Genomic DNA, 121896 nt, shown 5'->3' with positions numbered 1-121896 from the left:
GATACGGCCGTACTGGCGTACGTTTACGTTGATGCGTCTATGATTCTATCGACATTTTGGACTTTATCGATATTTTCTTTAACATCAAAAATATCGGAACGGAACGGACGAAACCAAAACTGCACGTAAATAGCTGTTACAGTATCGGTACCATAAACACCATTCAAATTTCAGCGGTCTGGCTTGCATTTTCGCCTTTTCGCTTTCTTCAAAGGAAAATTGTAAAATGTACCGAATTGCCGCTTTGTTGATTTGCATTGTGAATGCCCTGTAACTTACAACTGAGTGGAACAAACAAATACCAGCAAAGGATTTTTTATAGTGTGAAATGTCACCTTGACAGCGAGCATAAACTTTAAATTGTTTGATCGATACTTTACGAGATATCGATCACTATAACAATGGATTTCTTTTCCCTCGAACTATTGTAATAAATGCAAACATTTATTAATTTATAAATTTATTTACTAACCGCATCCATTCCAACTGATATACATCCGAATCTGGCTGATCAGTTTTTTTTTTGTAAATCAATATTTCTTCGATATATCTGCAGCTTCGGTTCTTCAACGTATCTCAAACTTATGTGGTCAGCAAATACCAGATTTTCATACCGAAATGTTGTTGAAAACCTAAAATTGCGAATCAAACCCAGAAGCATCACGCGCAAAACTATATCTGCATAAAGCCACCCTGTAGAAAAATTATACTCGAGTTATTAGTAATACAATGGAAATTAGTAGGCGCTAAACTTACCTATGCAGTTGCGTGATCCTTTCGAGAAAGGCATATACGCATAAGGATGACGTTTACTCACGTTTTCCGAGAGGAAATTATCTGGGTTAAAAGAATTAGCAAGCGGTCCCCATAGGTCCTTGCGTCGATGAAGAATAAAAATAGGTATCATTATTTGCATTCCCTCCGGCAAGTGTATGCCATTAACTGTGGCATCTTTTATAGCTTCTCGACCAATAACTGGTATGGATGGCATTAAGCGAAGCGTCTCCTTTATCACCATATCCATATATAACAGTTTTTTCAGATATTCGTAATCAACTGGAGCATCTTGCTGAGCGATTGTGTGCTTTGTCTCTTCGTAGAGTTTCTCTTGTACTTCTGGATGCATGGCGAGCATTATGAGTATTGAGAAGATTTGTGTGGAGACCGTATCGAATGACTGTAAAATATGGTTCTCTGTTAATTCTGCGAGTTGTTATCTACTCGAACATTTGCAAAACAATAAATGTATTTATGTATAATACATACACATTCATGCATACATATTAACACATAGATATGTGTAAAATATTATTATGATTTACCCCAGCAATGATGGTTTTTGTCTCGTTTATTACATCGTTTTGATCAAACAAGCCGCGAGCTTGAAAGTTAAGTGCGCGATCTATAAAAGCATCTGCATTCTTTTTTATATTGCCTTCCTCGTACTTCTCTCTACAATCAAAAGCCATGTTATCAACGGTCGCCTTTTTCGCCTTCCGCTTGTCTTTGATTAACTAAATAACCTTTAATTAACCAGAGATTTATGTGCGACATTAGAATATTACCCTTTCGATGTAATATTTTATGGATCCCTGCGTTCTGTAGTATTTTGGGGTACATGCCAAAAATCCGGCATTTATTGCGCTAAGCATGGCACCGGTAGCGACTTGTTCCAACATGCTTTTAAAAGAAAAAGAAAAAACATAAAAATTTAAAAAGTGAAAATAAAAATAATAGGCGAAAAATTAAATAATACAGCAGCGGTTTGAGACAATAAATACATTTTGGATTTCGAAGTTACATTGATGTATGAAATAGGATTTATTTCAAATACCAGTGCCGATTTCTTTGCAGTGCTGCCACTGCTGGTTTAATTTTCCGGCGCCAAACTGGTAGTGGCATTTCAAATATTGCGCCTGAGTTCGACTAATGCTGACTTATGGGGTAGTGAGAATTAAAAAAAAATTTATTTTTTTGTATTTTCTTAAAGTATAATATCTTAAAGATATTGTGTCAAAATTTCAAGTGTTATTCAACAATTAACAAAGGGTGCTCGTGCGCTCCGGAGCGTTCGAGAGCAATTAGCAGCAGCTGCAAGCAGCCGATTGAGTGCTGCACATATGAAAGTGGCAGATAAGAGCGCTAACGATAACACTCGAGTTCGATATTTTGGAAGCTGCTATGACGGCTGAATAACTATTATATGGCCCAGGAATAGATGATACAGAGTAAGTAATTAAATAATTCGTACGAAATCGATAACAAAATGAGTTTTTCTCAAAACTATGTTTTTTTAACTTAAAAACAGCTTTGAAGGTTGAAATAAAATTTATACTGCTTTTGAAAAACATTAAAACTCGTGCCTGATCGAAAGATTTTTTTTTTTCAAAAATTTCGATTTTTTTTTTAACAAAAAAAAAAACAAAAAAATATTTCCTGAGTCCGCCATATTTTTAATTTTGCAAAAAAAAAAAAGATTCGATCAAGCAAAAGATTATCTATTAATAAAACTAATTTCTCTTGTCCAATTGATTCTATATGAATCTCCAAGGTCTTGTGATGATCACCGCAAGGGAAATTTGACTAAAGTCAAGTCGAAACATGATGTATTAATGCTATGTTTTTATTTTTGTAAAATAAAGGAATTGACTAGCAAAAAAAAAATTTGAAAATTATCATTTTTTCGGGCCATTGACTACCTCTAACCCCTTATGCCGAAGTTTTGACGCTGCTGCAGCGAAAATGTCGAAAGGTATCAAACATATAATCGAGGCGGCCAATTAAAAACTCCCTTCGTGATATTATCCAGTGACCTTTTCTTTCGGCAAAATATCGTACGATCACTTAAGCCACTTACAGACAGGGTAGGAATTCCCACAATAAACAGCCGAAAACATCCGAAGCTGGCGCTGTGTTACTTTTAGTTTATATAATAATTTTATAAAATAAAATAAAAATTCTTTAAATTTATGAATCGAAGTATGATCCAATCGTAACCTGTACTCGCATTAAATTTTTTGTAAGTGGCTGTGATTTTGCAAGCTGCCAGGTTGTTCAGTAAGTTTTGCAGTTCGATAAGGGCGGGAATTGTTACTAGCCTAACTTTTTTCTATTATGTTGGTACACTCTTCATATGAATTTATGTGAAGTTTCATTTCAATCTGTCAATTCATTCATTGTTTACAAGCCATTTAGTATCGACTTGTCACAGTATTTTCTACAAAGGAAAAAATGAAGTATCGGCAAGTGATTGAAATTTTGTTTTTGGAAGGTTTAAAAGCAAAGGGAATTTATAAACGAATGTATAAGCATTTTTTGCCATCAATTAGTACAGTAGAGAGAGGAGTCCAAAAATAGCGACAGCAACAACACTAGTAATCGTAGAAAAAATACCGGATATCGCATTGGAAAATTGACTAAAAGAGATTTAATAGAAGCGCTCATCTCATTTGGCAGTGTAACCAATATTCTGACTAAAGTATTGCGTTTCAAAAAGCTGTGTGCCGCATTCACTAACAATAGAACACAAAATTAGAATGCGAATTCTCAGCAACATTTAGAGCGTTTTCGAAAGGATAAAGTGAGTTTTTGCATGAATTCATCACTATGGTTGAGCCTTGGGTCTATCACCATGATCCTTAATAAAAATAAGAGGTTAAACAGTGGTTTGAACCTGGTTCTTCGACTCCGAAATGAATTCGTGTCCAGAAATCGGTCAAGAAGTTGTCAGCATCAGTTTTTTTAGATGCGAAAGCAATTTTGTTTGTGGATTTCTTGCAAACTGGTGAAATAATAAATCCTGAATATTATTATAACCTTTGAAGGAAAAAATTCGTGAAAAAACCCAGTTTGCAAAAGAAAAAAATATTTTTCATCAGGGCAATGCATAGTGTCACAAGAGCATTTGGACAATGACTAAAATCCTTGAATTAAAATGGTTGGAGCATCTACCGAATTCACCCGATTTGGCCACTAGCGACTTTCATCTGTTCCCAGACCTAAAACTAATCATGCGTGGAAAGCGTTTTTATCAAATGATGAGGTCATGGAAGCGTATTTCGTAGCACTTCCAGATTCTCACTTCAGGAATGGGATTCATAAATTGGAATCTCGTTGGAACTAGGGTATTGATGTACAGGGAGACTATACTGAATAATAAAGTGCATTTCAAACCACAAAATTGTGGTTTTCTTATCGAACCGCAAAACTTATTGAAGCACCTAGTATTTGGTCATGCGTATGATAAAAAAATGTACTTAATACGCACATTCGCACCTCAAGTACAGGGTGGCTGATGAAAGCCGCTACCAAAAAAAAAATTGAATAACTTTTTTTCTTTTTAAGTTATCTGTTCCATTTTTGTTTTAATTTGCAGATTGATCTTTAAAATTTATTAAAATGGATAACTGGGACACGCAAACAAGAATTTGGATAGTCCGCCGCTATCACGCACTGGAGTCCGTAGTTTTGGTACAGAGAGAGTACAGGCGGATGTTTGGCGGCGATCTCCCGAGCAGATGGACCATAATGAGACTGGTGAATAATTTTGCTGAGCAAGGAACAGTCGCAAGAAGGCCTTATCATCGAAATCCACCAGTTCGGACGGAGGAAACGATCGCTGCTGTAGCTGCAGCTATACAAAGCAATCCAAGGGTTTCAACAAGAAGCTTATCTGCTCAACTTGGTGTCAGCCGACAGTCTTTGCAAACAATAATGCACAAAGATTTAGACTTATTTCCCTACAAAATTCAAATGGTTAACAAACTGAATGCAGCAGACTTGCCGATTCGCTTGGAACAGACAGGTGGAAGAAGACCAAAACATGTTAAACTGCCTTTTCATGTCTGATGAGGCCCATTTCGATTTAAACGGCAATGTGAACAAACAAAATTGTCAAATATGGAGTACTTCTAACCCACAGATACTCCACGAGACGGAACTGCATCCTCTTCGCGTGACAGTGTGGTGTGCGGTTTCTTCATGCTGTATTGTCGGGCCTTATTTTTTTGAAGAAAATGGTCACACCGTTACGGTTACTGGAGACCGTTATTTGAAAATGCTGAAAGAATTTTTCTATTCAGAACTACGCCGAAAGAGAATTCCTTTCAACTCTGTGTGGTTTCAACAAGATGGGGCAACGTCTCACATAGCCCAGACTGTTATGACAGAGTTGCGACGAAAATTTCCCAATAAACTGATTTCAAGAAACTCCGAATTTCGTTGGCCCCCCAGGTCGCCTGACCTTACTGCACCTGACTTTTTCTTGTGGGGTTTATGTAAACAAGAAGTTTATAAAACAAAGCCAACAAACTTGGATGAACTAAAACAATCCATTCGGGCAACAATTGCGGCTATTCCTGTCGCAACTCTCAAAGCAGCAATGAACAACTTTTTACTAAGATGCCGCACTTGTGTCAACGAGCATGGGGGGCATTTAAATTCAATTATTTTTAAAACTAGTTAAGCTACATTTAATAAAATTTAATGACCTTCAACTTGAAAAAAAATAAATGACTTCCATACACTAAAAAAAAGTTATTTGAGTTTCTTAATGTAGCAAAATTCATCAGCCACCCTGTATATCACTTATATTTGGTGACCAACAATCAACGGGATTGGGAAAATTCAAAATGTTTTTTTTTTAATTGTGCTTGGCGGTCTTTACGATTTACTGAATCTCTTCCATCAAATAATGCTCGTTAACTTCCTTTAAATTGGAAACGTCTAGAACGTAGAAGATCTGCTATCTTCTTAACTTTTTTATATGATATTATAAAGAGAGATTTTGACTGTGCCGCTCTTCTAGAAAAGAGAAATTTAAATGTTTTAATGAGAACTTCGAAATTCCTACCCTTTTTATGGAATTAATAATAAAAAAATAAAAAAAATTGTTCCCGAAACGCGTCAATCGCTCGCGTTCTTAATGAGCTCAACTAGATCTCATATCTTATCGCGCCTGATTTTTCTTTGTCTATGTAATGATGTTTTTGTTAACCTTCGCAAATTTTGTATGTAATCTTATTTAGTTTGTGTTAATAGTCTATAAGAATTTGTTGTTTATAGCCTTCATATAAATAAATAAATAATGTTGGAAAACAAGATTATTATCCTTACTAATTAAATCCGTAAACAATTTCATCGTGTTGTTCCTGTCCTCGGTAAAGGCCCATACCCATAGTGGTCTCTGCAATATATGATAAAAATATTTTGATAATGTAGAAAAAAAATATATTTTACAGGGCTTGGATCTGGACCATAGAAAAGTGTGCTACTCAATTATGAAACCTCAATTACAAGTCACTTATTACGTACGAGATAAAGACAGCGATAATCTTTATCTCGTACGTTAGAGGGTGGATTTGTTCAGGCACTGTTCGGGGTGTTTGAAGAGTTTTAAGTTATTGCACATAGGAAATAATCCACTTTTGCATATGGAAATCTCTTCTTTTTCTGGTACTACTTTTTGTGGTAACTGATGCCAACTAAAAGCTCTTTCCAATGCAGAGTAGGCGTATACTCGTAATTTAGTACTAAGGGATCCTTCAAAAGTGACGCCTAGATGTCAGTACTGAGTAACTCCTAAACAGTATCTTTTTTTAGGTCATATGCCGATTTTTTTGGTGGAAATAGTCGTCCGAATGAGCCGATAATGTAAAGGTTGACCTTACGGTTATTGTGTCAGGCAATTGCCAACTTATGAACCAAGTAGTGATCCTCATATTAGACTAGCGACGCGGTGACGGATTATCAATTAATCCTAGCAAGACAATCATTGTTTTTTTTACAAAAAAATTAAAGTAGGAGTTTGAAACAATAATTGTAGAAGGAACTACTATAAGCTACTCCAACGAAGTAAAATACTAAGGTGTTCTCTTAGGCCTTAAGAACTGCGCTGTTAGTTCTGTCTTTTCCAAACTGGATAAAGAAGCAAGGTGAATGGGTCTGGACAATACGGACAAAACGAAATACCTCCAGTCATCAAACAAACAGTCGCCGTACTCGCGTATCGGCACCCACGTCTGTGTTGACATTTATGATTTTGAGGTTGTAAGAGACTTCGTTTATGTAGGAACCAGCAATAACACCAATAACAATGTCGGCCTTGAAATCCAACGATGATCCTTTCTTGCCAACAAGTGCCTTTTTGGACTGAGTAGGCTATTGAGAAGTACAGTGCTCTCTCGATGAACAAAACTCTCTCTTATGCTCGTCCTAACGTCTGGCGCCGAAGCGTGGTCGATGACAACATCCGATGAGGCGTCCCTTGAAGTATTTGAGAAAAAGCTTCTGTGTAATATTTTTGGACCTTTGCACGTTGGCTACGGTGAGTATCGCAAGCTATGCAACAATGAGCTGTGTGAGATTTACGAAGATATACTCTTAGACATAGTGCAGCGAATAAAGATCCAGCGGCTTCGTTGGCTGGGTCATGTTGTCCGAATGGATACAAACGCTCCGGCTCTGAAAGTATTCGATGCGGTACCAGCTGGTGGTAGTAGAGGAAGAGGAAGGCCTCCTCTGCGTTGGAAAAATCAGGTGGAGAAGGACTTGGCTTCACTTGGTGTGTCCAACTGGTGCCGGTTAGCACGAGAAAGAAACGACTGGCACGTTTTGTTAAACTCGGCCAAAATCGCGTAAGTGGTTATTGCGCCAATTAAGAAGAATAATAATATGCGCGAATGTATCAGTCCGGAGATTTTGGTGTGGTAGACGGAGTACAAGGAGTGGATTCCTCAACCCAACACTATAGGAAAAGCAGTGTCTAAACGTAACACATTTGACTGCTCTATAGATCACTGGGGGAACCTTTTTTAAAATCATTACTATGTGTAGATGATTATTAAACACATTTTTGTAAGTTACAAAATTTTTTAGGAAAGTTCATAGATCAATTTTTTATTGCAGATAAAAACCTTTTATACCTGTTAAATAAGATTATTGCATCATTGCGAAAAAACATTCCTTTTGAATGCCAAATACATGAGAATCAAGAACAAATTACAAGGGTACAGGATATTTGACGACTCTGCTTTACGATAAGGGTCACGGTTCGCCATTTTAACATCTGTGTGCAACAACGAAGCGCATGCCTCGCATGCGCTACGATGATGATAAGACTCGGGTGCGAACGCCCTTAGTCATAGCCAAGTGTAAACTGTGCGCTTCCCACTGTAAACAGGAAGCATCAAACGATAGAAAAAATTCTTCTATTAGTGGTTACCCTCAAGCAGGTCATGGCCAGCAGCCAAGCATATTTCTGTCTTGAAAAAGCTTCTCAATAAAACCATCTGCCGCTCGCAGAGGGCATAAAGACCAAAGCGTACTTCAACTAGCGCACCACAAATAGGAAGAGAAGCTCGCCCAATTAATTATAAGCAGTACAGATACATATAAATAAAATATGTATTTATAAAAAATATATCTATATATACATATAAAAATGAATTGCTGTTCGTTAGTCTCGCTAAAACTCGAGAACGGCTGAACGGATTTATCTTATCTTGGTCTTGAATTATTCGTGGAGGTCTAGGGAAGGTTTAAAACGTGAGAAAAATTCGAATAAAGATATAGGTCAAAACGTGGACCCGGGTAACCTTCGGACGTGTATGTACAATATGGGTATCAAATGGAAGCTGCTGGTGAATGCTTTAGTACAGAGTATTTTTCATGCTGCTCCGTGACTAGGGTCTCGAGGTAGAGACCAAAACGTGGACCCTAGAATGTGTTTGTACAATATGGATATCAAATTGAAGCTGTTGGTGAATGCTTTAGTACAGAGTATTTTTCATGCCGCTCCGTGACTGGGGTCTCGAGATATAGGTCAAAACGTGGACCCGGGTAACCTTTGGTTGTGTATGTACAATATGGGTATCAAATGGAAGCTGTTGGTGAATGCTTTAGTTCAGAGTATTTCCATCCGCTCCGTGACTAGGGTCTCGATTTTTCCTGATTTTCAATTTATATTTTATATTTACTCAAAAACAAAAAGAAAAACGAAAAATATTGTTTATGCCAAAGCGCTTGATTAAAGAATAAAGAAATAAATAATATGAAAACCATATATTTTCTGTTCTAAACCATATCTATTCTATTTTAGTGTGCCCAGCGAAGGGGGCCGGGTTTGCTAGTATACAATAAATAAAAAATATGTAATTATACTCGTACTTACCTAGTGCCATATCGAGAAACGTGTGCTTAATTATTTCAGATACTTTACACTCTCCTTTTCCGACGCAACCATTTATTTTGTCCACCAAGGCTTGGGTACGCTCAGTGAATATTGGAATAAAATTCGTTATGGCTTTATGTGTGAATGCTGTATTCATAAGTTTCCGATTGTGCTTCCATTTCTCAACTATGGAAATATGGAAATGCACTTAAATTTGTCAGTAATTTATAAATAATCAGAGTTGCTTTTTATATTAGCCTCCGATAGCCTATTTACCAGGACTTGTGACGATTCCATTTGGAATGGCTTTATCGATGAATGAGTACATAGTGCTGGACTTCTCTAAGAAGATGTTTGAAGTCAGAATTTCTTTTATCATTTCTAGATCCACCGTGACAAGGAAGGGCTGCGGTCCGATCCAAGCGCAATAACTCCAGCTCTCAAATTTCGCGAAATATGATTCCAAAACGTAAAGCAGCTCTATTCTCGCATACATACATACGTAAAAAGAACTTTTTTTATATTTAAATTGCTTACAACAATCTATTTGTTTAATGCTGCAGGGAGTTGCTTACTTTCCATTGGCATGAGCTTATAGGCGATGCCCAAGAACGGCAATCCTTTCACAGTGGGAAGTTGTGATGTTATAAGGTGATAACGGTCTCGTTTAAAATAGACGAAATATATTGCGAATGCACTTACGACACCACAAAGGCACAAAAATAGTACACTTAATCCTTCCATGGCATGTAAATTGTGACTACGCTGCGTTTTTTGACAAAAATTAGTTGTGCACTTTTTTGGCAATTAGTAAACAATTAATTAAAATAACTGTTTACAAAAGCTTTTATAGGAAAAACACTAGCGGTGCCTTTAACTAAGTCAATGACTGTGTGTTCAAAGTTCAGGTTGTTTACACTGTAAACGATAATTATGCGTTAAAGTGCATTTGTGCATTAAGCCAGCAACTTCATATATTTTTTTTAAATTAAGGCGGTTCTTAATGAACGCTACATACATCCGCAACTTTTTATGTAAACAAACACAACCGCATGCGCTGAGTATATGGCAATAACCTGAACCCTATGGGTTAGGGACACCGCACGCGCCTTCACTTTATTGCTGACGTTGCAGCAGAGAATTTATTTATAATTAGTCAGTGAAGCAGAGGGGATTGTAGGCGGTTGGTTGGACTGATGGCGGGCCACTTTCTATGGGCAAAGCACATGGAAAAGGTGGGCATCTCAGACAGGCACTCTGCCCAGCATGTGGAGAGGAGGATGAGACCACTTTCTGTGCGTCTGCCCAGCCTTCGCTAGAATCAGGCTTCAGGTCTTTGGTGCTGATGTGTTAAAAAGCGACCACCTTGGCTCCTTGCCACCACAAGATCTACTCAGCTTTCTTTGGTGGTCGAGTAGATTTAAAGAAGATTTAAAAGGGAACCCGAGTGCAGTGTAATGGACTTAATTATGTCTGAGTACTTGCTAGTCTGTCCCGACAAAAAAAAAACATCTTACTGACTTAGTTACTGGCAGTTGACTTAAAACGAAATATTTTTTTTTTTTGGCGGTGGGCTAAAACGCCTTCGCACTTTTAGCGACAATTGACTGCTGCCACTAAAACAATCCCTCCGCTTCCTCTGCCTCGGAACTACAGTAGCATTTCACTAAACATTCCCTCCTCTTCCTCTCCTGGATGTTTCCTCTGCCCCGGAACTACGGTAGCATTCCATCGAAGACAGAGAAGATCGAAGTAGGCGTTCTGTCGGTTTAATAATCTCTGTCCATGTCAGGTTTTTTGGCGAGCAGGACACGCTCTATGTACGTGCCAATAAGTTGCCAATTTTCCGCGCTTTCTACTATTTTTTACTAATGTTGTCTGCTCTTAAGGGACCTAGACTTCATTCGACAGCTTTGCGATCTAATTTCCATCTCTCCTTATTTGAAGAATGTGTGATCTGCATCGTCAATAGGTGCATCTCTGTAAATGTATTCAGAGGTTTCCGTTTTCTCTATTTTGTTTAGATATTCATGAAAATACCCATGCTTAGATAGCATCTGAGTAATTTGTGGAAGTGCTGAATCTTAGCTGTTCTTCTCTTATATGAATTATGCAACATTTTCGTAGAGTTGCCATGCACTGAGTTACCTATCTATCTCTAGGTTTCGTTCCTGCTAGGCTGAAGTGAAATCATTGATATGGCTTGAGGGGCCAGAATCACTAGATTCGTGCAAAGGTGTACACTACAGTACGGTGTCCTCTCACCTCTTCTTTGGCTGGTAGCTATTGACAAAGTTCTAACTCGTTTAAATGGGGGTGGAGTAAAGGTAGTAGCATACGCCGATGACATGATCGCCATGGTATCGGTACCGTTTCCCTCAGTCATGGCTCAAATTTTTTAAATTTCACTGGCTGTGTTCAACCGCTGGACTACCAGTTACGGCCTCAGAGTCACCTCTTACAAAACGGAGCTATCTGCTATTTACCAGAAAATAGCACTCACCCCTACACTTTAGATTTCCCAAATTAAACAACCACGTTCTACCGCTTTCATTGGAAGTTGGGTATCTTAGAGTAATATTTGACTCCAAACTCCATTGGAAGCCACACACTGAAAATCGGATTAAGAAGGCAGTATAACTTTCTACATCTGTAAATCTATGTTTGGCAAAAAATGGGGACTCAAACCACAGGTCGAGCTTTGGGTGTACAACACAGCGGTTCTGCCTATTTGAACATATACTATAGATGCTTGGTTTGATGGGAAGCTCTTCGGAAGGGCTATAATAACACAATACTGCGGAGGGTGCAAAGGATTGCATGTATTGGCAACACCGGAGCATTTAGAGCTTGTCCGTATGCTGCCCTGAATATTGTTTTGCACTTAATTCCTTCCCATCGATTTTTACGTTATTTCCATTGTTGCTCAAAGCGCAATTAGGTGAAGCAGGTTGTCCTCTGTAGGCAATATCTCACGGGACACGGGATTTTTTTTGTGAAGTTAACACCATATTTCTCTAAACTTCGGACACATCTCTCTATCCGCAAACTGGAGTAAGGTAGGTGGGATTGGAACGCGAGGAATTCTTCATCGAAAGCTGGCTCCAAGATGAATAGGTAGTCGGAGCAAGGGTTTTCTCCAAATCAGCAATTTCTTTAAAATTGCCAAATACTGCTAGTGTTTTTCAGGTAGTAGTCTTTGCGAACCCGCAGGCATGCAAAATGCTTAGAGAACGTGGGAGCGAGAGACATTTCTTCCGATAATCAAGCCGCGATCAAGGCACATGATTGCACATAGGTTGCAAGTATTATTAATTATTGTCTTTATTTATATATGTTGCCTGCCTAAATCAATAAAAAGAAAAAAGTTAGAAATAGAGAAGGAAAAATGTGTCTTAAATGAGTTAAAAGAAATTTAAGCTTTAAAAAAAAATTGCTTAAATTGTATTTAATAAAGCTTTAACTTATGATTTCAATTATTGGCTAGTTTTTCTATCATCTATCATCACTACATTTGAAGCGTTTGTTTTCTAAATTTATTTCCATTAATATTGCATTAGCATTTATATTATACTTCCAAAGCAACGGCTAAACTTATATCGCCGGCGTAGTTTATTATAAAATTGTGTTGTATAGTGCAGGCCTTTTGTACTGCTTTAACCAGCAGATGTACTTTTTTTTGCTAAATGTACTGCTTCATACAAATTGCTTTAAACAGTACGCAAAAGTACTGGTTTTATTTGTTGTATGTATTTTGTACTAGTTATTTCTTACCTAAACTCGGCCTTATGCATTATAGCAGTTATAGGTGTCACCCTGTTATGTTTCAATACCAAAACAAATCTTGCTATTACGAACGATTTTTCAAATAGTAAATCATTTCCGCATTTTGAAAAAAATGCGACTTCTTCTCTTCTATACTCGATTAAAATGCAGTCATTGAGCGCATATTCAGATTAATGTTCCCTCATTGGAGCAAGGAAAAGAATAGACTCTTAATAGAAAATGTAGAAAACGAACTAAATATAAAAACAACTACATGCAGATGCATTATTATGAGACATTTGATTTGGATAACACGTTACAATATTAGCTACTTAAGATAAGTTGCCTTTGGCTTAGAACAAACTGATTCTTGAATTCTCTTACAATATAAAGATATTTCAAAATATGAATTGTATTATTTTGTTCATTTTGTATGTACATTTTTTTTGGTCAATAAAACTGTACTGGTCTTTTTAACACACTTTTATTAGCTCGGGTTGTATGTATGTATGTATGTAACGGAATCTTTGAGCTTAATTTTCACTGGCTTCTAAAAATCTGATTGACTTGGAATTTTGCACACCTATCAAGGACCGATGACAATGCAATAATTTGATACAAGTTTTCCATTATCCTTATTAGGATTGCCAGGATTAATATTTTCTTTTTTTACTTGTGGGCAAAAAGTAAGGTGAATTTAGTTGTAAAATGAAAAATCTTTTTTTATTCTTGTAAATCAATTTCATCCCCTTCAAAATAATCCGTATACGTTGGGTATAACGTCTATTGGCGTAACTGAAACTGTTAATTTCAAAATGTCATAACTTTTTTTTAAAAAATCGTACAATAACTTTAAAAAATGGGTTTTAAAGCTAAAGAGTTGTACTATGCGACCTTTTCGTCGAAAAGTGAAAAAAAATTTTCTATCCCAAAAAAAATTATCAAAAATGGCTAAAATGGCCATTTTTTGACCTTTTAGGCTTCATTTACAAAAATCCTGACGTGCTGGAGCATTTTGAAGGTCAGATTCGTTTTCAGCGCATAAAAAACTACAAGAAACAAGTACAGCCATTCTAGAAACTGAAAAAAGTTAAATTTCGCAGGCCTGTGTTATTGATGGTTTTAGTGCTCAAAGTAGGGTTTAGTAAGGTACTACAAGAACAATGAGTCTGATGACGTCAATCCATTTCGATATTATGACGATATTGCGTGAGGTGGGGAATCTTTTTAAGAAAATAAAAATTGGTTCTAAAATCATACAAGGTAAAGTCAAGAGGTAAAACGGGCGTTATAAAAATGTTTTGGATGGCACCATCTTTTTAATGAGTTAGTGCGTTGGAAGTTACATATATCCCTAGCTGACTTCCAGTAAAAGCTTGGTGACATTCGGTTCAGTGGAAGCGAAGTTATTGCATCTAAAGTATCAGCATGTTTGTATCATTTGTTTAACATCGGTAAAACGTTTACCGAAACATTTGAATTGATGAAAAAAGGTTTATGGCGGTGCTTGTGTATCGTGTGCCAAAGTTCACAAGAAATTTACATGTTTCAGAGATGGTTGTGAGAACATACATACATACAGGGTGGCTGATGAATTTTGCTACATTAAGAAACTCAAATAACTTTTTTTTAGTGTATGGAATTCATTTATTTTTTTCAAGTTGAAGGTCATTAAATTTTATTAAATGTAGCTTAACTAGTTTTAAAAATAATTTAATTTAAATGCCCCCCATGCTCGTTGACACAAGTGCGGCATCTTAGTAAAAAGTTGTTCATTGCTGCTTTGAGAGTTGCGACAGGAATAGCCGCAATTGTTGCCCGAATGGATTGTTTTAGTTCATCCAAATTTGTTGGCTTTGTTTTATAAACTTCTTGTTTACATAAGCCCCACAAGAAAAAGTCAGGTGCAGTAAGGTCAGGCGACCTGGGGGGCCAACGAAATTCGGAGTTTCTTGAAATCAGTTTATTGGGAAATTTTCGTCGCAACTCTGTCATAACAGTCTGGGCTATGTGAGACGTTGCCCCATCTTGTTGAAACCACACAGAGTTGAAAGGAATTCTCTTTCGGCGTAGTTCTGGATAGAAAAATTCTTTCAGCATTTTGAAATAACGGTCTCCAGTAACCGTAACGGTGTGACCATTTTCTTCAAAAGGCCCGACAATACAGCGTGAAGAAACCGCACACCACACTGTCACGCGAAGAGGATGCAATTCCGTCTCGTGGAGTATCTGTGGGTTAGAAGTACTCCATATTCGACAATTTTGTTTGTTCACATTGCCGTTTAAATCGAAATGGGCCTCATCAGACATGAAAAGGCAGTTTAACATGTTTTGGTCTTATTCCACCATTTGCAGGATCTTCTGGCAAAATTCCTAGCGAATCGGCAAGTCTGCTGCATTCAGTTTGTTAACCATTTGAATTTTGTAGGGAAATAAGTCTAAATCTTTGTGCATTATTGTTTGCAAAGACTGTCGGCTGACACCAAGTTGAGCAGATAAGCTTCTTGTTGAAACCCTTGGATTGCTTTGTTTAGCTGCAGCTACAGCAGCGATCGTTTCCTCCGTCCGAACTGGTGGGTTTCGATGATAAGGCCTTCTTGCGACTGTTCCTTGCTCAGCAAAATTATTCACCAGTCTCATTATGGTCCATCTGCTCGGGGGATCGCCGCCAAAACTACGGACTCCAGTACGTGATAGCGGCGGACTATCCAAATTCTTGTTTGCGTGTCCCAGTTATCCATTTTAATAAATTTTAAAGATCAATCTGCAAATTAAAACAAAAATGGAACAGATAACTTAAAAAGAAAAAAAGTTATTCAATTTTTTTTTGGTAGCGGCTTTCATCAGCCACCCTGTATGTAAATGACAATGAACATACGAGCCGCCCAAAATCAGTTAGCACCGAAAGCTACATCGAAATTGTTCGTAAAATTATTAAAAAATGTATCGAAATAATAGTTGGAATTCATGGAATCGGAGTTGAATACCTCTAAAACATCGATTTATCGTACTTTAACTGATCATTTGCGTTTACGAAATGTGGTGTTTCCAACATGAACTTGAAACTAAGCGTCAAAGTTCCGAATAAAAGGCCCCATACGGGCCACCACCCACAAAATCGCATTTAGAGAAGTCAAAAATCAAGTCGTGGCTCATTTGTTTTTACGATTTCAAAGGAATGGTCCACAAAGAGTTGATGCCAACGGGCCAAACCGTCTATGCTATTTTCTATCTTGGCGATTTGAAGCGTTTGTTGCATCGCATTCGTCGAATTCGCCCTAAATACCGCGAAGGAGGTAGCTGGCGCTTATTGCATGATAATGCATCATCTCATCGATCCACTCTTGTGACTGATTTTTTTACTAGAAATCATATTTTAACCATCAGTCACTCACCGTATTTGCCTGATATGGCTTCCTGTGACTTCAACCTATTCGGAAAATTGCATTTGGCCATCAAAGGAAAACGTTTTGCGTTTGTAGAGGCCATCCAAAAGGCTTGTACCGACATCCTGAAGGACATTCCGGCCAATGATCTGCAGCATTGTTTCAAGAAGCTTTTAGAATGCGCAAAGCAGTGTACCGAAACCAAAGGGGATTGCAGGGGCTATCCACAAATTTATTTTACCTGTACTGACTTATACGAGTCGATCTCTTTAATTTTTTTAACTATATGTTTTATGAGGCCTATAAATATATTATTAGTTCATATAAATTTATATATTATTTCGAAACAAACAAATTTTCGGTCCTTAATATTAAGAAATGTTTTGCTTTTGGTTTATGAAAAGATATCCACTTTTTTAATTATCACATTTATTTCTTTCATATATTCGAAAAAGGGGAATTTCCTTCAACTTAATTGTAATGTCTTCCACAAAATGTAGACGTTGGTATTCAAATGAGGTAGTAAATCTAAATTTCCATATTAGCTTGGCGATGGTTACTTTTATTGATAGCAATGCATATTTCCAACCTGAAAAATAGATTATACAGCAAAAATAATCAGTTATTTTTATTTTTCTGAAATTATTATAGTAAATTCCGCTCTTATATTTATTCTAAATATCAAAGACTTGACATAACTTTTACGTTTAGGTGCAATTTGCTTACTTTTCATTTCGACTACAAAAAAGTTTTCTAAACAAAACTTTTCAAACCGAAAAAGTATTGTCGAAATCGAAATCAAGAGCACTGACAAAGCTCGATTTCGAGAAATTTAACTGGAATCGAAATGCAGAACAGCTAATAGTTTTGCATCGCGTTATGCGTGACTTCTCTCGACAGGCAATGGTAAACCTCTGAGTGTATTTCTGCCTCCTCATAAAAAATATCCGCCGTTCGGAGTGTACACCGCAAATAGGAGGAGAAGCTCGGCTGAACAACCAATGAAGGATTTAAGCGACAACATTATTTTTCTTTTTGCTCATTTGCACTTTTTCAGATAAGACATGGAGGACCATGATTCAATTATTAAAGGTTTGATCAGTAAACAGCTTTCTCGTTCTCTCTTGACAAATCGGCTCCCTTAGCAAGAAACTGTGTTGCTAACTCAAGAGATTGTAAGTAAAAGTGGAGCAAAAGTAAAATTTGTAGAACAAACATAATCGTTGGCATCATTGCTATTTGATTTCTTCGAATTCGCTGACATTTGAATTTCTGAAGTCGTGAATTTGAGTAAGTTTTTAGTAAATACATATTATTCAATAAATAAATTATAATTTTACATTCATTAGGTTATTTCCGTGCTAATTTGAGCCTTTTACTGTGCCTGCTTGCAACTGAAGCTGTTTTAATCGTTTTCCTGCGTCATACAAACACAAACACGTAAGTTCAAACTAATGGCCAATAGACTTTGAAATTATATAAAGAGTGAACCTTTTCGTTTACAGATTTCCAACTGCCCGTCTACAGAGCCACTCGTTCTTAAAGCCCATATCCTAATTGGTATGTACATATGTATATAAATTTTGCGTTACTTTTTTTTTGTCGGGAATATAGTATGTTGTCTGTTTTCTTTAGCGTAAAAGTTATATAGTTTTATTTTATATATAATATTTAATATTTAAATAATGATAAAATTAGCTTTAGTAAATTGATGATAATTTAAGTTACAAGTTAATCAATAAAGCAAACAGAAAACAATAACCGATGTTCTTTTAAATTTTATTGTACATGTCAAAAAATAAAACAACCGGGGCATATTATTTGTCTGCACTGGATTATTTAAATTTACGTATGGAGTTTACTTTAGTTTCAATGTTTTATGTTTTTTTACTTGGGTATCAAAACTATAAATTTACGTAGGTAAAACGTAGTCTAGTATGGCGTAAGTATGTTAAAGTGTGTTTTTAGTCAATTAAATTTATGATGAATCTGCTTCTTCTATGAAATAATTTAGTATGACCCTATTTGCCTATTGCACCGCAGTCGGTACTTCGTTACCGGACCAACGCGGAGTTATGTCCCAACATGTATGGGTAATGTTAATGTTCTCGTAATCAAAACAACAAAATTCAATTCAAAATTGAATTGAATTATTGGACTTATTTTAACTATTTTGTGTTTTAGTTCTCATTAGACAAATTCTGCTAAAAACTCCTATTTGCACCATATATTTGCTTATACACTACATATGTACATATGTGAATGAATTTTAAAATAACTTATTTACGTTCAAATATTAATTTTAAATTATGTTTTAAACCGTTTGCAGCTTATTTCCATTTAAATAAAAAAGTACGTTTTTGCTACTATTATCATCAAGAGGGATTTAATTTTTCCCCCTTTCTCACCCTTCTTAAATGCAACCTTTTGTAAGGGAGTGTCAAAATTCTAATGTCACAAGTGAGCAAACCTTTAATAATTGAATCATGATGGAGGACTACAACGTAACTCATGCAGTTATCGTCGATATACAGCAAATCCCACTGATTTAGAAATCTCTAATTTAGTTCGCATCCTGTTTATATAAATGGCGTATTTAATTCATAGCTGCTACTAATGCAACCCTTAACCAATAATAAATATTTTAAGGTAACTCTATTCAAAATTTTTATAAGCACTTGAAATGCTATACAAATTTTATCACAAAAAGAAAGTCAATAAATACTCACCAATGCAGTTCCGAATTCCCTTCGTAAATGGTATGAATGCATATGGATGTTTGTCATTCAAATTTGCGGGCAAAAAATTATCCGGATTGAAGATGTGTGCTTCGGGACCCCAAATATCCGTTCGTCGATGCATATTAAAAATGTCAATAGCAACCTGTAACCCTTTTGGAATTACAACACCATTACTTAAGCGAACTTCATGTTCCGTTTGCCTGGCGACCAATGGCACTGGAGCCATCACACGCATCGTTTCGTTGATAACCATATCCAAGTACACCATCTGTTGTATCTCATCGTAAGAAACTTCATCATCATCTTTACTTGAAAATATGGACTTGACTTCCTCGTAAACCTCCTCCTGATATTGTGGGAACATTGCCAGCATCGTGAGAATATAAACGATAGTATTTGAAGTTGTCTCGAAAGCCTTAGAAATATTACGGTATTAACTTGAGCATACTAACTATTAAAAGATGAATTTTTTACCCCAAACACAATAATTTTGCATTCGTCTTCAACATTCTGCCAATCGAAATGTCCCTTTCGTACTAAATCAATTGCACGATTTATAAAAATATTTGGGTCAAGTGTGGACTTGTGTTCCGAGTTTTCTAATTCGTCCTTTGTTTTTCCAATAATTAACTGTGAAAAAAATAAAAAATGTATTGCGTATCAAAAAACTAATAGTATTTTAAATACTAGATATCATAGATTTTTTGAAATTTGTTTTATTTGTAGGCTTGGGCATAATAAGAAGTATACTGACAAAATTGATAATTTTGTAATTTATTCAAGGCGAATCTATTAAAAGTGGTATCGGTAAATCAGCTGATTTGTTTTTTTCTTTCCCCGTGTCCATGTGGCTGTCAGCCCAAATTTTTGATATGTAGAGGTTTTGAAATGAAATATCTTCTTTTTTTACATTGAAAAAAATTGTTTTTTTAAATATAATTTTTTTAAATTTTTCTGTTCGGTGTTTGGCCGAGCTCCTCCTCCTATTTGTGGTGTGCGTCTTGATGTTGTTCCACAAATGGAGGGACCTACAGTTTCAAGCCGACTCCGAACGGCAGATATTTTTATGAGGAGCTTTTTCATGGCAGAAATACACGCGGAGGTTTGCTATTGCCTGCCGAGGGGCGACCGCTATTAGAAAAATGTTTTTATTAATTTTGCTTTCACCGAGATTCGAACCAACGACCTCTCTGTGAATTCCGAATGGTAACCACGCACCAACCCATTCGGTTACGGCGGCCGCCTTTTTTTTTATTTACATATTGCCCATACATATTTCCGCTCGTAAATTTAAGCTTTTCAGAAGGAGCTATTCTAACGCAGCCCTTTCTTCTTCTCATAAATTATACGCGTCGTTTTGAACTAATCCCATTTTAGTTGCGTGATATGGCGAGAGACAATGTCTCGTCAGTACTCCAACCAATATTTTGCATTCTTTCCTTGGCAGTGATAAAATAAAGCTGGTTGTTTTTATGTTGCAAGTTCGTAGCATTTTGTTGACAATTCTATGGGAGGTCGAGGCTTCCCATATAGACTTTGCTTCTAGAGTTACTTCCTCGTCTAGTTCCGTCGTCAAAACTGAGAGTGTAAACTCGTCAACTCTTTCATTTCTCTCTATTCCCTTGTGCTCTGGTACCCAGTAAAATGTGACCTGTCTATTCTCGCAGAACTCGTCCATTTTGGGTCTACAGTATTGCAGGCATTCCAAGGTAGTCATTACAGCCATTATTGCTTTAATATCAGCTTGACTATCGATGAAGATGTTTCTGCGAGTGTCGAGCGAAGTAAATTCCAACGCTAATTCAGCTGTTTTGGTTAAAGCATAGATCTCAGCTGGTGTTCACACTGCCTGCAGGAGACAGCCGCTCCTACTCCTTCCGTCATTTTGGACCCATATATAAAGAAATTTATGCGTGGTGATTGGATTACAAAACCAGGCCCCTTGCCAAAGTGGACTAACGTAGTCTCACCTATATGTTACTGTGAACAACAAGCCTTAGGGGGGAATGTCCAGTCAATCTAAATCTTGGTGCAGATATTTTGGCGGAGATTCTTACTACTAATTTGATTGGATGCCAGTCGAGAAGTCTTTCTATTGCCTGGAGTTGTGCTCATAGCGCCGTTTAGACATATTCCTGCAATACTTTGCGCACTCTCCAATCTTTTAACGTTTCGATTACTAACGAAAACAAATTTTTTTGATGCAATTATATTTTTAACCGTTGCGACCGAAATAACTTTTCCAATGCAACCTTGTGCTAAATATTTACGTATTCAACTCAAGTTGTGCAAAGCATTCAATAGGAAATCGTATCTTGCAAGTTCAGATGGAAGGTTTTAGTAATTTATGTATGTAAATAGTAATTGTAAGATTTACCTTGCGTATGTAATTTCGAATTTCGGATTTGGCCTCCGTATATGACGAATTATTCTTCCACAGCCAGTTAAATGCTCTGAAGTTCAACCAAGGTGAAAAACACATCTTTGCGACTGATTCTTGAACACTATATTTAAACTTTAGCATTTCTTCAAAATGTTTGTAATTTATGTGCGTAGTTTACCATTTGTAACAACTTAATAGTCCCTCATTAAAGTGGTTTGAACCGTCGGAAGGCAACGTGTCACCCATTGTCGTCACTAAAGATCGCCATATCATTCTGAGGATTTAAAACTACTTACTATATAATAATGAGTTTGTGCTTACGTGCTGCAATCTTTAATGTGAAATTTGGAAATATTTTCGTCAAATCGATTTCCTCCGTTAAAAACATATCCAGGTTTTGCAGAAGTTTATTTACCTCCTGGTTAAAAACAGGTATGAAATTCAAAAGAACTTTATGTCCAAAAGCAGGATTTAGTAGACGTCTGTGACTGTTCCATTTTGGATCTTAAAATGTAGATTAAAAAGAAAATCACTCGACTAATACATTTAAAGCAAACTACTCAAATATTTACTCGCCAAGCTAAAAAGTCCTTTGCCGGTGCCATCGTCCACTGCTTTATATAAAAAACTCTTATTAACACAATGAGGAGAAGTTAAGATGTCTTGGGCTATCTGAGGATCCCCAATTACTAAGAAGGGAAAAGGACCAAGCCAAGAAAAAAACGTTCGTCCATACTTTTGTTCTTCCGCTTCCAGTACTTGTAAAATTTCTGAAAATATAATATATAAAACAAAAACATCGCATTTATTTTTATATTTATAGATCTTCACTTTCCATTTAATTATAGTTTTGTTTGCCCTTACCAAAATCATTCTCACATACGCAGAGGACTTTTTGATTTTTTCAAAAATAAAAGACCTTAACGAAGCTAACACAAATTTTCAACGGTGTGGAGATTCCTTTGAAGAAAAATGTTAAACTCCTAGGACTCATATCACAGTGCGACATCAAAAATCAAACCGCACCGGACCTTTTTTTTCTGAAAATATACCTATTCAATAGCAAAACCCTCGCTGGGTTTTTAAAAGTTAGCTCGATTTTTTTTTTATTGCGTTTTGAAGTTTTCTATTTTCATGAGATTTTGGAGTTTTACCTGTACGCTAAATTTGACTTATAAATCGACCTTTGTTTGATTTAATCGATTTATTTTGTCATAGCTTGATGCAGAAATTTCGTACATGTACAAATAAACTTATTTTGAGAAGAACCTATATCTCAATACGCAATTTTGAATACCAAAATTTCGAAAAATTGTATGTTTTTACCATTTTTTACTGTAATTATGAAAATAATTAAAATTTCTCACTATTTCTTCTAGTAAAAATGTTGCAAAATGTACTAAAAAAGTCATTTATAAGATAAAAACATAAAACTGAACTTTAAGTTTGTTATTTTCCACAAAAATAAATTTTTAACAAGATTTTTCTTCATAAAAATAATTTTTTTATACTCTGCTTTAAATTTTTTTTTTAAATATCTAAAAACTCTGTAGGTAAAAATATTAAATAGATTAAGTAAAAAGAATATAGACTTGAATTCTTTTAATTTTTTTTTTTTTTTTTTTTATTAAAATAAAGAATTTTTACGTACTAAAACTTTACAGACGAGCTCTTTTCGACAATGATTGAATTTCAACATCATCATTATCAGAGTAATCAGATTCATCAGTAAAGAATTCCATGCCTGTCTCTTCTTCTTCTACCTCATATTCTTTTTCCTTCTGGTTACTCCATTTTCCTTCATTTTCTTCCTGGTCGTATTGAAAAATATGTTTACTCCCCCGACATATTTCGGCTAGTATGGCACCTGGAGCTCGTTTTCCTCGTTATCTTGACTCAAATGGCATCGCAGTTTGATGGTAGCGCTCACGTAAATGAAATTAATAAATTCAAATATGTTAACAAAAACCGTATTGTTCACAAAATATTTAGCGCGTCAAATGTGTTTTAGGAGTTGTTATGCACGAACCTGATCTTGCAAGACTGCTGCGATCTTAGAACAGGTAAAATCGTTGGGAACAAATTTTGGAATTTCTAAAACAAACATTTCCTGATAAGACAGACTACAACCTTCTTTATACTTTTTATTTTGGAATGTGTGCTAGCCACTTTTCTATGTACAGTAGGTTCTGTTTTTATGCGGCTTTTTTTTATGCGGTTTTGAAATAGTGCGGTTTTTTTTTAAATTACAAAATGCATGTCGACCTATGGGGAATTGTACATATAAACAAGATTCTAAACCAGCTAAGCAAAAACTCATCACAGATTGCATCAGAAATGCTAACCCTACAAGTATGGAAGATATATAAAGATATAATTTTCAAAGATACAATATTTTGTTTATGCGATTTTATTTAATTATTTCAGATTCATGCGGTCTATGGAACGTATCTATAGTAATAATATGGGACTAGTGCCCTTTTTTATGCGATTATTTCAGATTTATGCGGTTTTTGCATTTGAAACGTATCTATAGTTTTACTATAGAACTAGTAGCTTTTTTTATGCTGTTTTTTCTTTATGCTGTTTCTTGCGGAACGTATCTACCGCATAAAAACAGAACCTACTGTACTTATATTAACAGGCTAAAAGTCTTGTGAGACCAATCTTGCTTTACACTACTCACGATCACATTTTGTTACATCCAATATTCATTGGAAAACCGTATCTGGAAAAAATACTAGCAAAAATAGAAAAATCTGAAAATGTGTATAACGGGTGGTTACGTATAAAATTATTTTCATAATTACAGTAAAAAATGGTAAAAACATACAATTTTTCGAAATTTTGGTATTCAAAATTGCGTATTGAGATATAGGTTCGTCTCAAAATAAGTTTATTTGTACATGTACGAAATTTCTGCATCAAGCTATGACAAAATAAATCGATTAAATCAAACAAAGGTCGATTTATAAGTCAAATTTAGCGTACAGGTAAAACTCCAAAATCTCATGAAAATAGAAAACTTCAAAACGCTATAAAAAAAAAATCGAGCTAACTTTTAAAAACACAGCGAGGGTTTTGCTATTGAATAGGTATATTTTCAGAAAAAAAAGGTCCGGTGTGGTTTGATTTTGATGACCCCAAAATTGTCTCACAGTGTATTAGACGCGAAACTTACATGGGAATCTAATATTGAGAACAGAGTGCAAAATGCCAACATTGCATTGCACACATGCAAAAAAGCGGTCGGAATTAAATGAGGATTAAAACCTCGTCTTGCACATTGGCTTTACTCTTCGGTAGATCGACCTATTTTGCTATATGGAGTGCTTGTACGGTGGCCATTAACTTAAAAGGCAAGTTATATGAGACTGCTGAACAAGGTCCAAAGAACTACATTTATATGTTTCACCGGCGCTTTAAGGACTACCCGAGATGAAGCGCTCGAGGTGCTAGTTCACTTGCCTGCTCTTAACCTGATAGCACAACACGTGGACCGTGGCCGCTTCAGCGCTCAGACGTAATAGTACTCGTTTATACTACATACTATGACTAATCAAACCCTATTTCCCTAAACCCATCTTCAACAGGCTCTTCAAGACTAGCATCCCGTCAAGAAGAGAGTGGCAAACTCAAAGACCATGTAGAAGAGGGGAAATAAATTTATACATAGATGGGTGCAAACTAGAAAATAAAGTAGGTCATGCATTTTTTTTTTCAAAAGAATTAGGATTAGAGTTATCTTAAATCTTAGTCATAAAGAAGGTAACTGTGTATATTAACACCCACGCCGTAGCAAGAGCCACGTTAAATATCTTCTCGACCATCAAAACAATGGAGGCAGTTGTACTAAGATCAAAGGTTGCTCAGGAATGCCTGGTAGCTCTAAATGATATTAGAAACGTCTTCAAGGTCAGTCTTATATGGGTTCCGGGATATAGAGATATTGAAGGAAATTGCAGGGCCGATAAGTTAGCCCGAAAGGATATTATACTTCTACTGCTTGAAAACAGAGACAATATTGGAATTCCAATGGTAACTTGCAATTTAATAATAAAAAATAATATTCTCCAAGAGGTCAATAGGTCACGGAGAGAAGAAAATACGTGTATTACAACCAGGTTAATTTGACCGCAAATAGATAAGAGAAGATTAGGAGAATTGCTCAACCTCTTAAGAGCGAACATCGTAGCCGCTGTAGTCGAATGGGTTGGTGCGTGACTACTTCGGAATTCACAGAGAGAACGTAAGTTCAAATCTCGGTGAAACAGCAAAGTTAAGAAAAAGTTTTTTCTAATAGTGGTCGCCCCTCGGCAGGCAATGGCAAACCTCCGATTGTATTTCTGCCATTAAAAAGCTCCTCATAAAAATATCTGCCGTTCGGAGTCGGCTTGGAACTGTAGGTCCCTCCATTTGCGGAACAACATCAAGACGCACACCACAAATAGGAGGAGGAGCTCGGCCAAACACCTAACAGAAGTGTACGCGCCAATTATATATATATTATATATATATAAGAGCGAACATCTCGAAGGCTGTGGCTTATGTCAACTGTCGTTGGCTGTTAGGTAGGCACTCTTCTAGGGTAGCAGTACTTTCTCATGAATACTGCAAAAGCTGTAGAGACGAGGAAGTTGGAGAAACAGTAGAACACTTTCTCCAAAATTGTCCAGCTTTAGCTAGGTGTAGAGAAAGGTCGTTAGGAAAACACTCTTTTAACTTTCTTACTTAACTATCTGGTGTTGGGATAAAACTTGTCCTACGTTTCATAAAAGCGTCTAAATGGTTCCATGAATAATAAATGCTGAGGTTCCCGTATTACACAGTGGTACCATAACGGATCTATTACCGACTGCCACAAAAGCCTAGCCTAACCTACTATTGTAAATAAATAGAAATAAATATTTTCATTCGTTCTTTGTTCTGCTGCACTTGCGAGAAAAAAGGTCTCTGTAGCTCTTACAGCCTCTGTTCATGCACTCAGAGCTTCTTCTGACAAAGCATGGGATATTATCTCTGGCCCATGAATGAAATATTTGTAGAACCTTGGTTAAATGTTGTATCAAGAATAATATTTAACCAAATATTTCGCTATATTTAAAGGTTATTCCCGAAAGTTTTGCACCTCTTTCCACTAGAAAAATCTTTTATTGTATGGATAATTTTAATTAACGCTGACATATGGGTAATTTCAAAAAGACGCAGGAGTATTACCATCATTTGAGTTCTCCTAGCTAGGCTTTGGTGGGTCTTCAATTAGTTCTATTTACTATTTAAATTCCTAAAGATCCTTTATAACTTTTTCAGAATGACATCCAAAAGGATTCGGCGCTTCAAATTATCAGGTGGCTTCACTTCATCTAAGGATGGCCTACCTACAGCTTCATAGATCTTAACAATATAAACTGAGAGATTTACAGTTCTTGCGAACAGAGCAGAAGCGACTGATTTGTTCACTTTGAGCCATTACACAAGTCGGTAAAATATTTTCTGTATAAAACAAAGCGCCCTGTGGCCACTAGAAGTCATAAGTGGGGATGAAATTTTAAATTTTCAGTAAAGCAAATATGGCAAAAATATTTAAAATCCTTGATTTAATAATAGCAAACATTTCTGTTTTAAAGTGTTGATTTTTCAAATGTCAATATTGTTTTTTTTTAAGTTTTTCATATCAATATTTTGTTGTATATTAATTGTGACCTCTGTGTTTGAAATGAAGTGTTCTCAGCTGGGAATAAGTTTGGAAATCAATCTTACTTAAAAATTTATAAAATGTAAGTGTAAAATTTGTGCGATATTTAGACCGCTGGGTTTTCTCGCTCGAATATTCAGTAGTCAATATGTTGTTTGGAGTTCCCAGCAAGTCTGTCTAAGGATTAGTTTTGTTAGTGGGTATTGAAAAAATTGTTTTGGTCAAATTTCAATAAAGTGTATTAAATAACTACGGCGCAGGGATTTTATGAAAAAATCTGACAATTTATTATTTTTCTTATATGTTTTACTAATTTTTTGCCGAGTATATAGTTTCGTCTACAAAAACCATATAAGTTCAAGCTTAAAACATTGTGTATTCAAAAAAAAAAAAAAACCAAATTGCTAAAAAATTGAATCAAGATTCCAATCTGTTTAATCAGAATTTTGAAAAAAAAAAAACATCGAGTATTCTACTAATAATATTTTATGGTCCATTGAATTTTACAATAATACAATAAAGATACTCAAAAATTACAACATTTTGCTTCTAAATGGAAGAAAGTCAGCAACCCAAGACCGTCAGCAAAAAAACAAAAAAATTGTCCAAAAGCAACACGATTTTTGAGCCACTTCAAAATTCTATGAGCTATAAAATTGCATACTTGAAATTTGTTTGCGGAGCCTCGCCATAATAAACACTTAAGTCTAAAATAACGCTTTAACATTAACAGATCATAAGAAACTTAGGTACGTGTTAATATTAAAAAAAAAAAAAAAAAAATAGGATGTCGAGAGATATAGACTTGCCATCGGTTTCAACAACTAAATATTTAACCCGACAAACCCATGGTATTTTTTTACACAGATTAGGAGTTGAAGGCGAACCACTAATCGACCCTCTATCGATCAGTTTGAATCTAAGCTAACACAAAAAATGGAGCCGCCGGGGCTCAGAATGACTTGGATGATTTTTGGTTGCAGTGGGATATTTTGAAAAACTGAAAGTTTTCGATTTTTCAAATGTCCTTGCCTCCTTATTATCGGTAATTTGTACAATTGTATACATTTGTAAAATCTTGTCCACCCGTGAAGTATGGAAAGGTCACCTTGTAGGCTGTCTGTTTATACAACCCGCATAAGCGACACATAAACTGGTTCTAGATACTTAAGGGGTTACATACGACCAGAAATTTCAAAAAATCGATTTTTCATTTTATTAATTATTATTCTTTATACAGGCAGCTGCCCTTCGTTCGAGGCAGCTGGCCGTTTAAACTTGTTTTTCTTGAAACTACTTTTTCGGGCACGGCCTGCATGATAACTCATACAGTTTTTAATATTTTTTGATGCGGCTTTTTTTTAAATAGTAGAAAGTTTTTTCTCTATAGTCTGTTGAGCCGGATTTTCGATATTTTTATTACAAAATTTTATAAACATAATTTATGACGTAAAACGCCGTAAATTGCAAAATTTTTCGAAATTAAAAAACCCCGCTCTAAAAATTATAAACCAAACTTTATTTTACAAGATTTTTTTTACTTTTTACAGATCCATCAACATTTCAAGGAGCAATGATACAGACCTTGGAGCCACTTTTTTCATTGTACTTTGGGTCACGTGATTTTTTATATACTAATTTTTGCAAAGAAAAATTAAAGTAAATTTTTTATAAAGTTTAAGTACTAATAAGCAATGTATACACATTTTTTACATTTATTTCTATTGTTATCCCTTCTAAAAACAGTTTTTCTTTTACCGCATTTTTGGGGCTGCTGGACGTATGTAACCCCTTAAGGGGACAGATACTTGTAAAATTTCGAAAAAAATATTTTTTTTTTATAAAATGTTAATATAATATAATGTTAACGTAAATTTAAGTATTTCTTATATTATAGATCGTCAACCGTGACGACTTTATTCTTTGAATTTTCATGTATTCAAACTTTAAAAGCGTTTTTCTCAAAATTCTATTTTTTGAATTGCCGTACACGATAACTCGAAAAGTTATTGACCGAACTTCCCCGATTTCCCAGAATTTTTGCACACATCTTTTTTATGATATTACTTTCTATGTGAATTTACAAGTTTTCGAAAATTTTTCGAAAAAATAATTTTTTTTTTCAAAATTAATTTTTTTAGAAGCATTTTATTCCGCGAAGTTTTTTTCCATTTTTTTAAATTCATATTGAAATTATGACATTAATAAACACAAACATTTTTGGTTCATTCAGTTCACTGACGTCGATGCTACAATGCCCGCCGATTGAGAAGCCCCGCTGCGACCTTCCTGGAAGAATTGAATGTACATCCGCCAATTTAAATGATTAAAATAAAAAAAAAAATTATACTATTTTAATGTATGTATGTATAAATAAACTGTATGCCAATTTTGAAAAAAATACATTGACTTCTTCATTTTAAATAATTTTAATGAAAATCAGGGAAAATGTGGCCGTTTACAGATATTTGTCCCCTTAAGGTCATTATTATTTAGTAAATTTATGACAAATATGGTTGTGACACGATATTCGATTTTATTATCATGTTTTTATTTTTAAAATATATATATTTGTTTGTTTGTACGTCCACTTTTTTTAATGTTATTTCAAGGGCTACATTTTTTCAGTTTTTAATTCAAAGGTGTGCAAAGTAAAAAAGTCACTAATAAAATTTGATCCAAGCCCTGACATATAAAAATTGCTGCTTGATAAAATTTGCTATTTACTATTTATTTTTTCTTTTATTTTAAATATATTTTAATTATTTTTCACTGATATTATTTTCACATAATTAAACTGTTACACGCGTAATTTTGCTGCGGATAAGCATTTTTCTGTAATCAATTACTTTTTCATCACTAATTTTTCTATTCAGTTTCTAATAAAATTTATGTTATATATTTGTGACTGGTAAATTTACCTTCCCTCTTTATTAGATGATGAGCCATGCCAACAATTGGATAGCCAAGAGGGCCCGGCAATTTAAATATTAACTTGTAAAATTCCCTTCGGCTCCAAAGAATGTAGAGCCACAGGAACAATAGAATTCCCGTTAAATAATAAAATATCATATTTCAATTTGCAAAAAATAATCAAATTTCGATTACTCCACTCTTAACTTAATGGAAAATTGGCGCGTATAAATAAAAGCGCGATGTTGCAACAACTTAACCCGTCAACACTTTGCGTGTGAGTGTCGCAAAAATAGTGATTTTATACGGGATGCTGAAGATCGCGAATATTTTACTTAGGCCGACTTATTTTATAGCGATTGATTTAAGAATGAGCGCCAAACTTTTAAAGAAAAGAACTGGTTTTTCTTTTAATTTTTGTAATTTGCAGAAATTTGAATTTATTTATACATAAATATATGTTAGTCTGATTATGTTATCCTCATTCGCAGAACAAATTTCTGATTTATTCAGTCACTTGCAGACTATCAGACTTTGCCTTGACTGTAACCTAATGGAAGAGTTCTCGCTTGAGCTGTGCATATTTTACCACTCATTAAGATGGGTGAATTATTATAATTTAATTAAGTAGTAGTAGTAATATATTTATTTATTCAATACGTACAATTTGTTTAACAATGTCGGAAATTCATATTATATAAAAATAGGGTAGGATAAATAAAATCATAGGCATTTAAAATTTGATGTTGTACTCGTATGTTTGCAAAGCACTTCAATTCATTCATTCATTCAGAGTCAGTTCTCTATACTTTAAACAACTACAAATGCATTTATAAAGAACAAAATAATTATTTCCTCTTAGGATATATTACATCAGCGGTAGATCCACAATTTTCTCACTGAATAATGACGCATTCATCGAATCGATTTAAAATACAAACGAATATACATTTATAAATGCATTTGCACAGCTGCGAGCTTTATAATAGCAGCGCCTACCCCATCCATGTTTCTTAAAAAGTTGATAAACATTTTGTTTTTGGCGAAATCAGTATTTTTATAATCATAATTTGTTTATCACAAGTTAAAGAGCACTTTCTGCATGCAAAACAATTTGATTTAGTTGATATTTTATTAAAAAAGAAAAGTTTGTTTTTTAAGGAAGGAACATAAAATGATGGCAAGAATCAGTATTTTGGATAATTTCAATTTATAGAAAATTATACCAAAAATGAAAGTGAATTCAAATTTCGTTAGGTGTATCGACATCGTAAATACTTTTTAAGATTGCAACTCATTTGCCCTTTGTGAAGTCGACAAGACGGCAATATCTATCCAATGGAGTTCTGTGCCATGCTCTTTGAGCTACGTCCCACAAAACTTTATTATTTATTAGTTTTTCTATCCAAATGGCTTTCCTCACATCAGTCCACATATTCGAAATAGTTGAAGTCTGGCGATTGTGCTGACCACTTTTAACCTCAATCTTCTTCTCCCGAAGCCTTTCCTCTGCTGCTTTACTGCCATTTTTTGCATCGTTGTCTTGTTGCAGGATTCATTTTAGAGACATAATTTGTATTCGGCATAAGGCGTATGTTGGTTTCTAAGATATACACAGAGGCAGTGATCGATTACCTCTTCAATCAGTCGTATCGGTCTAAAACCTTATAGGAAAAGGCATGCGCATACCTTAATATTAAGTTGGGGAATAAGTTCGTAGCGTCTTTCCCGAAAACCAATAATTATATCAATAAGTCAATCAAATATATATTCGCCATTGCTGTTTGCAACCTCTTCCCACCTCTCGACCAATTTGTTGATGCCGTCCCTCCAAAAATCGCCTGGTCTGGTGTCAAAGAAGTGGTTGAGGCAGTTTTTAAGGTCCTCTTTGTTATCGAAGGTAATGCCCTGTCATACGATTTGACAGGGAGTGGAAAAGATGTTACTCGATTGGTGCAAGTTTCGGAGAACAAAGCGGATTCTGAAGGACCTCCCATTCGAGTTCTTGGAGTGCGGCTTTGATAACTTGTCCAACATGGAGCCAGGCGTTGTCGTGGGGGAGTATGGTTTGACCATGTCGATGAGGTTTTTTTAGTCGAATAGCATCATTCATGCGGTCTAGCTTCGCAATGTAGAGCTCTTTCTTGACCGTGGCATTCCATTCGATCATTTTCCAGTGCCCCATAACCTCCCAGTGATTTTCTTTGGATGAAGATCCGGCTTGACTGGCGGCTTTGGCGTATCTTTTGGAGCCACTCACCCCTTTCTTTGCTTCATATTGATGTATAGGCACTATTTCTCATCCCCGATGATGACTCGATACAAAACGCGCTGCTTATGACCGCGTGCTGTTCGATGGCGGGCGAGATGCTGAGAGGTAATTTAAAAGCGATTTTCTTTGTTTTTTCGTTGAGCTCGGGAGGCACTCAGGCTTCCAATTCCAGTAAATCTCATTGAAAAAAGGTGTTCGATAATCGTTTTATGATCGCAGTTAATTTTTTCCGCCATCATTCTCGTTCAAAATTGATTTGAGACGTTCTTCATAGAATTCAGAAGGCCTTCCGCTGTTCCGCTGCGGGACGGTTCATCGACGTCAAAGTCGCCATTTTTGAACTTTGCAAATCATTTCCGTGCTGTATACCCGACTAAGACACCTTCTCCATACATGTCGCAAATGTCCGGGCTACTTCGGCAGCTTTTTGACCTCGATGAAAAGCAAAGGAGAGCAGGTGTGGAAAATGTGGATTTTCTGGGGTATTCCATTTCTAAGCCTCAAAACTAATAAAAAATTAAATAGCTCAAAATAAGAATCAAGATCAGAAAGAGTTCTATCGACTGAATACTTACGCTTTGCTGAACAGCAAACAAGTCGTTGTAAAATAAAAGAGAATATAAAGAGAACATTATGTGCATTTGGGTCGAAGGCGCCACATGCGGCATAGCGTACCGCCCCAATTAAAGAAGGACAATTTTGCCATCATTTTTGTATCAAATTGAATGCAGAAAATAAATGGAATTTAAATTAATTGCGTCAATCCAGATGAACTCTTTCTTTTCCATACAAGCTTGAGAGAGTAGAGAAAAATGGAAAATTGGTATGCGCACCGATGTCGTTGAGTGCAACCATAGCACCCAACATCTACAACTGCCATAAGTTATATTAAAACCCCCTGTCGCTTCAAGTAATAAGTATTAATTTTATAATATGTTTCACAGCCAACCGAAATCTCCATAAATATAAAATCGAAATTAATATTTGCATTCATAACAAGAATATCTGTTTTTTTTTTTTCGTTTATATGCGGTAATACTTTCATTGTGGCACCACGGTACGTTTTACATGTCAGGTCAGTCAAACACGATGCCTCAACAACCCATTGTGACAGCCTTATTACTGGCGCTAATGCGCAGCAGTGTTGCCAATTAATGTGCCAGCGCCCTTAGCATCAGCCTCGGTGTCCACGCAAAAGCGCAACGCGGCGCTGCGTTACCCAGCACTAATTTCAATCAAAGTTCATATAATTTGTAAGGTAAAATAGAACATATTTGACTATGGGGCCGTTGTGTTGACATTTCTCTTCCGTAAAGTTTGGCAAGCCATTATGAATCGTTTAACGCCAGAACAACGCTTCCAAATTGTGGAAATTTACTTTGAAAACATAAATTTGTTCGCGAAGTTCATAGAGCGAAGTGTTGAGGAAGATGTCGATATGACGTTTCCTCGTCGTTCTGAACTTGTTGGCCTTTGTCCTTCGACTATGTGGAAAATTGTACGTAAGGATCTTGGCTTACATATAATTGGCGTTTACACCCTTTTGGGTGTTTGGCCGAGCTCCTCCTCCTATTTGTGGCGTGCGTCTTTATGTTGTTCCCCAAGTGGAGGGAGTCCCCGACTCCGAACGGCAGCTATTTTTTTATGATTTTAGGATTTAGGAGCTTTTTCATGGCAAAAATATACATACTTGGAGGTTCGCCCTTGCCTGCCGATGGGCGACCTCTGTTAGAAAAAACTTTTTCTTAATTTTGGTGTTTCATGGAGACTCGAACCTACGTTCTCCATTTTTTTTCCGAATAGTAGTCACGCACCAACCCATCGGCTACGGCGGATTAGGATTCATAAATTGAAAATATGCGCCGGGTGTGTAAATTCGGTTGCGTTAGACACTTCCTAACTTTTTTATTTGTGCGTTTATACATAGCCATGCATTTCCACTTTCGGAAGTACATAAGCACACTTAATTACTGATATTTGTATGCACCATAGCATTATCAATAATCGCAGATATTCGAATACACCAACAAACTAACAGTTCGTTTTAATGACTCAAAGCCTTCGCTCGAAGCTTCGCACGGAATGTCGACTTTTATGTGTACGTATTGCACAGGTATTGAAAAATTTATTACATTTTACACACTCGACATACAGTTGCGAGCAAAATAATGGCGGTTCTTTGAAGAGCATTTTACGCATCGTTTTAGTTTTAATATTTTGAAATTTTTTAAATTTTGCATTTTACTGATATTTTTATTAGTACTACTACTTGCAAGCAAAAATGCTGAAATAATGGTAGGTTAACCTCATACGGCTTCAGAGGTAATTAATATAGTTATCTAATACATAATAAGAAATTAATTAGAATAGAGAAGCAGATATATTAAAAAGTTCCGAAGTGAAGGTAAAATTTATAAAGAAGTACAAAAATTACTAAGTTACTGAAATTTGATGCACATAAACATCAAAGCTCGTCTAAGACACTGGACCGTAAAAAAATGACATCGGCGCCTCTTGTGAAACGCTTAGCAAGTACTAGCAGAGCCAGTTCACCAGCAGTTGTTAGCAAAAATTAAAGATTATCGAGATTACCCTGTGGAGTGCACATGACTAGAAGATGTTAACGGGGGAACAAAATTCTTTTCTCAAAGTCCTCACAAAGACTAAAGTTTGTAAATGAGTTCTTTTTGTGACCACTTCAAAAATAGAGAAATATCTCATGAACTAATAAGAGCAAAATTGTTCTATATGATTGAAGAAGGTCTCTGGAATATGGGATGTCGGACGGATGTGGGACGTCCACCTAACCCGGAATATGATCCAAAGTACACAAGGAAAATACTTAAAATTGGCGGATGATCTACTAAGGTATGCGCATGCCTGTTCCTATAAGATTGAAGAGGTTATGGATCCCTGCCTGTTATGTCTCTAAAATGGATCCTTTATCAAGACAACGATGGAAAAAATGCCAGTAAAGCAGCAGAGGAAAGGCTTCAGGTTAGGAGTGGCAGGCACAATCGCCAGACCTCAATTAATGCGAACTTGTGGACTGGTGTGAGGAAAGCCATGTGGAAAGAAAAACCAACAAAAATGAATATATCCTAATATTTGTGGGAGGTAGCTCATTGCGTAGCATTAAACTCCATTGGAAAAATATTGCCGTCTTGTCGACTTCACGAAGGGCAAATGAGTTGCAGTCTTAAAAAATATTTACGATGCTGATATACCTAACGAAATTTGAATTCACTTTCATTTTCTACAAATTGAAATTATCCAAAATACTGATTCTTTCCATCATTTTATGTTCCTTCCTTAAAAAACAAACTTTTCTTTTTTAATAAAATATCAACTAAATCAAATTGTTTTGGATGCAGAAAGTGCTCTTTAACTTGTGATAAACAAATTATGAATATAAAAATACTGATTTCGCCAAGAACAAAATGTTTATCAACTTTTTAAGAAACTGGGAGGGGGAAGCGCTGCTATTATAAAGCTCGGAGCTGTGCAAATGCATTTATAAATGTATATGCGTTTGTATTTTAAAGCGATTCGATGAGTGCGGCGTTATTCAAAATGTTCAAAGATGTAGCTTGGTGGGTGGTAAAATATATGTACATAGCTGAAGCGAGTGCTCTTCCATGAGGTTATAGTCAAGGCAAATTCTCATAAGGAGATAGCAGAAGTAAAAAAAGTGCCTATATTCTACCTCTATTTTCTGCACATTAAAAAATTAAAATAATTAAATTTTAAAGGATTGGCGCTCACTTTTAAATTCATCGCTGTAAAATAAATCGGACAAAGCAAAATATTCGCCAAGTAGCGTTTCTTCGCACTTACCTAGGCAGTTTAACGTCCCGTATAAAATCACAATTTTTGTGACATTCGCACGCAAAGTGTTGACGGGTTAAGTTGTTGAAACATCGCACTTTTATTTATACGCGCAACTTTTCTATTAAGTTAAAAGTGGAGTAATCAAATTATTATTATTTTTTGCAAGGTGAAATATGATATTTTATTATTTAACGGGAAGTCTCTTGTTCCTGTGGCTCTACATTCTTTGGAGCCGAAGGGAATTTTACAAGTTAATATTTAAATTGCCGGGCCCTCTTGGCTATCCAATTGTGGGCATGGGTCATCGTCTATTGAATAGGGAAGGTAAATTTCCCAGACGAAAATACATAAATTTTCATAAATGAAAAATAAGTGATGAAAAAGTGATTGTTTGAAAAAAAAAAAAAATGTAAAACAATTAGGCGTGCACAAATATTTAAGTAAATTGTTTATTTATAAGAAAATAATAGTAATGAAAAATAGTAAATTCAAATTTTTATCAAACAGCCATTTTTATTTGTCAGAGATTGGCTCAAACCTTTTTGATGGTTTTTATTAGTTGACATACCCTTTGGAACCTTGAACTAGCCTTTAAATCAAAGTGGACGTACAGCAAATAAAAAATGTATATTTTTCAAATAACCTTTAAAATCGAATCTCACGAAAACGGTTAAGTTTTGGACAACAGGTCATACAACGAATTCAATCATAAAGTATCCAAATAATATTGCCCTTAAGTGCTTAGAACAACTTTCCTGCGTACGTGTCGCTGCCTCTAACGAATACAACGAAACTGATAATGTGATGAAGAGGGTTGAATAAACAGTAAACCTACAACGTGAACGTTCTATACTCCACGCTTGGATAAGATTTCATAATAGGTGGGAATAAAAGGAGGCAAGGATGATCGGAAAATGAAAAACTATGAATTTCGCATATTCAGAAGGAATTTAAATAACAAATAGAACTCATTGCTGACCCACTAAAATCTAGCTACGAGAACACAAATGGTGGTAATACTCCTTCATCTCTTTCAAATTACCGAGCAGTCAGTGTTAATAACAAAAGTTGACTTCAATGTAATTAAAATGATCCATGCATTGATAAAGGCTGTTTCTAGTGGTAACAATCGAGGTGGAAAACTTTCACGAATACCCTTTAAATACAGCGCAATAATTATTATACTTAAATATTATTCTTGGTACAACATGCAACCAACACTCCAAACATATTTCATTCATGGGCCAGAGATGATATTCCACGCGTTGCCACCTAACGGTCAATTGTCAAAAGAAGCTCTGAGTACATGAAACCGAGGCTACAGAGAACATTTTTCTCGCTAGTACAGCAGAACATAGAGCGCATTAAGATATTGTCAATAGTCTTTTGTTCACTTTCAATCCTGTTATGTCAAGTATGAGAAAACGAGCTCAAATTGCAGGATTTCCGAAAAAAGCACCACATTTGACGGTTGTAGAGAATTATAGTGATGATGAAGATGTTGAAAGTGAAGATCCTACCGATTTTATTTATTTATTTAATAATAATCCATAAAATGTAAAATTCTTCACAGACTATGCAGAGAACAACACAATTTAGTATTGTTTAAAAATTTAATTACATACGTATTTAAATCAGACGAATATGAAAACAACTTGCATTTTTAATGCTTTATATACAGGGTGAACGATATGTAGTGCTATTTATTCAAAACACCATAACTTTTTTGTGTGAAATTAGATTTTATTGATTTCAAAGACAAAATTGTTCAAAAATGATTACAATTTTAACATATATTCACTTTAGCTCGATATGACCACCATTTGCCTTGACTATAGCCTTCAAACGGTAAAAAAATGAGTTGCATGCTGCACGAATGTGATCTTGAGGTATTTTTGCCCATTCTCGTATAATCGCTTTTTTCAGCGCATCCATACTGGCATATTTTTTAGTCCTCACCTTGCTCTCCAAAGTGGGCCAGATGGAATGGTCCATCGGATTTGCGTCTGGCGAATTCGAAAGCCATTGTGTGGACGAAATGATGTGTGGAACATGATTTTTTAACCATTATTGGTTCACATGAGCTTTATGAGACGGTGCCGAGTCCTGTTGGAACGTCCATGGTTTACGACCGAAATGCTTGCCTGTCCACGGCTCTAAAGCAGCTTCTAAAACATTTTCCCGATAATAAGTCGCATTCCCTTTGACACCAGGCTCGATAAAAACGATTTGAGAGCGTCCATCAGCGGTCACTACGGCCCAAACCATTACTTGCGATGGGAAATTGCTTCCAGTGTCCATACGTCGGCTCAAATTCTCGTATGAGCGTTCGGTCAAGTAAACACGATCGTTTTGAGTGTTAATGAACTGCTCAATTGGGAACTTTTTTTTTATCAGAAAACACAATGTTAGGAAATTTGCCACGTTCGTGCAAGCGCAACAACTCCTTTGCTCTTTCGCACCGAACTTTTTTTTGCTGGGGTGAAAGATCGTGTGCTTTTTGGAACTTGTAAGCTTTGACCTTCAGCTCATTTTTCAATATGCGTCGAATGCTGTCTTGGGATATTTTCAGTTCTTTGGCCATTTTTCTTCCACTTCGACGTGGATTTCGTCCAAGTGGAGCCTTCACTTTCCGAACCATTTCTGGCGTTGTTGCGGTTTCTTTTGGTCCATCTCCATAGCGTTTTGCAATGCTACCAGCATCATTGTAACGTTTTACAGTGCGATACACAAACATTTTATTCACTTTGAGGTGACTGAGCTCACGAACAATGGCTGGTTGTGATTTTCCAGCCAAATATAACGCAATCACACTATTACGTTTGAATTCTATCACAGAAAAACAATTCAACAAAACTGAGACGCAAATGCTTTTGATGGCTTATAAACAATATATTGAACTGTCACTAGAACAATTTTGACGTTGATGTCATGAGCTGTTTTACAGATACAAGCAGTGTGAAGTTCATATCGTTCACCCTGTAGAGGAGAGTTAGAAGTGATGGAAATCTCTATTTTGATCTTTACGCGCTCCATTGCTTTTCTGTTTATATACGTAGCTGTTTAGTGCTCACATGTAAACTATTATTGACCTATGACGCAAATTGCAAAAATTATAAATAAAACTTTCGATAGGGTGACTACGTTGGCGCCATATTGTATATACTTATAGCTATGTATTATACCATCTTTGTATATGAGGTGTATTCAAAAAGTATCGTGAATTTTGTGTTTTTTCACAAATTATTTATGTATTCATTAATATCTATTTTGTCCCCTTCAAAGTAATCCCCATGAGATATTATGCACTTGTGCCAACGTTTTTTCCACTCTTCGAAGCACTTCAAAAAATCATTTCGTTTATTATCTTGTTCAGCTCCTCCTTCGATGCCGTCTTTATCTCGTCAATCGTAGCGTAGCGTCGTCCTTTCATAGGCCTCTTCAGTTTCGGGAACAAGAAAAAGTCACAGGGGCCAGATCTGGTGAATACGGTGACTGTGGCATCATGAGTGTGTTGTTTTAGGCCAAAAAGTCGCGCACAAGCAACGATGTGTGAGCAGGGGCGTTATCGTGATGCAAGAGCCAATTTTTGTTCAAATCTGGGCGTTTCTGGCGGATTGCTTTGCGCAAATTTCGCATAACTTGCAGGTAATATTCCTTATTGACCGTTTTACCCCTTATTGACAACTTTTACATTCGACCGAACTTGGCGCACTTTTTTCGGTCTTGGGCAGCTTCCATTGAGATGACTGAGCTTTGGTTTCCACGTCATAATTAAATCTATGATTCGTTACCAGTTATGACCCTCTGGAGCAAATTTGGGTCGTCGCGGACAGAGTCCAACATCTCATTAGCAATGTTCATGTGATGCTGCTTTTGGTCGAAATTGAACAGTTTTGGTACGAATTTTGCGGCGACCCGTCTCATGCTCAAATCATTGAAAAAAATCGAATGGCACGAGCCAATCGATATGTCTAGGTCCTCATTTTCTTCACTTCATCAATTTTTTCGTCTGTTGTTGAAGTGCTCGGGCGTCCGGCACGCTTTACGTCGTTCACTTCTTCTCAGCCTTCTGAGAACATTTTGTACCACCAATAAACGTTGCTTTGGTATGACACAGGCCGGTATGCTTCTCCGTATGACACAGTCAACATTCGGAATGCACACAAAATTTGGTACAGGTTTTTTGATCCATCTTTTTGAATAGGTAAAATCGCTGACGAGCCGAAACACGTGCAAGCAAAGCAGCTGTCAACAATTAACTGAACATTCAAAATGGCCGAACTCGTCGTCATGAGTGAGAGGCATGAGTACCAACATATTGCCACAAAAAAACGAAATTCGAATATACGTAACCAACAAAAATTCAAATTCCCGATACTTTTTGAACACACCTCATATATTTATAATAGGTTCACATATAACTGGATTATCCACTTTTTGGAGTAATTAGAAGGCGAGATTAACAACACAAAATTTGTTCCCCGAAATCCGATATTATAAACATATATTATAATTATAAAATAATCTCGGATTATAAATGTACTCTTTGCTGTGCGACCCTGTATTTTCTGTGTTATCGATAATTATTATGACGAATTTAAGGAGAAATCTAAACGTAAAAACTAAATAAAACGGATATCAGCAAAGAAAAGAGATTTGTAGGCATAATTCTAATAAAATTTGTGTGCGTGTGCCCGTAGACGCTTTGACTTGTTATTGCTTATTGCGCAATTAATTGAGCAATAGTTAACTGCTTCTTTTTGGCTTTCCTTCAAATCATTAATAATAACACAGGTCTGCAAAAAAATGGGTTCGGAATGTTCTATAAAAGTGTAGTGTCATTTCCGAAGAAATTTTTTGCGTAGAATCCGAATCCGGGGTTTAAATTGCTCTATCACGTCAGAATTTTGAGATATCCTAACCTAAAAGTGCAAAAAACGCTGTTTTTGCCCATTTTTGAGGTTATGTAGCTACGCAGATATTGCTCTTCATAAAAAAGTAAACATAGTATTTTAAAGTATAAGTCTTCTTCTTTTAAATGCCGTTGAGTTTGCTTAAATATCTTTATTTTTCACTGAGATATCGCATTTTGAAGTTTCCATGTTTGTGAATTTTTCGATATTCGAAAATCCATTGAGATAACATGAGACGTGATACGGTCGATTACATAGTCGAAAAATTCATTCATTCAATTCTAAAATCAAGGGCAACGAACTAGCAGATTTAGCAGCAAAAGAAGCACAAAACCGCCCCCTAACTATGTCTCTGAACCTCCTACACACAGATATTAAAAAACATATAACAAAAATATTCAAAAATAAACAACACTCCACATTCGAACAAACAACAAGCTGGTACAAATTTAACACAAAGAAGCAAGCAATCAATGAACACACATTTACACATAATACTAACATAACTAGAAGGGAAATAACAAAAATAATTAGACTACGACTTGGGCACACACGACTAACACACGAATATTTAATAAAAAAAGATCTAAATATCTGCAAATACTGCAATACCTCAGCTCCAAACATCAAACACATCCTAGACGACTGTACACATTTTACAAACCACAGAAAATCACTATACAACACAAAACCTACTGATCTACTTTTAAACAATTCTACAGAGAACATTATTAAACTTATAAACTATTTAAAATATTGTAATATCTTAAATGAAATTTAGCTAACACCCTACATACACATATATACACACTCAGTATATTAGCTTAAGGCCACAGTAGCCATAGCTATAAGCTTTTTTTGTATTTTATAGTTAACTATAAATACAACTGTCAATAAAAAAAAAAATAAAAAAAAAATTCCATAATAAAATGGAAAGTGAAGCTCGATAAATATAAAAATAAATACGAGTGTAATCATGTTTTCGTTTTATTTATTTTCAGAAATTTTACAAGTATTTGAAACGGAAGAACAAAAGTTCGGACGAACGTTTTTTTCTTGGCTTGGTCCCTTTCCCTTTTTAGTAGTTGGGGATCCTCAGATAGCCCAAGACATCTTAACCTCTCCTCATTGTGTTAATAAGAGTATTATATATAAAGCATTGGATGATGGCACCGGCAAAGGACTTTTTAGCTTGGCGAGTAAATATTTGAGTAGTTTGCTTTAAATGTATTCGTCGAGTGATTTTCCTTTTAACCTCTATTTTAAGATCCAAAATGGAACAGTCACAGACGTCTACTAAACCCTGCTTTTGGACATAAAGTTCTTTTGAATTTCATACCTGTTTTTAACCAGGAGGTGAATAAACTTCTGCAAAACCTGGATATGTTTTTAACGGAGGAAATCGATTTGACGAAAATATTTCCAGATTTTACACTAAAGATTGCAGCACGTAAGCACAAATTCATTATTACAAGTAGTTCTAAATCCTCAGTATGATATGGCGATCTTTAGTGACGACAATGGGTGACACGTTGCCTTCCGACGGTTCAAACCACTTTAATGAGGGACTATTAAGTTGTTACAAATGGTAAACTACGCACTTAAACTACAAATATTTTGAAGAAATGCTAAAGTTTAAATATAGTGTTCAAGAATCAATGGCAGAGATGTGTTTTTCACCTTGGTTGAACTTCAGAGCGTTTAACTGGCTGTGGAAGAATAATTCCTCATATACGGAGGCCAAATCCGAAATTCGAAATTACATACGCAAGGTACTTCGACCCTTCACATGGAATCGCTCAAGTATATTGTTTTTTTTGTTTTTGTTAAACAATATATTTCTCATTTTTTCATAGTTAATTATTGGAAAAACAAAGGATGAATTAGAGAACTCGGAAAACAGGTCCACACTTGACCCAAATATTTTTATAAATCGTGCAATTGATTTAACACGAAAGGGACATTTCGATTGGCAGAACGTTGAAGACGAATGCAATGTTATTGTGTTTGGGGTAAAGTAGTTAGCTTTTAATATGATAGTTACTATTCTCAAGGTAACACTGAATTCTTTGTAAGGCTTTCGAGACAACTTCAAATACTGTCGTTTATATTCTCACGATGCTGGCAATGTTCCCACAATATCAGCAGAAGGTTTATGAGGAAGTCATGTCCATATTTTCAAGTAAAGATGATGATGAAGTATCTTACGATGAGATACAACAGATGGTGTACTTGGATATGGTTATCAACGAAACGATGCGTGTGATGGCTCCAGTGCCATTGGTCGCCAGGCAAACGGAACATGAAGTTCGCCTAAGTAATGGTGTTGTAATTCCAAAAGGGTTACAGGTTGCTATTGACATTTTTAATATGCATCGACGAACGGATATTTGGGGTCCCGAAGCACACATCTTCAATCCGGAAAATTTTTTGCCCTCAAATTTGAATGACAAACATCCATATGCATTCATACCATTTACGAAGGGAATTCGGAACTGCATTGGTGAGTATTTACTACTTTCTTTTTGTGATAAAATTTGTATCGCATTTCAAGTGCTTCTAAAAATTTTGAATAGAGTTACCTAAAAATATTTATTATTGGTTAAGGGTTGCATTAGTAGCAGCTATGAATTAAATACGCCATTTATATAAACAGGATGCGCACATTATTTGACGGCAACTTGATAGTAAAACTAATTAGCTTTCATTTTGAACAAAATTTAATGAATCTTCACGATTTTTTTCCATAAATTTTTTTTTTTTTTTTTTTTTTTTTTTTTTTTTTTTTTTTTTTTTTTATCTTCCCTTTATTTATTACAGTCTGTTATATATTAACAATATGTAATTTTTGTACAATTAGGGTCTATTATGTTCTTTTACCAATGTAAGAAGAATCTGTTATTATTATTATTGTTTTTTGTGATTACACTGTAAATCTTATAGTTAGATCAGTCGGTGTGTGTCGCTTTAATCTTCGTTTGATATTTTCTGCCGGTGCTATTTTACGCATTTCTTCGTTTTGGTGGACTGACAGTCGCTGTATTTGCTTAGTGCTACATTTTGTGATTGTTTCTTGGATAGTGTCTACGTTTAAGTCACGATGTATGGCTTCATTGGAAATAAACCAACCAGCACTTGTTATATTTCGTAATATTTTGGATTGTGTTCGCTGTATGAGCTGAATATTTGTGTTTTTAGCCGTTCCCCATATTTCTATTCCGTATTTCCAGATAGGAGTAATAATTGTTTTGTATATAGTCACCTTATTATACAGTGATAGTTTTGATGCTCGTCCGATTAGCCAACTTAATTGCCGGTACTTATTCTTGATTTGATTTCTTTTGTTAATGATATGCTGCTTCCATGTTAGTTTTTCGTCAATAGTTATTCCAAGATATTTTGCTGCTGGGCAGATTTTTATTTTGTTGTTTTTTAAGGTTAGATTATATTTTGATGTCTTTTTGTTTGTATATATAACTTGTATAGTTTTGTCTTTATTAACTTCTATACCCCATTCGTCAAACCAATTTACTGTATTGTTTATTAATTTTTGAAGTGTAGAGGTCGCCAGTTTTTCGTCATTGCTTGATGCCATTAATACAGTATCATCCGCGAACGTTGCTATCATTGTATTATCTGTTGTCGGAGTTGGCACATCTGCGGTGTATATTAGATATAAGAGAGGACCTAATACACTGCCTTGCGGTACTCCAGCTGTCATTGGTAGAATATCGGAATATTCGTCTTCATATCTTATATAAAATTTTCGATCAGTTATGTAGCTCTTCAAAAGTTCAAAGTAGTTTTGTGGAAAGATTCGTTTGAGCTTATGCAAAAGTCCTTTATGCCAAACTTTATCAAAAGCTTTAGCAATGTCTAGGTATACAGCTATACAATATTTTTTGTCATTCATATCGTTAAGTATTTTGTTAGTAACCCTGTGGATTTGTTGGACTGTTGAGTGTTGCCGTCTAAATCCGAATTGATGGCTTGGTATCACTTTTTTTGCTATCAAAATTGGTTCTAGTCCGTCGAACAATATTTTTTCAAACCCTTTTGAAAGAATTGGCAATAGGCTGATGGGTCGATATGAGGCAGTTTTGGTGGCATCTTTTCCTGGTTTGGGTATGGCGGTAATTTGAGCAATTTTCCATAGTCGTGAGAAGTATTTAGTCTTTAACATGCAATTGAATATATTTCTTATGAATTGCAATGCTATTTCAGGTAACTCTTTTAAAATTTTTCCATTTATTAAATCATATCCTGGAGCTTTTTTATCGCTTAGCTGTTTTATTTGATTTTTAATTTCGCTTATGGTGGTCTTTCTTGTTTTGATTTGCGGAACGTTTATTATGTTATCAGATTTAATGTTATTGTTTTGATTATCCATTTCGCTTGTAAATGTGTCTAAGAAGTGTCTGGCTAGGGTGTCGGCTTTTTCTTTGCTTGTTTTTGCCCATGTGCCGGCTTCTGTTTTGATGGGAGGTTTATGTATTACAGCGCCATTAATGTGTTTTGTTGCTTTCCATAAGGAGTAATTTGTAGATGCTGCTGTTCCCAGGTTTGCCATATAATCTCGAAGTTTACTCTCCTTGTGTTTTGTAAGTAATGCTTTTAGCTCATTTGTCGCTTTATTAAGTTTGGTTTTATCTACTGGATGTCTAGTGGTTTGCCATGTTTTGCGGAGTTTTCTTTTTTCGCCGATTTTCTCTTTAACGTAAGTTGGGATATTTTCTTTATTTGTCATTTTCGGTGTGGGTGTAGAGGAAACAACTGCTTGTATTACGCTATCATTGAAATATACAATAGCGGAGTCAATTTCATCTTGAGTTTTTAGTGATATATTTATTTTAAGTTTTTGCTCTAATATTTGGCAAGCATTAGTCCAATTCGTTCTAGAATTATATAGGCCCATAGATTGTTTTATTTCAATAGGTCCATAAATTAATTAAATAAAATTTTTATTAGCTACAAGAACCTCTTCGATCCGGGTCCGGAAACGATAGCATGAACGAGTAAAATGCTCCTTGTTCATAAAGATCATAACGGTAACAATTGCAACCTTAAGAGAAGAAGTGGTGCTATGAGGATGCTTATTGAGGAGAGAGTTAAACGGCGCTATGAAATAATGAAAAACCCATTACATCTCAGTCACTACGGGGTGTTTAACTCGCTGCTCGCATGTTTGCACCGGAGATCGTCATGGACAACTCGACGGATAAGACCCTCAGAAACATTAAGCGCCCTTGCAAGGGCCTTTATTGATTTTGAAGAGTCACGTCAATGATCCCTTGCCTTTGTTGAATAAATTCTATAGATCAAACAGTGTGAAAACACTCCTCGTGTTTCTTGCGTTTTGCAACATAATCTGCATCGCCGCCCGATACTTCCAATTCACAGCGAACCTTTTGAACGAATAAACGGGCGCACTTAACTAAATTAGAGGTTTCTAAATCGGTGTGATTTGCTGTTTATCGACGATAAGTGCATGAGTTACGTTGTAGTCCTCCATGTCTTATCTGAAAAAGTGCAAATGAGCAAAAAGAAAAATAATGTTGTCGCTTAAATCCTTCATTGGTTGTTCGGCCGAGCTTCTCCTCCTATTTGTGGTGTGCGTTGTAATGTTTTTCCATAAATGGAGGGACCTAAAGTTTTAAGCCGATTCCGAATGGTAGATATTTTTTATGGGGAGATTTTTCATTGCAGAAATACACTCGGAGGTTTACCATTGCTTGTCGAGGGAAGTCACGCATGGCGCGATGCAAAACTATTAGCTGTTCTGCTTTTCGATTCCAGTTAAATTTCTCGAAATCGAGATTTGTCAGTGTTCTTGATTTCAGTTTCGATTTCGACAATACTTTTTCGGTTTGAAAAATTTTGCTTATTAGTAGTCGAAATGAAAAGTAAGCAAATTGCACCTAAACGTAAAAGTTATGTCAAGTCTTTTATATTTGGAATAAACATAAGAGCGGAATTTACTATAATAAATTCAGAAAAATTAAAATAACTGATTCTTTTTGCTGTATAAACTATTTTTCAGGTTGGAAATATGCATTGCTATCAATGAAAGTAACCATCGCCAAGCTAATATGGAAATTTAGATTTACTACCTCATTTGAATACCAACGTCTACATTTTGTGGAAGACATTACAATTAAGTTGAAGGAAATTCCCCTTTTTCGAATATATGAAAGAAATAAATGTGATAATTAAAAGAAAGGGATATCTTTTCATAAACCAAAAGTATATTTTCTTAATATTAAGGACCGAAAATTCTTTTGTTTCGAAATAAATAATAAGTTTTTGTACCAAATCATTGTTGACAAACCTTATACGGTTTAAAAATGAAAGCCATCATGCTCGTACAAGTGAGTAAACATAAAATCAATTTGAGGCATGCCCAGAAAGAAGGGCAACGGTAAACTGTGCAAACATCAAGATAATCCTTCTTCATGTAAAATTTCATAATTTATCTCTAATTGAGCACAGGTAAGAAGGCCCTTAAGAAGGTAACTATTTCTTAAATTTGTTTTTTATTCTAATTTATTCCAATAATATTTATAACCACTTTAGCCCACCTCAATACGCTCATAATATTGAAATGATGGACTTCCTCAGACTCATTGAACAAACTAAACTGAGTTCTTGTTAGGCCAACTAAATACAAAATATTTGGTTGATGTAAACTTTAGGGAATACTAAGTACATAAGGAAAATGCTCAAAGGAAAAGAAATGTGGTTATTTAAAACCGTAGCACCGCCCTCTGTACATGTAAAGCTCTGCTTATAAATTCACTCTAACAAACTACACCAAACTTTGTAAGCACACTGAATTTTGGTCTCATCTTTGGCCATACGCCAATGTATATAATGCTTAAGAAGCAGCCTCGAAGTTACATAAAAAATATTTCAAAGAACCGTAAACTTATTGGGATTCCTAAATGACTGAAAACATGCGCCGAGTGTGTGAATTCGGTTGCGTTAGACACTTCCTAACTTTTTTATTTGTGCGTTTATACATAGCCATGAATTTCCACTTTCGGAAATACATAAGCACACTTAATTACTGATATTTGTATGCACCATAGCATTATCAATAATTCGCAGATATTCGAATACACCAACAAACTAACAGTTCGTTTTAATGACTCAAAGCCTTAGCTCGAAGCTTCGCACGGAATGACGACTTTTACGTGTACGTATTGCACAGGTATTGATAAATTTATTACATTTCACACACTCGACATACAGTTGTGAGCAAAATAATAGTAGTTCCATTTTACTAAATATTTTAATGTATTGAACTTTTTTAATTGGAATAATGGGGTTGACACAACGGAAATCACTTCGTTTAATATTGTAAATATGGCTTTCAATGTCGGAGTCAAATGGTTTCTTGTGAAAAGTGTAAGTATATTTTTGAGTTTTGAAGTTAGGGTATCGAACCAATCGTTTACCAGTTGTATGAAATCGGCACAACTGTATGCGTTGTGCAAACTATGACCTGTGGAATAACATTAGTAGCGTTCCATAACGATCAAATATTTTTCCGATAGCTTAAACTCAATCGATAAGTCCGATTTTGACGTATACTAAACCAGTATATGAAGTAGTTTCTTACAAAAAAAAAAAAAAAATTAAAAAAAATAAAAAAAAAATTCTTCACGACAGAAAATTAATTTTATTCCAGTTAAAACTAATGACACTTAATGCAAATGGCGCACTGTACAAGAATGACAGATATCAAGCATGGTGAAAAGATTTTTGGAGGTGTACTACCTAGCAGACCATTATTCGGCTCTGAGCGAATTTGACAGATATGCCGAAGTCATTCGTTTTGTGTTTGCACAAAAAAGCTATAATTATAATAATTATAATTTATTTTAGCTTTTCACAAAAACAGAACACAAAATTAGGCTTTAGCTTAGTGAAACACAAAATGAGTGACGTAGAATCCAAAGTTTCCCTAAACAATTTTTTCACCATACCTAACGAGCAAACCTGGTATCTATCATCCTTGGATATCAAGGTTTGCTTGATTGCTATGGTGAATAACAAAATTTTTGAGGGGAGCTTTGGCTGCCACGTCACTTGGGATGTGTTTAATAAAACTAAGCTTGTGTTAGTGATATGCGAAAAAAATCAACACAGCCAATATGGCAATGCTCATACATGCGGTGGGCAGTTCAGGAGAAGATGAGTAACTGTGACTGTGATATCCGTTTGACGGTGATATCTATTGGGTTTGTGTTATTCACAAGAGGGTTGTGTGTTATTTTAGTGGGTCCTAACCGAAAACGTTCGAATTTTATAATGTTTAGTCGTGTATAGGTTTTTGTTTTTTTTTAGTTTTTTGTAGGAAGTCTGTTGTATGAGCTTTTGTGTATTTCATTCATACCAATCATTGAAAAGGTTCTATTCGAGGTGTTGTTTGTTGTGGAAGTGCTGTTTAATATGATTTTTAATATCAAGTAAGTTGAAGTTGTCTGTGCTAGTTATTGGACTTCGATGAGCTTGTTTGGCGGATTGGTCGGCGAAGTTGTTCCCAACTAAATTATTGTGCCCAGGCACCCATGCAAAAATAATTTTTGGGTAGTATTGCGTAATAATATATATTACTGATGTTGGTTGGGTAATAAATGCTGTTATTTATATTGACCATGGAATTAAGAGCGGAGTGAGTCTGAGCATATATAGGGTTATTCAATAGGTGCGCTTCAACTTTTTTCCGACAGGGAGGGCGAACGACGCAATATTTTTTATTTTTCGCTTGTCATTTGTAAACTTCATTAGTATACATTTCATCATGGAACGCTACATACTTGAGCAACGATTGCAAATCGTGCAAATTTTTTATGAAAATAATCGTTCTGTTGCTGCCATTTAAAAGCCGCCCCGTTTTGGGGTTATGTGAAGTCATTGGTCTACAGTAACAAGCCGGCGACGATTTGTGAGCTCAGAGCCAATATTGAACGCGAAATTGCTGGAATTTCGGCCGATTTATGCAAAAGAGTGGTCGAAAATTGGGTTCAACGATTGAACTTCGTAAAACGTGCACGCGGTGGTCATGCAAAAGAAATCGAATTTCATACTTAAATGTATATGTTCAAACTCGATAATAAAAAAAAAATTAGTTAAATAAGTCAAACCGTTTGTGTTTTATTCAAAAAGTTCAAAAGTTGAAGCGCTCTTACTGAAAAACCCTATAGCAACATTTTCTTCAAGTGTTTTACTAGGTCTATAGCTTCAGATACCGCAATAAGTTCCGCTGAATATAGAGAAATATGATTTGGAATAATAATAAATATTTTTATAATTTCGTTTTCCAAGGTTATGCTATAGGATGTGTTTTGGTTTATCTTAACACGTTCGCGAACGTGAATGCTATAGCATTCATTTTTATAGTGATGCAAACTGGCGTGAATGCTACAGCATTCAAATTTTAAAGCCAAATTTTGTTCATTTAATTTCATGTAACTTTAAGTTTTTGTAATTAATATACATTTTAAAGTAATGACCACTTGATTCATTAAGTACTTTCATATAATAGTTAAAATACGATGTTCTGACTACTCTTATAATATATGTGTAATCAGATTTAGGATATTACAACTAGTTTCAAAAATAATTGCCTGTCTATTTTTGCAGCTCCCTGAAATTTTCAGTGTCCGCGAACGTGTTAAATTCATCAATTAAATTTTAAATAACTAAATTTCTTACAACTTATTACTTCTTTGCACTGCAAAATATCAAACAAGCTATGCTAATACGAAATTTCCAGGCACCTCGCTTGCTGCATACAAATGGTGATGCTCAGCAGTACAAATTTATCTAAACGAAAAGTAGTGCACAAGAGGACATCAAAATTACTGGTTTCTAGGCGATAATGGTAGTGAACTCAAATCTATAACATAAATATTTCTATTTTTAGATATTGGTATATTTTATTCGGTAACTTTTAATTTCATTATTTAGTTTTATCTACGCCTGTCATTAGCGAATTCTATTTAAATGAATCTCACAGTTATCTTGAACTACCGCAATTTTATATATTTGCATAAACTTAGCAAAATTTGTGAAAAATTTGCATTTGCGTAATTGACTAGAACCTGTAATCTCAATATATCAAAGCAAAAGTTATCTCGTTTACTTCAGAATGATCTTTGTAGAGGTTGTGATACTCTGGAACTCGCTACCAAATGAAATAAAATCCATACAAAATGTTAGTTGCTCTAAGTTGGAAGTGCTTAAAGTATTAAATATCTAAATGTTTATGCTGCTTTTCTTTGAATTTTCGCTTTCTTTCTTCATTTTTATTCACATTCCATATGTGTAAGTATGTACATACAAGTTTATTATGCCCATAAATTCATTCAGATATTTATTTTGCTACGCTGACGCTTTGTTTTGCCATTACCGAAACAAATTCACCGCATAAGATGTTAGAAGTTTTTTGAAAGAGAGGTGCATACGATTTTTACAGTTACAACTCGTTCTCACAGATACTGATACTCATTATTGCACTTGAGCCCGCTAGCTACTTTTCGTCCATTTAATATTTACCTTAAACAAAAATTATCTGCAATTACATTTTTTCTACATTTATGTATATGAATCGCTTTCTTGTTCATCCAAGATTTCAGTAGCACCTTTGCAGTCGATTTTTAAGCAAATTTCCAGGACTACCAGAGGCTCAGTTGTGGGAAGACTCAGAAAATGAGCCCGGCAAACACTGTTTTCGCATTTTTACGGATGGCTCCAGGACCGAGCATGGCTCCGGCTCTGGGGTCTACGTGGAATCCGGCGGGACAAAACTGCACTTTGCTCTTGGAATGCATGCATCTGTGTTTCAAGCGGAGGTGTATGCAGTTCAAGAAGCGCTGAACTTTGTTGTGGAAAAGCGATGGAGAGGCAGATCTATATGTGTCTGCAGCGACAGTAAAGCTGCGCTTATGGCCTTAGACAGCCCTCCAACCACATCAGGGGAAGTCAAGTTCTGTAAATCCAGGCTGAACTATGTCTTTACACATAATAGTCTGATGCTAACATGGGTCCCGGGACACGTGGGTATCGCGGGTAACGAGACCTCTGACTCCTTAGCTAAGATGGGCTCTAAGGCCAACTTCTTTGGCCCAGAGCCCGTTTTGCCACCCACAAGCGAGCTTGGCAGGCTGAGAGAGGCTGCAGATGGACAAAACTGATGTTACCTGTCATGTCCGATCGACTGTCGCAAACCCTTCTGTAATTAGGCAGAGGGGAGTGCAGACGGCTGGTTGGACTAATGACGGGCCACTTTCTGTGGGCAAAGCACATGGAAAGGTTGGGCATCTCAGACAGTGTACTCTGCCCAGCTTGTGAAGAGGAGGATGAGACGGCGGATTACTTCCTGTGTGTCTGCCCCGCCTTCGCCCGAATCAGGTTTGAGGTCTTTGGCACTGATGTGTTAAGAAGCGACCATCTTGGCTCCTTGGCACCACAAGATCTACTCAGATTTCTTCGGAGATCGGGTAGATTTAAAGAAAATTAAAAGGGAATCCAAGTGTAGTACAATGGACTCAATTATTGTCTGAGTGCTGCACTTGCTAGTTGTCCCGACAAAAAAAAAAAAAAAAAAAAAAAAAAATATAAAAAAATCAACACAACCATTTTAGTTGTTGCCATCTGAATAACAACTGATTGGGGGAATGTAAGATTACGTGTGAAATGAGCGAGCCAATTCAACTATCCCCAAGAATGATAGAATCCAAGATGATCCCATGAACAAATATACAAAAGAAAGGGGAATTATATGTTTGTGAAGAAGAAGAGTAGGCGAAAGCAATGGAAATAACCAAACAAAAGAAATTTTAGGGACACACAAATTTTCTTGCCACGACGTCTTCCGCATAAAAACGCAAACAAACTGCATTTGGAGGCTTTATATTAATTAGTGATTTCTCAATTTAACACACGGCTATTCGTTTTCATGCGTTTGCTTAGTTTAAATGCCACAAATCACAACATTTCCATGCCATTCATAAATTTTAGGCAGTAATTTCTCCTTCTTTTGTTTGTTTTGTATTGGAAAAGGAGCTGACATCAGACTTGTCAAAATCGTGAAAAATAAATTAGCTGTTTTGGAAGATGCCGCCTGCAGTATTAAATTAAATTCGCCTTTGGTGTGCCCAACATCACATCGTTAACCGGCTCCCAGCGAATTTGATCGAATCAGCTGATTTGCTGATGTAATATGGGATGTAACGGCGGTTTGATTACGACGAAGCCCTCTAACGTGGCAACCAAAGTTACTTTAACAATTTTGCTTCGAATTACTAAACCTTGTAATCTCTCTGCTTCATAGGCATTAGCCTAAATTTAAATTAATTACGACAGTAAATTGGCTTGCTTTATAACACAACTTAGAGAGTGGGATTCAGATGTATTGTACTTCACATAAGGACGGTAATGTGAACGCAGTAGAATTGTGCGAGAAATTGACTAAGTTTAAGTTGGCGAGCTTATACAGCACAGGATTCTCGTAACAAGAAAATACTTATCCATGTAGCGTAGGCTACCAATACATGGGCTGTAACCTCGCAAAACATCTGTATGAAGTTTTAATAAAAAATTCCAAGGCATGCGTTTGTTAATAAAAAAACTACTTCATAACGAAATGCGCATTGTTTATCCAAAATTAGGATCTGATATTTTTCTAAGCTATTCAATATTAATCAGCGAACTCTGCTATCCAAAATTCTCCCTTTAGGAGAAAATGAAGCTGTTGTCGGACTGCAGAGTCTCGTAGAGCACACTGCTTCCCGTGTTTTAATATCGATGGATCAAACGTTTACTGCTGATACGTAGCAATATTTTATTACTGGACGTTTGAAAGAGACATAAGGGGGCGTCCATAAATTACGTGAGATGTTTAAGGGGGGGAGGTAGTCGAGTCAACTCTCATCTAATCTTACGTTAGAGAGAGGGGGGGTCTCGGCAAATATCACGCAATTTTTTTTTCTGATTGAAACAAAAAAAAATAATTATACTATTTTGGTCCAAATTTTTATGCGTGCCTATTTTATTTTTTTTTTCTAGTTTTTTAACGAGCGCGAATGTCAACAAACTTTTATTAAGAGTTACAAAGGGAAATTGTTTTTAATTTTTTTTTAGGTTGTGAAATGCGATGACCAGAAGTGCTGCAGCCCACGCCGGAGTGATCTGCATATGATTCTTCACGACCGTTTTCTGCCACCTCCATACCCTATCACTCAGGTTGATGGACGTTTGACAATTCCGGACTTTAAAGAACATGACGGAAAGTCATTTGCTCCATTTCTAATACGCCTACCGATTCAACCGCTGAATGCCTTTATCAGCACGCCTTATGATCTCTATTGCCCAAGTATACGTGATGATGTAGAGAAAAGATGCTGCAGTACATGCGGTATTTACTTCGCATCTATCACCAGAGCTGCAGAGCACAGGCGAGCAGCTCACATTGCACCAGCTAAGCAAGCGCGTATGTTCCGCAAAGTGCGACCCTCACGGATTGTCACAAGACGAGCTAATGAGTTACTGTGCGTAAGCGTCAACGGCTTAGAATGGCTAGATCAGAACGAAGTTGAAGGAGCAGATGATTTTACTTAAAATCATATGGACATGTTGGTCCCAACAGTCTCTCTTGAAACCGCGCATGATTCTCCATGGACTGAATTATAGTAGTTATTTTTTTTTTAATCGCAGTAGTTACGATTTAAGTCTTCTATTGTTAACTTTTTATTACACTTATAACTGTCAGCAATATTGATTACTAGTCTTAACTAGTCGTAAATAAAAGCACGAAGCAAATTTTTTTCTTTTTACAATAACAATCCAACGCGTTTACATAAGAAACCCACATTTTGAAAAATCTCACGTGAGATTGGGGGATGGGGGAGGGGGTTGAATAAAATCTCACGACATCTCACTAGGGGGGGAGGGGGGTACAGAAAATTAAAAAAAAACCTCACGTAATTTATGGACGCCCCCTAAGAGGATTGCAATAAAGAATTTAAAAATTCATCATGCTAGAAGAAACACCAGATTAGAGAATTTAATAGACATTTTTGAAATAATTTTAATTGCATCTTCAAATAAACTAACGCCCATCGAAAAAGAGTTACCATCAGAAATAGGGCATTTGCTCCCAAATGAATTAATAGGATTATATAAATATACAAAAATAGTAGGTATGCTAAAGCAAAATAATAAAGGAAACGATTATTTTAACCTTCTATTTGTTTTACTTTCTAATAAATTTTTGGTTCTAATAAGTTTATCACAAACCTTTCCGATAAAGACAAATTGAGAAAATTAAAACACCACAGAGTTTCTTGAGAAATTCTTTAAAACATATCCGAAATTAACGTACGTGGCATTAAAAGCAGATGTCATCGCAATAATAAGGCGATGCGAGCTGGTTTATTATGTTTTCCCCAAAGTGCGCCATTGAAAAAGTGCTTAACTGAGGTGAATTTGTATACCAAATTTTATGTTGCAAGATTGGACATTTAAACTTTGTTAGCTTTATAGTCGGTAAATAAAGTTGATTACGCAATAAAAGCTGGCCCTTAATGGTGTGAGTTGGAAGTTCACATGTCAAATGGGCTATAATTTCATATAAACTATGTTTCATACACAACTACAAGTGTGCCAATACCCTGCCGGAAATGCCTGTAGTGGAATTCACTAACGTGATTTAACGATATTCGCTTGGTTATCTTTCTTTAACCACAATTTTTACGATTTGGCTATTCGGAAACTCGTTTCATAACAAACATCGATAAAAAAAATCAACTGTTAACTTGTCGAGAATTGCAAACTAAACGGCAACAATTTTGGTGTGGTTAAATCAAAAGAGAAATAAGGGTTTTAATTAAAATGGTGCAATTACATTATGGAAAAGTTATTAATTATTTGGTTTATAATTTAAAACGTGGAGAGGAGGCAGTGAGCCCTTACACAGTAGATCAACGTTCACTGCGAGGTGTGAACAATCTTGTCCATTTAACTTCAGGAGAGTTCCAAAAAATATTGAAGGAAAGTTCCAAAATATATTGTAATTAATCCCATGTAATTCTCAGCTTGACAATCAGCTTACAGGTTCGAAAGTAACAGCGATTTCGACCGAAACTCAAGTAAATCTTGTAACTTTAAAGTTTATTAAATTGTAAATTTTGCTTTTATATTACCAGATTCTGGCTGCAAGGCAATTTTTCGCAACTGGATATTAACAACGACCCGTAGATGAGCAATGGGGAATATCCATGAGCTGGTGGTCCGTTAGCCATAGCACATCTTACATTGTATAGCAGATGCAATCAACCATTCCATGTTTTTCGCAAAGGTACGGCGCCCTAATCCGGTAATAGGCTGTGTTCCTTGACGAGGCCATACAAGTAAGTAAGTAAGAGGTGTCCTACATAGGAGAAACAAAGCTGATAAACGAGTCCGAAGCTGTAGCAATAGGCTGTCCCCAAGGCGGACGCAAAAGGGAGATCTTCTCACTATTTCAGAAGCAGGTCTTTGACAGATGGACTAACATGGATACCTGCAAAATAGCTAAACAAACGTGGCTAAATTTCAAAAAATCCAGAACTGACTAGTTGTTGAGAAATCTGTAAGCAGACATTTTCAGAATTACGTCAATAATAACCGGCCACTGGCTTTTTGGAGATCGTGCTAGGAAGATGGGATGGCCGTACAACTATAAATGTAGAAGCTGCAACGAAGAATGTGGAGAAACAGTTTTGCACTATCTGTGTGAGTACCCAAGTCTGGGTGCTCTACGACATAGAACTCTTGGGGAATTCTCGATTTTGAACTTGAAAGAAATTGCAGGAAAGAAAATTGATGACATAGGCAAATTGATAGTCAAATCAAGCAGATTCGTAGTAGTAGTAGTGGTTCTACAAGTGGTGTATCAAAATGGCATATTTTGTTCTAATTGGGTCTGGGATGTGTCGCTCAGACAACACCTACTCCAAATAATCCACCAAGAGGTATCCTGTGCTCTAAGTAGTGCGGCAAGCTGCAATATATGTACATTTATAAAAATACCTCCAAATGCCGTTTTTATGCGGATAACGCCGTGATAAGAAAGGGTGTTGGTCTGTATAATTCCTAGTGATTGGTAGCATCTATTGTTTTCGCATATTCTTCTTCTTAAAAAACAAGTAATATTCCCTCCTTTTGTTTGCTGTTGGTATATTCTCGAAGCATGACATCTCATCATTCTAGGACAAAAACCTTAAAATTCCCAGATAATATGCAAACAGAAGAATTATGATAATAATGAAGATAAGTTGATTAGTGATTCAACTAATCAGATGTTCTCTAGATGCATTGCCACTAAATGGATCCTTAGTTCTTAACTTAATGGAAGCGCACTCGTTCGCAACTAGCGAGTTTCCCTGCAGGGTAGCAAATAAGTATGTACATACGTACATAAACTTTTCTCTATAAAACACAAATTTTAGTAATGAATTCATGCGTATATACTCCTAGTTATTAGTTATCTCGTAGTGAAGTTAGTGGAATGCTGGTGAAATCAAAATGTTCTTCGCGCATTTTTTAATAAGTTTTTTTATAATTTCGTTAAGTGCTCTCCTGTGGTCGCGTAGGAAATATTATAAATTGATGTTTGAACTGCCTGGTCGGATTGGATATCCTCTTTTGGGCAACGCTTTGAAAATAAAGCAAAGAGATGGTAAAGTTTGTGTGAGGTGTTTCATTTTGCATTCCTCAGGGAATGAAATTCTGCATTTTCATAATGAAATTGCAGAAATTCTTAAGAGGGCTGTGATGTATTATATTAAATCTTAGTACAGAACAAATGTATTTACAGAGATTTAAAAATCTCAACTCGGAATGTTGCTAAAAACGTTGCATATAACAAATGCTCGACATTTTTTATATAGAAGAAATCACCCAAAATCGTCTACAAAAAAAAAATCGTTAAATCGTTTTAATCAGCACCATTTGAATTTATACCAAAATTTAATGGGCTATAAACTGTACGAGTATAATTTAAGTTTTTCTGAAAATTCTTTCTGAAAAGTGTTGAACTTTGATCAAATTATACGCAATTTTGTTTTTTTATTTGCACTAAGTTTAAAATTTGGTTTTAAATCGTCCTTGCTATATTTTCATAAAAAAATGATTAAAATTTGATAAGAATCAAATAAATACACGAATAAATGAAAAAGAAAAACAAAAAACAATAAATGAGAACGAAATAACACAATGTAGTGTACCAAACTAATTTAAGATGTTGAGACGGCATAACAGAAAACAGCGTAAAAAAATTTGCAACATTTATATATAAAAAAACAAAAAAAATGGCGCGACAAAAAACGAAAGAAACACTTATGACGTCACCATAAAGTATGTAATTTGCATTAATTTAAACTAAATAAAATATTGAGCTTACGTCAAAAAAAAAATATGAAATAAAAAAAAATTTCGAGCAACTTATTAAAGTATTAATTTGAATAAAATTAATACTAAATAGAGTGCCTATTCACGAACTTTGTTAACATTCGTAGGTGTATTAAGGCCTTAATGAAATTTTTATTTCCCCCTGAAGAGAAAAAAAAAATTGCACCATTTGCAAACATCAGGAAGTATGGCAAAAGAGAATTTGATAAAATTTTGTATACTTGACTTTTAATGTAGAGAAAAATATAATATATTTAGCCAAGAATATAGCAAATGGGAGACAGAAAGCATTTTGAAAATGAATAAGAAATATACCAAAGGGTTTTTCAATAACAGATGTTATCTATCGCTATCGAGAGATGATTAACGAAACCATTGATTTTTTACGGGAAAAATTTCCGGACCGTGTTATCTCTCGAAGAGGTAATCACAATTGGCCACCGAGATCTTGTGATTTAACACCTTGTGACTTTTTTCTTTGGAGCCACGTGCAAGAGAAGGTCTACGCCAACAACCCAGGGTCGATTCAAGATCTCAAAGATAGAATTCGTGAGGCTATCGAGGACATAGGGCAGCCACTTTGCAATTCGGTTATGGAAAATTTCATGAAAAAGATATTGTCCTGTAAGCGTGGTCGTGGTGGTCATTTGTCTGATGCTATTTTCCACTATTAACGGCATACCTTCCTCTTTATAATGAAATAAACATCCGATCATTTATATTAAAGAATAGAATTTTTCTTTGAATATCAAAATAACACCTCTTATTAGATAACCCTATAGGTTGTTCAATAAGTTTTGCAGTTCGATAAGAAAGACACAATCTTATGGTTTGAAATACACTTTATTATTCAGTATAGTCTCCCTGAACAGCAATTCATTTGTTTCAATGATATTCCAATTATGAATTCTATCCCTAAAGGTAAAGTCTGGAAGGGCTACAAAATACGCTTCCACAGCTGTTATGACCTCATCATTTGATAAAAAACGATTTCCATGCAAGCATTTTTTAGGTGCGGAAACAAATGGAAGACGCTCGGGGCCAAATCTGGGGAATATGGTGGATGCTGCAACAATTCGAACTTTAATTCAAGGATTTTAACCATTGTAAAAATGTATTGTCCTGATCAAAAAGCATTTTTTTCTTTTGTAAACTGTGTCTTTTTCACGATTTTTTTAGCTGGTCTAGAAGGTTACAAAAACATTCAGAATTGATTGTTTTACCAGTTTGCAAGTAATCCACAAATGAAATACCTTTCGCTTTCTAAAAAAACTGATGCTAACAACTTCTTAGCCGATTTCTTGATTCGTACTCATTTTGGAACCGAAGAACCAGGTTCATACCATTCTTTAGCTTCTTATTTTGATTTAGAATCATGGTGATAGGTTCAAGTCTCATCCATGTGATAAATCGATGCACAAAATCCACTTTATCTTTTCGAAAACGCTCTCAATGTGGCTGAGAAAGTCGCATTCGAATGGGGTTTTGTTCCATTCTTTGCGAATGCGACACGCTTTGTGCACACAGCTTTTTGAAACCCAATACTTCAGTCAAGGGTTCCTAGGGTTTCTACTAAATTTCTTTCAGTCACTCGACGATATTCCCATATAAGGTACTGAATATTTTCTAGCATTCTTGGTGACACTCCTGCTCTTGGACGGGTCTGACGTGGATCGCCTTCAAGGCTTGTACGACCACGTTTAGAGTCAGCAAACCATCTTTCTACTGTACTAATTTATGACGAAAAGACCTTAAACACTTTCAACATTCGTTCATAAATTTCCTTCGCTCTTAAACCTTTCCCAAATAAAAACTCAATTTGCGCACGTTAATTGATTTTTTCATTGTAGGAAATACTGTGACACGTCGGTACTAAACGGCTTGTGAAGTAAAGAATGAATTGTCAGCTTGAACTGAAACTTCACATATACATATGCGTTCACATGAAGACATAACAAACAAAATTTTGAGGCTAATAGCGCATATGGACTTGAAACTGTAGGTCCCTCCATTTGTGGAACAACATCAAGACGCACGCGGTCAAACACCCAAAGATGGTATATGCGCCAGTTATATATACATATATATAGCTCTTATCGGGCCGCAAAACTTATTGAACAACTTAGTATGTTATTTTTTGTTTTGAGATTCGTGCGAGAATGAAAATTTCATGTACAAAAATGTATTGCTTTCGCCTACTCTTCCTCTTCTCAAACAAGCAATTTCCCTTCCTTTTGGTTGTATATTCCTGAGTCATAATGGTGCAGCGAATTCGGAAGGCGCAATCTTATGTTCTATCATTCTTGATAAGCCATTTTCAAATACTGTTACCAGCGTGTCGCTTTTGTTTCCTCTTCAGAAGAGGAGGGTGGATTGTTTTAGTGGCTACCACACCACACGACGCAGTAGACGACGGTCGCTGTAAGTGCGAAGGCATTTTGAACCCTACCTTACATACCAAAAAAAAAAAACAGAAAATGGCGACAGCAGATGGCTGACATCACGCAAAAAAAACTTTTGTTTTCACTTCGCTGAACGCGTAGTCTTTATGTAGATATTTCAACCACGGCCGCTTTGAATTCTACAAAACACGTAACTTCCATTTAATTCGATTTGATGAGCTTTGTTAGAAACGCAAAAAATGGAAAAGTAAATTTAGCGCAGATATATTTTGCTTGTTAAACAAACTCAAGATTTTTGAAATTGACTTGTTTCAAATATTTAAAAATATTACCGAATTCGCGTTTTTCGGACGGAAACCGTAAGAAGTGTTTAAATCATGTTTTTATCCTAGTCATGTTTTTATCCTAGTGTAAATCATGTTTTTATCCTAGTCAAAATAAATGTGCTCAATATGTTGTTTCTTACAGTTGTTTTTCTTTTTTTTTTTTGTGTTTGTAAAATGTAAAAAATTGCTGACTTTTACTTAGCTTAATTTTTTCATAGTGTCTAACACTTTCTAACCTTTTTTTAATAAATTTACTTTTTACTTTCTTATCATCTGGAAGTCGATTCTCGTTCTGTGTAAACGTGAAGTAAGAAAAAATTTCCTTTCAGAGACACTTTTCACTCTGTTTTTTCGCAAACGATTATTTTGCGATTCTCGTTTGTGCCATGATAAAAGTGTTCCGTTTCCACTGTAGCCATAAAACTTTTACAAGTGTGATATTCAAATTTCAACTGACATTTGCTTTGAAGCTGGAGTAGATTTGAAGAAAATATGCCGCAAATAATTATTTTGTTTGATTTGGAGCAAAGAGTTCGTGATGAGGAGAGGTAAGATAACGATTTTTAGTAAATTTGATTCTGTTTTGAAATTAATTTAATATTAATAGGAATTTGTTGATAGTGCTGTGTCGCTCACTTCGCGATGGATAAAGACCACCAACGATGGAGTTTATTTAGAGGACTTTGAGGAACATGAAGTTCATGTTAGTTCGCCTACAAATATTTCAAGTTGTGATATTTTGAACATTGCAAAAAGACAACGTTTGCAAAGGCTGGAATTAGGAACAATGCCGATTTTGGAATTTCTGGCAAACTATAATGTTTTTTTTAATGAAACTTGGTGGAGATGTTAGTGAGGTGTTAAGGAACACTCTTTATAACTTTAAATTAATCGGGAAATAATAATTTTTTAATTATTTACATTCAAAAGCCCTTGGGAACATCAGTATAATTTGCCACATTACACTATATTTTTTAACATTTCACTATAAATCACCAAGTATACACTCACACGCGTGTTTGTACCGATTTTTATGCTAATATTCTAATTATATCTATTAAAATTAAATGCAAATTCATTTGCCTATGCAATCACATTCCAATTTTAAGCGCGAACAAGAAGAAGATTGGAATTACAACAGTATGGTGTTGCCGGATGCCTGCAAATGAAAACAAAAATTAAGTACTTGAGTTTAGTGTTAATGATGGGAATGGGGGTTATTGTGCCTGCTTACTACATACACGCATATGACGTTTTAATTTTGGGTTCAATGGTTTTAACACGGAAAGGAGTTCTACGCAAAAATACTGTGGATTGCGTAGCCGGAGTTGGACTGATGAGGGTTATTTTTTTGAAGCGCGGCCGAAGGCCGCCTACGCGAAAAAGAGTTCTACGCAAAAATACTGTGGATTGCGTAGCCGGAGTTGGACTGATGAGGGTTATTTTTTTGAAGCGCGGCCGAAGGCCGCCCACGCGATAAAGAGTTCCACGCAAAAATACTGTGTTAATTAATTTAATTTAATTTTAATTACTTTATTATTTTTTGTGATACGCTTAATATCATTGTTTTTAAGTTTAAATGAGTTGTATGTTTTTATTTTCAAATTCATTTCTCAACTTTAAATTACAGCAAAAAATACTGCAGTTTTATAATGAACCTTCCACTGAACATCCCTGCGTGCGAACTTCGTTTTCATTTCAGGTGTATGGCAACACCAACTTTTCGCTAAATTATAGAACTTTAACATTAAATTACTTAAAAACTATAAGCCTCCGGCAGGTTCTGTTTTCAGTTTTAAGATGGGGATACACCCCTCTATCACCCCCTTTTTACCGTTTTTTCCAAAGCGATCGGCATTATACTAAATTCTAGCCTTTGCAAATAGTGGAAGATGCTTTTACCAACAACATTCAATTATGAAATTTATTCGTAATCATTTATTTTTTTCCATTCATTTTTAATGAAATCGTTTGTTCATAAGCTTCATTTGTTTAAAACTATTGTTTAAAAATAGTACCAAAATATTTAAGATTGAAATAAAAACACATCCAATAAGCTCTATTCTTTGGTAAGAAATATTAATCATAAATGCTAATTATACACAGATGCATACAGAGGCCCCCAGACAAAGTGGTCGAGTATGAACAAAAAGCTAGAATAAAATGTGAATTAAAAAATTACAAAAAAGTTTAATATAACTTTTTAAAGATCAAATCGCAAATACAAGGAGATTAAGGATTTGACTTGATATTGACTTTTGTAAAAGTAGGATTCATTCTGCAAAAATAACCATATAAATCCTAGTTTAACACTTTGTGCAAGTTAAAAAAACATCTAAAATTTTCATCAAATTCTTCAATTTTTTAACAACATTTTTAGAAACTTTTCGGATATATAGAGTTTTGTAGCCTCGCAACTATACTCGCACTCGCAGGCATGCCACGGACCTCTTTCTCCATTTTTTCACACACAAAAGTGTTTTTTGTCAGTGAAAAGTTTTATATTCAAATATTTTGACAATTCTTTTCATTTTTTCACGGACGCGAATCGAAAGTGGAAAAAAACTTTTCATTTCACGTTTAAACAGAAGGGGAATCGACCACCTGGTAATATTTTTTACGACGTAGGCATTCGAACTCAGTGAGGCCTTTTTTATAGAATCTACGAAAATCGTGAATTCAGTGAAGTGCTGATTGCGGCAGGAGTAGAATCAATATTTTTTGTCTTATTGGCCAATATGATTCCGGATTTTTACGTAAATGAAGAGTTTAAACATTTTTATTTTATTTTAGAAATACTTAGCACCATGAAGGAGAAGGAGTTGGAGTATGGAGGTATATTTTTATCATGGATAGGTCCATTTCCAATAGCTGTTATAAGCGAGCCACAAATAGCACAAGATATCTTTACTTCGCCAAATTGTGTAAATAAAAGCTTTGTCTATAAAGGAGTGCAAGATGCAACTGGGCCAGGGTTATTTACAATGGATGGTAAAATGATTTTTTTTTCGCATATTTTGCAGGCTTAAAATGAATTTTTATTCTTCAGATCCTGAATGGAGTTATCATAGGAAGCTTTTGAATCCGGCGTTTGCGCACAAGGTATTGCTGAACTTCATACCGATTTTCAATAAAGAGGTCGATAACTTAACGAAAATTCTCAACAAACTGACTAATGTTGACGGAGTGGATTTAGTACCCATACTTCAAGACTTTACGTTAACTATCGCTACCCGTAAGTATCAGTTATTAAGACAGGATTCTATGAAACGATTCTAAATGACTCTTATCCTCTTTTATTTTTACGGAATTTAAGTTTTCAAGATCTAACTAATATGAGTTTATCTGAATTTCCGTAATAAATATTTCGGTGCAAGCCAAGCTTGGCATTGCTGGTCTAAACCAGGCGAATTCATACCAGCTGATAGCAGTAGTAGTTACAAAAACAAAATTTAAATGTATTTTGTTTTTTTTTCAATTTGGTGGCTTGAATGCCAATATTTTACTTAGATTCCAAATAAACAAATGAAATAACCACAAAGAAGAAAAACAGATTACTTTGACATTCAAACGACCAAACCGCAAGGAAGAAAAAAAAAACAAATCAGCTGCTCTACTGCTATCAAAGTGTGCCAAACCAAGTCAAACTCTTATAAGAACCACGTTTTGTCAATTTTTTTAGAAACTACAATGGGGCAAGATCTCAGCAAAGAAAATAATATAGCAGGCATGTGTGGCTCTTTATTGCAATCTTTCCAGTTGTAAGTAACTACATTTCTTCGAGAAAAAGTTATGAAACGAAATTTTGTATTATTTAAAAATTTATATTCATGTGAATTTTTAATGCATTTTCAAGTGTTCAAGAGACTATTACCGAAATGGGCACCCTATCCTGGTTGAGCATGAAGGCGCTGGTTTGGATTTTAGGCGATTATGAACGATACAAGAAAGCCAAAGCTGATATTCGTAAATTCATTGGCAATGTATGTTATTATCCATGGGTGGATCACAGTTCTGTAGTCCTTCATTTAGTAAAAGTAAACTCTCATTTAGCTTATTACAGAGCGGACGAAAACTACGCCGGACAGTTCAAAACTGGCTGAACATATTTTTATCAATCGCGCAATAGAATTATTTCAGCAAGGCAGTTTTACGCGCGAAAATGTCGAGGATGAATCCATAGTGATTGTGTTCGGAGTAAGTGATTATGGAAATTTTACGCTCGCCTTTGCAAAATCTTGCCTTCTACACTATTTGCAGGCTTTCGAGACGACGGCAACCACTTTAAAGCACGTCATCCTTTTGTTAGCAATGCATCCTCAATATCAAGAGCGAGCGTTTGAAGAAGTTACTTCGTTGTTCCCGGGAAAAGAGCCATGCGAAATGAGTTATTCGAGCATCCAACAAATGTCATACGTGAGTATGGTGGTTGATGAGACGATGCGTTTAATGGCTACCGTTCCACTAGTGGGACGCCAAGTGCGAGCAGAAACAAAACTAAGCAACGGAGTCGTCCTGCCAGAGGGGCTTCAAATTCTGGTCGATATTTTCAATATGCAACGCAGGGAAGATATTTGGGGACCAGAAGCGCATATTTTCAACCCAGAAAATTTTCTCCCATCAAATATAGAGGGGAAACATCCGTACTCCTATATACCATTTACGAAAGGCTTACGAAATTGTATAGGTCAGATTTTTTAACATATGTATTTGGTATTTTTTTACATTAACAATCACAAAATGATTTTCAGGTTCCAAATATGCGCTGTTGTCGCTAAAAATTGCCGTGGCTAAACTTGTAAGGAATTTTCGATTTACCACCGATTTTAAGTATAAGGACTTACAATTTGTTGAGAACATAACGCTAAAACTAAAAGAAATGCCTTTGATCAAAATACACAAGCGATAATCGAAGTAATGTGGATAGTAAAACTTCTCCGTTCAAGCGATAACTCAAACCGTTTTATTGTAAATTTTCAATTGATTATAGTACGACATGACTTGTTACTGCTATTCTCTTACCGTTTTTTACTTTGGTTTTTTCAAATCGTCAAAGAAATTGTAAAGTAATTGAGAATCTGAAAGTTCATTCTCGAATGTGAAATGACAAATTTTTTTAGGAAGGTTACAAGGAAATACATAGGTATTTGAATTTGTGTGAAATTAATAACATACCAAAAACTACAAAAGACAGAAATACTTTCGGAGGTTTGCCACTACCTGCCGAGGGGCGACTGCTATTAGAACAATGTTTTTCTTAATTTTGGTGTTTCACCGAGATTCGAACCCACGTTCTCTCTGGTAACTCCGAATGGTAATCACGCACCAACCCATTCGGCTACGGCGGCCGCCGTAAGCTCCTTATAAAAATATGTATCTGCCGTTCGGAGTCGGCTTGATATATATATGTATAAACTACAAATAAAGAGAAAGCAGCTGTTCTCTACAGGGCTCTTCGTTTCGACAAGCGTTAAAGTGGTGACCCAACAAGACGAATTGAATATCTATGGTGGCGCCATTAAAAAACAGTTACTTTATTTTTTTCGATTCTGACAAGTCTGACGTCAGCCTAATACTGAAAACAGTGAACACCGCACGGAATCCCTTACCGCAGTCCCTTACCGTGCACAAAAGCTCACCCCCGAGAACAACTGCGTTCTTTTAATTACATATGTACATAATACATCGGTTTGTGTGTGTATGTGTTTGGTTGTATCAACACAATGTTGCCAATGATATTTTTGCTTACACTCTTGTTCACACATCCGCGTTATCAGTTATAATTTTTCATTGTTTAATAAACCAAAGCCAAAAACCAACAAATGCAAATAGTTCATTTATCTATATTTAACATTATTCAACAGTATTTTTAAGCTATTTTAACAAAAATTATCATTTTTCTAAGTTTATTTTGTAAATGATTTCGAAATGTACTGCTTGGCAACACTGTGTGGTGAGAGAGCAATCAGCTGAGTCGGTATTACGGGATTTTTTAAAAAACCGTGAAATAAAATCTACGGTACGGAAGGAAGGAACTTCTCGTTTACATGGGGTTCTCATTAGTTTGATCGGGACAGCTGAGTCGGGATTGCGTTTACGGTGTTCATTGTTTTCAGCATAATCAGCAATACAAAATAAACGAACAAAACAAAGAAAAGTAGGAAAAATTGTGTGTTTGTGAAAATTCAGTGAATGGCATAGTTGTTTTGTGAGGTTTAAACTATTCAAACTAATGAAAACGAAGTGCCATGTGTTAAATTGTGAAAGCAAAATTAATACAAAGCCCCCAAATGCGATTTGTTTGCGTTTTTATGCGGAAGGCGTGGCAAGACAATTTGTGTGTGCGTGTAATTTCTTATGTTTGATTGTTTCCATTGTTTTCGCCTACTCTTCTTCTTCACAAACAAGTAATTCCCCTTCCTTTTGCTTGTTTATTCATTCGCTCTTACGACACGGCGAATTCACAAGGCGCAATCGTGTATTCTATCATTCTTGATGGCCCGACGCATGATGGCCAGCACCTTAAGCAAGTGACGAACAGATGAAGCAACTGGTATAAATAAACATTTGATTGCAGCGCGGGAAAAGAACTGCCAAAAATTACATTTGTTTGTGAAAATAGTGGGTCATGAGGTATACCAAGGGTAAAAATTAAAAGTGGTATCATAAATCAGCTGATTTCTTTTTCTTTTTTGCTTTCGCTATGTCCGTGTGGCTGTCAGCACAGAATGAAACAAAGCGAATTCATTCTTTGTTTTCTACTTTGCCATTACTTTGATTTGACAATCAAATGTACAAAGCATCGTTGTTGTTGGCCTAGTCGCACCACCTTTAATGAATGCACCTTGGGTATAGCCATACTCGCTAGCGACGAATCTTGACTATGTAAGGCTGGATTTTTCATTTTTGTTTTATGTATTGCAAAATGGTATCCTTCTCATCATGTGACTACTCCTTCAGTGGTAATATTTTTTATTTTTAATCGGCTATTACTTCAATTTAAATTAAATATAATTTCCAAGCATCGAAAAAAAATGCAAACAAATGTCATGCACAGAGTTGCATTTTGACTAACCAAATCTACTCAACGGCTGTTGGGCATGATGCAAAGGATAATGAGATGGCGCCCATCGTGGTCCAGTTACTTTGCGCTCAGAGAATTTGACAACTAGTTACGTGATTTTAGCTCCAGTATGGCCAGATTACCATTTTCGTAACTTGATTTAGCATTTTTTTTGTTATTTTTATTATTTTGTGTCTCGGAGTTTTAGTTCTTTCTTCATGACATTTTTCTAGTTGTTCTAATTAAAATGTCATGTTTATAATTTTGTAAAATATACATTTTTTAATAATTATTTTAATAATTCACTCAGTTTTATTTAGCTTTACTTTTTTTTAACATCTGGTGGCATTGCCCGCGAGTGCAGGTGTTGTTGGTGTTCTTCTGCTTTCGGCAGTCAAATCTCTCTCTCGCTACTGCAGTGTTGCCTAGCTTTGGATATAAAAACGCATTGAAATGCCCATTCAAAGAAAATAACCCAACAAATTTTTACTGAATCACTTAAAGAACTTTGTATGCGTGACAAATTGTCTTTAAAATGTGCGTTTTTTTAAATAAATGTGTCATGCTTATGTACAATTTAATTTATGAGGTTTTTTTTAAGCGAGACTCTTTTGTTAAGGGAACGACTTTTTTGCTAAATTTGAAGTTATGTAACTAGATAAGGTACTCTTTTTGTAAAAATGTCAGTATGGTTTCTTTAGTATTTTCTGGTATTTTGTTGTTTATTTTTACAATGAATATAACTTTTAATGCCCTATGTCTCACTAAGGATTGATGACCGGAAGAAACGATTACACCTCTATGGTTTTAATTCGCATTCAATAAATATTCAAAGGCTTTTTAAAATGTGTAAAAAAGTTTTCAATCTTAAGAAGAGTTGAGAGAGGGGCATTTAATATTTTTGCATAACCTTAAATGGAGCCCAAAATTAAATTTGCACTTTCAAATTATCAAATTTTATAAGAGTAAAAAAATTTTCATTAGCACTAAAATCTTCTCAGAGTGACCTTTTATAACATTCTTTCTTTAATAATACAGTTTTTTTTAACTGACAGTTTCGGTAGCTTTAAATTAAACGCAAAAAGAAACAAACACGAAACTTCAAAATTTTCGCATTTTCGGTATAAAAAGGCACTAAATTTATTGCGAAGAGCAAATGGTTGGCAATACTGCACAACTCAGCAAACGTGACGTCACGTACGCTCTGATGGGCGCAATCTTGTTTCTATCATTCTTGGCAGTTGGGTATTATTGTTGTATTTTTGTTGTTGTTGAGAGAAAGTCTGCTCTTTTACCATTTTACCAGAGCAGTTGCTCTCTCTCATAAACTCTGCTAGTATAGCTCTTTAGAAAGTTTATGCAAATGGAATTTGGCGGTGGTAAGCAGGTAAGGAAGGCGTACTGATAGAGCATAGAAAGGGAAAATATATATTGTATTAAATATTAAATTTATTATTAATATTTATTAAATATACACTTTGGTCAAATTACATTTACAATTATGATTTTAAATCAATGTACTTAAAAATAAGAAAAAATTTCAACATTTCGTTGTAGTTTTGGGTGTATGCAGGAGCAAACACGTTAAGGTGCGTTGTGTTAATTTCCCTAGGGGTTTTCGAATACGGCGAGGTAACTGTTTCAGGTCATGTGCCTTCCAGCTGTTCTTGTAAACATGACTTTTAAGTTCCCCGAAAAAATCATACAAAATTAATAATTGCTCTCTGCACTTTGTGACATGCACCAGAATTATTCACTGAGATTTATCCGCTCAAAATTGCACCTCTCTGTGCATTACAACTAAGGTGCATTTCTAAAGAATACAACTAATGTGAGAACGCATGGTGAATTCCTAGCGTTGCCTGTACTTATATGCGATAAAATATTTTACAATGCCATATTTTACATGCGATAGAAAAATTACTTGTGAGTATTGTGTTAAGCAACTACTTCTTTAACGAGAGTGAGTTTTATTCATGGTTGGTCAAATCATTATAAAAGTAATCTGTTCATATACTTAAACTTATATTGACTTATGTACATAAGTACATATCCCAATTTTGACAGACTTTCGCTTTTAATGCTACTTAATTTTTGCATTTTTGTTTTTTTTGATAATTCATTTACTTAAAATTATCTCATACCATACTCACATATACACTTAAACAAATCTTTCGCCTTCTTTACATAACTTTTTTAGTTGAAAAAATTACTTATTTGCTAATTGTGCACTGCAAAAATTAAATGAAACTGAAATGCTCCGGCTTACGTCTATCGATTGGGTCAAGACCTAAAAAATATTTTCTTCAAAATATTTACGAAATACAAAAGTAAACAGCAGAGATAGGTGAACAGCAGATTATAGTAGTTATTCCCAGTTATTTACTGCTTCTCAATAAGGTGTATGTAAAATGCTGGTCTCTTCTCCATATGTATTTCTTTGAAGTCACCGTATAATTTGTGCTTAGATTTTTCTCCGAAAATTTCTTTCAATATTTTTGTAAAATTTTGCAGGGGATGTGGATGGTAGGATAGACGAAAATCGCTGCTCAAATTATTTCCCACAATGTGGTAATCCAATGTAACCATGGCAGGTTTTCCGCAGTAGAAAAGCACCGAAGTTTTAATGTCAGCAGTATGACTTGTCTGAAATTGAATAAAAAAGTTTTAATATGATTGATTTCATTGATATAGTTACATATCATATATTAAGAACTAAATATTCATTAATTCCCATGCATATTGGCTAGTAATCAAAAATGGGTCAGATAATTTTACTGTTGTAATTGGGAAGCTTATACGTGCGCCCGACAAATTGGACTGAAGAAAAAGTTCGTGAAAAAAGACCCAGCTCGAAAACGAAAGAAATTCTTTTTCAGCTGTCACAAGAGCATTTTGACAATGGCTAAAATCTTTGAATTAAAATTGTTGGAGCATCCACCATATTCACCAGCTTAGGCCTCTTGCGACTTCCATCTGTTTCCGGACCGAAAAAAATGCTTGCATGGAAAGTACTTTTCATCAAATAATGAGGTCATAACAGCTGCAGAAGCGTATTTTGCAGCCCTTCCAGATTCTCACTTCAAGCCTGGAATTCATAAATTGGAATCTCGTTGGAGCAAGTGTATTGATGCTCAGGGAGACTATACTGAATAATAAAGTGTATTGCAAACCATAAAATTGTGTTTTTCTTACCAAACTGCAAAACTTATTGAACAACCTAGTATTTTCAGATTCAGTGCTTTTCGCGCTAAATTTAGTACTTTATGGAAATTGTTGGTGAATCATTTCTATAGATTTCTAAAGAAGTATCAACTTTACATAAATAAACTATTGGACCATTAGGGAATATAGTACATTCGCCTATTCGGCTTATAGTCCAGCGATCGCCATTCTCCCATAATCCGGTTATATTTTGCTTTTGCGCTGTTGTTACGCTCTCATGCACGTGTGGGGTACATCCGTCACTTTTGAGGAACTTTTGCCCCGTAGTACGTCGTTGGCCTAAATACCAGGGAGGGCAGCGTCGCTTTCTCAAACTCGGAATGAGTTTGAGGCACAGTGAGACACACGTCACTGGGGATAGTCATAGCTTTGAAGCTGTAAAGATTTGTGTTTATCTAGGAATAGACCAGCTCTTTATATGACACATAGATAAGTATGCTTTGGGACTTTCGAGAGAGTTTTTTGACGCAAGATTTATGGATACGCTTACATACGCGACCGGTACCGACGAATGGTGAACTGTACGAACTTTATAAGGACATGGACGTAGTCAAAAGTATAAAACTACAACGAAAGATGCCTCAACTCGGCCCTTCGTGGATGAACATTTAAAAGCAAAACGTCCACGAACAGAATAGAAGGACGAGCTGAAGAATGACATGTCTTTAATTGGCGAAATGTTTGCTATAAACTCAAGTGGATAGACGGTTATAGCTTCTGCTCAAATATAAACGAGACGTTATCAATAGAACGGTCCGCGGATGATATATGGCAAAAATAAATTTTTTGTTTTTTGGTAGGACTGTTATAAGCTTACATGGCAAATTTCAGCGTCATATGTCACATAGTTTGTTTTCTGTGCTACTGTAAACAAGTCAAGCTCGAGTGTGTTCTTCGAATTCTCTTTTATGACTTCAATTGTCTCAAAATGTTTTCCACGGAGCGGCAACTTGAGCTTGGGAAACAGGAAAAAGTCACATGGAGCCATATCAGGCGAATACGGTGCTAAGCGGAACGATATTAACATTATGTTTGTTCAAATAATCGCGAACAAGACGTGATGTATGAGCTGGTGCATTATCGTGATGCAAGAACCATGACTTGTTGTCCCACAATTCCTTCCTTTTAAGACGAATGTTCTCGCGCAAACGCTTTAAAACGTCTAAATAATATTCAGCGTTAACCGATTTTGCGATTTGTGCGATTTCCAAGCACAATTTCCTTTACTTTTCCGATGTTTTCGTCGTTTACTGATGTTGCTGGACGACGTTCATGAGGCAAGTTTTCAACCGATGTACGGCCCTCTTTGAACGATTTGTATCACTGGAAAACACGTGCACGCGATAGAGCAGAGTCCCCATAGGTTGTCTGCAACATTTTTAAGGCGTCTGAAGCCGAAATTTTGTTGGAATAACAAAATTTCAAACAAATTCTTTGTTCAACTTGAATTTCCATCGTTAAATTCGAAGAACACACTCGAGCTTGACTTGTTTACAGTAGCACAGAAAACAAACTATGTGACATATCACGCTGAAATTTGCCATGTAAGCTTATAACAGTCCTACCAAAAAACAAAATATTTATTTTTGCCATATGTCATCCGCGGACCCTTTTATTGATAACGTCTCGTTCATATTTGAGTAGAAGGTAGTGCCAAATAAAAGAGAGAAGATTTGCTAAAAAAGACTTTTATGAATTTTAAAACTTTCGAATTAGTAAAGGTTACGAATTTTCATAAACTTGCAAAAAATATAAAATTTAAAGTATTCTTTACTTTCGAACATAAATGTGGAAGAATTCATAACTGGTTCAAAGCTTTTGTGAAGCCGACCTCCTTAAGAGCTCCAATTGGCTCTTTTTATTGTAATTTTTTAATGCTTTGGTATTCCAACACCAAACAAAAAAAAAATATTGAAACAAGTTAAGTATAAAAGTGTACCACATCTACTGAGTCTACATACAAGTATACTTACATTATAGTAAATACTTTTGGCTGGCGTCTCTCCCGTCTCCAGAATGTTGTCGTAGTTGCGATGATCAATAATTAGAATGCCACCATGTTTGAGACACTTTTCGAAGTTTCTTATGGCCAGCTTATGTTCGCGTTGATCTCCGCTACTATCCATAAGATGGGCGAAAGAATTTCCTAAGCAGATAACAGCGTCAAATCCTTCCCCAACAATAGGCTTTATATCATCGTACAGAGTTAGCCAGTTAGCTTCTTCTATAACTGTGTTAAAATTACCATAAAAATCTTGTAAGTCTCAAAATGATGAGAAGTGTTCATGCGACTTACTCCACTTGTCAAACGCTGGTTCTTTGCGGCGATCCCAACGCTCCTTCAATGCATATTTCAACATTTTGTCAGAGGCGTCCACTGAAACCACTTCGTAGCCTTCCTCAACTAGCATAATCGAATCCACGCTAAATATAGATTAGAACATTACTTCATAAGTGAAATCAGCGTAATTACAGATATACAAGGCGGCGCAAAATTAATCATCACTTTTGTTTGTCAATAATTTGTTTTTTACTAAATAAAAACAAGAAATTATTTTTAGTGATGGAAAGATTTATTTTGATTTTTAAGCGACTCATTTCTTGTCTATTTGTTGTCGAGTTCACAAGTGTCAAATATGATTGACGCACAACACCAATTGCAAAAATTATAAATCTTCCGATTGGGTGATTAATTTTGCGCCCCTTCATATGTACAATTATAATAAATAAACAAGTAAAGAAGTACTAAATTCGGTCCGGAACGAGCTTTATATAACCGCGCACATTTTAGTAGGATCAGAGAGCCCACCTGATCTCTCTGAGAGATCTGATCAGAGAGATCAGGTGGGCTCTCTGATCCTACTAAAATGTGCGCGGTTATATAAAGCTCGTTCCGAACCGAATTTAGTACTTCTTTACTTGTTTACTTTTCTTCACTTTGTGTGTCCAACTGGCGCCGGTTCGCACGAGAAAGAAACGACTCACTTTGCTAAACTCGACCAAAGTCGCTAAAGCGGTTATCATGTCAATCCAAGGGAGGAAAAACATCAGAGGAATTAAAGGAATTTTGGGCTTAATATATACAAAGTGGGCGTGGTTTTTAACCAACTTTTTTACTAATATTTATGTCGAGACTAACTGAGGTAGGAAGCAATACACGCATCAAGTGCGGGCCGGATTTATTAAGTCGTTGTCGAAATACATGCATTTAGCCAAAAATGGGTGCGACACCACCCATATTGCAAAATTTTTTTTTCATCGCATTTCTTTTTTGGGCTTATTACTTTAACGATATTTGAAAAATGTTTCTGTTGCATGGGTGAATATTGACCGATTTCGCCCAGTTTTAATACCAATTTACCTTGGATAAGCAGTAATATGTACCGAGATTCATTAAAATATACAAATTTTTGTTCGAGTTATGGAGGATTTTGGTACCTAAATTTATCTTGATTATTTTAGGGTGAACTTACCCTGTACCGCATGCCACATCAAGGACTCTCTTACAACCCTTCGATCGAAGTAAGTCAACTAAAAAGTTCTTATAATTTTCTGTTCGTGAATTTTTATCACCAATAAATATTTCCCAAACTTTCGCAGCCTTTCCGTCGGCATATTGATCAGGCACTCCCTCGGCGGATATACCAGCGGAACGAGCAACGAAAACACTATCTGCGGAGGTGGACATCTTGTCAGTTAAGCCTCTGAATTTGAACTGAATTTGAATTCGACTGGAAATTAGAAAGTGATTAATATAATAAAATATGTATGCGCGGATATGTATGTATGTATGCGTGCATATATGCTGATAGGTAGGCCCTTACGTACTTTCGAATGAAATCATATGTGCGCATACCCAGCAATATATTTAATCTATTTTACAGGGTGAGCAATTTAGAGGTATCGGATTTTAAATTGAAATAAATCCAAGAAAATTCAAATTGATTGGGCAATTTTGATAATGTTTATGTATAGTAAGAACATTCTCGATATTTATTTTTTAAAGATAATCCCTTTAAAATGTTGGCCGCACGCCACCGTAATTCGACCATCCGTAAACATAAATTTTGAATTGACTCACTGGAGGACTTAGGTCGATATCTTGTGAATAACTTCCGTAATGTTGACTTCCAATCGTGGTTGGCCTCAATCGAAGTTGGTTTATCCACAAAGCATTTAAACTTTACATACCCTCGCAAATAAAAGTCCAAAGGTGTGATATTACACGATATTGGTGGCCAACCCACTGGTCCGAGATGAGAGAAAAATTGCTCATCGAAACGACGACGCAGTAATTGCATTGTTTCATGTGCTGTATGGCAAGTAGCTCCGTTTTGTTGGAACAAAATGTTGTAGAGATCACCGATTTCAATTTTTGGCATCAAAAAGTCGTTTATCATGGTGTGATAGCGTTCGCCATTCATTGTTACATTGGCGCCTACGAGGCTTAAAGAAATATTGGTCAAAATGCGGATCTTCAGCGAGTTTTTCAAGAATCCAACGATTTAAATTATGATGCTTTAGAAGATCAGCGGACTTCAAATCTTGGACTAGCTGTATTTTATACGCTTTAAAGCCAAGATCTTTGAATAAAATCGCTCAAATAGTGCTATTAGATAGGTCAAGTTGTTGAGATCGGTGTCGAACCGATTCTTCCGGTTCTTCGGCAAAACTCTAATTTACAGACGCAATATTCTCTTCACTTCGAGCTGTAGGTGGTCTAATCGGTCAGTGTCATACAATAATGTAAAATTATTCTCAATTTTGCCGATGGTTTGCCGAATGGTGTGTAAGTTGGTCTGAACGCGCGATGAACACTTTTCACAGAACGTCGATTTTCGTAATTTCGCAATTGTACGATTTGTAAACGTTGTTGAGGCGTAAGCCTTTCCATGATGAAATGTCAATGAAAACTGAAAAAAACTATGTATTTAATTTGACAGTAGTCACGCGTGATCTAGCGAAAAAACCCCTATTGGAAAAAGTACCTCCAATATGATCAGAATAATAATCACAACCAATTTTTATATTTTGCCATTTACCACTTATCAAAATATAAAAGCTCAGTAAAAACACAATTGTAATTATCTTTATTAAACTTTAAAAATTTTATTGAAAGTAAATTCGAAAAGATATGGCATTTCTGGAATTTCTGGTTATTACGAAAATGTAAAGGGTTTTCCAATAACAGGTATTATTGGTGAATGGACTGCGCTATCAAGAGATGATTAACGATTTTTTATGGCCGGAATTGGATGGTATTGATCTGGACAAGGTTTATTTTAAACAAGACGGCGCTACGTGCCACACAAGCAACGACACCATTGATCTTTTACGGGAAAAGTTTCCGGACCGTGTTATCTCTCGAAGGAGTGATCACAATTCGCCACCGATATCTTGTGATTTAACACCTTGTGACTTTTTCTTTGGGGCCACGTGAAAGAGAAGATCTACGCCAACAGCCCAGGGTCGATTCAATACCTCAAAGATAGAATTCGTGAGGCTATCGAGGACATAGGGCAGCCACTTGGCAATTCGGTTATGGAAAATTTCATGAAAATGATATTGTCCTGTAAGCGTGGTCGTGTGGTTCATTTGCCTGATATTATTTTCCACTATTAACGGCATACCTTCCTCTTTATAATGAAATAAATATCCGATCATTTATATTAAAAAATAGCATTTTTCTCGGAATATCAAAATAACACCTCTTTATAATATCCAGTAAGTAGAATTTAATGAAACTAGAAAAACGCATTCAGGGAAAAGTGGAAATTTATTGTTGGTTGAACTAAAATTTAATTCTTTAGTGAACCAAAAAATATAAATTAAATGATTAATAATTGGTGCGTACACTTCTGTTAGGTATTTGGCCGAGCTTCTCCTCCTACTTGTGGTGTGCGCCTTAATGTTCTTCCACGAATAGATGGACCTACAGTTTTAAGCCAACTCCAAACGTCAGATATTTTTCTTTTTTTGTGAGCTTTTTCACGGGAGAAATATACTCGGAGGCTTGCCATTGCCTGCGGAGAGAGACAGCTAAAAAAAAAAAAGTTTGTTTAATTATTTGCTGTTCATGCATGGAGATTCGAACCTACGCACTCCCAAATGGCAGTCACGCATCAACTATTCGGCTACGGCGGCCACAAAAAAAATCTCCACCCTGCTAAAAGCTCTAAATTGCGTGATTAAGCAGTTTTCTGTTGGGATGAGCGTAAATTAATTTGTTTTGATTAAAATCACAATGATTGCATACGGATGGGGAGGCACGTTGGTCGTTAGTTATCAAGAAACAGTGCACAAGTTTATTTTTTATATTAGTACGTGATCAGCTATTATCTTCTGCTCATTTAATACCCTGACCTTCAGTAAGTGATATTTCTCTATAAATATTTTCGCGTTTTTTTTCAGTGCGCTCAAATCTGGCTTAAGAGTACAACAAAAATTAAATGATTGCTATTATTTATTTGTCGATACTTCGAGCTCAATTAGAAGCCATATTTAAGGCTGATAAATCTACATACAAACAGTCTGTCTAACAAAAGCGAGACCTCCATAAGTTGGAAACTATGCCACCAATTTGATTCAAACAAACTGCATTTTATGGGCTCAGCCTGGTAGGCTGAGAGAGGCTGCAGATGGGCAAAACTGATGTTACCTGTCATGTCCGACTCACTGTCGCAAATCCTCCTGTCATTAAGCAGAAGGGACTGGTTGACCTGACTCCTTGACACCACAAGATCTATTCAGATTTTTCGAGATTTAAAGAAAATGAAAAGGGGAACCCGAGTGCAGTACAATGGACTTAATGTTGTCAGAGTGCTTGTACTTGTCGACAAAAAAAAAATAAATAAATTAACACAAAAAGGCTTATAATACATATTTACAATACGCAACATATTCAGTAAAATGTATAGTCACCACCATTAGCTGTAATGGCTGCACTTCTTTGAGTCATACTTTATGTTATTGTGGAGGAAATCGGCTCCAAATCAGCCTAATTTGCCCTGGTAACTTTATGAGCGTCCATATTTGTTTTCCTTTGAATTTAACCTTCTTTGAGATTAACGATTGACCAACCATTTTGAATTAGGTTGACATCAGGCGACTGTGAAGGCCAATCCAACATTTCAATCTCATTTTGCTGTTTCCACAACTTCAGCTTCGATACTTGGAATCGTTGTGCAATGTTGGCTAGTTCTTCAAAACATCTCCGCAGCTAATGATGCTTTTTGGTAAATTTTATTCATCAAAACTGCATTCATATTGACGGTAAACACAAATAAACAGTCAAATCCCCAAAGAGGATTTCAGACTGCTGGGTGCTTAACAGTTCGTTGAAGTTGTCGATTAACCGACGAGCAGAACCGACGTATGCCTAAAAGGAAGATTCGTTCGTGAATATTAACCCATTTGCGTTCTGAATTTGCCTTAGCCCATGCAAGTTCAATGTGCGCTAATGAGAGCAGCGGTTTTTTCAATGTGCCCGAAGCACAGTTAGATTTCTTCTGCACGTAAATATCCTCGGAACGCATGATGGAAAGAATAATGAGATGGTACCGTTACTTTGCTCTCAGCGAATTTGACAATGAGTGAAGTCGTATTAGCACCAGTATGGGGAGATTACCATTTTTGTAACTAGATTTAGTTTTTTTTTTGTTATTTAGTCTCGGAGTCCTAGTTCTTTCTTCATGAAATTCTTCTAGCCTGTTCTTTAAAATGTAATATTTATAATTTTTTAAAATATACATTTTTTAAAAATTAGTTCAATAATTCATTCAGTTTTATTTAGCTTTACTTTTTTTTAACATCTAGTCGCGGTGCCCGGGATTGCGGTTGTTGTTGGTGTTCTTCTTCTTTCAGCAGTCATATCTCTTCCTCGCTACTCCAGTGTTGCCTAGCTTTGGATATAAAAACGCACTAAAACGCCCATTTAAAGAAAATAAAACACCAAAGGTTTATTGAACAATTTTGTATGCGTGACAAATTGTCTTTAAAATGCGGTTTTTTTAATAAATGTGTTATGGTTATGTACACTTTAATTTATGAGTTTTTTGTTAAGAAATTTTTTTTCTTATATTTGAAGTTATGTAACAAGATAAGGTACTCTTTTTGTAAAAATTCCGTTATAGTTTCTTCAGTATTTTTAAGTATTTTGTTGCTTATTTCTACTATGAATACACCTCATGATGCCCTATATCCCGCTAAGGATTGAGTCCGGTCCTCACGATTACACCTCCATGGTTTTAATTCGCATTCAGTAAGTTCAAACGCTTTTAAAAAAGTGTAAAAAAGTTTTCAATGTTAAGAAGAGTTAAGAGAAGAAGATTTAATATTTTTGCATAACCTTAAAAGGAGCAAAAAAATTAAATTTTCATTTTTAAAATATCAAATTTTGTAAGAAACACCAAATTTGCATTCGCACTAGAATCTTCTCACAGTGACCTTCTTTTGTTTAATAATACACATTTTTTTAACTTACAGTTTCCGTAGCTTTAAATTAAAAAAAGAAACAAACACGAAACTTAATAAATTTCGTTCTTTGGGTATAAACAAGCACTAAATTTATTGTGAAGAGCAAATAGTTGGCAACACTACACAACTCAGCTAATGTGACGTCACGCACTCTCTGATGGGCGCAATCTTGTTTCTATCATTCTTGCGCGAAATGTGTCTTTGAATGCATTAACACCAGTTTTCCATAAAACTGCTTCAGCTTTCCCCAACGATAAGTTCGGCTTTGTCACAAACAATTGTATGATTTTCTGATCTTGCTTTGGACAGGTATATTTTTAGGGCCTCGTCCTAGGAAGTGAACGACGTTTTTAACTTCAGAATATAGTTGCAACCATTTTCGTACGAAAGTCTTCTTCAAATATTTTGCTGCAAATACACGTGACATTTTTGGGCCTATAAGGTGAGTACATAGAAACACTGCTTCAAATCATTTTTCATGCGCGGAACTAATTTTCTAAAAACAACTTAAATAAATAAAAAATAAAAAACAGCTTACGCTTTCTAATTTTCTTACAAAACTAAGCTCGAATTTTGTCGGTCACGTTTTTGTTAGACAGACTGTATTTATGGTACATACATTTTTTAACACATTAATAATTGTAAATGTACATACACACAACTTTCACTCTTGGTTGTCTACCAGACTAATTGTACTTATACATAAGGACTTAATAATACAATAAATACGTAAACATAAATGAACGTAAAGAAATTATAGAATAAGAATCGTGCACAAAAATACACCAACAACTACATAAGAAAGGGTGAGCAATAGCACGCCTATCATCTCGTGGCTATGTGCTATTGTTGTACGAAGCATGCTTCGAAACGCCGAGGGATGCCGAATTAAACAGTAAAAGAAAGTAGCCCCACCTACATCATTGGATGTTTTCGCTATGTTCAGTTTTAAAAATTGAATTCCAGTAAACATGCGTGCGATTGCCGGTGTCCGTTTTAAAATTCATCCTTTTTGTCCTAAACAGAATTGCAGCGGATAACGGGTGGCTGACGGGTGACGGTGAACAGCTGATCTACCCCCATCGGAAGATTTGATCGGTTAAACACCATTCCGACGGGATGGTTTTCAACTGAACTTTCTGTTGTTAAAATAAAATTTATTTTGTAGCGAAATCTTTTCGTTTGCTACACTTGTGAGTGTTTGCCAAAATGAACAACATTGAAAGACTGTTGCGAATAATAAAAAAATAATGTACACAACGAACACATTATTATTTATTCCCTGGAGCAATACAAAGTAATATACATAAGTACATTCAATAATTCAATACAATTTGCGGTTCGAAATTGGTGTACAAATTTAAAAATGTTACGCGAGCATACGTCTTCTTCTGTCACATGCAAGACACCTTATTTGACCCCAGGAACCAAAACTCTCGCTTTCAGTACGCACCGTCAGCACCCATGCCATCTTTGGGCGACCAAGTGCTCTTTTCGCTTGTGGATTCCCAAACGCCAAATATCGATGCTGTCTTTTCGAAGCGTATGGCCAATCCAGTTCCATTTTGTCTTTTGATTGCCTTGATACTGTTTATGAGCGCGTCCAGTAAACTCGGCAGATTATTCGTATAATAAAAACATGCAATTTATAGTATTGCAGTTCGCGTCAGTGACTTTCCATGTCTGTGCGTCGTATAGAAGGACTGATCTGTTATTTGTGTTGAAGATCTTTAGTTTGTTGTTTCGGAATACATTATGCACTTCATAACACTTCCAGCTTGCATTTACCGTTTTCCCAATAGCCTCCTAAATTGGACTCTTCTTCTGCTCGTTTCGGTATTCCTTTACAGATAAATTGTAGATATTCTTGTACTTTCGCACTTCCTCTATCTGCAAAAAGGTGGAAGCTCATTGTTACCAAAACACAATTTATTTTTCAATTCTTGATATTTTGCAGGTTTTCTTGTACAAATCAAATATTTTTTGCTTGTTATTTGCTGCTGTTGCTTGTGAGCAAACAAGTTGTCATCAAGTGATCAGCCTTGAGTCTTCAACCCAGGGGAGGAAATAGAAATTAATCTAAACATTTTCTCGCCGTAAAAATAACCGACGGCAAAAAATCCGTCCCCGCCACAATTCTGCGCAATTTCATGCCATTAAGGGGACAGATACCTGTAAACGGCCATATTTTTCCTGGTTTTCATTAAAATTATTTAAAATGAAGAAGTCAATATATTTTTTCAAAATTGGCATACGGTTTATTTATACATTAAAATAATATAAACTATTTTTTTTTTTACTTTAATCATTTAAAATGGCGGATGTACACTCAATTCTTCCAGGAAGGTCGCAGCGGGGCTTCTTAATCTGCGGGCATTGTAGCATCGGCGTCAGTGACCTGAATACAAAAAATCGAAAATTTTTTTGTTTATTAATGTCATAATTTCTATATGAATTACCAATAAATGGGGGGAAAAAATTCGCGGAATAAAATGCTTAACAAAAAATGAATTTCGGGTCGAATTTTCCTACTATTCTTGCTTCGAAAAAATTATTTTTCGAAAATTTTCCGAAGACTTGTATTCACATAATATCAGTAATATCATAAAAAAGATATTTGCAAAAGTTCAGGGAGATCGGCCAATAACTTTTCGAGATATCGTGTACGCCAATTCGAAAAATATAGTTTTGAGAAAAACGCGTCTAAAGTTTGAATACAACATAACTATACCTCTCCCAGCGCTCGAACGTAAAGAATGAAGTCGTCACGGTTGACGATCTATAATATAAGAAATACTTAAATTTATGTTCTAAACATTTTTTGATATATTCTCAAAGGGTTATATTAACATTTTATGAAAAAAAATTTGTTTTTTCGACGGATACCTTCCCTTGAATGTGTTTTAATTTTAACAGCCGTTACTCGTGATGGACAAAAGTCTACGCATGCCTATTTCTATTTTCGTTTGTTGGAGAGCCCAAAAAGTTGGTTGAAAACTGCGAGGATACAGTTTTATTTGTCAGCTCTGCAGACGTTACACTGTTCCAAGCTTCTATTATGCTCTTTTTGAATATAGTGGCGTTGTAAATCTGGAAAGTAAAAGGGTAGATAGTCAATGAGGAAAGGAGAGAAGTAACATAAGGAAAGAGTTAGCATAGAATAGAGATATATAGAGGTAAATCTGGGATTTGGGAAATCTGAAAATATCCTCCAGTTTAAGAGAAGGAATATTATAAATTCTCAAGGCATCAGAACTCAAAATTCGTAGCCTTGCTCTAGCAAAGGCAGGACACCCACAGGGAATAAGCTCCGTGCTATCCGCCTCTTCTAAGCAAGACAGGCAAATCGGCTGCTCAATAAACCCAATGGTGGTCATATGCTGACCTCGTGGGTTGTGTTCTGTAATAATATCGACTATTAACCAAACGGCTTTTCTTGCAAGTTTTAGAAGAAAAATTGACAGTTTTCTGTTCGAGCTTATCAAAAAACTCTTTGTAGTTCTGCAACGTTCTAAGTCGAACCATCGCACTTTATGTAAATTGCGTGCAAATTCCCTGATCCAATTCATGATTTCTGCAGAACTGGTTCCGATTATTGCATCCAGTCCCTCTGGGGTAACCGCTGAGTAACCGCACAGTTGGCCAATTCATCGGAAATTTCATTCCCTTGAACCCTGCAGTGTTCTTGAACCCATTTAAGTCCAAGCTTATTTTGTCTTGTAACAGAATTAGGCTTCTTCTTACATTCTTGAACGAAATTTGAGGTTTGCTTTGCGTTCTCCAGAGCCTTTAGTGCAGCCTGATTGTCACTAAATACTCCAATCAATTTCGGCTTACCGCTCCATCTCCTCTTAATTTTCTGTTCTGCTACTTTCAGAATGGCAAAAATTTCCGTTCAAGTTATTTTCTCTATGCTTTACTAAGAAAATTTTATGTTTATTTCAAAATAATTGTATTTGAAACTATAATACTAAGTATTGAATCCGCACAGTTGCGGTTTACCGATGGGTCCAAAATGGAAGACGGTTGTGCCAGGGCTAGAATTGTCGGACCACATTTCAAAAAAGCAATCGCAATGGGAAAAACCACTTCCATTTTCCAGGCGGAGGTCCACGCCTTAGAGCTGTGTGCCAGAGAATGTCTACGCAGGATCCCGCGCGGTGCCAATATTAACATTCTCTCTGACAGTCAAGACAGTCTAAAATCGCTGGATAGCTTCTCATTCCAATCAAGGTTGGTCTGCGAATTTTTTTAAATCCTCAACACTCTAGCATCAAGAAACTTTGTTACCTTGATGTGGGTTCCGGGAATAAAATTGCGGACACTTTAGCGAAAAAGCGGACAAACACTCCCTTCATAGATCCTGAACCTTTCTGCGGGGTAAATAACAGCTTCAAAAGTGCTTTTCTGCGTGAGCAGGAACAACGAGGCCTAATCGATTACTGGAGAACCCAATCGGGTATGCGGCAACCGGAAAGACTCATAGATCCAGAACGGAAAAAAGCAGAAGCAATCCTTAACCTAAGCAGAAAGTACATACAACTTTACACTAAACTACTAACTGTAAACTTAATTATCACATGAAAAATAGGTGTGATAGAAAACGATTACTGTAGACTCTGCAAAGAGGCATAAGAAACAGCAGAACACGTTCTATGCGACTGCCCAGCAGTGGCACGACGCAGACTAAATTACCTGGAAAATGAGGCTATAGATCCAAACCTCCTGGTAGAAAGTAAGCCTACAGCAGTTTTAGGACTTATTAATAGCCTAAAACTGTTCGATAATAATAATTGAAAATTCTTCTGACTTTTTTTCAAATTAATTTTTTTCAACCAATTCGATTGGTCTAATAAAATAAAAAAAAATAAATAATTGGCGCGTACACTTCTGTTAGGTGTTTGGCCGAGCTCCTCCTCCTATTTGTGGTGTGCGTCTTGATGGCAGAAATACACTCGGAGGTTTGCCATTGCCTGCCGAGGGGCGACCGCTATTAGAAAAATGTTTTTATTAATTTGGTCGATTGGTCTAATATAACATGATTATTTCACGATTTATTAGTACTTTTATTTAAGAATTTAAAATACCAACTTAAAAAGTATATTAGTACTCAATACTAAGTGAATTTAATAAATATTTTTCAAATTTAGCACATTTCCTTTAATATTAGGCGGCCATTGTTTTTTAGCGACTATAAAAAGTTATTCTTATTATTATTTTTTACATAAAATATTGTTATTAAAATTCTTAAAATAAGTTTTTAAAAGCTAGAAGCTATACAAGTATTTTATTTTTATTTTTATTCTACAATATTTTTGTTTGTTTTGACTGCAGCTTCAATGAATTCTCTTGAATTTAATTTAATATATCAATTTTTAACAATATGGGTCCAAATTTAGTATCAAATATCGCCGTGCGTCAACTGAATTTCGTCAGCTCCACGGTTTTCGCCTTTCCTTCCCTCGCCTAGGCTGCGCTGCTTCTGTAGTCACTAGTAGCTATCGCCACTTTGCTACGTCACTACGTCGCCGCTGTTGGGCTGCTTATCTCGCTATGCTCAGTTGCGTGTAATCCAACAAAAATTTGCTTGGGAATTTTTGCCATTTGTATGTAATTTTTCTCCTTCGTCGCATCGCTAACACCAAGGCGAATCTATGACGCTCGGGGTTTTTGCAGAAATGTAACCGAAAACATCCGGTTTTTGTATTTTGCCTTTAAAAAGTTTATATTGTTTAAAAATAAAAATAATTAAAGATAGAACAAAAAAAAAGTTTTATCAGCCGTTCTTGTGTCGTACGTAACACAAACATGTCGAAATCTGTGAGCAGCACTCGGGTTGGTGAGGTGGAGTATATCCATCTTACGCGAGTGCTGTTTGTTCAAAATCGTGAATCGTTTAAGGTGATATCAGAATACCAGCTAAATTGTTTCGCCTTGAACATTGGGATGCCACCACAAAAGAAAATGACTATTCTACTATTAGTCTACTTTCTTTTGTTGTGACATTCTAATGTACAAAACGTTGTTAGCCACCAAATTTAATGGCTTCGCTCTGATTAACACCTACTCTGAATTTCGAAATTTTCTATGCCATCATAAAGTAATCATAGAAACATTTTATGAAAATCCATAATTGGCCATTACGAGCAAATTTAGTGACGGGACCCTTCGAACGTCGTATGTACGTTGGTAACTATTCGAATTCGGTGAAAGCATTTAGGTTAGGTCACGATGTGTGGCCAACATTAGCCGCCTAGTGATTTTGTGGGAGTCAGCTGATTGGCTGACAATGCTTTGTTTATAAAAAAAGTTGGATTGTATTGGTAATATACAAAAAAAAAAAAAAAAAAAAAAAAAAAAATAAGAATCAGCACAATCTACGCGCATATTACTTCGTTACCGTCTAAATCGGAACGACTAATTGGACGAGTGTGTGAATACGTGTGAAATGAGCGGAGAGAACTCGGTTGCCGAACATCCAATGACGTGGCAGCCGAAGTTACTCCCACAATTTTCCTGCGGATGTCCAAATCTGATAATCTGTCATCTTTGGGTTAGGTTAGGTTATAGCATTGACAGTCGGCGGCGTTAATACCGGAACAGTTAATCTGATTAAAATTGTAGCGTGACAGATAGTTGTTACACGGATTAGTTTAATAGTAATAGGCAAGAAATATGGGTATTAGCTGCCCTGATACTAAAAAATAATTATTTATTAAAAAAATCTGAAATTGCAATTTTTCAAACTGCTCCGAAATATCAAAACAATTAATGTTATTTCGAACGTGTTAGTGCAAATTAGCATTAGATCCAGTCCTTCTGGTTCTTCTTTTTAAAAATTTCATTATTTTTCATTCGCACTAGATATTATATTAACTGTCGTTTGTCGTCGCCGAAAATTCCCCTAATTCGCTTAAATTATTAAGCCTAGCAGTGTAACCGGATTAGATAAGTCCGAATTAAGTCCTTAATCCATAATCCGGGAACTATACAGGCTGCAAAGAAGTGTATGTTTATGCATCACGGGTGCCATGAGTACAACCTTTGGTGATGCCTTAAATGCTATGCTTGATTTGCTCCCCCTGGATCTTAAGATATAACAGGAAGCAATAAAAACAATGTGTAGACTCCAAAAATATAGTTTCTGGCACGAAGATGGAACTTTGGGACACAGAGAAATCTTTAAGTTGCTATCTGAGCAGTATCCACTGTTCTTGGCACCTAAAGACGGCCTGATGCCCACAGTTTCATTTGGAAGGAAATTTAATGTCAGATCCAGAATGCATGCCAGCAATCCAGATTGCATGCAGGGAGGTTTGACGGATATTTTCTTTACCGATGCGTCCAAGAATGAAATAGGGGCTGGAGCCAGATGGTACTTAAACGATAGTAATAAGTATCACTATGCTATGGAGGAAATGGCAACTGTTTTCCAAACGGAAGTTTTTGCCATCCTGAAAGTAGCCGAATGGATATTCGAGAGGAAATGGCGCGGGAAACAGATTGGAGTTTCCAGTGACAGTCAGGCCGCACTGAAGGCCAAAGGCGCGAAGCAAACCTTAAAGATTGTTCAAGAATGTAAAAAGAAGCTTAACTCTGTCGCAAGACAAAACAGGTTTGTACTTATATGGGAACGAAATTGGCGATGAATTGGCCAACCGTGGATCAGCGGTTCCCCCACAAGAGCCAGAACCAATAATCGGAATCAGTTCCGCAGGAATCATGAATTGGATCAGCGATTATGTAGGCAATCTACTTAAAGCGCGATGGTCCGGTCTAGAACGCTGCAGAACTGCAAAGTGTTTTGTGACAAGTCCGAACAGAAAACTGTCAAACTTTCTACTAAAACTTGGAAAGAAAGACGTCCGGTTGATGGTCGGTATCATCACAGGACACAACCCATAGGGTCAGCATGTGACCACCATTGGAATCATTGAGGACCCAATGTGCCTGTCGTGCTTGGAGAAGGCGAATAGTACTGAGCACTTTCTCTGTGAGTGTGCTGCCTTTGCTAGAGCACGGCTACGAGTTTTGGGTTCTGATGTCGTGAGAATGAGTAATATTGGTTCTCTAAAACTGGAGAATATCTACAGATCTGCCAAAGAATCTGGAAATTTCTGACAGGAGTAACTATCTTTAGCACTGTTTCTATTCTTTCCTATCTCTTTTTCGGATACTTTGCTCCTTCCCTTCTTGACTATCTACCCTCTTTCCAGAGCTTTAGCCTGAGTGTTTTAGGAGCCACCAAATCTTATGGTGCTCCATGGCTCAACCTTTTCAGATTTCAATTTCAGTTTCAAGTCCTTAATCCCGATTAAGGCCATCCATCGTCTGCCTCTTCCAATTACTCTGGTTGCTACTCTCCATAAGCGTGAAGAGGGGGTCCACTTAGTCTTGTGACCCATTGTAATACCGCTAGTGATAGCACTTGGTAATTTATAAAAAGCGGTAATCAATGAACTTTGGCCAAGGAATTGGAAAAAAGTCACAAGCGATCGAAATGTATGGAGGTCGCACGTGCAGCAGACCAAAGCTCACAAAAAGCTGTAGTGGCAAAAAATGATGATGAATTTATCTACAGAATGACGTTTAAAAAAATATATATATATTTATATCCTGATTTTTTACGCAAATAGGACCACTTTAAGGATGTCTACCTTTTTCTTCTAATAAAGTACAATTTTTTTTTACACTAACCAATCAAAGAAGTCATACACTACTCTATGTAGAATACACTTAGATAAATTTTTAAGTCAAACGGTTGCAAACCGAGTCATCACACTCACTATGATAGAGTCCTGGAAATCCGAAACGCTTGAAGCAGTGGCCATATATTTCCCTTCCGTTTTTGTGTGTTTATGTACATTACAAGTGAAAGAGTTTTAATAGTCTAACAGTGCTGTCAAAAAAATCATTTGTAACCCTTTTTATTTCCTTGCCGTTGGTGCTCCTATCCCTTAAAATAATTAAAAAATCACATGGTTTACTTATATAATATTTTAGTGTGTAAATTTGAAACAGAAACACTTTACAGTTATTATTTAAAAATATCAAAATGCTTCTGTCAGTTTAAATATACGAGTATACTTAGTCTTGCCATAAATTCTGTGACAAATTTTACTATGCATTGTAAGAAGAGAGAACAAATTGGCAGAAAAAGCGTCTGTTATTTTTGCTTTTGCTCGTAAGCATCGTTTACTCATAAATTATACTCAGTTTCGTGGCAAATTTCGCTTGTTAACAATGAAGTGGGTAAATAAGGAAAATCGAATTGCAGTGATTGCATTACATAAGTGTCGCAAAAATGAATGTGAGATTTACGAATTGCGGAAAAAGCTTAATATTTCGGGAACGTTTGCCTACCGCGCGATCAATGGTTTTTCCAATCGTTTGAAATGGCAGACAGAAAGAGAAGTAGTCGTCCTCGTGAGGTACGAACCAGTGCAACTATGGAAGCCGTTCGAGAAAGAATTTGCAGAAATCCCCTCAGAAAGCAGAAAATCATGTCCAGGGAAATGAACATATCGACCAGATCCACGTCAAGACTAATTAGAGATGATCTCCATATGAAAGCCTTCCGTCAACTGGTCATCTTTTGACAACACGTTTGAAAAAAATTAGACTCGACAGATGCAAGCAGGTTTTTCAGTGGCACGCGATCAACAGCCATGACAATATTTTTTTCACAGATGAGAAAATTTTCACTGTTGAAGAAGTTTTTAATAAGCAAAACGACAAAATCTATGCTAAAAGGGTTCAGCGTTGCCACCATCCAGCCTACGTAATGGTTTGGTGAGGAGTATCTTGTAAAATTGTTAACATCTCTTTATTTCTGCGAAAAAGGGGTTAAGACCGGGCAAAAGTGTACTAGGAGGATGTCTTCGAAGGCGTGGGGAAGTAGTTGAGCAGTGTTCTTTTCAATGGAGAGCCTTGGATCTTCTAGCAAGATTCCAGCCCATAAGGCAAAAACCACCCAGCAGTGGCTAAAAATCAATATTCCTGTGTTCAAAACCGCAGAAGATTAGCCACTTGGAAGTCCAGATCTGAACCCATCTGGATTTAATATGTATTGGGGAGACTTGCGTTTAGAGCCAAGATATTTCTAAAGAATAAATTTGGATCTCTGATGTTGTGTGGAGCTGTCCCATCAACACGTATGAATACCGAAGCAACAGGATCAGAAGCTATTAAAAATAAATAAAATACTAGGGAGAGTAAATAAAAAATATTTTAAAAGAATCCTTAAAGTGCGTTTTTAATTTTGCAACAGTTATATTTGTCTACTCTCTTCTTGTCTAATATAAAGGGTGTTGGTTTTGTTATGTGAATTACGTGTAAAAATATGTTCTCTAAAACATAATAAAAAATATACATAAGTAAAATTATTGTGCGCTTATAATTACGCAACGCGGTGCATTAGGATAGTCACAGGCTTTACCTAATGGGCCCCACTAATATTTCAAAAACCGGCACATATTGGGCCTTAATGAAAATGGTTATCTAAAATTAAGCTGCAATAATGTTAAGATTATCATTAAATAGTTTATCAGTAACAGTAAAAATATAGTTCGTCTATATTGCACATATTTCTAAATTTTTTAAAAGAGTATCGACTTAAAGCAACTGATTCATATACTTGTATATTATATATTTGAAGCGACTCAAACGACTAAAATGTGAAGCTTTTACTATCTCAAAGGGGGATTTTCATTTATAAACGCATTCCCCTTTGATTTTTGGAAGATTCCAACAATTTTCAAAATCATGTTTAAATTAAATATAATAGTTTTTGTTAGTGGTTTGAGAAATACAAATATTTACTTGCAAAAATGGGTCTATGTATTCTTAACATTTTCGCATATATATGTACATATGTATGTCTACATCTATCTAAATCAAATGCTTAGCCTATTACAAACACCGTGAACCGTCGTGTGAATCAAATTGTAATACCCCGGCGCATTAGTGCACTCGGATATAAAAATAATGTGTTGCTATGCAGTTTATTAATGTCTAGCTTTGCTTTATGGCAAATACCCTAATGCGTCTTCCAGTGAGGCATTCGCAGCTGGTATCGATTGGTAATTACTTTGAAAACTTCGTCGTTCCTCGAGCTCGACCAACTGAACTTGTTCTTTGCTCCGCGTAGACTTCACCGACGCTGACCTTGAATTTCTTTCCACTGTTCTAACTTTACCCAACAAATCATCCGCGCTATGAGATCTTTGCGATGAACGCGGCGATAAGCTGAGCGCGTTTGGGTGTTTGTGTCGACGATCAGTGCTTAAGGAGTCACGCCTTCTTACGGGCTGAGCATTTCTTTTTGCTTCCAAGTTGCGTCCATTTCTTGCTGAGAAACTTTTTTGGGATTTAACCGAAGCTGGTGGACAAACACTTTTAATGTCAGTCGTTTGGCTAAGTTTTACATCGGCAAAAATAGCCGCTGCTTCTAAACTCTTCTTAACGCTTAGAGCTTCATGCGGCTGCACTGACTTGCTGTTACCACTGATCGTAAAGAGCTCGTAGTCCAAGGCTAATTTTTCTGCAGCTGTTCCACCAGCAGCGCTTGCTTGATGTGGCTTAGGTTGGCAATAACATTTGCTGGCGCTAACACAACTATCGGTGTCACACCAGGTGGTATCCGATTGGGTGTTTCCGAAATCACTACCGGAGACAACTATCGGGCTCTCTTCCTCAACCATAGAACAATAACATTTTTCATCCGAATTACACGAGATCAGTGAATCTCGATTCATTTTATTACCAGATGCGCTGCTTTTGTTTTGCCTGTAGATGTCGGTTGAGCTCTTTGCTGGAACAATGTTACGCTCATTTTTGCGACGCAGCCTGCTGTTAATGTGATCTGCTCGAAGACTGCAATAACATCTGTCGGCTGAACTGCACGTGCATGCTTCTGAATCATAGCTGCATTCAGAACAAGAGACGTAGCTGCAATTGCAATCATTGTAATCTGACAAGTAACTTGTAGTATCGGCTACGTACCCGCTGCTGCTGTTTCTATTCAAACCTCGAAGGGTGTTGTCGTTGCGCACCAACGACACGTCAGATCCGCTGGTTGCTATCCGTGCTTGTTGCTGGTCATGCGGACGCCCAAGTACAGAAGGCTTGTTTGTTTGAGCTTCATGCGGAAAGCGATTTTGGTCTTCGGCTTTCTTACTTCGGGGTAGTTTTACTGGCTTACCACGACACGATCTGAATTGGCCCAGGTGAAAAACCTTCTTCAAGCTCTTTGTACCAAAAATCAAAGTTTTGGACTTTTTCTGAAATACATATTTGAGCACAAAACAAATTGAAATTTATGTATGTATAATGAAATGCCTGACAATATTTGTACATATTTGCTATTATCTGATAGTATTTAATAGTAATTTAAAAATAATTTAAAAATTTTAATTACCTGTGGAATCGAAGCGTTGCTTTGTCGCTTCTTTTTTCTTTGTCGACGCATAATATTTTTTGATCTTTGGAAGAGCTCATCTTTCGTTAAAGTAACCGCCAACTTGAGAAGGAATTCCTTGTAAATTGGTTTTAGATCGTTGAATGACATTCCATCGGCGTCAATTATGGCATAAAGAATTTCGTCCAGTGAGTGAAGGTTTTCATGTAAGCGGAATTCATTAAACAGTTCGCTGAAACCAAGTGGTGAACTAGAAATACAATTCAAACAATTCGAATACTGAGGGAATCGCTTATGAAATCTACCCCATAAAAGGTCAGATTGCGGAGGACTTATAAATAAAATGGAAAATGCAAATTCTTTTTTTTTCGCAAAGAATAGGTGATGGAAAAAAAGCTGACATTATGTTTACTTTCAGGTTGTATAACATAAAAAATGCTGAAAATCTTTTACTACCATAAGAAGTTTATGAAATAAGTAACTTATTAAATGAAAGATAAAACACTAATACAAATAACAGGTAAAGGAAGGGCATAATTCTGGGGAAACTTATACAAAAAAAAAAAATAATTGGCGCGTACACTTCTGCTAGGTGTTCGGCCAAGCTCCTCCTACCTCTATTTGTGGTGCACGTCTTGATGTTGTTGCACAAATGGAGTGACCTACAGCTCTTCTTTGCTTTTCATCGAGGTCAAAAAGCTGTCGAAGTAGCCCGAGACATATGCGACGTGTATGAAGAAGGTGTCATAGGCGAGTCTACAGCATGGAAATAGTTTGAAAAGTTCAGAAATGACAAATTTGATGTCTATGGCACGTCCCGCAGTGGAAGGCTTTCTGAATTCTATGAAGAACGTCTCAAATCACTTTTGAACGAGAATAATAGCGGAAAAAATTAACTGCGATGGGATTTATTGAAAAATTTTGAGCCTGGGAGCCTCGCGACCTCAACGAAAAAAATAAAGAAAGTCGACTTCAAATTGCTTCTCAGCATCTCGCTCGCCATCGAGCAACACGCAGTCAAAAACAGCGCTTTTTGTACCGAATCGTCATGGGAGATGAGAAATGGTGGCTATACATCAATATGAAGCAAAGAAAGGAGTGGGTAGCTCCAGGAGATATGCTGAAGCCGAGAGTCAATTCAGACGATCATGATATGTGTTTGGTAGGACTGAGAAGGAATGGTGCACTGGGAAATGCTCGAAAAGAATGCCACTGTCAACAAGGAGCTCTACATTGCCCAGCTACGTCGGCTGTTCGACTGAAAACACTTGATCGACATAGTAAAAACATACTCCCCCACGACAACGCCAGGTTCCATGTTGCACAAGTCGGCAAAGCCTCACTCCAAGAGCTCGAACGGGAGGTCCTTCAGCATCCGCCGTATTCTCCGGACCTTGCACCGACCGATTATCATCTTTTCCGCTCCCTGTTAAACCATATGAAGGGCGTCACCTCGGATAACAAAGATGTCCTTGAAAACTGGTTCAACAACTTCTTTGACACCAAACCAGGTAATTTTTGGCCGAAGGCCATCAACAAATTGATCGAGAGGTGGGAAGAGGTTGTAAACAACGGTGAATATATAATTGACTAACTTATTGATTTAATTATTGTTTGTTGTTTAAATAAAAGTCTTCGGTAAAAACGCTATGAACTTATATATTACCCAATATATTATTTCTAAATCGCTCGCAATGTTAATCTTTATTCATCCAAATAGTTCTTTGTTTTCTGATCCCTCAATTTTTAAACTGTTGTAATTGTTAGAATATGCGGTGTTCGTTTGGAGACCGTTTCATGCAGTCTACTCATATATTAAGAGATTAAAGTCCGTTCAGAGAGCTTTTGTGCGTTTTGCTTTGCTCTCGATGAAATTCGTTAATTTCATTCCGTCTTTTCACTATCGTTGCTTATTAATAAATCTCAGAGTCTAGGCGTGTTCTGTTTTCTATGTATTTTGTCTTTGATATTTGTGCGGACTCAATAGATTGTCGGTGAATATATGCTCAATAAAATTCATTTTCATGTTCCATCACGCATTTTCCGTTTTAATGAATTGGTTTCTGTGAGTTTTGCTAAACTTGTTTATGGAAGGAATGCCCCCCTTAGAAGAAGACTAGCTCAATTTAATGCTTATTCTTCTTCCTCAGACTTTGATGTTTCTTACTCTAAATTTCCTTTCAGAAGTTATAAGACTCTTGCCATAAGGACTGCATTTATATCTATCTATCTTAGGTCGATAAGCCTTCTGTTGTTGATTAATAATAAATAAATTTCCGGCTGGTCTGGGCTGAGCTTCACATAACCCATTTTAATACAATTTAATTTGGGCTTTCTGTTAATGGTATATGGGCTTGTAAAATAAAAAAATAAGTAATTGGCGTCTGTTAGGTGTTTGACCGAGCTCCTGAATGACAAATGGTTTTATATGAGGAGTTTTTCCATGGCAGAAATGTACTCGGAGGTTTGCCATTGCCGGCCGAGGGGCGACCTCTATTAGAAACATCTTTTTCTACAATTTTGCTGTTTCATGCTCGGAGTTTCGAACCTACACAATTCCGAATGTGTGTGACTACCACCAACCCATTCGGCTATGGCGACCGCCGTCAATTAATTGAGATATCGAAACAAATACCAATTACAACGGAGCTGGATTACATTTTCTTAAATCCACGAAAAATACTGCTCGAGTTCTCTTATAGGTTATATGAATAATATTGCACCTAAACTAGCAAGTTTAGTAAATACTCACCCACCACCTCCGCCTATTTTTCCCGAATGACGACGCGCAGCTCTAGATTTATACCGCGTAAGTCCTCCCGTATTGAGGAAGCTACCGGATCGAGGTATTGCTACTCGTGTTAATATATCTCCATTAGTTTCGCTACGCAGACCACTGTTTGAGTTTTCGCCCGTTGAGTTCGCAACTGGTAAGTGTCCGCCACCTAAAATCTCTAAAACTTTGTAAACACTGCCTCAATATTTCACAAACTTGCATTACCTCCACAGCTATCACAAATAGTTTCTTTGAGTCCAATGGTACTTCGAACACTCTGGTGGCACACGGAATTAGCTGAGTGTGTGCCGTTTGGAATAGGGGGTGCGCGCTTATTTTTATGAGATTTCCGTTTGCGTTCTTCTGTAGTAGTTTCCGCCTCGTTAATAATGTTATTGCTAGAAGTTAGTGTGGTATTTGAACTACGCTTCTTCCGCCCCGTGCGAGTAGGTGTTGTCCCGTCTGCTCCGAAGCTCTCACTTGAACTACGCAAAGAACTTTTGCGTCCATTGGATAGAGCCTGGGAATGTGATAGGCAGTTTGAGCCCGTCCGTACTGAACTACTGGCAATACTAATACAACTAACGCCATTTTGGTTGCGTGGCGTGCGTCTTTTAGTGCTGCGGTATGAGCTTGAGTTTACATGTGCCATTAAGCTCTGATACAATGTGGCAGCAATAACAATTGCATCTTCGGTACTTTTACATATAAAAGCATGACATTTTAGAACTCTTGGTAAGCCTGCAGATCGCATTACTACCGTGAAAATTGGAGCGTGCCCGCTACTTGGTACTTGGCTTTTCTCATATCCACTATGGCATCATTGGAAAGGTTAAATTTTAGATAAGATTTAGATTTTTTGTTTATTAACTTACCAGAAAGGGCGAAATAATGAAGTCTTATTTATATTTTCGGGATCAGTGATCAGTGGTAAAAAGGCCGCACCGCCATCAGTATCTGAGACTACAAACTTTACAGCCGACCACACGGCAATATTGTGGAAGGGAGTAATGCTTTCGTCATTTTTAGTGTTGGTATTTTGACTTTTAACTCTTAATCCTGTTGTACAAATTTCCAGAAACCCAGGGATCTGTTTCTCAATTACATATGAAAAAATAAGTTTCGAAATATTCGCATATATTTGAATTTAGTTGCGCATTAGAATTTACCGTAGTATGCGACTCCTTTAGATACAGTTCACGAAGAGGCTTTTGCAGACCTTGCAGGCTAGTCACTTTATCTTTTAAAGGTAAGGAGCCCAAGTATATAACTGCAAAGCTGCTTGTGGCATCTTTAGCTACGTCTGTGAAGAGCTGTTCGATTTGCTCCTGAACACTGTTACTGATGCGTTGTACATCTTTCTTGGTGCAAGTTGTAAGTTTCCTTGTGGCATTGGTAGACTCCTGCAGTAAGTTGGTGATCGATCGAGAGCTCTGCACTGTGCTTGCCAATTCACTGCGGCCGTACATAATTATGGAACGAGTTCGATGTGATCCTCTTGTGTCATCCAGCCGTTTGCTGAAGACGGACCTTAAGAGCGAAAAAATACAAGCATAATTAATAATAAAGTTGAAGTATTTAAATATTGTTGCAGTAAACAATTTTTCCACAGTATCTAATATAAAAGCATATAAATAAAACTAAAAAAAATACTGTGTTTCTATTATAAATGAATTAAAAGATAGAAAAATGTATCTTAGACTCATAGAAATATGACAGTTGAAATGAAAAACGTGGGGCGCATGATTTGATAAGCCATATCGACCTCTCATACCCTCGCTCGAATTCTAGAAAATTAACTGTGAACTATTGTAGAATTCGACATATTCGGCAGTGATCCCTTCCCGATTCTTATATTCCTCTACTCAATTCCGTAATCAATCCATAAAAGTATACCAATATTCAAAGCAAATTGCAAGAATAAAAACCAAGACCATTTGGAAAGGCGAGAATAAACCTCGAAATACCACCTTGATCAAAAAGTTCCCGGAACAAACGCCAAGTGACACTAACGCCAAGAGGCTTACCTAACCTAACCCAAACGCCAAGTGACACTAAGTCAACTGATTTCAGCTCGGTTTTTGTTTTGTTTTTGTTAGGTTACTACATCTATGATTAACATTCCTACCAAAATTGTATCGGCATTGCTTGATATTTGTAAAAGTTACGCGGCTTGAGTAAATTTACCTCTGCAAATGTTTTCGATTTCAAAAATGTATTTGAATTTGCAACCATTTTTTGTATTAAATTTTGGGTTAAAAATATATGCAGTGATACGAAAAACCGTAGAAATGTTGGAAAACTGTTCCGGTAATGTTACTCTAAAGAAAGCAGCCGTTTACGAGTGGCACGAATGCTTCAGAAGAGATCGTGAGTTCGTCGAGAATGACGAACGTAGTAGCAGATCGTCGACATCAAACACTGATGAAAACATCAAAAAAAAAATGAACGAGAAGTTGATCAAATTAAAAATCAGAGATCTGGCAGGGGACTTTCCTTATCCTTTAGGATATTGTAGTTAATGATTTGAGTTCGCGCCGTTTTGCCGCAAAGTTGGTCCTAAAGGACCTGAATTTCATGTAAGAAAGGGATCGGCTTAATATCGATCGAAAAAAAGATATAATTTCCAAGGTTGAATCCGACCAAACATCAACATTCATCAAACGCATTTTTATTGAAGACGAGATGTGGATTTATGAGTACGACACACCATCCATATGTAAAGCGAGTGAGTGGTGAGGTCCGAATGAACCAAGACGTCAGAAAACACCCAGACGCTTTAAGTCAAAAAAGAAAGCGTTGCTGATGGTTTTTATGGATTACAATGGTATTGTACACTGCGAAATATATATATTATATATTTGGCGCGTCCACCCTTTTTGGGGACTTGAGCGAGCTCCTCCTCCTATTTCTGGTGTGCGTCTTGATGTTGTCCACAAATGGAGGGACCTACAGTTTCAAGTCGACTCCGAACGGCAGATATTTTTTAGGAGGAGCTTTTTCATGGCAGAAAGACACTCGCAGGTTTCCCATTGCCTGCCGAGGGCGACCGCTATTAGAAACAACTATTTCTTCATTTTGGTCTTTCACCGCGATTCGAACTTACGTTCTCACTGAGTTCCGAATGGTAATCACGCATCCACCTATTCGACTACGGCGGCCGATCACTTGAGATTGAGGATTATTACTTGGGCGTTATTAGACGCAACTCGCAATTCGCCAAAAAAGGAAACGATTTGTGGGAAAACAACGCGTTGATTTTGTACCATAATCACGCATAGGCGCACAGTGAAATCAATGTCCATAAATTTTTGACCTTGAGTCACAAAACTACTACGGGGAGTGCGTTTTAGCAGCCGAAAGGAAGTGATGAAAAATTGAAGACGGCTCTGATGGTTATATCGAAAATAGAGTTCCACAAATGTTTCGAAAGGTGGATCAAACGCTAGCATAGTGCATTGCACTTGATGGGGAAAACTTTGAAGGCAGTACTTTTGAGGAATAAACTTTTATTTTGAATTTTCTGAATATATTCCGGGAACTTTTTGATCAAGCTGGTATATTAACAGAAATACGTAAAAATAAACTCATTTACTATGTCATAATTCGTAAAATCTAAATTCGAGGAAAACAACTTCAAAGTTTTCAATTTACTATGCCCGAAAATTGTATCTGTATGAACGCATTCAAATGAAAATTGCCAAATAATATATTTGAAGAGAGACCAGGCAGCATTGAAAATAGTGATTTATATCAGTATTATGTGGTATAACCTTACTCGCTAGTTGCGAATCATATTCGAAACATTGTTGTTGCTTTCAAGTGCAAATTTTTCGTCAAGCGAAGTGGCGAATAGAGGACGTCTTATACATACATATATCGCACCCTAAATACAAAAGCGTCACAACTCAAAATGTACTTCTGCTCAAATATGAACGAGACGTTATCAATAAAACGCTCCGCGGATGACATATGGAAAAAATAATTTTTTTTTGTTCTTTGGTAGGACTGTTATAAGCTTACATGGCAAATTTCAGCGTGATATGTCGCATAGTTTGTTTTCTGTGCTACTGTAAACAAGTCAAGCCCGAGTGTGGAAAATTTTGAGTTGTGGCCCTTTTGTATTTAGGGTGCGATATGTAAGCAAGAGGCTGCGTTGTGGGTCTGGAAATCAGCATAGCCAACAATCACTACATATCTACTCTACAAAAGGAGCAATTGAAATACAGCTATTCTAAGTAAGCGACTAAGTGGCGCGCCATGGACGTTTTCTGGGTTCCTCGACACAAGGACATTCCTGGAAATGCATCGCGAACGAGCTGGCTAGGAGAAGAACTGATCTTAAATTGGTCAACTACTACCACCCTACAGCGCTCGGTGCATGCTAATAAATCTGGGGTCTCTTGCCAATAGACGTACCCTTCACCCTTTGATGTTTTTTTATGCTATTTGTGATTCTGTTGATTGCCCCGAAGCTCTTGAACAGATTGGCTTCAATGTTCCTCACAAAACTTTCCGATTTTACTATCCATTTAACGTCAAAACTGTCAAATCAAACTAATATACAATAATTTTGCCCACATTAGGAATTCAAGGTGTAGACTTGTGCCCAAATATATTTGAAGCTGTTCGATCTATTATTCAAACTTTCACATTGTAAGCTTAAAACTTAAGTGGTATCACCTCTTCGCCATAATGGAAACAGTGGAAATCATATCCAAAAGAGGGTTCAAGAAAGTAAAAATAGTCCTAATAGAGTGTAGTAAGGCACTCAATAAACTGGTAGCTCATAATCAGGTCTCCCTGATTTGGGTACCAGGGCATGAGGGACACGAAGGAAACGAGACTTGGCAGACTTTTATGCCAAAAAGGGGCCATTTTTCGGCTTTAACAAAAATAATCTAAAAAAGGAAACCAAAAAAAGAATCCAAACAAAAATCAGGGAACACTGGAATGGCACAAGCGCCCTTAACCACTCCAAAAAATTTTTGAACATCAATGCCAACAGAGCAAAATCTGCTCTAACCCTAGATAAAGAGGACTTCAGATTAAGTAAGTGGTATCACAATGTACTTTCAGATCTAAGTGGGCCCCCGGCTATATCGTCATGGAGAGTTGCAATAACCGTAGCCTACATATCTAATATATGGGATAATAGAAATCCATTATTATTAAATAATAAAAATTAAAAAAATAAAAGTTTTGCGCAAATGATTTAAAACTGTTTTATGGTCGATTTTTATTTCCAGGGCGATGCAAGGACTACTAACAAGCCGGTCAACTTCTGTGATTTTATCGACATTTTCTTCAACATAGAAAGGGCCTGGCCGGAATGGGCGAAACCAAAATTGCACGTAGTTAACTATTACAGTAGCGTACCTGGGGTACTCTTGCCATCTTAACTATTACAGTATCGACACCATTCACAATTTCAGCACCCGGACTTGCATTTTCGTATATACCTGTATCAAAGAAAAACGGTCAAATGTATGGAATTTTCTCTTTGTTGACTTTCATTGTTAACACCCTGTAAATCACAACTGAATGGAACAAATAAAGAAAGGCAAACAAATTTTTTTAGTGTGAAATTTCACCTTAACAACGAGCATAAATGGGAATTTTTTTTTTGAAAAATAACAAAATGGCGGACTTTTGAAAAAAAAGTTATGTTTTTCGCGTGGAAATCAGACTGTAGGATGGAAAGTTAGGGCTAAAAAGGAACGAAAGTGGCACCTGCCAGAATGACAAGCCTACAGAATAATAATCAGTTCCGTTCCAGTTTCGTTTCAGATGTCCTAAAGAGCCAAAATCCTGTTGACATGCCATCTTTTTTTAAGATGCTTACTTTGGTGCCACACTACTACAAAAAAATATGTCAAAAAAAAAGAAAGTGTTTTTGTATATTATTTGATGTCAATAATAACATACTATAAAATCAAAACGATTGCATTTTATTTTCTTAAAAAAATTTTTTTTTTAATTATCTATAAAAAATGAGTATTTGACCAGACTACTAATATACCTCAAATCGTTTGGTCGATACTTTGCGAGATATGTATCACTACAGCCGTCTATAGAGAAAATAATGGATTTCTTTGCCCTCAGACGCCCTATGCTCCACAAGGAGTTAAAGGAAAACAGTTTTTCTTTTTTCCCAAACTAAATATAAAATACATACATATATATGTATGTGCATTATCAATTAAATTTCACTCCAAAAGTATTTCAAGTGAATTTCGAAGCAGGTTTGAACATTTTTTACTTTCCTTAAGAATTATATCGGAAACAAAGCGCTGCAAAATACATACAACATGCATACTGACTTAAAAAACATTTAAAACAGCAAAATTACTTGCCAGTTCTTCTGCTAGTTGGTGCCAGTGCTTCGCTTTTCCGGTGTCTTTTTTTCAATACAGAGTACAATAAGTTCGTATGTTTACCAATGAATGTTTATGCATCTCATTACAGCCTAGTATGGGCCATCACCTTGCATCACAAATCACTCTGAATTCGAATTTGTACAGGCATAAATACATACTTCAGTAGAGATATAATATATAAGAAAACATGAATTTTTTTTGAGTTTACGAAAATTTTTGGGCCGATGTAAAATGTTTCCAAGTCTAACCTCCACAATAACGAAACAATTTTATTTTACCGTTTGTTGACACCAAAGTTTGCGATACTCCACCATTATCGGCTACGTTTCGATTGACCAAACGATGCTAATTTGCATCATAATCATTTAAACTGCGGTAGTTGTGTGTGAACCCACAGAGCTTGGCTAACAGCTTGCATTCAATTTTGTCTTTGAAAAATTTAGGTTATTTTTATGGTTTATTTACATATACATACATACATACATATATGCACGCATACTTAGGAACATATGTGTATATATATTCGTATAAATTAATTGATTCATTTGTACTTTCGAGTTCGATTGTGTTTATTGATCGCTTAGCATTTTCTAATAACGGTTCTGTTGTTCACAAACTTAAATTCAGATTCCCAACGGTTGTAAAAATATAGGAATTGTAAAACAATGTAAATGTAAGCATTCGCATCAAAGACTAGAAGTTTCAGTATTTTAAATTGATTAAAGCCATCAATAACACATCGAAAGTAATATAAATAAAGGGTGATCAGATTGGACGTATTTTTTCCAATAAGGGTTTTTGACAGATCACGCGTGACTATTGTCAAATTAAATACATAATTTTTTCAGTATTCATTGACATTTCATCATGGAAAGCCTTACGCCTCAACAATGTTTACAAATCATCACGCGCTCAGGCTAACTTACGGTGTTCAGCGCTGAGACCCATTTTTGGCGTAATGACTACGTCAATAAACAAAATTACTGTATTTGGGCTAAAGAGCAACACGAAGCTATTCAATAACAGCTATCACACCCATTGGAAACAACCGTTTGGTGCGGCCTATGGACTGGAGAAATCATCAATCCATACTTCTTCAAAGGCGATGCTGGCGCCAATGAAACAGTGAATGGCGAATAGTGAACGCTATCGCGCAATGATAAACGTCTATTTGAGGCCGGAAATTGAAGCCCGTGATCTCCACAAGATTAGGTACCAACAAGGCAGCGCTACTTGCCATACAGCCCGTGAAACAATGGATTTACTGCGTCGTCGTTTCGGATTTATTTCGCAATTTATCTCTCGTCTCGGACCAGTGGAATGGCCCCCAAAATCGTGTTTTTTACACTTTTGGAGTTTTATTTGTGGGGGTATGTAAAGTCTAAATGCTTTGTGGATGAACCAGCTTCGATTGAGGCATTGAAAGTCGACATTACTAAAGGTATTCACGAGAGACCGACCGAACTGCTCCGAATTACGTCGCAGTTACGGCAAACATTTGAAAGGGATTATCTTTAAAAAAGAAATGTCATGAATGGTCCGACACAAAAATAATAAAGATTGTCGAATCAATTTGAATTTTCGTTGTTTTATTTCAGTTTAAAATCCGATACCTCTAAATTGATCACTCTTTATGTATTTGTGTGAATGTTTGCTGCCTTTTTGTCTGTCCGGTAAACACTTCTGCATATACCGTTCATCTGATTGCGGTGTAATTTTGACGGATTGTTACTTGTACGACAGGGATGGTTTATAAATTTATTTGGTGATGTTAATGGTGTCACTCAGCTTAATAGAAAATTTTACTCGTGCAAGAAAAAACGAGCGTACATTCACATATTTCTTATACAGAACTTACTTACATGCGATATACCCTGAATAGTCTCAAACAAGAAATGTGATACTTTATTCCTAGACTCACCTTCGACAGATTCTTCAAGACTATATAGATGGTTCCAAGCTAGACAATAGGTTTGACTATGGAGCATTTTCAAAGAAATTAGGACTTGAACTATCCGCTACCAGGCAGAAGTTCTAGCTATAAAAGAAGTGGCTACGTATCAAAATACGCATGCCGTAACAAAAATCGCGAAGGATATCTCGAAGATCATGGCTTGCATAACCGGCCATTGGATATTTGGCAGACATTCCTTTTATGAATATTGCAGAAGTTGTAGAGATGAGGAAGAAGATGAAACAGTTGAACACTTCCTTTGCAATTGTCCAGACTTAACTAAAATCGGGACAGGTTTTCTAGGTAGATAATTTTTCAATCATCTTACGTACCTGATCAACGTGGGGATAAGACCAATCCTGTACTTCATAAGAGTGACAAAATGGTTCTACGAAAAAAAATAAATGAGATTCCCGTGTCGCACAGTGGCATCACAACGGACCAGTAAGGTCGAAGTGAGTTGGTCGTACAGACCGATTACCACCATAACCTAACTTAACCCACTTACATGAAAAAATTACTTTAAATACCCTCTATTATAGTTCGGCAGATTTACCACTATGCTTGTGGCAGGGGCTAAATCTAAAAATGACGTAGAAAATGCATTGCTTGTAGATAGGTGAAGAGATTAGCCCCTGACATTGACATTGGACTGTCATTATATTACATCAGTCATGAAACACTAAATCATAGAAAAAGTTGTTCCTAATAGCGATCACCTCTCGACAGGCAGTGACAAACTTCCGAGTGTATTTCTGCTATGAAAAGGCTGCTTATAAACAAAAATTATTAAATAATCAGCCGTTCGAAGTCGGCTTAAAACTGTAGGCCCCTCCATTTGTGGAACAACATCAAGCCGCACACCCGAAATAGGAGGTAAAACTCGGCCAAACACAGCGCCAATTAGCACACAATCTGTGTATAAAATCTGGGATGCATACAAAAAGTTTATTTAGTTAAGCTTAAAATTACAATAAAAATTTAGTATGTTTCCACAGTAATTTGCCATCGGCATACTATATTGAGCTGTATGAGCTTTACGACATAGACATAGCGCAACGAATAAAGATCCAGCGGCTTCGTTGGCGGGGTCATGTCGTCCGAATGGATACAAACACTGCAGCTCTGAAAATATTCGATACGGTACCAGCTGGTGGTAGCGTAGCAGAGGAAGAGGACGACCTCCTCTGCGTTCGAAAGATCAAGGCTGGAGAAGAACTTGGCTTCACTTGTTAGGACCAACTCGTACCGGTTGGCACGAGAAAGAAATGTCTTGGGCGCTTTGATAAGCTCGGCCAAAATCGCTTAAGCGGCCAATTAGAAAAAAGAAGATACCACATTTTTCACTTACATACATATGTAAATATGTGTGACATACCTGACGCACACAATTGACCGCACATGCAAGGCACTCATTTTACCCCCCACATGCGGAAGTCGTTCAAAGCTAAGAAAGGCTCGCGGATGTCCTCACCTTCTGCAATACTATGCAAAAATACAACATAACAAAATACAGAATAACCTCGTCTAACTGACGCCTCCATTAGACGGACACTTTCCTTGGGAGAACATTTTTCTCTATACCATGCCTTATATATCGAAATAAATTACCTTCCCTGAGCAGAGGCCTCCTATGAATTGGTTGATGATAAGGGTCCACTCAGCGAAGGTTTTTCTGTATATTCAAAGGCGCAGTGTGAATTATTGTATATTAAAACAAAAATACTTTCATTCATAAGTGCAAGCTCATACTTATTTCTACAAGTAAAGTACAATCATTCATAAAACGAATTGCTTTTTCCCGACGAAGGCAACAATTCTAAACATGAGAAGACTGATTTTCTAAACGTCACTTTGCAAGTAGCACTGCGACGCAATTTTTTAATAAAACTGTGATGGTTTGCATTATAGATTTCTGTGCGTCGCAAATTGCTCGCGTTTGTGATGTGTATCGAGAATTATCGATATCGATAATTATGGTTACACAGCTGAGAAAGGAAAACTGCGTTGTTTAGTAAGGTTTGCCAAGTCATCATGAATCGGTTAACGTCAGAACAACGCTGTCAAATTGTGGAAATTTACTTAAAAAAAATTTCTGTTCGTGAAGTACATAGAGCATTGGACTCGTTGATGAAACCAGAGGTGCTTTTTTAACCTTTTCTCGAATTATAGATTCTACATCAGACGGACGGACGGAAATAAAAAGTAAAGACATAGTAGTATATGGCCATAGTTCGGTCATTTTTAGATTAAGCCGAACCGAAATGATTAGCTTTTAAATAAGTAGTGTTGAAGAGCAAAACCAAAAACAAAAAGAAGCAAAAAAAAAAATTGCCACAATATTCTGTTTTTTATTGGGTATGTGAATAAGTTTCTGCCCTCGTAAAAGAGGTGTCGCCGCTGATACTATTTTTGTGCTCACTCTAGTAATATACTGGTGATATGAAAGTACAGAGGTGAGGTCTCGATCGCAGTAGTTGGCATTCGTTTGAAGCGTAAAGATCCTTTTTTTATCTGACATCAAAAATGTCTACGTTCGTTCCGAAAAAACAGCATTTGCGGGAAGTCATGCTTCATTATTACCTTTTAAAGAAAAGTGCACCTGACACGTGTCGCTTATTCAATATTTACGGTAATCACGTTCCATCAAATACAACTCGTAAAGAGTGGTTTCGACGCTTCCAAAGTGGCAATTTCGACGTGAGTGATAAAGATCGCGAAGGGGCACCGAAAAAATTCGCAAATACTCAACTACAACAATTATTGGATGAACCCTTGATGATATGTCTAGAGAGTTGAATGTTGACAGATCAATGTAAGTGTTTGCACGCGATGGGAATGACCCAGAAAGCAGATAACAGGGTGCCAAATCAATTGAAGGAGCGGGATCTCGAGAGATGTTTGGTGACGTGTGAGATGCTTCTTGAACGGCAGAAAAGAAAAGGGTTTCTACGTCGTATCGTCACTGGCGATAAAAAAGTGATCTATTATGATAACCCCAAACATCGAAAATGTTGGAGCCTGCCAGGTGAACCAGGTTCTTCGACAGCGCTACAAAATATTCATCCTTCAAAGGAAATATTGTGCATCTGATGGGATCAGAAGGGTGTCATCTATTATGAACTCCTTTAACCATCTCAAACCATCACTGGCGATCGTTACAGACTGCAGCTAATTCGTTTGAATCGAGTTCTGAAAGAAAAGAATGGGACTGAATTGGCTCCACCCGCCGTATTCCCCAGACATTGTACCTTTGGATTAGCATTTGTTCCGATCAATACAGTCAGCCCTTATATTATTTGAATTTAATATTTAATAAAGAACGGGAAAGAAATGGTTCGCTAGATCCTTAGGAAAAATAATTGCATATTTCAAATTACCTGGACGAATTATTCGTTTGACTGCATTGGGCTGCAAAAATTCGGTTTTAATGGTGCCAATATCAAAATCTTTAAAAGACGTATAATGGTTACGCAATTATTGAACCGATCGGACTGTTGCAGTTTGTATGCGTAGATTTCAATAGCTTCGAACTGCTTTATTTCAACTAGTCGAGGGCCATCAATTTATCTTATCTTAAACGACGTGCGATAAATTATCTCAACTCAATGAACTTCTAAACTCCTTAGTTATTAATTTTTAACTCATAAGAAAAGATTTTTAAAGTCACACTCACTGTACCCACTTTCCATTTAACGTAGAATAAAAACTTCAAAGAAATTTTTCCTGTAGAAACAATTTTATTTTATGGTATTGGTAAATGAAGTTTTGTTTCGACCGACCATAAACTCTTTACTTTGTTTATCTTTTTTTCAAGACTAATCACAAGTAATTTGAAATAACTTACTTACTTACTTACTTCTATTGCTCACATTTTATTTTAAGCTTTGATTTGTGCACCTCGAACCGTGCAAAAGAAAAAATCGTGCGTTCATTTGCGTATGCACTTTTAACTTTTTTTGTAAAAGTAGTTCAAGCTGCTCACTGTTATACAACAACAAACTGGAGCATAAAGCATTCAAAATATACGTTAGACTAATTCAGTACATCGGGCTTGCTCGAGTCACAATCAATGCGGCAGTATTGCGAACCGTCAAGTTCGTTGTAAAAATGTTGCAAATTTTTCAAATTCCAATTTTGACGCTTCATGCACGCAAAACTGTGGAAAAACCGGCAGCAGCAAAATTTGTGACGGAAGAAGAAAACTAAGCAAAAGTAAGCATTGTTTTAATTTTTTATCAAATTATAACGGGTGACTTTTTAAGAGCCATAGGAAAGTTTTTCAAAAAAACACACGTAAACTTCAGAAAAATGCATGACATTTTTATTTAAATCGATAGTACAGTCCATATAATATAATGTTTGAAGATTATTTCATGCAAATGTTGACCGCGACTGCGCTTCAAATGGGCCTTCCGCTTAGTTCAATTTTGGCATACTCTTTCCAATGCTTCGGCCGGTATATCACACATATATGCTTTAATGTTGTCTTCCAATGCGTTAATTGAAGCAGGCTTGTCTGAATAGACATGAGCTTTAACATAGCCCCACATCGCACGATCTGGGTAGCCAATTGACAGGTCCCGAACGTGAAATAAAATGTTCACCAAACTCGCCTCTCAACAAGTCCATTGTTAGGCGTGCTGTGTGGCATGTGGCACCGTCTTGCTGAAACCACATGTCATGCAAGTCAAGCTCTTCCATTTCGGGCAAAAAAAAGTTGGATATCACTTCCCGGTAGCGCTCACCATTCACAGTTACGTTACGATTCGCAGCATCTTTGAAGAAGTATGGTCCAATGATACCTCCAGCCCATAAACCGCACCAAACTGTGACCTTTTCTCTATACATTGGTAGCTCTTGCAATTCTTCTGGCTGATCTTCACTCCAAAATCGACAATTCTGCTTATTTACGTACCCATTGATACAAAAATGAGCTTCGTCGCTGAACACAATTTTTCGATAAAAAAGTGGATCTTCGGCCAACTTTCCAAAATTCTGCGTTGCGATAGGTCATTCGGCTTCAATTCTTGCACCAGCTGTTTTTTGAAAGGCTTCACACCTAAATCCTTTCGCAAAATTTTCCACGTTGTAGAGTAACAGAGGCCCAATTGCTGCGAACGGCGACGAATCGATAATTGGTGGTCATCATTAACACTGGCCGATACACCTGCGATATTTTCTTCAGTTCGCACTCTACGTAAGCGTGTTGGTGGTTTGATGTCCAATAATGTAAATTTGGTTCTAAATTTAGTCACAATAGCTCGAATAGCCGCTTCAGTAGGTCGATTAAACTGACCATAAATGGAAGAAGCGCGCGATAAACTTTCTTAACAGAACACGCATTTTTATAATAAAATTCAATGATTTGCAAGCGTTGTTCGTTTGTAAGACGATTCATAGTTAAATTATAGACCAAACTGAAGATGTTTGACAGTGAAACAAAACACGAAACGTGCGTCAACTGTTTAAACCAACTGTTTAAGTTTAAAAGATAATAGCTAAAAAATCACCCGTTACTTTGTTGTGCTCAAACACACACGGCCTCGCACAAAACTCTCCGCTGGAAACTTGAAAACCTTGGCCGCCAATCGGCTTTCCTTTTATGGCTGAAATCATACCTTTCCAATAGAATCTCATTCGTTGAAATTGGGAATACTAAATCCCATACATTTGTGTCAACTTCTGGAGTACCACAAGGTAGCATTTTTGGTCCTATCTTGTTTTTACTTTTCATTAATGACGTTGGTCGTTGTTTGAAGTATTCGAAATATTCACTCTATGCAGACGATTTGCAACTTTTTCGCAGAATCTCCTCTTTATCGGATGCATTCTTGTTACAGGAAGACTTGCATGCAAAACAAACTAGGTCTTAGTACCGGTTAGTGTTATCACATGAGGTTTTCCAAGACCATGAATCCTTTTTCGTCAACTTATTATGTTTTAAATGTAACTTTTGCCTCAGTCAATGAAATGCGTGATCTTGGTGTTACTTTTGATTCGTCTTTTACGTTCATTATCCATATTAACTCTATTATTCCGAAGGCATATGCCAACTTAAGCTTCTTTGCGACGCTATGCTAATGATTTTAAAGACCCATTTTATAAAAATTTCATATAATGCTTTAGGCCTTTCGAAGTTAGAGTATGACTCCGTTATCTGAAATCCGATGTATTCCTCGCATTCCTCTTAGAATTGAAAGAGTTCAACACAAGCTTGTACGCTCTGCTCTTCACCCTTTACACTTTGATAATCCCTTGCCATCCTACAGCGCTAAGTGCATGCTTATCGATGCTTTACCATTTGAGGTCCGACGACTTGTTCAAAGCTTACTGTTTATATGCGATATAATATCCAGTACTATTGACTGTTCAATTCTACTCTGCCAAATAAATTTCACTTTTTCTAATAGAGTACTTCGCTCTTATAAACCATTTTATTTTGAAGTACTCAGGTCTGATTACTTTAATTTCGCTTAAGAGCTTAATCGGCTTCCGGGAAGTCCTGATCTTGATTTTGCGATGCCAAAACTTCTGTTTAAGTCACTTATTGTGTCTTATTATGTAAATAAACTACAATATCTATTTAAGTTTTTGGTATTTTAGCCTGTAAAAATCTAGTTTCTCTTTAAAGTTTCTATCAAAAGCCACTTTCTTTTCGGCAGAAAAGTTTGATGCCTTGATTTTTTATTCTTTAGTGACAAGCCTCTGCCACTGATTTCCAAGTTAATGAGGATAATAATAATAATAAATATAATATTTGGCGTTTACACCTTTTGTTGTGAGTTTCGCTGAGCTCCTCCGCCTATTTGTGGGGTGCGTATTGATGCTTTCCCACAAATGGAGGGGCCTGCAGCTTTATGCCGCCGCCCAATGACAGATGTTTTTTTTGGAAATTTATCATAGCAGAAATACACTCGCAGGTTTGCTATTGGCTGCCGAGGGGCAACAACTATTAGAGAAAACTTTTTCTTAATTTTGGTGTTTCTCGGAGATTCAAACCTACCTTTCACCGAATTCCGAATGGTAGTCACGCATCAACCCATTCGGCTACGGTGGCTGCCACTGTTACATTTAGAAAAAATTTATCCACTGTTACATTTATAAAAAAAAAATTATCTATTATATCGCTCTTCGAGCAATTGCAAACCGCGCAAAATATCCGCTATATTTAGACTAAGCATCAACAGAGCTGCAAAAGAGTAGCAGGGTATTTTCAGATTTGCCAAAGAACCTCTGTTTCTGTCTCTATTCTATTCTATCTCTTTCTCTCTGTAACTTTTTTCCTTTCCTCCTTGACTATCTACACTTTGAGTTTACAGAGCTTCGAAGCAATGGGGTTTTTGGCGTGAGTATTTTAGGAGTTACCAATCTCTCTGAGGCCATCGTAGCCGAATGGGTTGGTGCGTGATAACCATTCAGAATTCACAGCGAGAATGTTGGTTCGAATCTCGGTGAAACACCAAAATTAAGAAAAACATTTTTCTAATAGCGGTCGCCCCTCGGTAGGCAATGGCAAACCTCCGAGTGTATTTCTGCCATGAAAAAGCTCCTCATAAAAATATCTGCCGTTCGGAGTCGACTTAAAACTGTAGGTCCCTCCATTTGTGGAACAACATCAAGACGCACACCACAAATAGGAGGAGGAGCTCTGAGGATAAGATGGCGTGGACACATGTTTAGAATGCCCAAAGAGAGAAAAACAAGGCAGTTTGAATTACGCCCTGTTGGAGGCCAAAGAAGAGGACGCCCCAGAAAGAGATGGCTCGAAGACGTGGAAGTTGACCTGGAAAGATGTAGCCTTATTTAGAGACAGATGTCGCAAAGTTGAGACTGAAGCAATGGTTCACCAAGGTCTGTGATGCTAAGGAGCATAAGTAGAATCTCTCGGTGCTTCTTGGCTCGCTTTGTTTCAATTTTCAAATTTCAATAGGGTTGCAGTGTCGCAGCAATTATTGGGTTGTACGAACAAGCCCATCATTCGAGTGACCAAATAAGTTGGCCCTAAGAAGTTGTATCTGAAATATCGCTGAGTGTTTCCTCACTTGTGTGATGAATATGAATAAGAGAAGTGATTTACTAAGTCAATTGTCTTTTAGAAACATAAAACAAAAGGCAAAAGCCGTAACAAAAACGTAGGAAAAGTTATTGGAAGGATTGTTTTCTTTCAAAATCAAATCGTAAAAAAAAGTTGGGGTCCCCTTAAAATCCTATATTAATTTATGTATGCAAAATTAATCAATAAAATTTATTTTTGGTTTTGCATAGCTTTTTTACTTAATAACAGCAATAAATTTAAATATTTTGTTCATACAGCTTGTGAAATTGTAGTATACAAGGTGGCGCAAAACTAACCACCCAATTTTGTTTTTGAATTACTTTTCTACTAAATAATATAATAATATAAAATATGAAAAAATAATAATAATAATTTTGTGTAATGGAAATCTTTATTTTGACCTTGACGCGCTCCATTGCTTTTCTATTTGTAAACTGCAGCTGCCTTCTACACAAATGTCAAATATGATTCAAGTACGGCGCCCTTTGTAACAATTATACATCTTCCAATAGGGTGATTAACTTTGTGCCGCCTATATATTGTATATATCACTCATACACTTCAATAGTGTCATAATCCCAATTTTTTTTAATAGGTATGCAGAAATGATCACAAGCACTTCTTTTATACTATGTAAAATATTCATGGCGATATCTATTAAAAGCATCTCATTAGATGAAAACTTTGCAGCTGTTGTTCTCAACATTTTGGTTTTTTGACTTATGCCACTATCAAAGTAAATTAGCGATGCGTATCATTCAAACTTACCTCGTATCATCGAACATCAAATCAATTTTTAATTTGTAAACAGAATTTTTGCTGCCACTCGATGCTGCTTCCATATGATCGCCGTCTAAAAGCCGGAAACCGGAAGAGTTGCTGCTGAGAGGCTTCCGCGAACACGTAGAATTCATTTTTGAAATGGGCACAGTATCCATCGTTTTACAAGTTACCATCGCTGGCAGTTGTTGCACTTGGTATTACGTGTGTTTAAGCAAAACACCAGCCTTGCATTTTTGTATTTTCACTAAACCTGTTACTTATTTTATTTGCGCAGACTGTTTCGCGTTTTGCATTGCCGTTGCTTAATGTTTTTTTTTTGTTTTTATAAATTTATGAATACGTTGCAAATTGTTTCATTAGATACTTCAAGTGTGGAGTAACACGGGGATTGGCGAGCACTCGTATATGTACAAATTTACATATTCACCAAGAAATATTTGGTAATCTAAAAATTCGGTAACAAACTGCCGATATACACGACCGTTTTAAACTCGATTATCTATTGTAATATAGGAGTGTATGTATGTATGTATGTATGTACCATCTAGTAATAATATGGCGTGCATTTAATATCCTTCACTGGTTATTGCAATAACACACGAACAATAACGTGGACGAAACAAGTGGAAAACTCTCAAACGGTAGCAAAGTGGAAATTGAAGGTGATGTTGAAGGTAATGCGAGGAAGGCAATGTGATCTGATTGGTTGGAATGGACGAGGTGTATTTTACGAAGAAATAGCAATTTAAATGAAGTGGCCAGAATTTATCAACAGAAAGGACGACCCACCTTTGATGCATCCAACGTGCAATGCTGACATGGCACTTGTTTTGGTATCAGCAAAACTCTCTTAATTACTTAAGTTAAAAAAGACTTTCAGTACTAAAGTTAAAATAATGTCATGAGATCACCACTCAAAATGTTCATTAAAAATCCTTTAAAATAAACAAAAATTGATATTTAAAGTTTTTAACCAAATTTAAACTTAACTTCTTTCTCATATGCAAACGTGTCGCTAATATGATTTTAATTACATACTCGTACAATCCGATTTATTTGAATAAACATATATCAAAATATTATTCCATCTAACGGTATTTAGCAGCAGTCAAACTTCAGCAGCCGCCGTAGCCGAATGGGTTGGTGCGTGACTACCATTCGGAATTCAGAGAGAACGTAGGTTCGAATCTCGGTGAAACACCAAAATGAATAAAATGTTTTTTCTAATAGCGGTCGCCCCTCGACAAGCACTGGCAAACCTCCGAGCGCATTTCTCCATGAAAAAGCTCCCCCTAAAAATATCTGCCTTTTGGAGTCGGCTTTAAATTTTAGGTCCCTCCATTAGTGGAACAACATCAAAACGCCTACCACAAAGAAGAAGAGGAGCTCGGCCAAACACCCAAACAGGGTGTACGCGCCAATTTCCTTTTTTACAGTGGCAACATATGGATGAGAAACGTGTTCACTGAAAGCGGATACAATGAAAAAATTAAACATATTGGAAAGAAGAATTCTGAGAAGAATATTGGATCCAGTTTGAGAAGAACAGAGCCTATGTTCGCATCAGATGTAACAGCGAGCTAAAAGGTTTCCTACAAGCGAAAACGTTATACGGTTTGCCAAATCACAGCGCTTCCGATGACTTGGACACGATTGCAGAACGCTAGATGAAAGAATACCTTGCAAAGTTCTAGATGGGCGCATGCTTGGTGAAAAGCAAAAAGGTATGCCGCGGAAGCGATGACTAAAGGACGTCGAGGACGTTCTAAAAAGCATAGGAGTAACCAACTATCGTAATCTGGCTATTTACCGAAATGGATGGAGGAAAATTGTGGAATAAACTAAGGCTCCCAACGAACTGTAGTGCCATGAATTATGATGATGATTTAAAGCTTAATACTTTGTGCTGCTGAGTAAATACGTTGATGAATGGTTTTGTACAAATTCTCCAGATAGCCTAATGAATTTCAGACCAGGCCGTTTTAATGATTCGAATTAAAACCTTTTTGTCTTCAAATTGTTGTCCGTTCTCATGAACCTTACGAGCAAGCCATCCTCATAGATTTTCAATAATATTCAGATGGGGGGAATAAGGTGGTCATGCTAAAGATTCAACGTTTTCGGTTGCAATACAAGTTTGGACTACACTTGAAGTGTGTACGGGTGCATTTTCCTGTTGAACTGTTGAAAAATCTAATTAATAGATCCAAATGTTTCACAAATTTCGGGAAAAGATGCCGCGCTTTATAGCTGCCTCCCCTTCATTTTGTAGTCTACAATCTTCGATTCGAACGCGCCATAGTACGTCATTGCTCCCTTTCCATAACGCCCTCTTCATGGCTGCGCTGTCAACTCAAGTACTTTTCCTTCTTTCTTACTTCATGGAAATAGTAATTGTACCCATCCGGCACATCCAAATTGAACTTCTTTTCGTCACTAAATATTACTTTTTTCCACTTTCCGAAATCGTTATTTGTAACAGAATTCCAAGCCATATGGCCCATTGCAAAATCGTGGCGGAAATTTATTGATTTGTCTTTTTTTTTTTTTTTTTTTTTTTTTTTTTTTTTTTTTTTTGTTTTTTGTAATTTTGTATGCTTGAGATGTGCCGATTTTAGAATAGCCCTTCGAGCGGTGGATCTGCTGGTTGCAACATTTGCCCTTTCTTTAGTTTTTGCTGTTGAAAGTACGGAATTTGCTGCAACCATAAGGGTTTTTCGCATTTGCTTCGATGTCAGGCCATTGCAGTTCTGCCTTTATAATTCTTACCATAGGTGGTACCTTGTTTTATCCGTACAGATCCACAGCGTGGTGACTTCGACCAATCTCTTTGGCAATTTGGCGATTTGAAAGTCCCTCTGAGGTCAAGATATCGATTTGTCATTTTATGCGTTCTGCTAAACCTTTCTGATTTCTAATTTTATTAGTATTAAGAAGTTTTCGACCAAAAAAATGAATACTTAAAAAAACGATCCCTCTTCATAGCTTTATTGTGTAAATAATGTGTGCTAACTGGGCGCCTCTAGTCAAATGAAACAATAAATCAAGCAAAATAGTACAAATACTGCTATGAAATACCGTTAGATGGAATAATATTTTGATGCATGTGTATTTTCGCGTAAAATACAGCCTTCAGTTGAATTATCAGAAAACCTTGGATTACTTGTTCAAATACAGTTGCTTTAATACCTATTTTCTTGCATAAAAATTATTGCCTCTAATCAAGTGAACCGGACTGTATGCAGGTATGTACATATTACAAAGGATGAGGAACCTGCGTATACTCAAAGGCGCTTACATATCGGTAACCATACCTACACTCATACATACATAGTGGTCAGGCTATATTTGTAAAACTGACTTTGCAAGGCTTTGGATTTCGTGTAACGATTAATTGAAAAAATTTGAAATTGTTTTTTCTGTTACAACAATTTGGTATATTTTAATATTTTGCCACCACAGCCTTTCCTATGGATTATGTAAATATGAGCTGTAGTTGTAGCAAATGCAAAAACCATCGAGTCATATCGATGACATCTCCTACATTTGGGCAGCTTTTCTTCTTTTATTTTCCAGCTTTTATTGTTGGAAAATAATTTAGAGATACTTTCACTATAGCATAAATGCTTGTAAGCATTTATATATGTACGCCTCTAACACTGTGCGTGTAGGCGTGTGTGCGTATGTTTGAGAGCCCGAAAATAACGCATGAACGAGCGCGAGTGCACATTTATGTGCATAAAAAAATTGCTAAACTATACAGAGTACTCACACTTTATATACATACAAAGGTAAGTATATGTATTATATTATATTTTATGTGCACACGAAATTTTGAGAGTTTTAACAAAAGGAATATATTGTCATTTAAATCTTCATTTATAAATATTTAAATGTTTTGGTACTTGCTTTACCAACAATACAAAAAAAAAAAAAAATACAAAAAATTCCAGTATGGCCCATGGTCTCCAAAGAGCAACGAAACTAAAAAGTTCATTGAAAGAGGTGCACAAAATGACCCGCTCAAATGCCACATAAAAGCTAACAGTTTGTTTAAATGCTAACAAAAAACTCCATTCAGTTCAAAATGGCACAAATTGTTTTCCTAAAAATGTTAATTTTTTCCTTATGTCAAAACAGCGGCCCAACAAACTTTATGCGGTATTCATTTCTCATTTAAGTCATTAAGTATATATGCATGTATGTATGTATAGTAAATATACATACATATAATTATCGTGGCATATGTTAAATATTATATTATATTAAAATCAAGAGTTCACCATTTCAAAATACTTTAAAAGGCAGTATTTCAGCGAAGTGTGGTAAGATTTGCTTTGCGAAATTTTGTTCACCCTGTATCACTACTAGCACATACATACACACATAAGTAATTTAAATTGAAAAAAGGCATGTAAGCGCGTTGACTTTTGATAAGTGAAGTGGCAATTGCAGAGGTTATTATCAGCCATGACTCGATGCATCTGACTTTGTTGCAGACTTTGCTACTAAACTTAAATGCTGAAAATTTTTTTATTGTATGAAAACACTGAACAACTATTTACACTTTAGTTTTGTTATGTATGACTTTTCACAAATTTAGTTATTGCCTTTTTTGTTTATTATTATTTTATGCTCGCTAACTACTCAGTATTAAGTTGCTTAACACTATTCACAAACACCAAACGTAAGAGCAATAACTATCCAATTACATATATATGTAAGTTAAACGCGAATTTTACCGACACTGCTACCGATGAAGTGATGCGTTGTGGTGCATTGCTCCAATGCGAATGCGCGCCCGATGTATTGCCGATGAGCATCAAAGGCAAAGAGCAACTAAGCCACACATAGCAGTCAGACGTTAGAGTTGTTCAAGCATCTAACTGCGATGGTAAGATAGACCTACATACATACATACATATACATGTAAGTGTATTTACATTGCTGTGGATTTGAGATAGTTGCCCCGTTGGTTGAGCCATGCACAAAGAGTGGGCAGTGGTCATCGGATTGCTGCCGAAGATCTAGAGAGTGGGGAAATAAATAGCAAAGGTAGTAAAGCTACAGATAAACTTGTGGCAGGTGGCATGAAACAAGGCACGTTGGGAGGTAGCAGCGGTAGAGTAGCTGATTTGATTTTTTGCCATTTATTTATTCTCTGAATTGTAAAATTTTGTTAAAATTACAGTAAACTGTCAAGCTTTGTTTATAAATGTGATATTCTAGGGACACAAATCAAAAACAAAAACAAAATACATACATAGCTCTTGTCGTGTTTGTTCTACTGCGGCTATCTGTTCAATGTCACTTGGCATGAGCTGTGAAGGCAAAATGATTTTGATGCCTTCAATTTGGAAGTTCAGTGGTAGTTTGAAGAATTAAATACAATTTCTTTATAAGAAGTAAGGCTGTATGTGTAAGACTTTTTTATTCTTTTATAACGCATGAAAATTACAAAATTGGAAATTATAATACAAAATTCAAAATCAATTATCGTTTATAAAATGCAAACTTAAAACTTGCCTTAAAATATTTATCTATTACCTACACATAAATATGTGAAAATATAAAAGCACTCAACAATGCGAAAAGCAAGCGAGCGCGAAATGTATATATGTATGATACATAAGTACATAAAAGCACAACAACAAGCACAAAATAAGGTTTAGTAATGTGCGGTACACATTATAGCCGAAGTTTGACCGTTAAAAAAGGCTTGTAGCGACCGCGAAATTCAACAAGGAAGCATGGAGAATAAAAAGCTTTATTACTAGGTTGTTCAATAAGTTTTGCGGATCGCTAAGGAAAACACAATTTTATGGTTTAAAGTACACTTTATTATTCAGTATAATCACCCTGAACATCAATACACTTGCTCCAACGAGATTCTAGTTAATGAATTCCATCCCTGAAGTGAGAATTTGGAAGGGCTGCGAAATACGCTTCCACCGCTGTTATGACCTCGTCATTTGATGAAAAATGCTCCCCAAGCATGCATTTTTTTTTTTTGGTATGGAAACAGATTGAAATCGCAGGGGCGGTGAATACAATGGATGCTCCTCCAATTCGTACTTTAATTCATGGATTTTAGCCGATGTGAAAATGCTCGAGACGCTCTTCATTGTCCTGATGAAAAAGAATTTTTTTCTTTTGCAAAGTGGGCCATTTTCACGAATTTTTTCTTTCAGCTGGTCTACAAGGTTGCAATAATATTCAAAATATATTGTTTTACCTGCTTGTAAGTAATTCACAAACAAAATTGCGTTCGCATCCCAAAAAACCTGATGCTGACAACTTTTTGGCCGATTTCTGGACCCGATTTCGCTTCGGAGCCGAAGAACCAGGTTCATAGCACTCTTTAACCTCTTGTTTTGATTTAAGATCATAGTGATAGGTTCAAGTCTCATCCATGTGATGAATCAACGCACAAAATCTACTTTGTCTTTTCGAAAAAGTTGAGAGAGGCGTATTCGAATGAGTTTTTCTTCCATTCTTTGCGAATGCGGAACCCATTGTTCACACAGCTTTTTGAAACCCAATACTTCAGTCAAAATATTGTTTGTACTGCTCAATGAGATGCCTAGGGTTTCTATTAAATCTCTTTCAGTCACTCGACGATTTTCCAATATAAGGTACTGAATATTTTCTACGATTCTTGGTGTCGCTCCTGCTCTTGGACGTACTCCAAGGCTTGTACGGCCACGTTTAAATTCAGCAACCCTAGAAAAATGGGTACTAATTAATGGCGAAAAGTCCTTACACACTTTCAACATTCGTTCACAAATTTCCTTTGCTTTTAAACCTTTCAAAAATACAAATTCAATCACTGCACGATGCTTGATTTTTTTCATTGTAAGAAATACTTTGGCACGTCGATACTAAATGGCTTGTAAACAATGAATGAATTGACAGATTTAAATGAAACTTCCCATACAATCATATGCAGAGTGTACCAACATAACAAAAAAAATTGAGGCTAGTAGCAACACCCTCTCTTATCGAACCGCAAACTTTATTGAACAACCTAGTAATTATAGCGAGAGCTAATAAAAGAAACTAGTGCAAGTGGGCAAAACGACGGTTTGGCAAAAACCTGATGCTAATATTTCCAGGTTAATATTTTGCAATAAATTGGTGAGTGTAAGCCAGGACTTCAAAAACTATTTTAGATTGTCTAATGAAAGCCGACACTAGAGACTCTGATTGCTTAATTCTTTAAGCTCTTTTCTATAGAACCCACGAATGGTATTTACATTGCCTTTTTACATCTTCAACATTATTATGTTTTTTTTTTTTTTGATTTTCTCATTTCATTTAACAATTCATTCGCATACATTTTCCTGTCCCGCATCACTTACCCTGGTCACGTTATGTATGTCCTAGAGGCAACGTTGTATCTTTTAGCAAAATAAAAGCTACTTAAAATAATCGTTATCCGCTTAAATTTCCATCGTTAAACTGACAATGAATATCTATTGTTCTTATGTATTTACAGTTCCAACATTTTTTTTGAGCCTACTGTTGTGCATACAAAACGACGTTGACGGTACAAATATATCGATTGACTTGACTTCAATTTCCGCTATGCACTTTCAGTCAAACTCAAATATGGCCATGGACTGTCGACTGACAAAAATGAGCGGCCGCCACACTCGTGCACAAGACAAATTTGGGCAAAGCTGTCGAACTTGATCGGTAATGTGAACACCACATAAGGTTTCAATGCGAAGTATGACCGCCGATGTTATTTACGACTACTTCTAATCGCCTTGGCAGTGAATTCATGAAAAAGATAATGGTATTGCGATCCTTAAACTAATAGCTTTGATCAAAAATCTTGCGGGATTACTTTACATCGATCATATATTTTCGTTTAGACCGGCCGAGTGTTACAAGGTAGCATTCTTATGATGGCATTTGCATTGTAGGCCTTTAATCCTTCACACCACATGAAATAATTGCCGAAAATGCAATAGTTAGAGTCATAGAGTAAGGAAAAAGTAGATATGAGTTATTCCATGTCAAGTTTTACCCACACCTTAACAAATCGTATATTTCTGTGGGCGCCGCAAGGTATAGAAAAAAACAGTTGTAGCCGTTGTGTGGCATCTGCAACCAACCCTATTCACGTTTAGTTGCTCAGCATTTGTGCTTGTGCATATGTAAGTTCGTATAATCGCTGATACCAATTGTCCGCCTAACCAACTGTCTCGCACCAAAAGGCAAAACTTTCCATTTGAGACCACTTAAAACCTCCAGTTATCATTCATCATCACAATTCGTCTTCAACTGCCAACTGAATATTACTACAAAAAAAAAAAAACCAATTATTGCTTGCGCTTTTTATTTTTCTTTTGAAACAGTGACTGACTCCGAGACCCAACGAATTACTGATAATTATCAATAAGTGACAACTGCAATAAGTGCGAAAAAAGTAAAATTTTAAGCAACAATAAAAGTTAAGAAATAATTCAGTTGCTTAATTTAACATTTGAAGCTGGTGAAAACGTCAAAATTTGCCAAAAATTGCGGTCAAAAATTTTGAGAAGATTGTGCCCGACTTCGGTGGTCAAATAATTCCCGTAGAACTTTAGTTAGCTCCATACACAGCACAACTTTTTCTCGAATCAATAAGTGCATATGTTTGTAAGTAAATTCCCTGCCGGAAACTGCATAGTCGACTACTAAAATATTTAGCTTACTTATTACAGTTAACTTTTAAGTGCCTTGAAAATCATGCAAAAGTCGGGTAGAGCTCAGTCAAATACGGAGAATCTGTATTGTCATAATACACAGGCAATTAGAGTACTAACGTAGAAATACCGCAGCAGGACGAAAAATCTGCATATGGTTTTTGTAGGTCCAGAGAAGGCCTTCGATAGGGTACCTAGCCGATTAGTTTGGTGGTCCTTAAGAGCTAAAGGAATACCAATATAATACATCAACCTGATTCAAAACATGTCCCACAAAACCACCACGCAAGTATGCACACCTGACGGATTAACGCAATAGCTCCCAGTGATGGTCGGTATGCACCAAGATTCAGCACTCAGCCCGTTGATTTTTAACATTGTTATGGATCATCTGGTAGCTATAGTTCAAGACAAACCGCCATGGAATCTCGCTTGCGCGGACGATATGGTGTTAACTAATGGGGACCTCGTTTGTCTGGAAGAAAATGAACACGTGGAATGAAATACGTTATTGACAAGCAACGGAATGCGCATAAATGTGATGAAAACCGAATACCTACATCTACCGTTCGGCAAAGAGGAAACAGATTAACGAGAGCTCTCCTATATTAATGGGCAGCCAATAACAGTAAGAACAAATTTCAAGTACCTAAAATCGATTCTGAGCGAAAATGTAAGCATAGATGAAGATGTGACACACAGAGTTAATGCGGCGTGGTTAAAGTGGCGTAGCCTGATGGGCATCTTATATGACAAGAAAATGCCATTAACTATTATGGTAAAGGTGTATAAAACCTGCGTGAGACCAAAA

The 121896-nt window shown here is 36.2% G+C and overlaps 5 protein-coding genes across 5 annotated transcripts; 2 read left to right on the top strand and 3 right to left on the bottom strand.

Annotated features, from left to right (window-relative positions):
- Positions 1-478: 478 nt before the first annotated feature.
- LOC129245066 (uncharacterized) lies at positions 479-30211 on the bottom strand. The gene is made up of 17 exons (XM_054883074.1): positions 30061-30211; positions 22017-22214; positions 21766-21948; positions 21623-21698; positions 21439-21565; positions 19536-19691; positions 19050-19476; positions 16748-16909; positions 16562-16620; positions 9745-9934; positions 9446-9649; positions 9170-9355; positions 6115-6184; positions 1566-1680; positions 1323-1514; positions 757-1177; positions 479-693 (listed from the first exon to the last, which is right to left on the bottom strand). The coding sequence occupies exons 1-17, from the start codon at positions 30209-30211 to the stop codon at positions 512-514; spliced, it is 3099 nt and encodes a 1032-aa protein (XP_054739049.1). The 3' UTR covers positions 479-511.
- A 6008-nt stretch (positions 30212-36219) lies between these two features.
- On the top strand, positions 36220-47350 carry LOC129253305 (probable cytochrome P450 313a4). The gene is made up of 8 exons (XM_054891611.1): positions 36220-36479; positions 42073-42270; positions 42339-42521; positions 42584-42659; positions 42717-42843; positions 42928-43083; positions 43148-43574; positions 47112-47350. The coding sequence occupies exons 1-8, from the start codon at positions 36329-36331 to the stop codon at positions 47282-47284; spliced, it is 1491 nt and encodes a 496-aa protein (XP_054747586.1). The 5' UTR covers positions 36220-36328; the 3' UTR covers positions 47285-47350.
- Positions 47351-63812: 16462 nt separating this feature from the next.
- LOC129253306 (probable cytochrome P450 313a4) lies at positions 63813-66171 on the top strand. Its single transcript, XM_054891613.1, has 8 exons — positions 63813-63863; positions 64050-64247; positions 64306-64491; positions 64939-65017; positions 65113-65239; positions 65310-65453; positions 65517-65943; positions 66008-66171. The coding sequence occupies exons 2-8, from the start codon at positions 64064-64066 to the stop codon at positions 66163-66165; spliced, it is 1305 nt and encodes a 434-aa protein (XP_054747588.1). The 5' UTR covers positions 63813-63863; positions 64050-64063; the 3' UTR covers positions 66166-66171.
- A 4081-nt stretch (positions 66172-70252) lies between these two features.
- On the bottom strand, positions 70253-75247 carry LOC129235731 (glycine N-methyltransferase). The gene is made up of 4 exons (XM_054869739.1): positions 75018-75247; positions 73841-73968; positions 73518-73774; positions 70253-70965 (listed from the first exon to the last, which is right to left on the bottom strand). Exons 1-4 carry the CDS (start codon positions 75230-75232, stop codon positions 70702-70704), a joined length of 864 nt encoding a protein of 287 aa, XP_054725714.1. The 5' UTR covers positions 75233-75247; the 3' UTR covers positions 70253-70701.
- A 15377-nt stretch (positions 75248-90624) lies between these two features.
- Positions 90625-112799, bottom strand: LOC129235845 (uncharacterized). Its single transcript, XM_054869893.1, has 8 exons — positions 112375-112799; positions 96383-96743; positions 96089-96303; positions 95439-96025; positions 95190-95382; positions 92438-92687; positions 92023-92300; positions 90625-91968 (listed from the first exon to the last, which is right to left on the bottom strand). The coding sequence occupies exons 1-8, from the start codon at positions 112560-112562 to the stop codon at positions 91044-91046; spliced, it is 2997 nt and encodes a 998-aa protein (XP_054725868.1). The 5' UTR covers positions 112563-112799; the 3' UTR covers positions 90625-91043.
- Positions 112800-121896: the final 9097 nt, after the last annotated feature.

Source organism: Anastrepha obliqua, chromosome 1 (genome assembly GCF_027943255.1).
Source record: "Anastrepha obliqua isolate idAnaObli1 chromosome 1, idAnaObli1_1.0, whole genome shotgun sequence".
In the NCBI taxonomy this organism is placed as follows: Eukaryota; Metazoa; Arthropoda; class Insecta; order Diptera; family Tephritidae; genus Anastrepha; species Anastrepha obliqua.
The sequence above is the reverse complement of the archived record's forward strand: the minus strand, read 5'-3'. Positions and strand labels throughout refer to the sequence as shown.

Excerpts from the sequence above, each read along its gene's own strand:
- LOC129245066 (XM_054883074.1), bottom strand. The coding sequence starts at position 30,211 with ATGATATTTTATTATTTAACGGGAATTCTATTGTTCCTGTGGCTCTAC. Across the intron at positions 19,692-21,438 it reads TTCGAAATTACATACGCAAG|TTAATTATTGGAAAAACAAA; the intron begins GTAAATCTTACA and ends TTTTTTTCACAG. Across the intron at positions 1,178-1,322 it reads CAAAAACCATCATTGCTGGG|TCATTCGATACGGTCTCCAC; the intron begins GTAAATCATAAT and ends CATATTTTACAG.
- LOC129253305 (XM_054891611.1), top strand. The coding sequence starts at position 36,329 with ATGATATTTTATTATTTAACGGGAAGTCTCTTGTTCCTGTGGCTCTAC. Across the intron at positions 42,271-42,338 it reads AGGACTTTTTAGCTTGGCGA|ATCCAAAATGGAACAGTCAC; the intron begins GTAAATATTTGA and ends CTCTATTTTAAG. Across the intron at positions 43,084-43,147 it reads GCAATGTTATTGTGTTTGGG|GCTTTCGAGACAACTTCAAA; the intron begins GTAAAGTAGTTA and ends ATTCTTTGTAAG.
- LOC129253306 (XM_054891613.1), top strand. The coding sequence starts at position 64,064 with ATGAAGGAGAAGGAGTTGGAGTATGGAGGTATATTTTTATCATGGATA. Across the intron at positions 64,492-64,938 it reads TACGTTAACTATCGCTACCC|AAACTACAATGGGGCAAGAT; the intron begins GTAAGTATCAGT and ends CAATTTTTTTAG. Across the intron at positions 65,454-65,516 it reads CCATAGTGATTGTGTTCGGA|GCTTTCGAGACGACGGCAAC; the intron begins GTAAGTGATTAT and ends CACTATTTGCAG.
- LOC129235731 (XM_054869739.1), bottom strand. The coding sequence starts at position 75,232 with ATGTCCACCTCCGCAGATAGTGTTTTCGTTGCTCGTTCCGCTGGTATA. Across the intron at positions 73,775-73,840 it reads ACCAGCGTTTGACAAGTGGA|TTATAGAAGAAGCTAACTGG; the intron begins GTAAGTCGCATG and ends ATTTTAACACAG. Across the intron at positions 70,966-73,517 it reads CCAAAAGTATTTACTATAAT|ACAAGTCATACTGCTGACAT; the intron begins GTAAGTATACTT and ends ATTCAATTTCAG.
- LOC129235845 (XM_054869893.1), bottom strand. The coding sequence starts at position 112,562 with ATGGTAACTTGTAAAACGATGGATACTGTGCCCATTTCAAAAATGAAT. Across the intron at positions 96,304-96,382 it reads TAAAGGAGTCGCATACTACG|ATCCCTGGGTTTCTGGAAAT; the intron begins GTAAATTCTAAT and ends ATTGAGAAACAG. Across the intron at positions 95,383-95,438 it reads TATTTGTGATAGCTGTGGAG|GTGGCGGACACTTACCAGTT; the intron begins GTAATGCAAGTT and ends TAGAGATTTTAG.